The following is a 141,840-nucleotide window of genomic DNA, read 5'->3' on the forward strand; positions in this document are numbered from 1 at the left end:
TTGACAAATTTAGTTTACTTTAAACCTAGGCATAATAAAAGTATTATATAATGTTGATGATTTAAGACATGTCTTAATTAGATTAGCAAACAATTATATTTAAATTATACTCATATGTAAATAATTATATATATTTAATATTTTTCAGTTCACGTGAATTTGAATTTAAGTAGAGCTCATTAACTTCATAGTATCTAAAACCAAAGCTGGTATATCGATGGCAGCACTGCCAGATGTTGAGGGTTTCAGGTAAAAGATGGAATTTGTCTCAGGTTTTTGCTGAAGGGGACCTGGGGGGTCCCTGCTTGCAGTTTTCTGGAATAGGTTTCCTTTCAATGTCAGATTTAGACTTATAATCTTTTGCCCAATGCATTCCTCTACTGTAGCGAGGGCATATTTTTGGAGGTCTTTTATCTTTATATATTTTTCTTTTCTTTTTTTTTTAAGCTTTCTTAGGGCTGTCCCTTTTCAAATGGTTCTTATTTCCACATGTAAAGCATCCTTTATTTCCCTTTCTTAAGGCAGCAGCTATCGTTTCAGCTACCATTTGCATCTTTTGAGTTTCTAATCCTAGATTGCGACAAGCCTTCAAATAATCAATAGTCCCTTTCTCACGAATTGGAGCCATAGCTTTTTGACATCCCTGATTTGCATTATCACATAATGCAAGTAATTTGCAAGTAATTAAAGGTGTTTTAATCAACATGGTGTGGGCATATATACTGTCTTACAAGGTAGTTATTCTCAGCAAAGATAAAGATTAAAATTCCAGACTTACAAAACATAGGTGATCCATATTAAAGGGAGAGAGAGTTGTATACGATCACTTTTACCGTATGGTTCACAGGAAGGAAGAGGGTACTTATCACTGTATAGAAAAACTAATGAAGGAAATGCCTGGATTCTTCAGCCTGTGGGAGAGGCTTGCCTCTCCTCTTCAGGAATTAATAAGGAGCAGAGAATTCCTGACAGATCCAAAACAGCACACAGGAAGCCTCTTGTTAAATGCTTCCTGACAATTCCCTCTATTTTATTATATTTGTAAAAAAAAGGTCTTGACCAAATGAATTTGGTTAGTATTAACCAACCTTATAGAAAGGCGACGGTAAACAACAAATATAATTATCAAGACAATCACCAAAGCTACAGTTCCAGACCCGATACTGTGGGTAATACTTTGAAACCATCCTCGTGGGTCTAGCCCAGGTAATTTGTTCAGCTAAAGTTTCCAAATTAGGGGAAGAGGGCAGATTTTTAGAAAAAAGTTTTAAAGATTTTCTTTTATAGTAATTGTACATTCAGAGAGGCATTATCACGTATATTTATTAAATGAAATTTGATTTGTTCCCAGTTGTAGGCACTGTGATTGCCGTGAACAGAAATAACACAAAAAGCTTAAAGAAATAGAGGTGTTAATACAAGTATATAGTTTGCAATTAATACAAGTTACAGAACGTAAAAGTCTTATTAAATTGTAAATTTTCTATGGCTATAACAAAAGGAAGTGGGACACAGGCCTGTATAAAATATGACTGACTGTAGCGAAAGAAATAGTTACTATGACGACTGGTCCCTATGAAATGTCCGGTCCAAGTTCCAAGTTCTTCTGTGCTCTGATGCTTGCAGCAAGTTTCCAAATGGCCCATTGTTCAGGCCCACTCTGTTTATGGAGGACGATCTTAGGAGGAGGTGGGGCTAATCCATGGTCAAGTCACTCAAGAAGTCGTTTGTCATAGTAATGTTCCATCATAGTGTCAGTGACCTTCCATATCACACACAGTGTTGTTAATATCATCTGAGCAGTCAGATAACCACATACCATGGGGTCCCCAAGCAACAATTGTATGATTAGCCACAAACATTGATTTTCTTGATTGGTTTGACATTTGTCCCAAGGAATGGGAGTATAAGTAAAGTTTTTATAAGTAAACCCTTTGCATAAAGTTCTTTGTTCTTTCCCTAACTCTTTCCCGAAAGTTTCAGTAGTATAAACATGGTTTACAGACAACGAAAGGGCAGTAAATAATCCAAGCAGTGTCTGAAAGTCTTCTTTTGGAGGTAGGATGAAAGCCCAAATTTGTCAGCCCAAGTTTGTCGGCTGACGTTTATGCACAATTTTGCTGGGCCCATGCACAAGGGAAGGACTTCATAGCCTAAAGAAATATTAATTAGTTTTCTTTCCTGCCCAGGGTGTGAAGGCCCTTTCATGTACTAGGGAGAAAGCATATGTATAGAGTCATTAGTTGAAATGTTTGGTCCTCTCTCCGTCCATTCGACCACCTGCAATAGAGGGGGGTTGGGTGTTAGTCTGAGCTTGAGCAGGGGGAGGTACAGGCCAAAAGACTGAGCATTGCCAGGAGAATGTACTCAGGACTCAGAGGCAACCCCTGTTGAGAGACCAAATTTTCAGCTTGATTAGTAGGGCTTTTATTTGTCTCCAAGTGAGGAGATCATCGGGGTGATGCCGCCGAAGGCGGTGCTTTCTGGAGATCTTTGGAGAAGACATGGCCCATATTGGAATTTCCTCTTCCTGGGGTTCTTATTTCATCTCCATTTTGAATGCCGGGGGCCCCCTTGGGTCGAATCTTAAGAAGAGGTTAAAAAATTTAAAACAAATAAAGCTGTAGTAACAATAGTTATAGGTTTAGAAAATATGTTAGAAGCTAGTAAAGTCTGCTTTAGATAAGGAAGACAGTAGTGTACCTGTGTATTCCCCTTTTTAATTTTTTTTTTATTTGTAACTTTAGTGTGTGATGTGTTTATTTTGACCATGTCTTGTGTCTGTGGATTATAAGGAATACCTGTAATATGTATTTATTGATAGGTATTACAATTTTATGAGGATCGGAGCCAATTAGAGTTTTAGTCCTAATTCTTCCATTGATAACGATTAGAGCAATTAAATCAAGGTTGGGTGTAAGTGACTTTATTTCCATAAAACGGGTATAGATCCATTTTACTGGGTCTTCTTGTTGGGCAATAATTCCTGTGGGAGAATGAGAGGGGAGTATAAACAATTCTAGAGGTAAATCTATTTTGATGTGAGTAAGAAATTGTTTTTGTAATTTATTTTGCACCAAACAGAGTTCTTCTCGTGCCTCTTGAGAAAGTGAATGAGGGCTATTTAAATCAGGATCTCCTTTTAAAGTACTAAATAGACTATTCAGTTGATAATTAGCAATGCCTAAAGAAGGTCTAATCCAATTAATATCACCTAAGAGCTTTTGAAAATCATTTACGGTTGATAATTTATCAGCACGGATCTGAGTTAGTTGGGGAGTAATGCGTTGCCTATTAACAACGAACCCCAAGTAATAGTATGGTGTAGAGGTTTGAATTTTTTCAGGGGCAATGATTCATCTAGAGTTTTTAAAGCATAGTTGAGCTATATCAAACATGTGTTCAGTGTTTAAGATAGATGGAGCCGAAAACAATATATCATCCATACAGTGAATAACAAGAAAGTTAGGAAATTGCTTTCTCACAGGCTCAAGGGTTTTGGCTACATAGTACTGACACATGGTGGGAGAATTCATCATCTCTTGTGGCAGTACAGTCTATTGGTACCGTTTATGAGGTCTAATACGATTAGGATAAGAGAGAGAGAAAGCAAATCTCTATTGGTCTAAAGGGTGTAAAGGTTTATTAAAAAAGCAATCTTGTCCTGGTTGCAATGCACCCATAGGTTTCACAGATGCACTAACTTTTCTAAGGTCTGTTAGGAGACGCCATTTGTTAGAATTTTTTTTTTTTTTTTTTTATGACAAAGATAGCAGAGTTCCAAGGAGAACAAGATTCTTCAATATGTTTTAATTCTAGTTGTGCATCTATAAGTTCCTTAGCTGCCTGTAATTTCTCTTTCGTGAGGGGCCACTGCTCTGTCCAAATAGGCTCGTCATTCTTCCAAGTTATTTTAATAATTGTATTGTTTGTTAAATGAGGAGGGGCCCCCAGGGAAAATGTGGAATGTATATCTGAGTATGTCATATCTTATATCTTTTTATTAAAAGCATATATCTCACTTTTCCTTAGCAACTATGAAGTGTCTTGTACATTAGCATTTTATAGATTGGTGAATATATTTATTACATATAAATATATATTTATATTTATATACATCAATATATTATACATTATAAAATATATTTATTAATAGTTTAAAATCTCTTTAGTCTTTCTGTAAGAAAAACTTTTTGTAAGAGGAATTTAATGTTTAGTAATTAATGTTTTAAAATCTTATTTTATTTGGAAATGACCTAGCTATTTAATAAACTTTTCTTATTTAGTTTAGTACAACTCTAGAAATTTAAGTTATTCCAATCCTAAGAGACTATTTTAGATTATAATAACAGATTATAATAATAGATTATTCTATTAAAATATAATAACTTTTAATAGTTTATCCAAAAGATTTTATCTCATATATATATATATATATATATATATATATATATATAAAGAGTTACCTTTTTGTTGACAAATTTAGTTTACTTTAAACCTAGGCATAATAAAAGTATTATATAATGTTGATGATTTAAGACATGTCTTAATTAGATTAGCAAACAATTATATTTAAATTATACTCATATGTAAATAATTATATATATTTAATATTTTTCAGTTCACGTGAATTTGAATTTAAGTAGAGCTCATTAACTTCATAGTATCTAAAACCAAAGCTGGTATATCGATGGCAGCACTGCCAGATGTTGAGGGTTTCAGGTAAAAGATGGAATTTGTCTCAGGTTTTTGCTGAAGGGGACCTGGGGGGTCCCTGCTTGCAGTTTTCTGGAATAGGTTTCCTTTCAATGTCAGATTTAGACTTATAATCTTTTGCCCAATGCATTCCTCTACTGTAGCGAGGGCATATTTTTGGAGGTCTTTTATCTTTATATATTTTTCTTTTCTTTTTTTTTTAAGCTTTCTTAGGGCTGTCCCTTTTCAAATGGTTCTTATTTCCACATGTAAAGCATCCTTTATTTCCCTTTCTTAAGGCAGCAGCTATCGTTTCAGCTACCATTTGCATCTTTTGAGTTTCTAATCCTAGATTGCGACAAGCCTTCAAATAATCAATAGTCCCTTTCTCACGAATTGGAGCCATAGCTTTTTGACATCCCTGATTTGCATTATCACATAATGCAAGTAATTTGCAAGTAATTAAAGGTGTTTTAATCAACATGGTGTGGGCATATATACTGTCTTACAAGGTAGTTATTCTCAGCAAAGATAAAGATTAAAATTCCAGACTTACAAAACATAGGTGATCCATATTAAAGGGAGAGAGAGTTGTATACGATCACTTTTACCGTATGGTTCACAGGAAGGAAGAGGGTACTTATCACTGTATAGAAAAACTAATGAAGGAAATGCCTGGATTCTTCAGCCTGTGGGAGAGGCTTGCCTCTCCTCTTCAGGAATTAATAAGGAGCAGAGAATTCCTGACAGATCCAAAACAGCACACAGGAAGCCTCTTGTTAAATGCTTCCTGACAATTCCCTCTATTTTATTATATTTGTAAAAAAAAGGTCTTGACCAAATGAATTTGGTTAGTATTAACCAACCTTATAGAAAGGCGACGGTAAACAACAAATATAATTATCAAGACAATCACCAAAGCTACAGTTCCAGACCCGATACTGTGGGTAATACTTTGAAACCATCCTCGTGGGTCTAGCCCAGGTAATTTGTTCAGCTAAAGTTTCCAAATTAGGGGAAGAGGGCAGATTTTTAGAAAAAAGTTTTAAAGATTTTCTTTTATAGTAATTGTACATTCAGAGAGGCATTATCACGTATATTTATTAAATGAAATTTGATTTGTTCCCAGTTGTAGGCACTGTGATTGCCGTGAACAGAAATAACACAAAAAGCTTAAAGAAATAGAGGTGTTAATACAAGTATATAGTTTGCAATTAATACAAGTTACAGAACGTAAAAGTCTTATTAAATTGTAAATTTTCTATGGCTATAACAAAAGGAAGTGGGACACAGGCCTGTATAAAATATGACTGACTGTAGCGAAAGAAATAGTTACTATGACGACTGGTCCCTATGAAATGTCCGGTCCAAGTTCCAAGTTCTTCTGTGCTCTGATGCTTGCAGCAAGTTTCCAAATGGCCCATTGTTCAGGCCCACTCTGTTTATGGAGGACGATCTTAGGAGGAGGTGGGGCTAATCCATGGTCAAGTCACTCAAGAAGTCGTTTGTCATAGTAATGTTCCATCATAGTGTCAGTGACCTTCCATATCACACACAGTGTTGTTAATATCATCTGAGCAGTCAGATAACCACATACCATGGGGTCCCCAAGCAACAATTGTATGATTAGCCACAAACATTGATTTTCTTGATTGGTTTGACATTTGTCCCAAGGAATGGGAGTATAAGTAAAGTTTTTATAAGTAAACCCTTTGCATAAAGTTCTTTGTTCTTTCCCTAACTCTTTCCCGAAAGTTTCAGTAGTATAAACATGGTTTACAGACAACGAAAGGGCAGTAAATAATCCAAGCAGTGTCTGAAAGTCTTCTTTTGGAGGTAGGATGAAAGCCCAAATTTGTCAGCCCAAGTTTGTCGGCTGACGTTTATGCACAATTTTGCTGGGCCCATGCACAAGGGAAGGACTTCATAGCCTAAAGAAATATTAATTAGTTTTCTTTCCTGCCCAGGGTGTGAAGGCCCTTTCATGTACTAGGGAGAAAGCATATGTATAGAGTCATTAGTTGAAATGTTTGGTCCTCTCTCCGTCCATTCGACCACCTGCAATAGAGGGGGGTTGGGTGTTAGTCTGAGCTTGAGCAGGGGGAGGTACAGGCCAAAAGACTGAGCATTGCCAGGAGAATGTACTCAGGACTCAGAGGCAACCCCTGTTGAGAGACCAAATTTTCAGCTTGATTAGTAGGGCTTTTATTTGTCTCCAAGTGAGGAGATCATCGGGGTGATGCCGCCGAAGGCGGTGCTTTCTGGAGATCTTTGGAGAAGACATGGCCCATATTGGAATTTCCTCTTCCTGGGGTTCTTATTTCATCTCCATTTTGAATGCCGGGGGCCCCCTTGGGTCGAATCTTAAGAAGAGGTTAAAAAATTTAAAACAAATAAAGCTGTAGTAACAATAGTTATAGGTTTAGAAAATATGTTAGAAGCTAGTAAAGTCTGCTTTAGATAAGGAAGACAGTAGTGTACCTGTGTATTCCCCTTTTTAATTTTTTTTTTTATTTGTAACTTTAGTGTGTGATGTGTTTATTTTGACCATGTCTTGTGTCTGTGGATTATAAGGAATACCTGTAATATGTATTTATTGATAGGTATTACAATTTTATGAGGATCGGAGCCAATTAGAGTTTTAGTCCTAATTCTTCCATTGATAACGATTAGAGCAATTAAATCAAGGTTGGGTGTAAGTGACTTTATTTCCATAAAACGGGTATAGATCCATTTTACTGGGTCTTCTTGTTGGGCAATAATTCCTGTGGGAGAATGAGAGGGGAGTATAAACAATTCTAGAGGTAAATCTATTTTGATGTGAGTAAGAAATTGTTTTTGTAATTTATTTTGCACCAAACAGAGTTCTTCTCGTGCCTCTTGAGAAAGTGAATGAGGGCTATTTAAATCAGGATCTCCTTTTAAAGTACTAAATAGACTATTCAGTTGATAATTAGCAATGCCTAAAGAAGGTCTAATCCAATTAATATCACCTAAGAGCTTTTGAAAATCATTTACGGTTGATAATTTATCAGCACGGATCTGAGTTAGTTGGGGAGTAATGCGTTGCCTATTAACAACGAACCCCAAGTAATAGTATGGTGTAGAGGTTTGAATTTTTTCAGGGGCAATGATTCATCTAGAGTTTTTAAAGCATAGTTGAGCTATATCAAACATGTGTTCAGTGTTTAAGATAGATGGAGCCGAAAACAATATATCATCCATACAGTGAATAACAAGAAAGTTAGGAAATTGCTTTCTCACAGGCTCAAGGGTTTTGGCTACATAGTACTGACACATGGTGGGAGAATTCATCATCTCTTGTGGCAGTACAGTCTATTGGTACCGTTTATGAGGTCTAATACGATTAGGATAAGAGAGAGAGAAAGCAAATCTCTATTGGTCTAAAGGGTGTAAAGGTTTATTAAAAAAGCAATCTTGTCCTGGTTGCAATGCACCCATAGGTTTCACAGATGCACTAACTTTTCTAAGGTCTGTTAGGAGACGCCATTTGTTAGAATTTTTTTTTTTTTTTTTTATGACAAAGATAGCAGAGTTCCAAGGAGAACAAGATTCTTCAATATGTTTTAATTCTAGTTGTGCATCTATAAGTTCCTTAGCTGCCTGTAATTTCTCTTTCGTGAGGGGCCACTGCTCTGTCCAAATAGGCTCGTCATTCTTCCAAGTTATTTTAATAATTGTATTGTTTGTTAAATGAGGAGGGGCCCCCAGGGAAAATGTGGAATGTATATCTGAGTATGTCATATCTTATATCTTTTTATTAAAAGCATATATCTCACTTTTCCTTAGCAACTATGAAGTGTCTTGTACATTAGCATTTTATAGATTGGTGAATATATTTATTACATATAAATATATATTTATATTTATATACATCAATATATTATACATTATAAAATATATTTATTAATAGTTTAAAATCTCTTTAGTCTTTCTGTAAGAAAAACTTTTTGTAAGAGGAATTTAATGTTTAGTAATTAATGTTTTAAAATCTTATTTTATTTGGAAATGACCTAGCTATTTAATAAACTTTTCTTATTTAGTTTAGTACAACTCTAGAAATTTAAGTTATTCCAATCCTAAGAGACTATTTTAGATTATAATAACAGATTATAATAATAGATTATTCTATTAAAATATAATAACTTTTAATAGTTTATCCAAAAGATTTTATCTCATATATATATATATATATATATATATATATATATAAAGAGTTACCTTTTTGTTGACAAATTTAGTTTACTTTAAACCTAGGCATAATAAAAGTATTATATAATGTTGATGATTTAAGACATGTCTTAATTAGATTAGCAAACAATTATATTTAAATTATACTCATATGTAAATAATTATATATATTTAATATTTTTCAGTTCACGTGAATTTGAATTTAAGTAGAGCTCATTAACTTCATAGTATCTAAAACCAAAGCTGGTATATCGATGGCAGCACTGCCAGATGTTGAGGGTTTCAGGTAAAAGATGGAATTTGTCTCAGGTTTTTGCTGAAGGGGACCTGGGGGGTCCCTGCTTGCAGTTTTCTGGAATAGGTTTCCTTTCAATGTCAGATTTAGACTTATAATCTTTTGCCCAATGCATTCCTCTACTGTAGCGAGGGCATATTTTTGGAGGTCTTTTATCTTTATATATTTTTCTTTTCTTTTTTTTTTAAGCTTTCTTAGGGCTGTCCCTTTTCAAATGGTTCTTATTTCCACATGTAAAGCATCCTTTATTTCCCTTTCTTAAGGCAGCAGCTATCGTTTCAGCTACCATTTGCATCTTTTGAGTTTCTAATCCTAGATTGCGACAAGCCTTCAAATAATCAATAGTCCCTTTCTCACGAATTGGAGCCATAGCTTTTTGACATCCCTGATTTGCATTATCACATAATGCAAGTAATTTGCAAGTAATTAAAGGTGTTTTAATCAACATGGTGTGGGCATATATACTGTCTTACAAGGTAGTTATTCTCAGCAAAGATAAAGATTAAAATTCCAGACTTACAAAACATAGGTGATCCATATTAAAGGGAGAGAGAGTTGTATACGATCACTTTTACCGTATGGTTCACAGGAAGGAAGAGGGTACTTATCACTGTATAGAAAAACTAATGAAGGAAATGCCTGGATTCTTCAGCCTGTGGGAGAGGCTTGCCTCTCCTCTTCAGGAATTAATAAGGAGCAGAGAATTCCTGACAGATCCAAAACAGCACACAGGAAGCCTCTTGTTAAATGCTTCCTGACAATTCCCTCTATTTTATTATATTTGTAAAAAAAAGGTCTTGACCAAATGAATTTGGTTAGTATTAACCAACCTTATAGAAAGGCGACGGTAAACAACAAATATAATTATCAAGACAATCACCAAAGCTACAGTTCCAGACCCGATACTGTGGGTAATACTTTGAAACCATCCTCGTGGGTCTAGCCCAGGTAATTTGTTCAGCTAAAGTTTCCAAATTAGGGGAAGAGGGCAGATTTTTAGAAAAAAGTTTTAAAGATTTTCTTTTATAGTAATTGTACATTCAGAGAGGCATTATCACGTATATTTATTAAATGAAATTTGATTTGTTCCCAGTTGTAGGCACTGTGATTGCCGTGAACAGAAATAACACAAAAAGCTTAAAGAAATAGAGGTGTTAATACAAGTATATAGTTTGCAATTAATACAAGTTACAGAACGTAAAAGTCTTATTAAATTGTAAATTTTCTATGGCTATAACAAAAGGAAGTGGGACACAGGCCTGTATAAAATATGACTGACTGTAGCGAAAGAAATAGTTACTATGACGACTGGTCCCTATGAAATGTCCGGTCCAAGTTCCAAGTTCTTCTGTGCTCTGATGCTTGCAGCAAGTTTCCAAATGGCCCATTGTTCAGGCCCACTCTGTTTATGGAGGACGATCTTAGGAGGAGGTGGGGCTAATCCATGGTCAAGTCACTCAAGAAGTCGTTTGTCATAGTAATGTTCCATCATAGTGTCAGTGACCTTCCATATCACACACAGTGTTGTTAATATCATCTGAGCAGTCAGATAACCACATACCATGGGGTCCCCAAGCAACAATTGTATGATTAGCCACAAACATTGATTTTCTTGATTGGTTTGACATTTGTTCCAAGGAATGGGAGTATAAGTAAAGTTTTTATAAGTAAACCCTTTGCATAAAGTTCTTTGTTCTTTCCCTAACTCTTTCCCGAAAGTTTCAGTAGTATAAACATGGTTTACAGACAACGAAAGGGCAGTAAATAATCCAAGCAGTGTCTGAAAGTCTTCTTTTGGAGGTAGGATGAAAGCCCAAATTTGTCAGCCCAAGTTTGTCGGCTGACGTTTATGCACAATTTTGCTGGGCCCATGCACAAGGGAAGGACTTCATAGCCTAAAGAAATATTAATTAGTTTTCTTTCCTGCCCAGGGTGTGAAGGCCCTTTCATGTACTAGGGAGAAAGCATATGTATAGAGTCATTAGTTGAAATGTTTGGTCCTCTCTCCGTCCATTCGACCACCTGCAATAGAGGGGGGTTGGGTGTTAGTCTGAGCTTGAGCAGGGGGAGGTACAGGCCAAAAGACTGAGCATTGCCAGGAGAATGTACTCAGGACTCAGAGGCAACCCCTGTTGAGAGACCAAATTTTCAGCTTGATTAGTAGGGCTTTTATTTGTCTCCAAGTGAGGAGATCATCGGGGTGATGCCGCCGAAGGCGGTGCTTTCTGGAGATCTTTGGAGAAGACATGGCCCATATTGGAATTTCCTCTTCCTGGGGTTCTTATTTCATCTCCATTTTGAATGCCGGGGGCCCCCTTGGGTCGAATCTTAAGAAGAGGTTAAAAAATTTAAAACAAATAAAGCTGTAGTAACAATAGTTATAGGTTTAGAAAATATGTTAGAAGCTAGTAAAGTCTGCTTTAGATAAGGAAGACAGTAGTGTACCTGTGTATTCCCCTTTTTAATTTTTTTTTTATTTGTAACTTTAGTGTGTGATGTGTTTATTTTGACCATGTCTTGTGTCTGTGGATTATAAGGAATACCTGTAATATGTATTTATTGATAGGTATTACAATTTTATGAGGATCGGAGCCAATTAGAGTTTTAGTCCTAATTCTTCCATTGATAACGATTAGAGCAATTAAATCAAGGTTGGGTGTAAGTGACTTTATTTCCATAAAACGGGTATAGATCCATTTTACTGGGTCTTCTTGTTGGGCAATAATTCCTGTGGGAGAATGAGAGGGGAGTATAAACAATTCTAGAGGTAAATCTATTTTGATGTGAGTAAGAAATTGTTTTTGTAATTTATTTTGCACCAAACAGAGTTCTTCTCGTGCCTCTTGAGAAAGTGAATGAGGGCTATTTAAATCAGGATCTCCTTTTAAAGTACTAAATAGACTATTCAGTTGATAATTAGCAATGCCTAAAGAAGGTCTAATCCAATTAATATCACCTAAGAGCTTTTGAAAATCATTTACGGTTGATAATTTATCAGCACGGATCTGAGTTAGTTGGGGAGTAATGCGTTGCCTATTAACAACGAACCCCAAGTAATAGTATGGTGTAGAGGTTTGAATTTTTTCAGGGGCAATGATTCATCTAGAGTTTTTAAAGCATAGTTGAGCTATATCAAACATGTGTTCAGTGTTTAAGATAGATGGAGCCGAAAACAATATATCATCCATACAGTGAATAACAAGAAAGTTAGGAAATTGCTTTCTCACAGGCTCAAGGGTTTTGGCTACATAGTACTGACACATGGTGGGAGAATTCATCATCTCTTGTGGCAGTACAGTCTATTGGTACCGTTTATGAGGTCTAATACGATTAGGATAAGAGAGAGAGAAAGCAAATCTCTATTGGTCTAAAGGGTGTAAAGGTTTATTAAAAAAGCAATCTTGTCCTGGTTGCAATGCACCCATAGGTTTCACAGATGCACTAACTTTTCTAAGGTCTGTTAGGAGACGCCATTTGTTAGAATTTTTTTTTTTTTTTTTTTATGACAAAGATAGCAGAGTTCCAAGGAGAACAAGATTCTTCAATATGTTTTAATTCTAGTTGTGCATCTATAAGTTCCTTAGCTGCCTGTAATTTCTCTTTCGTGAGGGGCCACTGCTCTGTCCAAATAGGCTCGTCATTCTTCCAAGTTATTTTAATAATTGTATTGTTTGTTAAATGAGGAGGGGCCCCCAGGGAAAATGTGGAATGTATATCTGAGTATGTCATATCTTATATCTTTTTATTAAAAGCATATATCTCACTTTTCCTTAGCAACTATGAAGTGTCTTGTACATTAGCATTTTATAGATTGGTGAATATATTTATTACATATAAATATATATTTATATTTATATACATCAATATATTATACATTATAAAATATATTTATTAATAGTTTAAAATCTCTTTAGTCTTTCTGTAAGAAAAACTTTTTGTAAGAGGAATTTAATGTTTAGTAATTAATGTTTTAAAATCTTATTTTATTTGGAAATGACCTAGCTATTTAATAAACTTTTCTTATTTAGTTTAGTACAACTCTAGAAATTTAAGTTATTCCAATCCTAAGAGACTATTTTAGATTATAATAACAGATTATAATAATAGATTATTCTATTAAAATATAATAACTTTTAATAGTTTATCCAAAAGATTTTATCTCATATATATATATATATATATATATATATATATAAAGAGTTACCTTTTTGTTGACAAATTTAGTTTACTTTAAACCTAGGCATAATAAAAGTATTATATAATGTTGATGATTTAAGACATGTCTTAATTAGATTAGCAAACAATTATATTTAAATTATACTCATATGTAAATAATTATATATATTTAATATTTTTCAGTTCACGTGAATTTGAATTTAAGTAGAGCTCATTAACTTCATAGTATCTAAAACCAAAGCTGGTATATCGATGGCAGCACTGCCAGATGTTGAGGGTTTCAGGTAAAAGATGGAATTTGTCTCAGGTTTTTGCTGAAGGGGACCTGGGGGGTCCCTGCTTGCAGTTTTCTGGAATAGGTTTCCTTTCAATGTCAGATTTAGACTTATAATCTTTTGCCCAATGCATTCCTCTACTGTAGCGAGGGCATATTTTTGGAGGTCTTTTATCTTTATATATTTTTCTTTTCTTTTTTTTTTAAGCTTTCTTAGGGCTGTCCCTTTTCAAATGGTTCTTATTTCCACATGTAAAGCATCCTTTATTTCCCTTTCTTAAGGCAGCAGCTATCGTTTCAGCTACCATTTGCATCTTTTGAGTTTCTAATCCTAGATTGCGACAAGCCTTCAAATAATCAATAGTCCCTTTCTCACGAATTGGAGCCATAGCTTTTTGACATCCCTGATTTGCATTATCACATAATGCAAGTAATTTGCAAGTAATTAAAGGTGTTTTAATCAACATGGTGTGGGCATATATACTGTCTTACAAGGTAGTTATTCTCAGCAAAGATAAAGATTAAAATTCCAGACTTACAAAACATAGGTGATCCATATTAAAGGGAGAGAGAGTTGTATACGATCACTTTTACCGTATGGTTCACAGGAAGGAAGAGGGTACTTATCACTGTATAGAAAAACTAATGAAGGAAATGCCTGCATTCTTCAGCCCGTGGGAGAGGCTTGCCTCTCCTCTTCAGGAATTAATAAGGAGCAGAGAATTCCTGACAGATCCAAAACAGCACACAGGAAGCCTCTTGTTAAATGCTTCCTGACAACTCCCTCTATTTTATTATATTTGTAAAAAAAAAGGTCTTGACCAAATGAATTTGGTTAGTATTAACCAACCTTATAGAAAGGCGACGGTAAACAACAAATATAATTATCAAGACAATCACCAAAGCTACAGTTCCAGACCCGATACTGTGGGTAATACTTTGAAACCATCCTCGTGGGTCTAGCCCAGGTAATTTGTTCAGCTAAAGTTTCCAAATTAGGGGAAGAGGGCAGATTTTTAGAAAAAAGTTTTAAAGATTTTCTTTTATAGTAATTGTACATTCAGAGAGGCATTATCACGTATATTTATTAAATGAAATTTGATTTGTTCCCAGTTGTAGGCACTGTGATTGCCGTGAACAGAATAACACAAAAAGCTTAAAGAAATAGAGGTGTTAATACAAGTATATAGTTTGCAATTAATACAAGTTACAGAACGTAAAAGTCTTATTAAATTGTAAATTTTCTATGGCTATAACAAAAGGAAGTGGGACACAGGCCTGTATAAAATATGACTGACTGTAGCGAAAGAAATAGTTACTATGACGACTGGTCCCTATGAAATGTCCGGTCCAAGTTCCAAGTTCTTCTGTGCTCTGATGCTTGCAGCAAGTTTCCAAATGGCCCATTGTTCAGGCCCACTCTGTTTATGGAGGACGATCTTAGGAGGAGGTGGGGCTAATCCATGGTCAAGTCACTCAAGAAGTCGTTTGTCATAGTAATGTTCCATCATAGTGTCAGTGACCTTCCATATCACACACAGTGTTGTTAATATCATCTGAGCAGTCAGATAACCACATACCATGGGGTCCCCAAGCAACAATTGTATGATTAGCCACAAACATTGATTTTCTTGATTGGTTTGACATTTGTTCCAAGGAATGGGAGTATAAGTAAAGTTTTTATAAGTAAACCCTTTGCATAAAGTTCTTTGTTCTTTCCCTAACTCTTTCCCGAAAGTTTCAGTAGTATAAACATGGTTTACAGACAACGAAAGGGCAGTAAATAATCCAAGCAGTGTCTGAAAGTCTTCTTTTGGAGGTAGGATGAAAGCCCAAATTTGTCAGCCCAAGTTTGTCGGCTGACGTTTATGCACAATTTTGCTGGGCCCATGCACAAGGGAAGGACTTCATAGCCTAAAGAAATATTAATTAGTTTTCTTTCCTGCCCAGGGTGTGAAGGCCCTTTCATGTACTAGGGAGAAAGCATATGTATAGAGTCATTAGTTGAAATGTTTGGTCCTCTCTCCGTCCATTCGACCACCTGCAATAGAGGGGGGTTGGGTGTTAGTCTGAGCTTGAGCAGGGGGAGGTACAGGCCAAAAGACTGAGCATTGCCAGGAGAATGTACTCAGGACTCAGAGGCAACCCCTGTTGAGAGACCAAATTTTCAGCTTGATTAGTAGGGCTTTTATTTGTCTCCAAGTGAGGAGATCATCGGGGTGATGCCGCCGAAGGCGGTGCTTTCTGGAGATCTTTGGAGAAGACATGGCCCATATTGGAATTTCCTCTTCCTGGGGTTCTTATTTCATCTCCATTTTGAATGCCGGGGGCCCCCTTGGGTCGAATCTTAAGAAGAGGTTAAAAAATTTAAAACAAATAAAGCTGTAGTAACAATAGTTATAGGTTTAGAAAATATGTTAGAAGCTAGTAAAGTCTGCTTTAGATAAGGAAGACAGTAGTGTACCTGTGTATTCCCCTTTTTAATTTTTTTTTTATTTGTAACTTTAGTGTGTGATGTGTTTATTTTGACCATGTCTTGTGTCTGTGGATTATAAGGAATACCTGTAATATGTATTTATTGATAGGTATTACAATTTTATGAGGATCGGAGCCAATTAGAGTTTTAGTCCTAATTCTTCCATTGATAACGATTAGAGCAATTAAATCAAGGTTGGGTGTAAGTGACTTTATTTCCATAAAACGGGTATAGATCCATTTTACTGGGTCTTCTTGTTGGGCAATAATTCCTGTGGGAGAATGAGAGGGGAGTATAAACAATTCTAGAGGTAAATCTATTTTGATGTGAGTAAGAAATTGTTTTTGTAATTTATTTTGCACCAAACAGAGTTCTTCTCGTGCCTCTTGAGAAAGTGAATGAGGGCTATTTAAATCAGGATCTCCTTTTAAAGTACTAAATAGACTATTCAGTTGATAATTAGCAATGCCTAAAGAAGGTCTAATCCAATTAATATCACCTAAGAGCTTTTGAAAATCATTTACGGTTGATAATTTATCAGCACGGATCTGAGTTAGTTGGGGAGTAATGCGTTGCCTATTAACAACGAACCCCAAGTAATAGTATGGTGTAGAGGTTTGAATTTTTTCAGGGGCAATGATTCATCTAGAGTTTTTAAAGCATAGTTGAGCTATATCAAACATGTGTTCAGTGTTTAAGATAGATGGAGCCGAAAACAATATATCATCCATACAGTGAATAACAAGAAAGTTAGGAAATTGCTTTCTCACAGGCTCAAGGGTTTTGGCTACATAGTACTGACACATGGTGGGAGAATTCATCATCTCTTGTGGCAGTACAGTCTATTGGTACCGTTTATGAGGTCTAATACGATTAGGATAAGAGAGAGAGAAAGCAAATCTCTATTGGTCTAAAGGGTGTAAAGGTTTATTAAAAAAGCAATCTTGTCCTGGTTGCAATGCACCCATAGGTTTCACAGATGCACTAACTTTTCTAAGGTCTGTTAGGAGACGCCATTTGTTAGAATTTTTTTTTTTTTTTTATGACAAAGATAGCAGAGTTCCAAGGAGAACAAGATTCTTCAATATGTTTTAATTCTAGTTGTGCATCTATAAGTTCCTTAGCTGCCTGTAATTTCTCTTTCGTGAGGGGCCACTGCTCTGTCCAAATAGGCTCGTCATTCTTCCAAGTTATTTTAATAATTGTATTGTTTGTTAAATGAGGAGGGGCCCCCAGGGAAAATGTGGAATGTATATCTGAGTATGTCATATCTTATATCTTTTTATTAAAAGCATATATCTCACTTTTCCTTAGCAACTATGAAGTGTCTTGTACATTAGCACTTTATAGATTGGTGAATATATTTATTACATATAAATATATATTTATATTTATATACATCAATATATTATACATTATAAAATATATTTATTAATAGTTTAAAATCTCTTTAGTCTTTCTGTAAGAAAAACTTTTTGTAAGAGGAATTTAATGTTTAGTAATTAATGTTTTAAAATCTTATTTTATTTGGAAATGACCTAGCTATTTAATAAACTTTTCTTATTTAGTTTAGTACAACTCTAGAAATTTAAGTTATTCCAATCCTAAGAGACTATTTTAGATTATAATAACAGATTATAATAATAGATTATTCTATTAAAAATATAATAACTTTTAATAGTTTATCCAAAAGTTTTTATCTCATATATATATATATATATATATATATATATAAAGAGTTACCTTTTTGTTGACAAATTTAGTTTACCTTAAACCTAGGCATAATAAAAGTATTATATAATGTTGATGATTTAAGACATGTCTTAATTAGATTAGCAAACAATTATATTTAAATTATACTCATATGTAAATAATTATATATATTTAATATTTTTCAGTTCACGTGAATTTGAATTTAAGTAGAGCTCATTAACTTCATAGTATCTAAAACCAAAGCTGGTATATCGATGGCAGCACTGCCAGATGTTGAGGGTTTCAGGTAAAAGATGGAATTTGTCTCAGGTTTTTGCTGAAGGGGACCTGGGGGGTCCCTGCTTGCAGTTTTCTGGAATAGGTTTCCTTTCAATGTCAGATTTAGACTTATAATCTTTTGCCCAATGCATTCCTCTACTGTAGCGAGGGCATATTTTTGGAGGTCTTTTATCTTTATATATTTTTCTTTTCTTTTTTTTTTAAGCTTTCTTAGGGCTGTCCCTTTTCAAATGGTTCTTATTTCCACATGTAAAGCATCCTTTATTTCCCTTTCTTAAGGCAGCAGCTATCGTTTCAGCTACCATTTGCATCTTTTGAGTTTCTAATCCTAGATTGCGACAAGCCTTCAAATAATCAATAGTCCCTTTCTCACGAATTGGAGCCATAGCTTTTTGACATCCCTGATTTGCATTATCACATAATGCAAGTAATTTGCAAGTAATTAAAGGTGTTTTAATCAACATGGTGTGGGCATATATACTGTCTTACAAGGTAGTTATTCTCAGCAAAGATAAAGATTAAAATTCCAGACTTACAAAACATAGGCAATCCATATTAAAGAGAGAGAGAGTTGTAAAGCAAATAATTTCTCTAGTTGCCTTTTGGCTTCTCCAAATACACTACGGGAAATAGCAGTTTCTAATCTAGCTAAAAAATCAGCATGCATTTCGTTAGATCCCTGAACTTTAAATAAGTGATGAATTAAAGTAGAAAAGTGATGGGGCTTTCCAGCCTTTTTACCCATGTCTTAGTACTTACCGGCCTCAATAGGCCCTGGGGTCACTCCGTCCAAGAATCTGCCTATGTGCACCAAGTCCCTGTTCTGGGTGCCACTTGTTGAGGTCCTTTAATGGACCGGAACTTGGTGGTCCGGAGTTGACGATAAGAAGGTAAGGGACAGAAAGAGGCTGATATTCCTTGGCTTATGCAGAAAGCCAATAAAGCCCCCGACACAGGGCTTGCTCTGTTCACAGAGGCCTCAGGTGCCCTCTCAATGCAGTGAACATGCAAAGTGCCTTCTCGAGAGGGTCTTAGAAGCCCAGGCAGGAAAGTGAATTCAGAGAGCCTCTGCAGAGCTCCAAGGGATCAGCCTGAAAAAGAGAGAGAGAGAGAGAGAGAGAGAAAGACACGGGGACCAGAGCTCTGATGGAACAAAGGTGTTTTAATCAACATGGTGTGGAAATATATACTGTCTTACAAGGTAGTTATTCTCAGCAAAGATAAAGATTAAAATTCCAGACTTACAAAACATAGGCGATCCATATTAAAGAGAGAGAGAGTTGTAAACAGTCACTTTTACCGTATGGTTCACAAGAAGGAAGAGGGTACTTATCACTGTATAGAAAAATTAATGAAGGAAATGCCTGGATTCTTCAGCCAGCAGGAGAGGCTTGCCTCAAAGGAGCAGAGAATTCCTGACAGATCCAAAACAGCACACAGGAAGCCTCCTGTTAAATGCATCCTGACATCACCTCAGGCCACTCTCCTTACAGGACTTGGGCCGAGGCCAAGTTCTTCTTTGTCTTGGCCTTTGCCTTGGGGTTGCAGCACTGAAAAAGCGCCCACAGGCGGGCCCTTCTGCAACCCATCCTCGCGGATGGGGGCAGCCCCCTACTCGGGGGCAACTGCTGTTTCACGGTAGGATACCTCCGCTCCTGAGCTATAACCACCAATCACACACTACAACCACTGCTATTCACACTATGACCACCGCTCTCACACACACTGCTCTCCCACACACCACTCCCACACTATGACCACTGCTCTCACACTATGACCAATAGCACCACTGTCTCAAGGAGAAATGGCACGAAGGCTCTGCCTCCAGCACGTCTCCCAGGAGCCCAGAACCGGAACCCACTCAGTCACAAGGGGCTCTGTCGTAACAGGGGGGCTGGGCTCAGGCCCACCGTCAAGGCTACAGAGAGGGGGGACGGGCTGCCAAAAAGATGACAGGTGAGTGTGGGGTGCGGGAGAAGGAAGGCCGTGCCCATGGCTCAGGCCCCCTGTCAAACATGACCCTGCAAGGTACTGGGTCACAGTCGAACCGACCAGTATAAACTCCTTCAGAAACCACCACCCCTGGGAATGAGCACGTCTTCTAAGTGGGCTTCTGCACCCCTTTAAGCCCCAAACAAGCCTCCAGTGAGGCTACTGAAAGGGCACCCATGAACTCAAGGGCGTCCCCAGAATCCACCCAGCTGAGGAGGACTCACCACGCTAGCTGCCCCTCACTCTCACCCTGAGCTCAGTCCTCCCTGACGGACTCCCTCACTCAAGCTCAGCAAGGGCTTGACCAACCTCGCTCCAGGCACTTAAAATGAACCCACAGTGGGTACAGGGGTTCATTCAACCTGCTGTGAACTCGCCCTTTTAACTTCAACCCTGGGCTGTCAGATGACTCTGCTCCGTGGGGGCTGCAAGGTGGAGGTTCAGGGGTGTCCCTGCCTCGAGCCGCGACAGCCAGTGCCTCCCAGACGCCACGAGGTGCTGCCCCACCCTCCGCCCCCGAGTCTCCCACCCCTCTCCTGGCCCCACTCCCACCCTTGCAGCTCTCCACTCGCCAGGGCACAGGCCACTTGCTCCTGGCTCAGCCTGGACCTCTGCTGTCACTTGAGGGCCTCAGTCCCCAGGGTGCTTGGGGTCCTATATCCACCCATCTCACCAGTTACACACTCCGGGAGAGACAGAGTACAGTTTGGGGTCCTGCCCACAGTTCACCCTGAACACGTTCTCTTTTTTTGGCTTTATCTACTGGAGTTCTCTGAGATGTGTTTTTAAAACCTCAACTGTTGCTTTCAAAAAGACTGTAAAATCACTGTGCTCAACTTTAAGAATAAAATCTTCATTTTCCACCTTAAAGTAAAACTGGAGGGAAGACTAAAAGCAGTCATTTTTTCAAACTGAAAAAGAAAACCCACATGTGACCATGTCACAGAATACAGGTCATGTAACCCCTCCCTCCTCAGCCTTGGCCTCCACCACCAGCAGCCCGTCGTCGCAAGGCCTGCCCTGGGCCGGCAGGGGCAAGGGCAGAGGGGAGACCGGCTCCTCTGTCTCCAGGCCACGTCGGCTGCTTGCTCCACCTCCTTCCCAAGTTCACGTGGCACTGAAACAGCCTGGGCAAGCTGGGGATTCTGACCAGAAACACAACCGTGGGTACTAAGCAAGGACACCTGGTTCTTGTTTTCCCCAGTATCAAAGTTGATCAATACAAGTACTGTGACTGTTGCATGTGGCTTCAGATGACAGACTACACCCAGGGTGTCCCCACTTCCAGTGACAGATGCAAGCAGCTTGTAGGTCAGCCTACCGAGAACTAGAAAAGCTAAATACAGTTTAAAAAGAGGTCCTTAGGCAGCCACAATCCAAGATTTCAAACAAAAGGGAAGCCCAGTGAGGGAGCTGAAGACTGAGAGGCCCACTCCTTCCCTTGGGCCATCTGAACAAAGCCGACTCTGCGAAGAAAAGGCAGGGAAAAAGTCAAGCAGAGGGGACTGGATAACACAGCTCTGGATGGTTCCTTGGGCTGGGAAGACAAAAATCTGTGTGCAGGCCTAGAGAATCAGTTCGGATATCAGAAAATGTACCCAACACTCTGCCCGAACTGGTTGAGCACTATCTGTCACCTCGTGGTGCTCAGGAGACAGATAGTGGGCTTCAGGACCTGCTGAGAAGAGGGCGGCCCTGGGAGGCAGCCCAGGCTTCCAGATGGAGACGCTGGAAAGCTCCTCCCTGGGCTCAGGGGGAAAGGTGGGTGAAGGCTGCTGAAACTGAGCTTACAAGGAACCCCCAGCCTCAAGTCCCTCAGGCCCTGAGTGAACAGACAGCTCTGTCCCCACTGGAGGTCTGTGTCAGAGGAGACTCTGGAGAAGACAGCATCACTCAGAACCTCTAGGGTTTTCCAAACATAATGTCCAACATGCAATCAAAAAAGCAAAAGAGGGTGTAACAACAAACAGGACCAAGAGAAGAAAAAAAAAACTGAACCAGATCCAGAGGTATCAGATGTATATCAGCATATCAGAGGTATGCTAGAGGTATTAGATACAAATGTCACCTGTTGAAAAATATACTTGACAAAAGGAAAACTTTCTGAGAATGAAAACCGACTCTCGAACTTTACAATAACAGTGACTGAATTTAAGAACTCAGTCTCTGGCCTTAACATCAAATTGGACATAGCTGAAGAGATGATCAGTGAACTGAAGGATGGGTCAGGTAAAAAATATATATAAGAGAGAAAAAAAAGGATAGAATATATTGAAGGAGCCCCATGTTAAACTACGTTGTTAAAAAGTATAAATGGGGACCCTCATGGTGGAGAAAAGAGAAAGGGGAATAAGAAATGCCTCCAGGGGTTGAAACAAAAGAGCCTCTTGATGAAAGTGAAAGAGGAGAGTTAAAAAGCTGGCAAAACTCAACATTCAAAACAATGAAGATCATGGCATCCGGCCCCAGCACTACGTGGCAAATAAATGGGGCAACAATGGAAACAGTGACAGACTTTATTTTTTGGGCTCCAAAATTACTGTAGACAGTGAAATTAGAAGATGCTTGCTCCTTGGAAGGAAAGCTATGCCAAACCTAGACAGCATATTAAAAAGCAGAGACATTATTTTGCCGACAAAGGTCATTTAGTCAAAGCTATGGTTTTTCCAGTAGTCATGTATGGATGTGAGAGTTGCCCCATGAAGAAGGCTGAACGCCAAAGAATCGATGTTTCTGAACTGGGGAGTTGGAGAAGACTCTTGAGAGACCTGTGGACTGCCAGGAGATCCAACAAGTCACTCCTAAAGCAAATCAGACCCGAACATTCACTGCAAAGACTGATGCCGAAGCTCCAATATTTTGGCCACCTGATGCGAAGGACTGACTCACTGGAAAAGAACCTGATGCTGGGGAAGACTGAAGGCAGGAGGAGAAGGGGACGACAGAGGATGAGATGGTTGGATGGCATCAATGACTCGATGGTCAAGAGCCTGAGCAAGCTCGGGGAGTTGGTGATGGACAGAGAAGCCTGGTGTGCTGCAGTCCATGGGGTCCCAACGGGGCAGATACGGAGCGACTGAACTGGCTGACAGGGACAGTGGCAAGAGGTGATTCAAGAATCAGACCACTGACTCAAAAATGAAACCACACATTGGTTTCAGCAGCTCTGCAGGTGCCTAAGGCAAGAACAGCATGTTCAAGCGCTCAGAGGAAAAACGTGTGGCTTTTAGTGGCACAGCAACACTGAGAGCTGACTTTCCAAGAACAAGGAAGTCAGAAGATAATGGACTGGCATCTGTAAAATGCTGAAAAACAAATAACCACCAACCTGGAATTCTATACTCAACAAAAATACTCTTCGAATGTGAAAACAAAATAGAGACTTTGAGGGCAAATGGAAATGAGACAATTCATCACCCACACACATGAACTAAAAAAATATTCAGGCAGTGCTTTGGGAAAAAGAAAAGTAGTCTATGACGGAAATATAAAAAACAAGTAGAGACCAACAACGAGGTAACTGTGAGGGTAAATATTAACTCTACAAAACAATGATGTTAACGCCAAATATATATCTAACAGTTCAAAGTGTAGCAGTGACAAGGAGGAAACAGTCGAGTCAGGGAGGCAGTAAAAGTACTAAGTTAGTCTTGAGTGTAAAACACACGCTGTGTCTGCAAATGTGCACCTAACAACCTGACAGAGGAGCACAGGACTAGAGAAACACTTCAAACTTCTAAAAGAAGGCAAGAGCAAAGAACACAGACTAGGTGGGACAAACAGAAAACACACAGCAACATGGTGTCTACACACTGAATATCAACATTATAAACAGAGCAAACACTCTCATTAAAAGATAAAGTGTCACACTGATTCCAATGAAAACTGTACACTATTCACAGAGCTACATGTTAAGATGGAATATCTTTTAGACAGGTGAAACTAAAAGATACCCAGGCCAACAAGGACAGAAAACTGATGTGGCAACATCACTGTCAAATAGTCTCTGAAGAAAGAAGCATTTCTAGTGATAAAAAGGAGCATCTCATACTGACACAAGTTCAGTCTAGCAAGAAGATGAGGATTCTAAATTTGAATGTACCTAATAACATAACCTCAAAATATCAATACATAAAAACTGACAGAAATAGAAAAGGAGTAACAGCCGAGTTCATAATCCCAGTGGGAGACATTAAAGACACATCTCTCGTGGAACTGGGCCCCCTGGTATGTAGTCACCTGCAGCCATGAAGTACCTGAAATATGGCTGGCTCTACAATGAGATGCGCTGCAAGCCTAAAACACATATTGGATTTTAAAGACTGAGCATGAAAAAAAGAATGTGAACTATTTCATTAGGTTTTATCATGTTGATTACATACTGAAATGATATTTTATGTGTGCTAAAATAAAATATATTACAGGTAATTTCACCTACTTCTGCTTTTACTCAATGTGGCTACTGGAATCTGAATTACATGAGTGACAAGCCTGATCTGACTGATACACATGGAACATTGCATCCCACTGATACATATTATTTTCAAGAGCCCAAGGAACATATAACAAAAAGAATATATATTGGGCCATTAGGAAAGCACAAATTATTTCAAAGGACTATAATGCAGGGTATACTTAGCGATTGCAATGGGCTGATGGTTTATGGGCCCTCAAACTTCATCCGGCAGGTGGTGATGATCCAAGGAGGCAGGCACTCTGGGAGGGGTCAGGCCAAGAGGGAATGGGCTCCTGTGCTGTGAGGACAGGGAGAAGCAGCAGGCAGTCTAGGAACCAGGAAACAGGCCTCACCAGACGAGGCACCTGCTGGTGATCTTGGGACTCCCCAGCCTCCAGGCCTACAAGAAACAACTTTCTGTTGTTTATCAGCTAGTCTACGGGATTTACAACAGTAGCTCAAAAAGATGAAGACAGGGCTCTTCATGGAATTAAGCTAGAAATCAAACAAGGGTCACTGGAAAAACCTCCCCAAACATTCGGAAGTTAAATGACATACTGCTTGAAGAATTTCCTGATTAATAATTTTAAAAACACAATGAAAATTAGAAAATACTTTTCCATAAAAGATCATGAAAATCTGGCTTATTCAAACTTGTGGGATGCAGCGAACTATGTTTAGAGGGTAACTTAAAGCCTTAAACACGTATACTAGAAAAGAAGGAAGGCTAAAAATCAATTAAGCCTCTCTCCCAAGAAACCAGAAAAAACACCATAGCGAATGAAACACAAGGCAGATGGAAAAAAAAAAAGAGCAGAAAACAAGGAAACAGAAAGCAAATATGAAGTTTCTTTAAAAAGAAAGCCAAAAGTTGGCACTTTGAAAGGAATGATAAAACTGATAAACCCCTAGAAAGACTTATTAAGAAAAAGAGACAAAGCACAAATCACCAGCATCAAGGGTTTTTAAAAGGGGAGACAACACATCTTGCAGATAAGAAAGATATTATGAACCACAGTTCACTTACTAACTGGAGAGTCTGCTCATCTCAATAAATTCCTAGCAGAGGGGAAATGTTTTACTGCAATAGACCCACGAAGACATACAATATGAGAAAATTTTATTTGCATGAAAAAAATTACATCTGAAATTAAAAGCCTCCCCACAATGAAACCAACTGGTTTTGCCAATCAGTTTTTCCAAAAATCTAGGGAAGAAAACAGTAGTCTCACAGGAATTCTTGGGGTAAACAAGGAACACTCTGCAAACTTGTTTTATAAGACTAGCATAACCTTGATACTAAAACCAACAAGGAAGAAGTACAAGAAAGTAAAATTACAGACTCTGAGTATAGATGAAATAATCCTAAATAAAACACTAACAAGTAAAGTCCAACTGAAGGAGAATACATTGAGATCAGGTTGGGGTTGTTTTAGAATCACAAAATTTTTAAAAGTTAAATCACCACATAAAAGAAAAATCACCTGTTTCAAAATCTGCAGAAGATAAACTTAAGAATTTTCAATGTAATAATTTTAGTTCATGACTAAGAAAAAACTGCTTAGTAAACTAACAGAGAAGAATTTACACATTTTGATAAAAATATCTACAAAAAAGCTAATATCCTGTGTGATGGTGAAATAGTGAAAGCTTTTCCTCTGATAATTGGACAGAGACAAGGATACTTATTCTCACTACTTCTGTTCACCACTGTACTGGAGATCCTAGTCTGTACAATAAGTCAAGAAAAAGGAAAGGGTTATCACAGTTGCAAAGGGGAAAAAAAAGAACTTATTTGCAGACATAATTGTGTATACAAAAAAAAAAAAAAAAAACACTTAGAAGGATTTGAAGTAAGTGGATTTACCAAGGGAATATAGACAAGTCAATTCTATCTCTATTAGGAATTTATAATGGCACTGAAAATATCAAGTTATCTAATTAAACATGTGCAAAACATACAGCAATTATAAACTTCTAAGATAAATAAGATCTAAAAAAATGGAGAGCTATCTGTATTGTGTTCATGGATTACAAGAACAACATAAAAGGCACACACACACACACAGTTAATCGTGTGAGGCGATGCGTATGTGGGGCAATCATTCCACGACGTCTATGGGCATCAAGTCATCACAATGTAGACTTGAAATACACACAAACTGTATCTGTCAATGACTCCTTAGTGAAGCTGGGGGTCTAAAATCGGCGCCTGGCACCTGGTAGCTGGCAGGTGTGGGAACCCGGGTTCACATGCAGGCTGTACACACTCTTAATCACAGGTGAGACTTGAGGCAACCCAGCAACTCTCCATTTTTTTTTTTTCTGTTTTGCTCTGTTCCCCTTGCCATTTGTGTTTAACAGATACCCAGTATCGAGTGAGCAGCGTCAATGCAGCAATAATGTTTTCCCATCTAAGGCGGGAGCATGTAACACTAGCAGACTTCCCAATCGCCCTGAGATAACTGGAGTGCCCCATCACAACAGAAAGCAAAGAAACATGACATTCCCTGAGAGACAGTTGCCCCACGGCAGGGGGAACTAGGTCCACCAGATGTCCCAAGGGGATGCTCAGGGGCTTGGAGCCCAGGCTGGGCCCCTCAGCTTGAGACCACACTTGCCTTTCCACCATTCTGCTGGTCCTGGCAGAAGAAAGCCAGGCCATGGAAGGGGGAAGGTGTGGCTGGCCCGTGGGACTCAGGGCAGGACTGACTTCCGTCTGTGCTGGGCTCCATGTCCAGTCACCACCCTTGGTGTGTACAAAGCTCTTGGGATCATTGTAGGTTTTTGGCAAAAAGCAATGGAGCTGAAGTCACTTAGGATGGCTTTTAAGGAAAAAAATCCTGACTGAGGATTCCCTCAGCGCCAGCCTCGGCCCCTAGTGAGATGCAGACTCCTGGTCATCCACGGCTGTGCCCGCAGCCCACCAGCTCCAGGAAAGGACTCCGCCTTCTCTTCTCTGTGTGCCATGAACCTGCACAGTGGGCCTTCAGAACCTCAGGAGACTCACCCCACCCCCACTGTAGCCAGAACCCTCCCCAGGCATTAAAACAGCTGTGGAGTCACTTTGGCCCAAGCCCTGGTTACGGATCCCTAGAGCCCACTACAGCCTCTACAGCATGATTAATCAGGCCCTTTACACACAGATTCCTGCCTGTCAGATCTGAGCTTTGGATTCATGGTCAGCTCTGTCCCTCCCGTGGCAGCCAGGTGGGCCGCAATGCAGACAAAGGAGCTCAGGAGCTGAGTGTCAAGGGAAGCATTGAAAGGACAGCAATGGATGCAACCTGTTGCAAACTGAAGGAGGGTCCCTGCATGTCTCAGAAACGGCCTCTGGTGTGCAGGTGTGGAGGAGGGCCCCCACGGTGCAAAGGAAAGAGAGGTACTCGGGGGCAAAGGCTCTTGGCCTCTCCGGTAGCAGCTCCAGGTGGTAGCTGGTGAACAGTGGACAGCCAATGTGGTCACATGAGCGTGACACTTATTCCCTCACAAAGAAAGAGAAAGGGGGCAGGGTGTGGGAGTACCCAGAGGGTGTGGTGGGGAGGATGAAGAGAGGTGTCCCTCCTCTCTTCAGTGCAAATTGCTTTTGTGAGTCTCAGAGCTGCCAGAAGGCAGTTACCAAGTCAGGTCCCCACAGTATCCAGTGCGGGCTGGGTGCCTTAGCCCCCGTCACATGGACAAGCCACACCACATGGCTTCCCTGAGTTCTAACAGAAGATCTGGGGGTTTTGTCTAGGTACACACTTCCTTGCTGTAGCTGTGTTACCCACTTCTGTGAGCCCCCGTTTTGTCCTCTAGATAAAGGACATCAATTGCTACCTTAGCAGGTTGCCAGCTTAATCCCATGAAGACTAATTAGGGTAATCCTACAATTAATATCTGGCCTTAAGAGATCTCAATGAATAGCTGGCCTTAAGAGATATCAATGAATAGCTGGCCTTAAGAGATACTGGGCTTCCCTGATAGCTCAGCTGGTAATGAATCCTCCTGCCATGAGGAGACCCTGGTTTGATTCCTGGGTTGGGCATGCTGAGCCGCTACAGAAGGGACAGGCTACCCACTTCAGTATTCTTGGACTTCTCTTGGGGCTCAGCTGGTAAAGAATCTTCCTGCATTGCAGGAAACCTGGGTTCAATCCCTGGACTGGGAAGATCCCCTGGAGAAGGGAAAGGCTACCCACTCCAGTATTCTGGCCTGCAGAATTCCATGGACTGTATAGCCCATGGGGTTGCCAAGAGTTGGACACGACTGAGGGACTTTCACTTCACTTTCAAGAGATATGACCTGAATCCTGATTAAACTGGAGTCTCCCAGTGTCATCTGGCATTTCTTCCCTGAAGCCAGCCAAAACTCACAGAGGAGCATTTCCAGGGTCTCCACGTAGCCAGCTGGACAGAAAATCCAGTGTGGTTCAAACAAGCTGACAGACAAGCAGGAGAGGACTCACGGGCAGACGGCCTCCCTCTGGCCTCAGGGCAGCTCCGGGACCACAGCAGGAACCGGCGCTCTCAACCCCTGGGCTCAGCAGCGCCCTCCTTCTCAGGCCGGCGGCTCTGCCCTGACGGGCGCAGGAAGGCCACCAACTGCCCCAGGCTGACCTCAGTCCCCTCCCACAGCTGTAGCCTGACCTCACCTGGCCTCACCCCTTCCGGCAGAACCAGCCCTCCTCTTCCCTTGATTCCAGTGTGAGGCCCCGCCCTGGGCCCTGATTGGTCACCACCCCAGTCCTGAGCCACTCACGGTGGCCAGGGAGGATGGAACACACCGATTGGCCAGGTCCAGGTCATGTGACCATACTCTCCAGGATACGTGCGAGCCGCTCACCCTGTGTCAGGGGTAGAGATAGTGTGATGCCCCCAGAGCAGGGCTGAGAGTCCAGTCCATGTGTCCGTGTGCTCAGTGTCCTGGGACATGCCTGCACATCCTCTCTACACACCGCTTTGTCCTCTGCAGACAAAATATTCATGACACACCTCTTCCTTTCCCAAGCGCTGTTTCACACACCCACTTTCAAGGGAGCAAGACTTCCTGTTTGAAGGTAGGTTTGGAGACCCTCTCTTAACCTCTGGACTTGTTTCTTGTATTGCTACCACTGCTACTGCTAAGTCACTTCAGTCGTGTCTGACTCTGTGCGACCCCATAGACGGCAGCCCACCAGGCTCCCCCGTCCCTGGGATTCTCCAGGCAAGAACACTGGAGTGGGGTGCCATTGCCTTCTCCAGTTTCTTATATTGTTAGAATAATTTATTCAGTCTAAAACCCCCCACAAGCACCACCATATGCTGCTTTGCCTATTCAGGATTCTTAGCTGTTCTGACAGAGAAGGCAATGGCAACCCACTCCAGTACCCTTGCCTGGAAAGTCCCATGGGCAGAGGAGCCTTGTAGGCTGCAGTCCATGGGGTCGCAGAGAGTCGAACAGGACTGAGCGACTTCCCTTTCACTTTTCTCTTTCATGCATTGGAGAAGGAAATGGCAACCCACTCCAGTGTTCTTGCCTGGAGAATCCCAGGGACAGGGGAGCCTGGTGGGTCTATGGGGTCGCACAGAGTCCGACATGACTGAATCGACTTAGCAGCAGCAGCTGTTCTGAGGGCATGGCCCAGGGACCTCCCAAAGGGAATGAATTTTGTCCAAGAAAGCACCTGAGAGGCTGAATCACTGAATCACTTTGCTGTACACCTTAAACAAATAAATTATTGCAAATCAACAATACCTCAATTTAAAGAAAAGATATTCCCTCATCAAAAATTGTTCAAAATTTTGTAAAGTTTTTCCTTCAATTGTTGGTTTTTAGTATGTGCCTAATTGGTTTGGTGGTGTTTTGTGAGGTGGGGATCCAACTTACCTTCCCACATGGATACCAAATTGTCCCAATGGGACGATTCCTTTGTACTTGAATAATTGAATATTTTTTAATTTAATAATGGAAATTATTAAATTAAATTATTGAGTTAATTTAATTATTAATTATTAAATTATTTATTGTATTAATATTATAAAGTAATTTATTATATTGATTACATTAACTATTAAATTAATTTATTTAAATTAATATTTAATTTAAATAATATTTCAATTATTGTGCTTGATTTATTCATATTTTCTAGTTGTTCCTGGTTCAGTCTTTAGAAGATTGTACTTTTCTAAGAATTTGTCCTTTTGTTCCAGGATATCCATTTTATTGTCATGCAGTTATTTCTAATTGTCTCTTATGACCCTTTGTCTTTCTGTGTGGTCTGTTGTAACATCTCCTTTGTCATTTCAAGTTGCTTTGAGTCTTCTCCTTGTTTTTCTTGATGAGTCCGGCTAATGATTTGTCAATTTTGTTTATATTCTCCAAGACGTATCTTATTGTTCTATTGATCTTTGCTCGTGTTTCCTTCATTTCCATTTATTTCTGCTCTGATCTTTATGATTTCTTTCCTTCTGCTCACTTTGGAGGTTTTGTGGCCATTTTCCTCTTTTTCTAGGTTCTTTAGGTGTTAGATTAGGTTGTTTATTTGATGTTCTTTTCATTTCTTGAGGTAGGCTTCTTGTATTGCTATAAACTTCCCTCTTAGCATTGATTTATTGCATCACATAGGTTTTGGGTTGTCATTTATTCATTGCCATTTGTTTTTAGGTATTTTTAAATTTCCTCTTTGATTTCTTCAGTGACCTGTTTGATTTCTCCATGTGTTTGTGTTTTTTACAAATTTTCCTATAAATGATCCCTAATCATGTATCAGTGTGATCAGAAAAGATTCTTGCTGTGATTTCAGTTTCTTAAATTTTGCAAGGCTTGATTTGCGACCCAAGACGTGATCCATTTCAGAGAGCGTTTCATGTGCACTTGAGAAAAAAAAAATGTATTCTGCTGTTTGGTGATGGAATATGCTAAAGATATCAATAAGGTCCATCTAGTCTAATGTGTGATTTAAGGCTTATGTTTCTATATTAATTTTCTTTGTGGATGATCTGTCCATTGGTATAAGTGGGGTGTTAAAGTCCCCTAGTATTATTTTCTTACTGTCAATTCCCTGTTTTTTGGTTATTTGTATTTGTCTTACGTATTTAGGTGCTCCTGTGTTGGATGCGTGTGTATTATTATTGCAATATCCTCTTCCTGGATCGATCTCTTTATCATTACGTAGGGTCCTTCCTTGTCTCTTGTAATAGTATTTATTTAAAAGTCTGTTTTATCTGAGATGAGAATTGCTACTCCAGCTTTCTTTTGATTTCCGTTTGCATGGGATACCTTTTTTCCAGGCCCTCAGTTTTAGTCTGTGTGTGTCCCTAGGTCTGAGGTGCATGTATTATCGACAACATTTATATGGGGCTTGTTTTTGTTTCCATTCAGCCAGTCTGTGTTTCAGTTGGACCATTTTATCCATTTATAGGTAAGGTAATTATTGCTATGCATGATACTATTATATACTTTATTATTCTGTTTTTTCCCATGTCTATTCACTCCCTTCTATTTCCTGCCTAGAGAGCATCCTTTAATATTTGTTGTAAAGCTACTTTGGTGGTGCTGAATTTTTTAACTTTTGCTTATTTGTAAAGGTACTGAGTTCTTTGAATCTGAGTGAGGTCATAGCTGGTTGGAGTAGTCTTGCTGGTAAGTTTTTCCCTTTCATAACTTTAAGTATATCATGCCACACCCTTCTGGCCTGCAGCGTTTCTTCAGAAAGATCAGCAGTTAAGCTTATGGGGATTCCCTTGTTCTTTGTTGCTTTTCCCTTTCTGCTTTTAATATTTTCTCTTTTTGCTAAGTGTTTCTTAGTTTGATTAGTATATGTCTTGGCATGTTTCTCCTTTGGTTTACTCTGTGTTGGACTCTGTGCTTCTTGGACCTGGGTGTGGTTCCTTCAACAATATAGGGAAATTTTCAGTCATTGTTTCTTCAAGGGAGAGTTTATCTTTCTCTCTTCTCCTTGAATTCCTATAATGTGAATGTTAGTATGTTTGATATTATCCACCAAATGCCTTAAACTATCCTCAATTTTTTGGCTTATTTTCTTCTTTTTGGTGCTCAGATCGGGTGATTTCCACTACTCTGTATTTCTTTGTCTTTTTTTTAAATATAAATGTATTTATTTTAATTGGAGGCTAATTACTTTACAGTACGGTAGTGGCTCTGCCCTACATTGACATGAATCCGCCACGGGTGCACATGTGCTCCCCGTCCTGAGGCCCCGCCCCCTCCCTCTGGGTCAGCCCAGTGCACCGGCACTGCTCTGTGTGTCAGCTTACTGATCTGTCCTCTGAATCATCCAATCTCTTGACTCATCTGCTGTATTTTTCATGTCAGTTATTGTATTCTTCCATTATAATCAGTTCTTTTTTATACTTATTGCCTGTTTGTGGAGTTCTCACTCTGTTCTTTCATGCTTCCCCTGATACAAGAAAATATCTTTTATTCGTTTATTTAATGGGTCCACTGGGGCTTGCTGTGTCATTGGCTTTCTCTAGTTGCATTGAGTGGGGGCTGCACTCAGTTATGGTGCGTGGGCTTCCCATCATTCTGTCTTCTCTTGTGGAGCACAGGCTCTAGGGTACATGAGTTCAACAGCTGTGACATGCAGCTTTACTTGCCCCGCAGCCTGGGATCTTAGTTCCCAGACCACAGGTTGAACCCTTGTTGCCTACATTGTCCGAAAAATCTTAACAAATGAACCAGCAGGGAAGACCCAGTAAATATCTTTATGACCCTTACTTTGCAGTCATTTGATGTAGATTATTTATCTCCATCTTGTTTAGTTCTTTTTCTGAGTTTATGTCTTATCTGTTCATTTAGCATAGATTCTTTGTCTCTTTATTTTGCCTTTTTGTTTCTATGCATTAATATTAGGTAGATGAACTATGTCTGAATAAGTGGATTTTTGTAGAGTGTCTCCTATGCGGCCCAAAGGAACAGTTCCCCCAGGTCACCAGAGACAGGAAATCCAGGGTGTCTCCTGTGTAGGCTGAGTTTGGTGTTCTGTTAGATGTGCATGCGTTGCTTTGAGCATGCTGGTGGGTCTGGCTGGCCCCCAGTGCAGCTGAATGTAAGCCCCACCTCAACAGTTGCAGGTGTACTTCTGGCTGGAGCTGACCTGAAGTGGGAATCAACTTGAGGGGATGCAAGTCACGGCTGAGTCCACCCACCGTGAATGGTAGGAAAGGAGGCGATTGTGTGGGAATCCAGGCCCTTGAGGGCAAAGCCATTTTGGAGGAGCGTTGTGGGCATGGCTGGGCTGGATATGTCTGTTCCACAGGGAACACAGAGACATAGCAGGGCAAGCAGTGCTAGCAAGGTAAGTGAGGAATGTCAGAAAAGTCTCCTTCTAGCACTGGGACAGCTGGGTACAGGGAGGATTTTTTTAAATGTCAAGTGATTTCATCCCTGGATAAAGTTTCAAGAAATCCTTGCCCCTTTGGCACGTGTCCTAAAATTAGCATATAATTCTCTTTCCCACGTGACCTGTGGCTACATTGAGCGTCATTACTGACAACATTCAGCGTCAGTAAGTTTGGCACTAACCTATTAAGCATGGGGTCTTGGCTTACCACAGCCCCCAGCTCTCTCCCAGACGTAGCTCTGCTGGTTTCAAATCAAGATATGGGGGCTTGTCTTCCTCATTCAGGTCACCAGGGCTCAGGTGCTCAGCATGTCCTCCCAGGGAAGATACCAAGTTGGTAATGTCCCCTTCTAATTCTGGGTCACCCATCAGGAGTATGGGTCCTGACTAGACTCTATCTCTCCCTTCCAATGCATCTCCATATTGTTTTTTCTTTACAACCTTAGTTGTGGAAGAGCTACTCTGCTAATTTTCAACTTGGCATCTGGGTTTTCCATGTGAGGAAGCTCTCAGAATAAAATAGAGTAAGTGTCTCAAAAAGTGCCGTTTCAGTTTCTGTGGAAGCTGTCTCCTTGTGTAAGTCAGTGGTTCTCCAAGTGTCATCACTGGACCAGCCGTGTTAGCATCACCTGGGAAGTGGTTAAAACTGGGGTTTCCTAAGGTCCACCCTGATCTACTGTATGGGACGCTCTGAATCATTCCTCCAAGCCATACACATGCTCAATACTAAATTAACCTGAAACACATCTCCCCCAAGGTTCTGGGCCCACCGTGCCCCTTAGCTTTAACCAGGTACTACTGTTTTGCAATTCTGAGGAAATTTAGGAATTTGGGGGGCATGTTTCACCACTCTCACTTGGAAGATACTAAGGAATATCTAATAAGTTGGACACGATACTTCTCTCTCGTCACCCATTGTGAGAGTTCTTAGTACATAAAGTAAAAATAAAGAACAATTTGATTGGTAAAGAAAATCCTACAGCAGGTTGGAAAGGTGCAGATGCTGCATTAAGATCAAGGTCTTGTACAAGGTTCATGGGAGTACAGGATGTACAGATATTTTGTTACCTTCATGGAAAAGAAACAAGGGTGGAGCAGAGTAGCCACTGGGCTTCAGTGACCCCCTACTGCTTAGCTGTGCACCTTCCTGCAGGTGTGATCACCACTGAACCCTGGGAAGAGCGCTTCACACCTTGAACTGTGAGGCTCCCCAGCAGGCTGGCCTGTGACCTCCTGGGCACCATCACCTTCTGCTGCTTCCTGAACTGGCCATGTTTTCTCCCTCTGCCTTCATCTCCTCTGCCTTTATCGCCTCGTCTTTTGTGGGGGTGCCAGTACCTTGTGGTCTGTGCTGGGCCAAGGAAGACGCACCTTTGCACTTCTGAACCCTACTGGCCACCTGATGACACGTCATCCTCCCGTGATCGTTAACTCTGGCCCTGATGGGAGAGAGCTGTGTTCACCCACCACTGATGTACTCTCTTTTAGCTAAAGAAGGAATCCATTCTAATCATGCTCTTTAGGTGGCTGGATTTACCAAACAGAAATACACGAATCCCAGTTAAATTTGAATTTTAGGGAAACAATGAAAACTTTTTTTTTTCTTTTGTTTAGTAGAAGTCCATCTCCTGCAATACTTGGGATGTACTTATACTAAAAATTATTCACTGAAAACCAAATTTAACTAGATGTCTTGTGTTTTACCTGACAGGCTTACTCCCAAGGTAAAGGGGTTCCCATTTTAGCTTCCCATCCTAGGAGTGGCACTTTGTCTTAGAAAGGAATGTATTTAGTCATCAAAATAAGGTCAGACTTACCTGCACTCCAGCCATGACTTGTGACATATTGATCACATGTTGAAATGATAATACTTTTTGTTTACTGGATTAAAATATAATTTGAAAATTAATTTCATCTGCTTCTTTATGTTTTTAAATGTGGTTACTAGAAAATTTAAGGTATTATATGGAGCTTGAGTTTGTAGTCCATAGTACACTTCACTGGACAGCTTTGGCCTAGAGCAAAAGCCATGCTGGGGGACCTAACGACCATCGGGCAGGGAGTGGGGCACCCCTCTCCCCAGAAAGAGTTAGACTCTCCCCTTTGGAGTCGTTTGTAGCTGAACTGGTCAGGGGCATACAGATTCCTTGAGTGTAGTTTGTCTTTACAAAGATTTTATTGTTTGAATTTTTCAGTTCTGACCAAATCTTGGTGGTTTTTGATTGACGAGAGACCAAACAGGCCTGGAGTGCATTTCCTGTTAAGTATGTTTATAGCAGGGTGCTTCCCAGGTGACTCTGGTGGTATAGAACCCATCTGCCAATTTAGGACACACAGAAGACTAGGGATAAAAGTTTGATCCCTAGGTCAGGAAGATCGCCTGGAGGAGGGCAGGACAACCCACTCCAGTATTGTTGCATGGAGAATCCCATGGACAGAGAATCCTGGTGGGCTACAGTCCATAGGGATGCACTGAGTTGGACATGCCTGAAATGACTGAGCACACATGTGTATTTGCAGTTGAATTATGACAGCAGATTGTGACACATGGAAAGAAGCAAGATGGGTGTGGAAAGGGGGTGATTTGGGAAAGGGTCTGGTTTCTGGAAGCTGTACCATGTTGTCCTTTTTACTCCTCTTTTTCTTCTTTTGGTTTTATGATTGCATACTGGTGGTGGCAAGACAACACTGACTGCATTTGCTAGAAGCAGATGTCCCCATTAATTTAGATTTTAGAGACTGAAAATTAAGGAGGATGCATTATGCAATATGAAAGAAGGAAATGAAAATTTCTTTGGCAACATTCAAACTCTGAATATCTCCTGAGTTGGGTTCGTGGAGGTGGAAGTCTTTTTATATAAGTCTCATATAAGATATAAGACAATATCTTAGGATCATAGTTTAGTTGTAGGACTACAATTCTCCTTGATCATTCACTGCTTTCCTCTCCCTACCCCCTAACCTTCTGAAGTTCTTGGAAAGTCAAGAAACAGTAGTGAGAGCAAAGCAAATAAAAATTCAAGAGCTTTCAGAGGCCAAGGGCTTGGTCTCTGGTCAAATAACCTGACCTTTACTCAGTTCCATTTACAATCTCTCTTCTGGGAAGGCTTGGACGGTAAAAGAATCTGTTTGCAATGCAGGAGACGTGGGTTCGATCCCTGGGTTGGGAAGATCCCCTACTCCAGTATTCTTGCCTGGAAAATCCCCATGGATAGAGGAGCATGGAAGGCCACAGTTCATGAGGTCGCAAAGAGTCAGACATGACTGAGCAACGAAGCATAGCACATGCCAAGCACAGCAACTCGGAGAACCTGCTCTTGCTGCAGGATCCACCTTCTGTCCACTTCCACTTTTCCCTCCAGGTCTCACTACCTGCTGATCATGTTGCCACAGTGTCCCTCATAGGTGTCTTGTCACCAGTTTGAGGATATGACCTCCAAGATGTCAGGCCAGTGGGAAGTTGATGCCACATACCTTAGCAGCTGGCAGTCTGGCACATCTGGTGATAATTTCATTAAGCTCAGCCCTCCCCCACCCAAGGTCTTCTTGTTGGCATTGTTGTTAATTTGAGGATTTCTATAGGACACGTGTGACACATGGCTCTTCAGTAAGAGGAGCTGACAGCCTTGGCTGGCAGAATGAGGCATGGGGCTGTGTGCTAGGTTCCATTTTCTTAGAAGGAGAACACCTCACTTTCATGAGGCCTTGAGCTCTCAGACCCAAAGGGGAGAAACCAAGGGTGTAGAAGGTTGACAGGCACTGACTGGAAATCTGTGTGAGAAGGTGTTACTGCTGGCTGTGTCCTGTGTCTCATGCTGAGCGCAGAAAAACTGATGCTTTTGAACTGTGGTGTTGGAGAAGACTCTTGAGTGTCCCTTGGACTACAAGATCCAACCAGTCCATCCTAAAGGAAATCAGTCCTGGGTGTTCGTTGGAAGGACTGATGTTGAAGCTGAAACTCCAACATTTTGGCCACCTGATGTGAAGAGCTGACTCATTTGAAAACACCCTGATGTTGGGAAAGATTGAAGGCTGGAGGAAAAGGGGACCACAGAGGGTGAGATGGTTAGATGGCATCACTGACTCAATGGACATGCTTTGGGTAAACTCCAGGAGTTGGTGATGGACAGGGAGGCCTGGTGTGCTGTGATTCATGGGGTCGCAGAGTCAGATTCGACTGAGCGACTGAACTGACTGACTGACTGACTGACCACCACCATCATCATGCACGGTCACTGGCCCTTGTTCAAGTCCAACAGGTCCAACTCCCCTTATCCCCTGGCAGCCTTATTCTACTTTGTGTTTGCAGTGGACTTATCTGGACATCTCACAGTGGAATCATAGATTATTTGTCCATTACTGTTTAGCTTGTTTCACTTGGCATATGACTTCAAACTTTACTCAATTTGCAACACATGTCAGAATTTCCTTAGTTGTTAAAAATAAATAGCACACAGGCTCACCATCATGTACAGTCAGGGAATTACAAATGAAAATCGTGATATATCACACCACACCTCTTAGGACTGCTAAACGCCAAATATAAGATAATACTAATTGCTGGAGGGTGAGGAACAACAGCAATTCCTCATTGCTGGTGGAATGCATGTACAGCCCCCATGAGAGACAGTCTGGTAGTTTCCCCCAAAGCTCAACAGGTTTCACCTTGGGATCCAACAATCATGCTTTCAGTATTTACGCAGTTGCTCTGAAATTCTACATCCAAATGCAAACGAGGATGCAGTTTTGCACAGCAGTTCTATTCACAATGGCTACAAACTTGAAGAAATCAGGATATCTTTCAGTAGATGAATGTGCAAGCAAATTGGTGTACACAGATATCAAGGGGACCAGAACACACCACCCCAAATTACGTCTGACATGAGTTAGTTTAGTTTAACTTAAAATAATAATAATAAAAACCTGAGTAGAGGTTGCCCCCTATTTTGTTTTAAATGTGTTCATTTCTTTATGGCCATGCTGTGTCTTCGTTGCTTTGAGAGGCCTTTCTCTAGCTGTGGAGAGCTGCTTCTGCTCTTGTTGCAGAGCGTGGGCTCTAGGTGTGCAGGCTTCAGTAGTTGTGGCGCCTGCATGTAGTAGTTGTGGCTCCCCAGCTCTAGAGCGCTGGCTCAGTAGTTGTGGTGCATGAGCTCAGCTGCTCCGAGGCATGTGGGATACTCCTGATCAGGGATAGAACCTGTGTCCACCGCATTAGCAGGCAGATTTTTAGCAGCTAGCTCACCAGGGAAGACTGAGGTTACCCTTTTGTGAAGTACATTTACATTTATGAGAGAAATCTCCATTTGTAAGGGTGTCCCCCTTTGAACCTAGGAGAGGAATACTTACATCTCAAGGAAGGAACACTTATCAGTGAGGAAGTCAGGACTTAAATCTGCAAACAATCATCTGTTTATTTACTGTGCTTTGCATGATAACCTGCCATAAATGGCCTCCGCCTTCCCCTCAAGGTCTTTCTTCTGTTTGGGGTTGAAGAGCTACTTATCGTGAAGTCTTTGGTCATTTCACGGAGTGACTCAGTTTTCCTTGGCATCTCCTCTCTATGCAAAAGGTATACATGTTCATTAAACTTCTTTCTCCTGATAATTTGTGTTTAATGATGGAGAAGGAGGGCTCAACCAAGAACCTGGAAGGGGAGAGGGAAATTTATTTTCCTCCTATGTACATGCAAAGGAATAACACTCAACAGTGGAAAGGAATGAAACATCAACCTTGAAAGGGATAAATCTTAGATGCACATGGCTAAGTGAAAGAATCCAGTTGAAAAGGCTGCACCCAGTATGACCCCATTGTGACATTCTTGGAAAGGTAAAGCTACATAGATGATAAGCAGATCACGGAGTGGGGAATTGGAAGTGATCATTTAGGATGGATACCTGTCAATATGCATTTGTCTAAGCCTGTCACTTTATATAGTGCAAAGGGTCAATCAGAATCTATTCAAATGTACTTATGCATTGTATAAGTAAGTCATAGGATGGCATACCAAACACAACAGAATCTCAACATCACTCACTATTCTATCACTATTCAGTTCAGTTCAATTCAGTCGCTCAGTCATGTCCGACTCTTTGTGACCCCATGCATTGTTGGTGGGAAAGTAAATTGACATAGCCACTCTGGGGGGCAGTATGTAGGTTCCTTAAAAAACTGAAAAGAGAACTACCATACCACCCAGCAATCCCACTGGGTTTGCTGAGACTACCATAATTCAAAAAGACATATGCACGCTCATGTTCATTGCAGCCCTATTTACAATAACTAGGACATGAAATCTGGAGAAGGAAATGGCAACCCACTCCAGTACTCTTGCCTGGAAAATCCCATGGATGGAGGAGCCTGGTAGATTACAGTCCATGGGGACAGGAAGAGCCGGACAGGACTGAGTGAGTTCACTTTCAATTTTACTTTCATGCATTGGACAAGGAAATGGGAACCCACTCCAGTATTCTTGCCTGGAGAATCCCAGGGACGGGGGAACCTGGTGGGCTGCCGTCTACGGGGTTGCACAGAATCAGACATGACTGAAGTGACTTAGCAGCAGCAGGACATGGAATCAACCTAAATGTCCATCAACTGCAAAATGGGTAAGGAAGAGTGCTACATATATACAGTGTAATATTATGTAGGCGTTAAAGGATGAAAGTGGGTCCTCTGAAGACATGTGGATGGACGGTCAGTCATAAAGTGAAATGAGACAGAAAAACAAAAACATATATTGTATCTTCATATATATATATATATATATATATATATATATATATATATTCGTATATATGAATTTATACGTTTATCTGTCTATCTATAGGCTTCCATAGTAGCTCAGCTGGTAAAGAATCTTCCTGTAATGCCAGAGACCCTGGTTCAATTCCTGGGTTGGCAATATCCCCTAAGAAAGGATAAGGTACCCGTTCCACTATTGTTGGGCTTCCCTTGTGGCTCAGAGAGTAAAGAATCTGCCTGCAATGTGGGAAACCTGGAGTTTGATCCCTGGTTTGGGAAGACACCCTGGAAAAGGGCATGGCAACCCACTCTAGTATACTTGTGTGGAGAATCCCCTTTGGCAGAGGAGCCTTGCAGGCAACAGAATGAACAGGATTGAGCAGCTAAGCACAGCGTATATGGAAAATGGTGCTGAGGCCCTTATCTCCAGAGCCCACATAGAGGCACAGACACAGAGAAGGACCTTGACGACGCAGCAGGGGAGGGGGGAGGGGCAAACTGAGAGGCCAGCAGGGACATGCATGCCCTTCTAGGATGTACGTTTCCTGTTGTTGCTTTTGTTTGTTTTTAAATTTCCTTTATTTCTTTCTAATAATCCTCAGGTCTTTAACCAGACAGCTAGTGGAGAACAGCTGTCTAATATACGGAGCTCAGCTTGGTGCTCTCCATTGACCTAAAGAAGAGGAATGAGGGGGTGGGTGGGAAGCTCAAAGGGGAGCAGATATATATATGCACATATAAATGATTTACTTCATTGTACAGCAGAGAATAATGTAACATTGTAAAATGACTATAACACAATTTAAGAAAGAGAGAGAAAACAAAGAGGTGGTCCTGGTGCTACGACTCTGCACTCCCAAAGCAGGGAGCCCAGATTTGATTCATAGTCAGGGAACTGTATCCCACAAACTGCAACTGAGACCCAGCGTAGCCAAATTAAAAAAAAAAAAAAAGAAAGAAATATTATGAATGCCACAGACAGCATAAAAAATAAAATAGTATCCATATATTTCTGATAAATGTTATAAAAAATGGGGACATTTCCTTTTCAGGAAAAGCCCTGACGGTTATTAGAAATAAATTAAGGAAATTTAAAAACAAACAAAAAGCAACAACAGAAAACCTATTATGCCAAACAAAAGAAGTCTGACACAAATGCAAACACATGATCCGGTTTTTATGAGATCCTAGACAATAGATCTAATCTCTTGAAACCAGCAAATCATTGGCTGCCTGGTGTGGATCAAAATCGTTGGGAAAAGGACAAGAGAAGATTTGTGGTGATGGAAACATTCTGTATCTTGCTTGTGGTGGCTGTACATGGGTGTATTTATCTGTCAGAAATCATAAAACTATACCCTTAAATTTTGCTGCATGTAGATTATACTAAGGTCATGAAACGATACTTAACATGGTTTGTCACTAGAGAAATGCAAGTTAAAACCACAATGAGAAACTATCTCACATCTAAAATAGCTTCAATGTAAAGATCAGAAACAACAGAATATGACAAAAGTGCACAGGATTAACAAGTGGTGGGAGAACGTGGAGACACTAGAACCCTGTATCTTGCTGGGGAGAATGGAAGATGATGTGGCCACTGTGGAACTTTTTTGTTCACACATTCCTCAAAAAGTTAAAATTGACCTATTAGCTGGCAAAACTGTTAGGGGAAGCACACTAATTGAAACTGCCCACCCTGGCCAGGCACCATAGTAACCATTTGCATGAGTTGTTTTATGACAGGAGATCCTGATAAGGAATACGAAACTAATAAGCCACCACCAACAGGAAGAGTTCGGGAAAGGTTAAAAGGAGACACCGTGTGTCCATCCACTTCGCAGAATCCCTCTCGCTAGCATGCATCTTGGCTGAGCGATGCGTGTGCCACCAGGAAAGACTCTGAATTAGAATGATTGGCCAAAGACCACCCGGAAACTAATCCCATCACCATAAACCCCAAGACTTCGAGCCACGCGGCAGAGCGGTTCTCCTGGGTTCCCTTACCCTACTGCGCTCCACCCGGGTGCCCTTTCCCAATAAAATCTCTTGCTTTGTCAGCACATGTGTCTCCTTGGACAATTCATTTCTGAGTGTTAGACAAGAGCCCAGTTTCGGGCCCTGGAAGGGGTCCTCCTTCCTGAAACAAAACTACTCTAGGTCTAAACCCAAAAACATTGCCAGTAGGGACTTCAACAGATACTTGTACACGAATATTCATACCAGCACCATTCACAACAGACAAAAGGGAGATGCAACCCAAACGTTCATCCATGGGCAATGGATAAGCAAAATGCGTTACAAACACAGTTACCCCTCAAACCACACAGATTTGAACTGCACAGGTCCACTTACACCTGTATTTTTTTTCAATAAATATATACTATGGCATGTCCCATGGTTTTTGAATCCACAGACATTAAACCGAGGTTATAGAGGGCTGACTGTAAAGTGTACACAGATTTTTGACTACATGGAGGATCTTAATACTTTTTGCTTTCAGAGAACTAATTTTGTAAAGGGAATGGTGCTCAGAGATATAACTTGATACTTTCATCTCCACCTGCCTACCTCCCATCTTCATTCTGAAGTCTAAGATCTGCCTCAGTATCAGCAGGGCCACAGCCATGACTTTCCGCCTCTACTCTGTTTCTGCAGGTGCCCCCCCACCCCTCCCCCCATAGTAATCACTGCTTATTGTTTCTCAGGCCCAAACGATTCCATTCTTGGGTCCTTCCTTCCACCAGCTCCAGACATGAATTGAAGAAAATAAAGTTGATTCTGTCTTTGAGATATATCTAGTTCTGCCCATACATGAGTACTTGCTTTATTACACTACTAGTAGCAGTGACTTCCCTGATAGCTCAGATGGTAAAGAATCTGCATGCCATGTAGGAGACCCCAGTTCGATTCCTGGCTTGGGAAGATCCACTAGAGAAGGGATAGGCTACCCACTCCAGTATTCTGGCCTAGAGAATTCCATGGAGTGTACAGTCCAGGTGGCTGAAAAGAGTCAGACACGACTAAGTGACTTTCATTCGTTCACTCACTGACTCAGTACCAGTGAGCAGGCAAGTAGATTTAAAGTAAATGCTGCTTAATTAACTGCCCATCTAGATGGAATAAAATCAATCCAACAGAAGTCAGTTCCAAGTGAATAGTGAACCTAAGTGGAAAGGAAAGAAAAACCGGTAGATGACATAGGGGAATATCTTCATGACCTCAGGTAGCCAAAAGTCCAAGGGCAGGAATTTGTGTCTGCTGCGTTCATGCCGCATCTCCAGTACAGATGCCCAGTGTTTCCAGAGGGAACATAGAGGAAACTTCAACACCATCTGGAGGAAACTACACACCTGCAAGCACTTGGGTCATTGTGAAGACACACCGTGTTCTTAATGATCAGATTGAATGTCATATAAATGTCACTTCTCGTTAGTCTAACATCTAATGCAATCCTAATTAACAGCCATTCAGACTGATTTTCAGGGTAAACTGATTCTAAGTTTCACATGAAAAATGAGCAAGAATACCTAGGAAAGCCTGAGGGAAAAAAGCCAGGTCCAGTGATGAGGTGTGATAAGGCCTACCAGGAGATAAGACAGATTTTAAAGCCAGGATTATTATCATTTTTTTTTTTTTGAAGATCCAGGCCACTACTGTTACAAGTTTCGTTATTGGCTCGGATACCACTACATAAAACACTATTCCGAAGGCTCTTGACTTGTTGGAGGGCCCTGGGGGGTGCAAACGGAGGCGGCGGCGATCGCCTTAAATCAGAAAGTGGTGGATAAGTTTTTAAAGGTTTGTGCAGAGGGGCAGGGGGCTCACCAGGGCGCCCGGCTGCAGTGCCCTGTAAGCCCCCTCCTTTCTCAGGAGGTAGAGCACAGTCTCCCTCCTTTTCTTCATCAATGGCAGAAAAATATGATCTGCGCAGAAAGTGGAGACCCACCACCATCCACCGCCATAGCCTCCCCCACAGGCTATCTAACAGCCTCATGACGGGGGTCCAGGACATTTCTAATCACATTCCACAGAGTAAAAGCATCTACAGGAACCCTTTTTGGCTCATGTTTCTCTTTCCCTGTTCCAGAGATCTTTTAAGTGTTTGGTGACTGAATCTTATGGATGGTCTGATTGGGGATGTTTCTCTTAAGCTCTTAGGAGCATTTTTAGCTAAAAAAGACCAATCTTTATTAGAATAGTATCGGGCTGCTGCCTCTTTTAAATCTTTCTCATCTTGAGGTGAAGTATATTAATTATAAACAATTAACGAATTGTTTTTATTAATAACTTATAATTATTTATGCATTGTCATAAATAAATATATGTATTTATATAATCGTACATTTTAATTAATTAAAGTAACATACTGTAAATATAAGTATTTACAATAAATGTTTGTAATATTATTTAGGTAATGTAAATATAATGTAATTCATAGCTAATATTAAATATTAATCATATATAATGTATATACATAAGTATAATTAATATATATAATATAATAATGTAATAGTAGCATTATTTAATAAATGTAATACATTTATATATTATTAGATTCATAAACATTAATATTAAAATCATATTATTTAATTACAAAATAATATTAAATCATTTTAATAAATTAATGTAAATTATTTATATATTTTATTACTAAATCACGTTGGCAATTAATGTAGTGGATTAACCAGATTCATGACCAGGATCTAAAGCGTCTCTAATCATATTTCATAGAGAAAAGGTGTCAGTGGGGACCTTTTCTGGGCCATGTAAAGTGTAATAAGTTTTTAGGGGCTTCCCTACCTTTTCCCAGATAGCTAGGTTAACAGTGCCCTCTTCTGGAAACCAAGGACATTGCTCTTGTACAAATGTAAAAACGATTGAACATTAGCTTTCTTAAACTTAATTCCTCTTTTGTTTAACAGTTGTAAGATTACTCCTATAAAGAGGTGTCGTTCTTTTGAGTCATTGTTACCCGTGTCAGAAAATTATCTTTTTTACCTCTTCGTCGAAAAGATTTTTACTTCCCACTGTTTTTTACTTTACCTATTTTATGCAGGGGGGTCTGCGGCATCCTGAGTGGGGTCCTAGCTGTCCGAAAAACTGTACAATGGGGGAGACTTACCTTCGGGACCCTGTTTCGGGTGCCACTTAGCGGGGTCCAGCCCCAGTTGGAACCAGGGATTCCCTCAGGAGAACGGTGTCGGCAAATAGAGAAAGTAAAGGAGATAGATAAAAGGGGGAAAAAATAGGCTTAATCTTCCTTGGTTTACACAGAAAGCCAATAAAGTTCCTGACACAGAACTTGTTCTGTTCACGGAGTCCGCAGGTGCCCTCTCAGATGGGGTTAGGACGCAGGACGCCCTTCCCTGGTGAAGACGCAGGGCGCCTTCCTGATCGGGTCTTAGAAGCCCAGGCAAAAAGTGAACAGAGAGCCCCTGTGTTTTAAGTAGTCATCCTAAAAAAAGAATGGAGAGAAAAAAAGAGTGAAAAGGAAAAAAAAATGACACAGGGAGACCAAGCTCTGATGAAGCCGGGTCTGTAGCTTTATTTTCAAAAGGAGCTTTTATACCCTAAGTTGCATATTTCCAGAAGTGAAAGATACAGAGTTATATAGAGTCAGCTCAACATTACATCAGTTTCACCCTTATCAAAAGCAGGACATTTTTTGTATAGCTTTTTATAAACAAGGTTCTTATGTTGTGCACACCATCTTCTGGCCCTGTGGCCTGTTAACATTTTGAAACTCTTTTTTTGATAAAGGTTGGTCGCCCAGAAAACCTGTTTTCCCTTTATCTTTTTAGTCTACAGTCCCCCTCAAGAAACAGAGATACATTCTTATGGAACAAAGGCACAGTGGGTTACAACAAAGAAAGAACTTACTAACTCAAGGGATTTATGTTGCTAATGCCAAGGCGACTGCTTGTTTTTCTTGCATACCAACTATTTTTGTTAATGTACTCCCAGGCGCACATTGGGTAAAGGACAAGGAAACTCAGCAGCAAACATTGGCTCAACAATGCAGTATTATTTTAATAAAGCTTTTTTTTATCGCTCGAAGGTTATGCTTGGGGTGTTGTGAACAATCATGTGCATTAGTTGTAAGAATGTGGATAAACCTGCCAAACAAGCTAAAATAGTAACAGAGGGGTTACAGTAAAAATGTTCCTTTCAAGCCCAGGAGACTTAGTAACTAAAGCCCTAAGTTGATTTGTTTCAGAAAAAGGTGGTCAGGGATAGCCTCCTGTAAATGTCAAAAAAGTTGGTGAAAAGCATAATATAATAAACAGTAGACAGACAGATTTTAGTTTTGGGGTAGATGCTGGAGCAGATCCAGGGAATCCCTTGAGTCCTGTTCTGCCTTTGTCTGTCAAGTCCACTCCACATGACGTTTGTCATGGTTGGGATCTCTCGTGGTGGCTCCCGACATATATCAGAAACTTTCTCTATCTCCTTTATACTTTAACAAAACTTTATTACATAAAACGCTCTGAGCAATCAAGCCTCATCACTGACCCTGGATCGAATTCCTTTCCTCTAGAGGCCAAGAATCCTGGCATCTGTCACAGCTCATCACAGCAGCATTTCAATACTGAAGAGATCCTCCAAAAACTAAGAGTCTTTTAATAGTACAAAGCCATAGATTACAAAATGAAAATACATATGACCCCCCCCCTAATTTGTGCAGCTTCACAGGTGCCACTATGTGGGTCAGGAAGATGCCCTGGAGGAGGGCATGGCAATCCACTCCATTGTTCTTGCCTGGAGAATACCATGGATAGAGGAGCCTCGCAGGCTACAGCACATAGGGTCGCACAGAGTGGGACACGAATGAAGTAACTTTACACTCACGCACCTTAATTTGTCAAGAAATAGCTGGAGTAACAGCAAATTTAGCCTTGGAGTACAGAATGAAGCAGGGCACAGACTAATAGAGTTTTGCCAGGAGAACATGCTGGTCATAGCAAACACCCTCTTCCAACAACACAAGGGAAGACTCTACACATGGACAGCACCAGATGGTCAACACCGCAATCAGACAGCTTATACTCTTTGCAGCCAAAGATAGAGAAGCTCTATACAGTCAGCAAAAACAAGACCGGAAGCTGACTGTGGCTCAGATCATGAACTCTTTATTGCTAAATTCAGACTTCTATTGAAGAAAGTCGGGAAAACCACTAGACAATTCAGGTATGACCTAAATCAAATCCCTTACAATTATGTAGTGGAAGTGATAAAAGAGATTCAAGGGAATAAATCTGATAGAATGCCTGAAGAATTATGGGCGGAAGTTGGTGACATTGTACAGGAAACAGTAATCAAGACCATCCCCCCAAAAAAAGAAATGCAAAAAAGGCAAAATGGTTTTCTGAGGAGGCCACACAAATAGCTGTGAAAAGAAGAGAAGTGAAAGGCAAAGGAGAAAAGGAAAGATATACCCATTGAAATGCAGAGTTCCAAAGAATAGCAAGGAGAGATAAGAAAGCCTTCCTCAGTGATCAATCCAAAGAAATAGAGGAAAGCAATAGAATAGGAAAGACTAGAGATCTCTCCAAGAAAATTAGAGACACCAAGGGAACTTTTCCTGCAAAGATAGCACAATAAAGGACAGACATGGTATGGACCTAACAAAAGCAGAAGATATTAAGAAGAGGTGGCAGGAATACACAGACGAACTGTACAAAAAAGATCTTCACAACCAAGATATTCACGATGGTGTGATCACTCACCTAGAGCCAGACATCCTGGAATGTGAAGTCAAGTGGGCCTTAGGAAGCATCACTATGAACAGAGCTAGTGGAGGTGATGGAATTCCAGTTGAGCTATTTCAAATCCTGAAAGATGATGCTGTGAAAGTGCTGCACTCAATATGCCAGCAAATTTGGAAAACTCAGCAGTGGCCACCGGACTGGAAAAGGTCCGTTTTCATTCCAATCCCAAAGAAAGGCAATGCCAAAGAATGCTCAAACTACTGCACAATTGCATTCATCTCACACGGTAGCAAAGTAATGCTCAAAATTCTCCAAGGCAGGTTTCAGTAGTATGTGAACTATGAACTTCCAGATGTTCAAGCTGGATTTAGAAAAGGCAGAGGAATCAGAGATCAAATTTCCAACATACGTTGGGTCATTGAAAAAGCAAGAGACTTACAGAAAAGCACATACTTCTGCTTAATTGACTACACCAGAGCCTTTGACTGTGTGTATCACTAAAAAAAACTGTGGAAAATTCATCAAGAGATGGGAATACCAGACCACCTGACCGGCCTCTTAAGAAATTTGTATGCAGGTCAAGAAGCAACAGTTAGAACTGGATATGGAACAACAGACTGGTTCAAAATCAAGAAAGGAGTAAGTCAAGGCTGTATATTATCGTCCTCCTTATTTAACTTATATCCAGAGTACATCATGAGAAATGCTGGACTGGATGAAGAAAAAGCTAGAATCAAGATTATCAGGAGAAATATCAATAACCTCAGATATGCAGATGACACCACCCTTATGACAGAAAGCCATGAGGACCTTGATGAAGAGCCTCTTGATGAAGGTGAAAAAGAGTGAAAAAGATGGCTTGAAACTGAACATTAAAAAAAAAAAAAAAAACTAAGATCATTATTTTGCCATCAAAAGTCCACCTTCTTAAAGAAACGGATTTTCCAGTAGTCATGTACGGATGTGAGAGTTGGACCTTGAAGAAGGCTGAGCATCAAAGAATTGATGCTTTTCAACTGAGGTGTTGGAAAAGACTCTTGAGAGTCCCCTGGAGTGTATGGCAATCAAACCAATGAATCCTAAAGGAAATCAGTCCTGAATATTCATTGGAAGGACTGATGCTGAAGCTGAAGATTCAATACTTGGGCACCTGATGCGAAGAACACACTCCTTGGAAAAGATCCTGATGCTGGGAAAGAGCGAAGGCAGGAGGAGAAGGTGCGACAGAGGACGAGATGGTTGGATGGCATCACTGACTCGATGGACATGAGTTTGAGCAACTTCTGGGAAACAGTGAAGGACAGGGAAGCCTGGCGTGCTGCAGTCCATGGGGTCACAAAGGGTCAGACATGACTGAGCAACTGAACAACAGCAATTATTCAAAGAATTCAAGTGATGTTGCATGTAAAGACAAATATGTGAAAGCCTATCTCCACTGGCTTTTTTTCCAAAATGAATTTTCTCACCTTTTGCTTTATAAATTGAATTCATTTTACCCCCTTAATCCAGACTCAAGATTCTGTTTGTATACTGGGAAATTCCTCCACCAACATGTGTGTAAGCCGATCCCCTTTAAAGTCTGCTTGTTTCTGAGTGTAAATCTGCTTGCTCCCCAAGCCCCTGCGATGAGTAATGTCTGGTGACAGTAAGGCCTATCAGGTGCTCTGCCAAAGAGAAGCGTTGGGAGTGACCTTTGACAAGTGAAGTCCCTGCCTCCCTCTGCACCTGCCTGTCTGCTCTGGTGATGCTTAAGAGCCCACCAGAGGTGGCCATGGGAGGGGACCGCCTCGGGAACCAGGACATAGGCCGCTCACATCGCGGCTCCCTGGTGTTTTAAAAGAAAGACCATACTTGAAGTATGGTATGGTACATTAGCTCTTGAAGTTTATGAGTTTTTGTTTTTCCTGTTTTAGGCGATGCAGAGATTAAAAATGAAGAGCACAATAAACACTTATCAGATACCGTGGATAAGCTTCTATCCGAATCAGATGAGAAGCTTCAGCTTCATCTGAAGGAGAGAATGGCAGCTTTGGAGGATAAGGTGAGCCAGCCCCACGGCCTCTTTAGAAAGAGGCGCATCTGGCCTGGCCTGGCCTGGCCCGGCCTGTGTGTGGGGGAAATCTCCAGGATAGGAGTTGGAAAACTCTTCCCATAGAGGGCCCCAGAGTGAATGTCTTTACTGGTATGAATAATTGAGTAGCAGCATTTCATGCTAGTGAATAAGCGTGACAGCATCCACAGGCAGTGTGTAAAGGAACATACATAGATGTGTGCCTGCAACCTTTACAGAAAGCATCAGAGAGCCAGATCCACTGATGGCCCCAGTGTTACCAGCCACCATGCTAGAACTTTCTTCTAGGTCCACCCTCACCCTTTCGTTTCTTTCTTAGAAGTTTATTTCTGGGGCTTTGCTGGCAGTCCAGTGACTGAGAGTCTGCCTTGCAAGGTCAGGGACACAGGTTCGATGGCTGATTGGGGAGCTAAGATCCCACAGACCACGTGGCAACCACGACAAAGGAATCCCGCATGATGCAGCTAAGCTAAGGCCTGACACAGTCTAATCGATAAGTTTAGTTCAGGATCTTTTACATAAAGTGATAGAAAAGACTGAATCAACTAAAAGCAAGTATTCTCATATTCCAACTCCAGCCTTCTCTCTTTTCATTTGCTTTGAAATATGGCTGAGAACCTCCACCAGAGCAGCTCAGTGGGCAACACTCTGGTTCAGGTTCGGTGAAAACCTGTCCCAGCTGCACCAGTGCCCTAAAGGCGAGGCCCAGAACCTTCCCTGAGGTTGGCGTTTGGGCAACACTTGTCTGAGAGAGACCAATGGTCACTACAAGTTCTGTGGCACGTTTTCCCCCCCACAAAACCCAAGATGAAACACACACCTCACTAGAGACCACACAGTGTGGTCCCCTCACTTCACCCTGACCTGTGGGCTGGCCCTGAGGTGGGGATAGTTTTGTCTCAGGCTTGAATTTAGCATGTGAAACCTGTGCCAGTTTCCTGAGTGACCACTGAACTGCAAAAAGCTATAAGCAGTTTCACTTGTCCCGGGACCTGGCCTCCTTGTATCTAAAAGATCAGTCAGGGAAGGAGGAGATTGTCTGTGTACAAGTTAATGTTAAAAGTTGTCATCCAGCCTCGTGCTGGCACTTCACTCTGGGCGCGAGGTCTGCCACTCATCCCGAGGTGCTTTATGCTTTCAGACAGAAGAGTAGCCATCCCGCAGTCCATGCAATGTCTGTAAGAATTGACACTAAAGCTGTTTGTATCTTTTTCAGAATGCTCTCCTATGGGAAGCAGAAAATGCTAAAAAGCAATTAGAAGAAATGCAAAACAACAAGCTACTTAAATCTCTAAATCGTTTAGAAATTTGTTAAGAGCTGAATTGAGCTGGGTTCGTTCTTCCAGTCACTAAAGATACTTAGCAGATGTCGAGTTACATTTTCCTTATGGCTAATCCACTGCTGTAACACGTATAGCATTTCTGGTTTTGAACACTGAATGTGTTTGCATTATAGATGGATTTAGAGTGTGTGGCCATTGTGTGTGGTTCAGAATTCTGAGTAGTCCTTTCTGGGTTCACCCGAAAGCTGAGACAAAGCGTGAGCCTTTCACGTGGACTGTGCTGTCCGTTAGAAAGATACTATGAGCCACATATGCAATCTAAACTTCCTTAAAAACCAACGGGCTATTTGACGTCCTTTTTTTCACTGCGAGTCTTGAAATCCTGTGTGATTTCCACATCTAGCGTTGCACCAGCCTGTCTCACGTGCTCAGGGGCTGCAGGAGGCGAGTGACTGCCATGGCCGACAGCACACAGCTGCCAGGTTGAGTCAAGTGACTCAGAAACTTGGCCTGTTTGACTTGTTTTACCCCATGAAGAAGTGAAGTGGGGTGTAGAGGAATGAATGTGAGGAATGCCCAGGAATGCAGGTGAGCTCCATGGATACAGTTTAAAGCAATGAGAGGAGCGAGGGCAATAGAGTGAGTCCTGCCCCCCTACCCAAACCCCCGCCCCAAGTCCAGCTTCTCTCTACAGACTTCATCATTGTTAATGGCTTGCCGTGTTTCCTCCAGAAGCTTTTCTACACCTGAGATGGAACTTCTTATTCATTATGGTTTATAGGGTTTAATATTGTTCTGAGTGCTTCTATTTGCTATGGGACACTTAGAGAATATTTTCTCACAATTAAAATATTCGGAGTTGATAACTACTCCTGTAACCTGTTCTGCACATTTTGGTGCAAGTCATTTTACATCCAGAAAGCAAGCGGTGCAGGCTGTGTCATTTGCTGTTTCATAGCACCAGCTGATTCTAAACCTGGAAACCCTGAGAGCCGAACTGGACCAGATGAGGCTACGAGGGGCTCCCTTCCTCCATGGGTAGGCCGCTCCCCCAAGCAGCTCCCCTCAGCACTGTCGAGTGTGACAAGGGCCTGTCTGGTGTGCGGACAGTATGACTGGGTGTTGCTCATGGTCACACCTCAAGGAGCCTTTAGCTTCGTGGCCAGTGAGAGAGAAGAGACAAACATTGTTCCTTAGGGTCAAACTTGGTAGCACGGAGTGGTAGTCACAGGATTGACAACACTCAAAAACACAGGCAGAGGTTTGGAACTGGGTGGGAGGGGGGCGACCAGTTGATATTTGGGTGTATTTATTTGAGGGGCCTGACAGACTGTGACACTGCTATTTCTTTTTTTTTGAAGGAGAATCTTTATTACTTTTATGTACAGAAAACTCCCTAGTGCGCTCAGCCCAGCTTGGTGGCCAGCTCTTTGGCCTTCGTCTTTTCCTGCTTGGCGATGCGCGCCACCGACTTCGGCCCCAGGATGTTGCCTCCCCAGTGACGACGGATCTCATCGTATCTGTCGTTGTAATTGGTCCTGATGGCTTCCACCAGCTTAGCCAGGGCACTCTTGTCCTCCGAGTTGACTTGTGTGAAGGCTACGGTGGTGCACGTCTTCCTGTGCACCAGGCGCCCCAGCCGGGCCTTGCCCTTGATGATGCAGTAGGGAACCCCCATCTTGCGGCACAGGGCAGGCAGGAAGACCACGAGCTGGAAGACAGCATTAGCGCTACAGTTATCTGAAGCAAAAGCGACACTGCTATTTCTTAAGAGTCGCAGAAGGTTAATAACCTGTAGTCTTTTTTACGTGAATGGAGACTGAGACATGACTTGTCATTGACTATGGTGGGAGGAATCACCTGGCTTGTGAATGAGGCAAGCAGATCAAAGTGTAACACAACTGGGTGCAGATTTCTCAAGCCTAGTTCTTCTAAAGCAGAGTTACACCACATGTATGAAACGCTCAAACCAGGACCAGAACTTGCTGCTGGTACAACTCCTGTGCGCCAGTTCAAAATCCATTTCAGGTCCCTCCCTAGTCATTAAGTAACCAATGTGGGCAAAGTCCTAACATTAAAAGTGAAAGGTCTTAAAAACGCTTTTTCCAGAATTCTGTATGTATTAAACTCTGCCACCTAATCTCCTGTTGCCGAAGAGTAGTGTGAATAGCTTATACAAACCTGTGCAAATATTTCTGTTTTGAGTTCTCATGCAGAATTACTCACACCAAGCTACTAAACAAGGACCCTTGCTGTACCACATGTTGGAGGGGTTCTCTCTGAGACGGTCTCACGGGGGAGGGGTGGGCAGGGTGGGCGCTGTCTGTCTGTGCACAGAGGAGAGGTGAGGCTCACAGGAGGAGGCCTGAACCCCCAGCACTCTTCTGTTTTCACAGTGACCGTTAGGTAGTTTCTCATAAATCATGACACCCACAGACACGACCGCCAGAAACATCATGATTCCACATGGTCACACAGCTCGGGCCTGAAGATCTGAGGGTGAGCAAACATCACTCGACTTGTCTGACTGTATCACTGTCACACATCCCTTCAAGGAGCGGAACCTGAGAAAACTCGAGAAGATGGCCAGGCAAGCTGCCTCAGCAGAGTCCACACAGCATGCTCCCATCTCTCCAAGAGAACGGGCTCCACAGACGTCACCAGACTCGCCTGAGTGAATCAGAAGGAAATTTCAGCATCATCAGGAACACATTTGACAGGGAGTTGTGGGGGTGGGGGTTGGGAGAGGATGAACCGGGAGACTCGGGTTGACATATATACAGCACTGATATTACACATAAAGTCAACGAGTAAGGACCTAGTGCACAGCACAGGGAAGTCTACTCAGTGCTCTGTGGTGAAGTAAATGGGCAGGAAATCTAAAAGAGAGGGAGATATGTAGATAGATAGATAGATAGATGACTGATTCACTTTGCTGTACAGCAGAAACTGACACAGCAGTGTAAAGCAACTATATGCTAATAAATGAATGAATGGATGAATGAATTTTTAAAAAAGGAACACACTGGGCACCCTAGAACTTGTAGAAATGAGGAGTCCACACCCAGGGTGCAGCACAGCGCTAGGGCTGCCCTAATGTTGGTTCACTGCCAACAGAATGCCTGGACCAGGCCTCTTCTACCCCAGAGATCTCAATGCAGAGGCGGGGAGGCAGCCAGTTGCGGTCTCGCTAGAGCTCTGCTCTTGCTCACGCAGCCATGCCAAGGCTGAGATCACCGGGAGAACAAGGGACCCACAGTCCACCTCAGGACAACAGACACAGCTGCCGTCACTCACTTTGTGGACATCCTGCTGCAGTTTCCTGTTCACATCCTCGGACTTGAGGAGGTCCTTCTTGGCCGTGTCCAGGTCCTCCTTCAGCTCTGTCACATGGGCAAAGAGGGCTGCCAGGCGCTCCTCCATCTGGCTCTGCTCCTGCTTGTCTATGACTTCCTGGAGGTCGATCACCTTAGCCAGGTCTTCCTCGTGGCTTAGAGGGTCTCTAAGGGGGAAAGGAAGCCTTAGACAGACTTGTTTTGAGAGGGAGGGACCACAGCACTTCTGGGCAATCGGTGAGGTCAAAACTGCCTTCTGCGCTCTGGGAGCTCACAAGACCCTCACAGCCACTCAGACCTACATGGTATGTTGGTGAGAGGTCCCAACAGCCCCACACAGACTGGATGGTAAGACAAGAAGCAGACAGAGAGTGAGACCAAGGACTTGCCTTTCCATTGGCGCTTGGCATGTTTTCTTGCTCATGATTTACATCAAGCACCCTGTGCATTAGTATCTTTTCCTGGTTATTCTCCTCTAAGAATCATCTGCTAAAACCAAAAAATTGAATTAGAGTAAAGAAATAAGTAAAGACAGCAAAACACCTGGAAAAATTCAAGTGTAAACTGAAAACGCAACATAAAAAGAAAATACATGGTGATGCTATCCATCCCGAATACCACCAGATGATTAGAGTCAGAATTTCTCTTCTACTGGACAAAGGGGTACTTAAGAGATCCTGCAGCTCTGAGCCACAAGTCTAGTTTACTAGTCATTAAAATAACCCAGGTGGGAAGGTCCTCAATCAGAACGATAAATGACATCTGATGCCCACCACTACAGTTTTCATTCTTTTTTTTTAAATGAAAGGATTCAAATGACAAACCCTTCATGGAAATTACACAATGACTGATCAAACTTACCTCTTTATATGTGGCACCTAATTCTTCTTCTAACAAACTACACCTTTTGAGTGCTACTTGTAATCACGCTCTCAACTCAAATAAAAGGGGCCGAGTCACTGTTTGTTGATGTGTGTATATACGTTAGTACACTTCTTAGTGTGTACTCACCCTAATACATGGATACTGTCACAGAACACCTTTAATGTCTCTCATTGATCTTAACGTCAAGAAAACATGCTTGTTAACAGCTTTAAATTCTAACTTTGAGAGAACAAAATGTTATCTGAAATTAAAAGCCTCCCCACAATAAAACCAACTAATCAATTCTTCCAAAACTCTAGGGTAGAAAACAGTAATCTCACAGGAATTCTTGCAGTAAACAAGGAACACTCTCCAACCTTGTTTTATAAGACTAGCATAACCTTGATACTAAAACCAACCAGGAAGAAGTACAAGAAAGTAAAATTACAGACTCTGAGTATAGATGAAATAATCCTAAATAAAACACTAAGAAATACAGTCCAACTGAAGGAGAATACATTGAGATCAGGTTGGGGTTGTTTTAGAATCACAAAATTTTTTAAAAGTTAAATCACATAAAAGAAAAATAATCACATAAAAGAAAAATTACCTGTTTCAAAATCTGCAGAAAATAAACTTAAGAAAAGTTAATGTAATAATTTTAGTTCATGACTAAGAAAAAACTCTTAGTAAACTAACAGAGAAGAATTTACATATTTTGATTAAACTATCTACAAAAAAGCTAATATCATGTGTGATGGTGAAATACTGAAAGCTTTTCCTCTGATAATGTGAAAGAGACAAGGATACTTATTCTTACTACTTCTGTTCACCAATGTACTCAGGACTTGAGATCCTAGTCCATACAATAAGGCAAGAAAAAGTAAAGGGTTATCACAGTTGCAAAGGGGAAAAAAAGAACTTATTTGCAGACATAATTGTGTATACATAAATAAATACAATTAGAATGATTTGAAATAAATGGATTTACCAAGTGAATATAGAAAAGTAAATTCTGTATCTATTAGGAATTTATAATGGCACTGAAAATATCAAGATATCTAATTAAACATGTGCAAGACATACAGCAAACTATAAACTTCTCAGATAAATTAAAGAAGATCTTAAAAAATGGAGAGCTATCTACATTGTGTTCATGGATTATAAGAACAACATAAAAGACACACACACACACACAGAGTTAACTGTGTGAGGTGATGTGTATGTAAGGCAATCATTCCATGACGTCTATGGGCATCAAGTCATCACAATGTAGACTTTAAATACACATAAACTGTATCTGTCAATGACTCCTTAGTGAAGCTGGGTGTCTAAAATCAGGGCCTGGCACCTGGTAGCTGGCAGGTGTGGGAACCCAGGTTCACATGCAGGCTGTACACACTCTTAATCACAGGTGAGACCTGAAGCAACCCAGCAACTCTCTATTTTTCTTTTTCTGTTTTGCTCTGTTCCCCTTGCCATTTGTGTTTAACAGATTCCCAGTATCGAGTGAGCCGTGTCAATGCAGCAATAACGTTTCCCCATCTAAGGCAGGAGCATGTAACACCAACAGACTTCCCATCGCCCTGAGATAACTGGGGTGCCCCATCACAACAGAAAGCAAAGAAACATGACAGTCCCCGAGAGAGAGCTGCCCCACGGCAGGGGAAACTAGGTCCACCAGACGTCCCAAGGGGACCCCCAGGGGTTTGGAGCCCAGGTTGGGCCCCTCAGCTTGAGGCCACACTTGCCTTTCCACCATTCGGGGGGTCCTGGCAGAAGAAAGCCAGGCCAAGGAAGGGGGATGGTGTGGCCGGCCCGTGCGACTCAGGGCAGGACTGACTTGGGTCTGTGCTGGGCTCCACATCCAGTCACCACCCTTGGAGTGTACAAAGCTCTTGGGATCATTGTAGGTTTTTGGCAAAAAGCAATGGAGCTGAAGTCACTTAGGATGGTTTTTTTTTTAAAAAAAATCCTCACTGAGGATTCACTCAGTGCCAGCCTCAGCCCCTAGTGAGATGCAGACTCCTGGTCATCCATGGCTGTGCCCGCAGCCTGCCATGGCAAGGGGAGGCTACCGGACACTGGGTGCCACATGGGGTTCTTCCTCCACTTTGAGTGAAGGGCTGCAACCCCCCAGGATGAACCCGGCTCAACCCTCCACCTCTGATGCTGAGGCGCCCTTGCCTCCCACGACCGGAGGATCCAGCCTCTCCCGGGACCTCCGTGTCACTGCACAAGCCTTGTCCATGCGGCCCCAGCAGGCAGGGTGAGTCCTGTGCAGAGCCCCCCAGCTCGCTGGTCTCGCTGCCCGCATCAGGGCCTTGTATGTCCACTGAATGAGTGGATGAGGGCCCCTCACAATGACGGTGATGGTGACGAGGAGGAGGAAGTGAAGCGGGCTGAGATCCAAGTGTCAGTCCTCGATTCAGCCATCTGTGTGTATGAACTCATTTAACCTCATGACAAGATTGTGTGTTGGGGTTAGGGGGTAGGGGGTGGGTCCTGCCACTGTTCTCACCTTGGAGCCAGCAAGTTCACTCTCAGTGTCCAGGAGTGGCTGCAGCCACTGGCCACAGACTGGACAGCTTTAACACAAATTCATTCCCCCCCAGTTCTCGAGTCAGAAACCTGTGATCAAGGTGTGGGCAGGGCTGAGCTCCCTCCAGAGGCTCCAGCGGAGGGTCCCTCTGGCCTGGTCCAGTCCTTCAGGGACGCCAGGCCTCCCTGGGCTTCTGGCCACATCACCCCGACCTCTGCATCCATCTGCACAAACCTTCTCCCCTGGGTGGCTCTGTGCCTCAGATCACCCCCTCTTTTCTTCCAAGGACACCTGTCGTTGGATTTAGGGTCCACATGCATCCCGGGTGATCTGGTGCAGAGGTCAGGAACTTACTTCCATTTGCCGAGACCTTTCATCAGAATAAGGCCACCTCTGGAGGCTGCAGAAGGATGGATGGCTTTCGGAGCCACCACTCAGCCCACCATACTTGTCATGAAGCCACAGGGCAGAGCCTCACTGGGCTTGGTGAAGGGAGCTTCGAAGAAGCAGGGCTCAGTCCTGGGGCTGCCTCAAGAAAACAGTTAGGATCAGGATACTCGGGCACAGAGACCGGATGGGCAGGGCTTGAAGGTGTGCTGGTGGGCGTGGGGCTCACCTGCAGGGAGCCTGGAGCCTGACATGACGGCCCAGGGCTGGGGGACACAGTGCATGGTTTGGGAATGGACACATCCCAGCACGGACGAGAGGAGGCAGGCCCGGGGGCTCAGGCCAGGGGAGTCCAGATCTTCCTGCTGCCCTCAAGGGGCAGGTCAGATGGGCACAGGAGGGAGCCGTGGTTTCAGTGACCTGGGTCCGAGTCCTGGTCTGCTGCTGTGTTGTCTCTGGTGAGTGACTCAGCCTCTCTGAGCCCACCGGAGAAGTGCTCGCTGGTGCCCAGGAAACAACGCATGCATATTGGAACTGGGAGAAGAATCCTCGTCACTTATTGGTACAGCTCAATCTTTTCTGGAGGCCATAACCAATGTCTTTATGTTTGATGTTCATTTCAAAGTCAAGAAGTTTTTAAAAAGATATGTGTGGCAAAGGATTTAATTGGACTTGGAAAGCCTCTTCTTTCTCCTTTATGAGCATGGCCATTTCATTATCATATGAGCAATAATGATATATGACTGAATATTCACATCACCAGTGAGAATTTCCCGAGTGCCAGACTCCAAGTTAAGTACTTCAGGATAACCCAGTGATGTAATGACTTGTTTCCCAGGTGGTTCAGCAGAAAAGAACCCGACAGCCAATGGAGGAGATGCAGGAGACCGGGGTTCAATTCCTGGGTTGGGAAGATCCCCTGGAGGAGGAAATGGCAACCCATTTCAGTATTCTTGCCTGAAAAATTCCACAGAGAGAGGATCTTAGGGGGCTACAGGGCTGCAAAGAGTTTGACATGTATGAGCCACTAAACATGCACACAGTCGTGTAAATACTGTTGTTATCTCTGACAAATGGTGAAGCTTCGGTGTTGTTGATTAGTCATCAGATTTTGTCTGATTCTTTGTGACCCCACGGAGTATACGCTGCATGGAATTCTCTAGGCCAGAATACTGGAGTGGGTGGTGTTTCCCTTCTCCAGGGGATTTTTCTGACTCCCCACATATTGTAAGACTAAACTTGAGAATTCTTGTTTTTATTTCATTTCAAATAGCCTTTGGGAATCTGAAAGGACAGTGTAGGTACTTTCAAGATATCTTCTGCAAAACAAAGCCCTTTCGGCAAATGTGGTCATAATATCCAGGTAGGTGTTGCTGTTGTAAGTGTCACATATCAGCCAGAGGCAAATTCTGAGCTCTTCCTCTGGCAGAAACAAATTGACAAAATAAGGCAAGAAAGAGAGCTGGGAAAACAAACCACATCAACAAGTGGAAAAGCATTCCCCATGAGACAAAGCTAGAGAAAAACCCAACATCCTTGTGGCCCAAAAACCCTCTTAGAAATGAATGTTCCATAGGGAAGAGATGAAACATGTCAAGTTCCAAGGAGAGGCAATGCCCATGGCCAGTGTAGCTTAGAGACGGCCTGACCACTCGATGAAGACACACACCAATGTAAACCCTTTGCAGACAGCAGTGACGGTCATCAGCATAGTAAGGGTTTAGTCTGGGGACAACCTGCCCTGGGCTCCAATAAGTGAGCAGACCTGGTTCTCTTCCTCTGCCCCCACACCATTCACTCATAATGGCAGCTCAGGTGCTTTCGTGCCCTGCCTGCCTGTCTGGCTCATCCATGAGCTTTGACCACCTCCAGGGAAGGACTCCACCTTCTCTTCTCTATGCGCCATGAATCTGCACACAGTGAGCCTTCAGAACCTCAGGAGACTCACCCCACCCCCACTATAGCCAGACCCTCCCCAGGCATTAAAACAGCTGTGGAATCACTTTGGCCCAAGTCCTACTTACGGATCCTTAGAGCCCACTACAGCCTCTACAGCATGATTAATCAGGCCCTTTATACACAGATTCCTGCCTGTCAGATCTGAGCTTTGGATTCATGGTCAGCTCTGTCCCTCCCGTGGCAGCCAGGTGGGTCGCAATGTAGACAAAGGAGCACAGGAGCTGAGTGTCAAGGGAAGCATTGAAAGGACAGTGATGGATGCAATCTGTTGCAAACTGAAGGAGGGTCCCTGCATGTCTCAGAAATGGCCTCTGGTGTGCAGGTGTCGAGAAGGGCCCCCACAGTGCAAAGGAAAGGGAGGTACTCGGGGGCAAAGGCTCTTGGCCTCTCCGGTAGCAGCTCCAGGTGGTAGCTGGTGAACAGTGGACAGCCAATGTGATCACATGAGCATGACGCTTATTCCCTCATAAAGAAAGAGAAAGGGGGCAGGGTGTGGGAGTGGATGTGGTGGGTTGGATGGAGGGACGTATCCTTCCTCTCTCCAGTGAAAATCGCTTTTTTGAGTCTCAGAGCTGCGAGAAGGCAGTTACCAAGTTAGGTCCCCACAGTATCCGGTGTGGGCTGGGTGTCTTAGCCCCCGTCACATGGACAAGCCACACCATATGGCTTCCCTGAGTTCGAACAGCAGGATCTGGGGGTTTTGTCTAGGTACACACTTCCTTGCTCTAGCTGTGTTACCCCCTTCTTTGAGCCCCAGTTTTGTCCTCTAGAAAAAGGACATCGATTGCTACCTTAGCAGGTTGCTACCTTAATCCCATGACGACTAATTAGGGTGATACTACAATGAATAGCTGGCCTTAAGAGATACTGGGCTTCCCTGACAGCTCAGCTGGTAAAGGATTCTCCTGCCATGCAGGAGACCCCGGTTTGATTCCTGGGTCGGGAATGCTGATCCGCTACAGAAGGGACAGACTACCCACTGCAGTATTCTTGGGCTTCTCTTGTGGCTCAGCTGGTAAAGAATCTGCCTGCAATGCGGGAAACCTGGGTTCAATCCCTGGACTGGGAAGATCCCCTGGAGAAGGGAAAGGCTACCCACTCCAGTATTCTGGCCTGCAGAATTCCATGGACTGTATAGTCCACAGGGTCGCCAAGAGGTGGACACGACTGAGGACTTTCACTTCACTTTCAAGAGATATGACCTGAATCCAGATTAAACTGGAGTCTCCCAGTGTCATCTGGCATTTCTTCCCTGAAGCCAGCCAAAACCCACACAGGTGCATTTCCAGGGTCTTCACGTAGCCAGCTGGACAGAAAACCCAGCGTAGTCCAAACAAGCTGGACAGTCAAGCAGGAGAGGACTCACGGGCAGACGGCTTCCCTCCGGTCTCAGGTGGAGCTCCGGGACCACAGCAGGAACCGGCGCTCTCAACCCCTGTGCTCAGCAGCACCTCCTTATCAGGCCAGCGGCTCTGCCCTAATGGGCGCAAGAAGGTCACCAACTGCCCCAGGTGAACTCACGCCCCCTCCCACTGCTGCAGCCTGACCTCACAGGGCCCCACCCCTTCCGGCAGAGCCAGCCCTCCTCTTCCTTTGAATCCAGCTTGAGGCCTGGTCCTGGGTCCCGATTGGTCAGTGCCAATCATGGTGGCCAGGGATGGAACACACTGATTGGCCAGGTCCAGGTCATGTGACCATACTCTCCAAGACACGTGTGAGCTGTTCACGCTCTGTCAGGGATGGAGAGAGTGCAATGCCCCCAGAGCAGGGCTGAGAGTCCGGTCACTCTGTCCGTGTGCTCAGTGTCCTGGGACATGCCTGCACATCATCTCTACACACCACTTTGTCTCCTCTGCAGACCAAATATTCATGACACACCTTTTCCCTTCCCAAGCGCTGTTTCACGCACTGACATTCAAGGGAGCATGACCTCCTTTTGGAAGGTAGGTTTGGAGATCCTCTCTTAAACTCTGGGCTTGTTCCTTGTATCATGTTAGAATAGTTTATTCAGTCTAAAAACCCTCACTGAGCACCACCATATGCTGCTTTGCCTATTCAGGATTCTTAGCTGTTCTGAGTAGAGGGCATGGCCTAGGGGCCTCCTTAAGGGAATGAATTTTTTCCAAGGAAGTACCTGAGAGGCTGAATCACTGAATCACTTTGCTGTAAACCCTAAACAAATTATTGTAAATCAACAATACCTCAATTTAAAGAAAAGATATTCCCTCATCAAAAATGGTTCGAAATTTTGTAAAGCTTTTCCTTCAATTGTTGGTTTTTAGTACGTGTCTAATTGATTTGGTGCTGTCTTTTGAGGAAGGGATCCAACTTACTTTCCCACATGGATACCAAATTGTCCCAATGGGACGATTCCTTTGTCCTTTCTCCTGGAAATATCCTTTCTGCGTTTACACATTAAGAAGCTTCTTTTAACAATGCCAAGTATCAAGAACTTCAGATCTTTGGAAATTTGTACAGCACCTCAGAAGCATGTTTCCATTTCTGTGTCTTCTCTTCACACTTCACCATTGCCTGTTTCTAGTATACACAAGTACCCTCAGAGGGTTCTCTGTAGTGAACCATGTATGTTTCTGTGAGGACAGAGGATGTGAGCACAGAGGAGGGACTGAGTGACCCTAGTGACCATGTAACCATGCTCAGCAACCTCAATATTAAGTCTGGCTGAGACTTCCTAAGGCAAGGTCTGTGTTTCTCCCTCTTGCTGTCCGGATATGCAAAATGATGTTGGTGGATTGGGACTTGGGTCCCTGGGTCCAGCAGTGTAGAGATATACCCATAGCCTGCTTTTCCATTATATTTTCCTCCTGTGGGCTCTGCTGAGCTGGTGTGGAGATATTTCTGCTAAAGGCCTGAGAGGTAGTCAATCCTTCTGCTTCTCATCCCCTGCCCTGTCTGTACTTCTGTCATTTTTTTTAAATATAGCTAATTTTCAATGTTGTTAGTCCTTGTGTCATTCTGACTCTCAGGCACCTGTGGTTTAATAGACCTCCAAGTCCCAAGAGCTCTTTGCCTGGTGGAGACCTGGAGAACTCAGGGAGCAGCACCACATCACACAGGAGCCCGGACCAGAGAGAAGGTTCTTGCCAGGAAGGCTCCATCCCTGCTGGGGGTGGGGTGGGGTCGGGGTTCACATCTGATTGTGCATCCCCCGGGCCTTCGGTGCAGGCCCCACTCTGAGATCTGGAAAGGAGGTGGCTTCCCTCCCTGACAGAACTAGTATTTTTTTTGTCCTCATCATTGTCCAGTCCCATTTGGCTCCCAGGCTCTACACTTGACCCTCACCCACAGGATCAGGAGAGCCCAGTTCTAGAGGAGTTTCATACAGGGAGAGGCTCCCGGAGACACGCCAATGCCCGGGCCTAAATAAGCATTTCCTTGGAGTTTCACAGCCCTGGGAGGAGATACTGGGTTTGTGTCCACTTTACAGTTGAATATGTTGAGCCTCAGATCATTGTGTGATTTGCCCTGGGTCACTCTGCAGGTCAGTGTAAGGTGGGATTTGAATCCAGACTCTATGTCTTGGAGCCTGTGACTGTACAGGTGTTTCTGCTTGTCGGTAAAATTTATTTCATGGTTGTTGTTGTTGTTTGATGCATTTGTATATGGTACTGTTCTGTTCTCTCTCTGATGGCTCATATCCTGCTACATTGCTGAGTTTATTAGTTTTAATACTTGTTACTTGGTGGAGTTTTTATGGTTTCATATAAATCCTGTCATAATCAAATAGTGGCAGTGTAACTTCATTTGTTCCAATGGGGATGCTTTTATTTCCTTTTCTTGCCTAGTTATTCTGGGTAGGACAGTTCCACTACTATGTTGAACAAGATTGGGGAGAGTGGGCATCCTTGTACTATTCCTGATCTTTTAGGAAAATCTTTCACCTCTTTACCACTGACTTGGATGTTAGCTGTGGGCTTGTCTTATATACCCTTTAGGATGTTCCATGTTTAACCACTGTATTGAGAGATTGTTCCAAAATTGATGTTACACTTTGTTGAAAGCTTTTTCTGCAATTATTGAGAAGATCACATGATTTCATTCTTAGTTTTGCTCATATTGTGTATCACAGTGATTGATGTGCAAATAATAAATCATGCTTGCAGGCACAGAATAAATTCCATTTGATCATAGTGTATGATTCTTTTTAATGTGTCTTCAGTTTGGTTTGCTAATATTCTTTTGAGGATTTTTACATCCATGTACACCAGAGTCAGGGTTCTCTGGTGGTTCATATGGTAAAGAATCTGCCTGCAATGCGGGAGACCAGGGTTTGACCCCTGGGTCAGGAAGAGCCCCTTGAGAAAGGAATGGCTACACACTCCAATATTCGTGCCTGGAAAATTCTGTGGACAAAGGACCTGGTGGGCTACAGTCCATGGGTCACGAATAACTGGACATGACTGAGTGACTCACACTTACAAGAGTGCTTCTTGACATTCTTAATATCTAAATTTAAGATTTTATCTCAGTCAAAAATTACAGCCTAAGGCAAAAATGTCAAAAGTCCAAGAGTCCTTAGGAGTAAATGAGAATACGGCATAACAGATGAAAGCAAGAAGGACTCGACATAATGTACTTTTCATAAGAATTTTAGATCTTCAGAGGAATTCTCACTGAACTGAATTAAAATGCAAGCTTTAGTTTAAAATGCAAACCTTTTTTGGTATTATGTTTCTATGTTGAGACTGAAATGTTATTATGTATGTGTGAGATATTAAGCAATACTGTGTAGCTATTAAAATCATATTTTCAAAACCTTTAATGACATATATAAGCACTTATAGTGGGAAAATAGCTAGGAATAGAAGATGATCCCATATAGCTTTAGATGACAGTACAAATATGTTGAATGATAGTTTTCAGATTGTATTTATTAATTTTTAATTGAAGGATAACTGCTTTACATTGTTTGGTTTGTTTTCCTCATACAACAACACGAATAGGCCATAAGTATATTATCCACTCTTTGGTGAGCCTGCCTCCCACTTCCCGCCATCCTACCCTCTAGGTCGTCACAGAGGACAATGCTGGGCTCCCCATGTTATACAGCAACTTCCCACTAGCTAGCTATTTTACATATGGTAGTAGGTGATGTTTCAGTGCTACTCTCTCAATTCATCCCACCCTCTCCTTCTCCAGCTGAGTTCACAAGCCCTTCCTCTACATCTGTGTATCTATTTCTGCCCTTCAAATATTCACCAGTACCATTTTACAAGATTCCATGTGTATGCATTCATATAATATATTTGTTTTTCTCTTTCTGACTTACTTCACTCTGTATCACAGTTTCTAGGTTCATCTACGTCAGTTAAACTGACTCGTATTGCTCCTTTTCGTGGTTGAGTAATATTCCATTGTGTATATGTTCCACGACTTCTTTATACATTGTTCTCTTGATAGACATTAGGTTGCTTCCATGCCCTGGCTATTTTAAATAGTGCTGCAGTGGACATTGGGGTAGATGTGTCTTTTTAGAGGTATGGTTTTCTCCGGGTATATGGCCAGTAGGGGATTGTTGCATCATATGGTAGCTTTATTCCTACTTTTTAAAGAAACCTACATTCCTTCTCCATAGTGGCTGTATCCATTTACATGTCTACCAACAGTGCAAGAGGGTTCCCTTTCTTCCATGTCCTGTTCAGCATTTATTATTTGTAGAATTGTTGATGATGGCCATTCTGACTGGTGTAAGGTGATACCTCACGTAGTTTTGATTAGCATTTCATTAATAATGAGTGATGTGGAGCATCTTTGCATGTGTTTGGTGACCTTCTTAATGTCATCTTTGGATAAATTTGTTCATGTCTTCTGGTCACTTTTCAGTTGGTTGCTTTTTATCTGATATTAGGCTCGATGATCTACTTGTGTACTTTGTAGACAATCCTTTGTCAATTGCTTCATTTACAATTGCTTTCTCCTATTCTGAGGGTTGTCTTTTCATCTTGTTTATAGTTTTCTTTGCTGCTTATATACTTTGAAGTTTCTCTAGATGCCATTTATTTTTATTTCAGTCATTCTCGGAGGTCTTGCTGTGATAAATGGCAAAGAGTGTTCTGCCTATGTTTTCCTCTAAGAATTTTATAGTTTCTGGCCTTACATTTGGTCTTTAATCCATTGTGAATTATTTTTGTGTATAGTATGAAGAAGTGTTCTAATTTCATTCTTTTACATGTAGTTGTCCAGTTTCCCAGCACCACTTACTGAAGAGGCTCTCTTTTCTGTCCTTTCTCCATTGTACATTCTTGCCTCCCTTGTCAAAGAAAAGATGCCTATAGGAGTGTGGGTTCATCTCTCAGCTTTGTGTCTTGTTCCTTTGCTCTCTGTTTCTGCTTTTGTGCCTGTACCATAGTGTCTTGGGAGTATAGTCTGAAGTCAGAAGGTTGATTCCTCCAGTTCCACCTTTCCAAGATTGCTTTGGCCCTTCTGGGTCTTTTTTCCCCCCATATAAATTGTAAAATTATTAGTCCTAGTTCTTTAAAAAAATGTCATTGGTTGTTTGATAGGGATGAATTGAATCTTCAGATTGCTTTGGGTAGTATAGTCATTTTCACAACATTGATTTCTTTCAAGTCAAGAACAAGGCATATCTTTCTATCTGTTTGTTTCAACTTGGCTATCTTTCATCATACAGCCTGTCTTTCTGCATACACGTGTTTTGTCTGTTTAGATAACTTTATTCCTAGCTATTGGGGAAGAAAAATGGAAACCCACTCCAGTACTCTTGCCTGGAAAATCCCATGTACAAGGAGCCTGATAGGCTACAGTCCATGAGGTCCCAAAGAGTCGGACACGACTGAGCGACTTCACTTTCACATTTCACCTTCATGCATTGGAGAAGGAAATAGCAACCCACTCCAGTGTTCTTGCCTGGAGAATCCCGGGGATGGGGGAGCCTGGTGGGCTCCCATCTATGGGGTCGCACAGAGTCGGGCGTGACTGACGTGACTTAGCAGCAGCAGCATTCCTAGCTATGCTATTCTTCTTGTTGCAGTGGGGAATGGCACTTTCTTCTTAGTTTCTCTTTCTGATTTTTCTTGTTGTGCTGTAAGTCTGCAAAGGATTTCTGTGTATTAATTTTGTATCCTGGGCTTTACTAAATTCATTGATTAGCTCTAGTAATTTTCTGGTTATATCTATAGGGTCTTCTATGAATAGAAACAGGTCATCTGCAATCAATGACAGATGGACTTCTTCTTTTCCAATATGCGTTCTTTCTCGTTTTCTTCTCTGATTGCTGTGTCTATGACTTAAAAAACTATATTGATTAATAGGAATAGAGTGGGCCCCATGATCTTGATGCTGATCTTAGAGGAAATGCTTACATTTTGACACCATTGAGGATAATGTTTGCTGAGAGATTTTCCTATATGACCTTTCTTATGTTGAGGTATGTATCTTCCATGCCCATTAATGGAGTGCTTTTTAAACTGGTATTTAATTTTGTCAAAACCTTTCTCTGCATCGATCAAGATTATCATATGCTTTTTATCTTTCAGTTTGTTAATATAGTGTATCACATTGATTGATTTGCAGATAGCGAAGAATCTTCGAATCCCTGGGATAAACCCCACTTGAACTTGGTGTATGATCCTTTTCATGTGTTTTTGTTTGGTTTTTGCTACAATTTTCCCCAGGATTTTTGCGTTGATGTTCATCAGTGATGTTAGCCTGTAATTTTCTTTTCTGTGTAGCATTTCTGCTTCCTTTTGGTTCATGGTGATGGTGGCCTCGCAGAATGAGTTGGGAATGCTCCTCCCTCCACATTTTTCTGGAACAGTTTGACCAGCATAGGTATTATCACATCTCTCCCATTTGAGAGCATTCATCTGTGAAGTCCTGGGCATTTCTTTGTTGGAGACTTTTGATCCCAGTTAGTAGTGCTTGTGATTGATCTGTTCATAGTTAGAGCTTGTGACTGGTGTTGGTGCTTGACTTATTCATATTTTCTATTTCTTCCTGGTTCAGTCTTAGAAGATTGTACTTTTCTAAAAATTTGTCCATTTGTCCCAGGTTATCCATTTTATTGTCATGCAGTTGTTTCTAATTGTCTCTTATGATCCTTTCTCTTTCTGTATTGTCTGTTGAAACGTCTCCTTTTTCATTTCGAGTTCATTTGAGTGGGCTGCCTTCTATGGGGTCACATAGAGTTGGACACGACTGAAGCGACTTAGCAGCAGCAGCAGCAGCATATAAGGCTCAGCGACCCCGAGCTTTCCCAGATGTGGGATTTTTAGTGCTAAAACCAGGACAGCCCTGGGCAAACCAGGATCCTGGTCACCCTAGTTCTGTGTATCATCTTCCTCAATCCTGAATGCTCCCCCTTGTCTGTCCCACCCCGTGTTTACTATCCAATACTCCTCATCCTCCGTTTCTGCTTGCACATCACTTCTGCTGCCCCCAGGGAGTGGTGTATTCATCCTGTCTAGGCGCTCTGGGGCTTCCCAGGAGGCACTAAACAGAAAGTGAAAGTGTTAGTCGCTCAGTCATGTCCTGACTCTTTTGCAACCCCATGGACTGCAGCCCACCAGGCTCCTCTATCCATGGAAATCCCAGGCGAGAATACTGGTACCTATGCCCTTCTCCAGGAGATGTTCCTGACCTGGGGATAGAACCCAGGTCTCCCGCATTGCAGGTGAAATCTTTATCATCTGAGTCACCAGGGGTGCTAGTGGAAAAGAACCCGCTGCCAGTTCAGGAGACCCAAGAGACGTGGGTTCGATCCCTGGATCTGGAGAAATAAATGGCAACCCACTCCAGTATTCTTGCCCGGAGAATCCCATTGATAGAGGAGCCTGGCGGGCTACAGTCCAAGGGATCTCAAAGAGCCAAACATGACCGAGTGACTTAGGACAAATGCTCAGGCTCTCCTGGCAGTGACCACTGTGTTCTAACAGCTTCTCTGTCTCTCTTCAAGTTATAAACTCATTAAAGACTGAGGCAGTTTTTTTTTTTTTTTCCTTCTACCTATAATCTCAGAGCCTAGCAGAGATTCTGGTGCACAGTAGGTGTGCAATGAAGTTTTATTGATTTAATGACTATCAGTATCAACATATCAAGTGTCATCTATTTCATATCACTACGTGGGATGTTATGGACTGAATGTTTGGGTCCCCTCCAAAACTCATATGTTGAAGTCTTAACCCCCAGAGCGGCTGTATTTGGACATGGAGCCCTTAGGGAAATGCATGAGTGTGTGCTAAGTCACTCAGTCGTCTCCAACTCTCTGTGACCACATGGACTGTAGCCTTCCAGGCTCGTCCGTCCATGGGATATTCCAGACAAGGATACTGGAGTGGGTTGCCATATCCTCCTCCAGGGGATCTTCCTGACTCAGGGATCAAGCCTGAGTCCCAATGCAGGGGGCCTTGGTTTGATCCCTGGTCAGCAAACTAGATTGTACATGCCACAACTCAGCCCTGGTGTGATTAAATAATTTTTTTTTTTAATTCAAGTAACCCTAAATTCAACACTATACTTTAAAAACAGCATGTGCAGATTGAGCCTATTCCTGTTACAGTCACTCTATCTATGTTGCTCTCTCTCCATCCTTCTATCTGTATTTGTTATAACAGTGTTCATCAACTGTGGATATTTGTAGTATTTCTGTGATCATAAAGTCAGGATGATTTGAACTTAGGTAATAAAAAGAACTGGAGAAGGAAATGGCAACCTACCCAGTGTTTTTACCTGGAGAATCCCCGGGACGGGGGAGCCTGGTGGGCTACTGTCTATGGGGTCGCCCAGAGTCGGACACAACTGAAGCGACTTAGCAGCAGCAACAGCAAAAAAAAAAAGAGAGAGAGAGAGAGAGAGACACCAAGAGATCGCTCTTTCTCCCCCTCCCTCCATCCCCCTCGCTTTTTCCCCCTGCAGAGTCACCTAGGAAAGACCATGTGAGCACACACTGAAAAGGAGCTCCCAAAGGGAGCTCTCAGCAGACATTCACCCTGTCAACATTGGGTCTCAGGCTTCCAGCCTCCAGAGTGGTGAGAAAACAAATTTCTGTAGTCAAAGCCACCAGCCTATGGTATTTTGTTATGGCGCACCCAGCGCGATAACACAGGGGTCGTACCCAGTTCATATAACCATGCTGTGATGATTGATGGGTGTGGTCACACAGGCACCCTCCTGAGTCAGAGAGCTGCTTTCTATTCCAAAACCCTTCCAATAATACTTCCCATCCCATTTTAAGAACATAAGTGTTCCACATGACAAGATTGACAAACCTATTTTTCTATCATTCTGCTTTACTTCTGCAAACAAGTATCTTAGAATAGTAACTTCTGGGACTGGAAATGGTTACATGAATACGTGGTTCAGTTTCAAATGTATGACTAATATTTTTTGCAGCTAAGTAGCATTTTGTTTTCCAATGATACATTAAAGCCCATTTATGTTACTGAGTATGCATAATTAATTCCTCCTTTGGAAATGTCTTTGTTTTCTCCACTGAGCTGGTGATTCTTCATCGTCCCACTCAAATCCTACCACTCCCCTCCCACCCCTGGCCACACTTGTCATCCCGTTCCCTGCCTCAAAGCCTGACATCTACAAGCTGCAGCCCCCAGGCTTTGCTGTTCTCAGTGCCTCTTTCTAGGCTCTTCGAGTGTGAAGAGAGGAGTGTGAAGGGCGGGGAGAGAGAGGGGTGGGTCTTCTCCCTCCCTCCCTCCCTGCCAGAGCCTGGTCTCCACCATGGGTGCCTTCCTCTGTCATATAGCACCCATGCCGGGTGGCCCCTCTCCTATGACCACAGCTCTGGATGGGTTCTAGGAATAGCACACCCTTTCTCTTTTGTTTCTCCACGCCCAAGGATGATGGAAGCTTCTGCTGTTAATAGTTCCCAGTGGCTTCTCCATTCGTCTTGATTCTCTTTACCTTGCCCACAGTGTGAGTTAAGGGTTGAGTTGTAACCCCTGCCCCCAATTCCTATGTTGAAGTTCTAACCCCCAAGACCTCAGAAAGTGACTGTCTTAGGAGAGTGTCTTCAAAAAGGTAATTAAAGTTAAACAAAGTCATACAGGTGGACCCTAATCCAATCTGACTTGTGTCCATATAGTAAGAGGCCCAGGTGGCACTAGTGGTAAAGAACCCGCTTGCCAATGCAGGAGACATAAGAGATGTGGGTTCGATCCCTGGGTCTGGAAGATCACCTTGGAGGAGGGCATGGCAACCCACTCAAGTATTCTTGCCTGGAGAATCCCATGGACAGAGGAGCCTGGTGGGCTACAGTCCATGGGGTGCCAAAGAGTCGGACATGACCGAGCAACTTAGCATATACACAGTAAGAGAAGATTAGGACATCAACAAGCAGAGAAGGAAGACAGTCTGTGGGCAAGGCAGCTGTCTGCAAGCCAAAGAGAGAGGCCTCAAAAGAAACCAACCCTGCCCACATCTTAATCTTGGACTTCCCAGCCTCCAGAAAATAAATGTCTGTTGTTTTTAAGCCACTCATCAATTGTGGTGGTGGCTTAGTCACTCAGTCATGTCCAACTCTTTGTGAACCTGTGGGCTGTAGCCCACCAGGCTCCTCTGTCCATGGGATTTCCCAGGCAAGAATACTGGAGTGGGTTCCCATTTCCTTCTCCAGGGCATCTTCCTAACCCAGGGATCAAACCTAAGTCTCCTGCATTGCATGCTGTTTCTTTACCTCTGAGACATCAGGGAAGCCCACTTATCAATGGTACTTTTGTTACAGCAGCCTAAACGGACTAAGGTTTTGTTACAGCAGCCCCAGGAAACTATGACACCATGGTCAATCGTCCCATCACTAAACCACTTGTGGAGCCCTGGGGATGTGCTGGTTATATCCTTCTCGGACCTGGTCTCACACAGCCAACCTCACCAAGGACACTTATCATATGTCCCTTTATCCACTCCATGGTATCTATCATCACATTCCTAAGTTTATAAATATGTCAACGTTTGTGTTGTGAATACCTGTTCCTGAAATACTGCAGGACTTACTTTCACAATAAGGTTCCTAAGCTGTTTCTAAGCGAGGAGCCAAGTGACATCCAAGTCTCTGTGTGGAGCATCTTCTCATTTTAGGAAAAATCTTATCACATTTTTTACATCAGCTGCTGCTGGAAGGCCTGGGGTGATGACTGAAGTCCAGAGAGCTTTTGGAGATGCTGTGTGAGAGTTTTTGTTGCTGCTTCAGTGGCTGGGAGACCCAGTGGCTGGTGAGGAAGCTGAGCAAGGTGAGCTGGAACATGTAGGGAGGCCCTGGGTTCTGCATTTAAGGAGATCTAGGGAGAAAAAAAAGATACCACTACAGTGAGAGTTGTTAGAACAGCAGAAAAAGCTATCTAATTCAACTTATTGAAGGAATATAAAGGGCTTCCCTAGTGGCTCAGTGGGAAAGGATCCACCTGCCAAGCAGGAGATGTGGGTTTAATTCCTGGGTTGGGAAGATCCCTGGGAGAAAGGAATGGCATTGCACTCCAGTATTCTTGCCCGGAGAATTCCATGGACAGAGAGGCTGGTTGGCCAAAGGCGGACACAACCTAGTTACTGACCAATGACAAAGTAGTGTAAAACAATTTTATAAAATCATAGGACGGGATGGGATTTATTGAGATGTCCCAGTTTTACCACCTTCCGCCTCATTCACCCCTCAAGTATTGAGTTACTCCTAATAAATACATTTCTTTGTCTCCAAAGCACTTTCACAACCATATTTCATTTGAGCCTCAAGGAAATTGTGTAAGGTAGATAGGGAGGTATTAATGTTTCCATTTTCCAAATAAATGAAACTGAAGAGCAGGTAGTTGGAATACCAGCATTCAAGGAGCTAAAAAGTGTTAGAGCTGGGCCTGGAGACTCGTGATCCTCAGACCAGGTGGGTATTGATAGAGTTCCCATCGTTTAGCCTCCCTGCTAATCTGAGCATGCACACTAAAGACTGATGTCACACGTGGACATTCCATCCAAAACTCAGAGTGAGGAAGGACTTCTCAACATCTGGCCGTGAGCAGGAAAGGCAGAGGAAGGGAGCGAGTGCGAGAAAGACCTAATACGAGCTGAGTTTACAGGGAGCAGGAAGGGGCACATGCACTCTTATCTGAGCCCCGACTGGGCAGAGCAACACAGGAGAGCAAGTAGATGTACAGAGGCTGAGCCTCTCCGAACACGGTCCCCCTCCCAACTCCATATTCAGCTGGCAGGCCCCAGGAGTCAGGTCATCCATTACCTCCCTCTAATGCTCTGATGGATATGTTTGCAACACACAGGGTTTCCATTAATCTGGGGAAAGTCCTACTTTAGGCTTTCACTGAACCTGAAATTGCTTCAGCCATGACTGCTGTCTCCAGTGAACTGGGTCCCTCTTCTTCCACAGAGATGCCCCACACAGGCTGCTCTCGCCTGCACCCTCCACCTGCCTGTCTCTCTCTATATATATATATCTTTAAATTGGAGAGTAATTGCCTTACAATGGTGTGGTGCTCTCTGCCGTACATCAGTATTAATCAGTCATAATGATATATACGTATATATCCCCTTACCCTCTTGAGCCTCCTTCGCCCCACATTCCACCTCTTTAGGTCATCACAGAGCTCCAGGTTGGGCTCCCTGTGCTATATAGCAGCCTCCCACAAGTTATGAGCATACATGGGGCTTCCTTGGTGGTGCAAATGGTAAAGAATCTGCCTGCAATGAAGGAGACTCAGGTTTGATCCCTGGATTGGGAAGATCTCCTGGAGATGGGAATGGCAACCCACTCCAGTATTTTTGCCTGGGAAATCCCATGGACAGAGGAGCCTGGTGGGCTGCAGTCCATGGGCTCTCAGAGTCAGACAAATCTGAGTGACTTTGAGAGTGAGTGAGTGTATATACATCAATGCTACCTTCTCAATTTGTCCTAGCCTTTCCTTCCCCCGCTGTGTCCACAAGTCCATTCCCTACATCTGCATCTCCATTTCTTCTCTGTAAATAGGTTCATCAGTACTGTTTTCCTAGATTCTGTATATATGTGTGGTGCATGCATCCTGAGTCACTTTGGTTGTGACTTTGGTCATATAGACCCCATAGATTGTAGCCTGCCATAATGCATATCATACATGCATTAATATACAATATTTGTTTTGCTCTTTCTGACTTTCTCACTTGCTGTCTTTACTCCTTCTCTACATCTATCCTTGGAGGCCCACCTTCTCCAAGAAGCTTGAGTGTTCAACCCTCAGGGATTTTTGTCTCAGCTGCATTCCCGAAGCCATTATCATACAGACCCCCAAACTCAGCACTGAACATATGCTCTTCAGGACTAGTTCTCTGATGAGATGTCAGCCCCTGGAGAATCAAGCTGGAATCCCACATCCTACTGAATCTATGCTCCTGCTAGTAGATCCATGCATGTTAGCTGTGACTTTTCTGGGAAAGAGTAGGCAAAACTAGGGTTAAACACAGCCAGTCATTGGAATCCAAAAGGAAAGGGGGAAGGAATGGGAATTAATTGTCTTCCAGTGTTGGAAGTTTTCGCTGTTGTTTCAAGATCCGCGTACAGTAGCATATTCATGTTGCTCTAGGATTAGCACAAGGTAAAAGAACAAACAGAAGCCTTCCTTTGTGCTATTTTAGGAACAAGGAAAATAAAACAATACCTTCCAAATGGAGGAACAGCCTAGCTTTCTGTGACACAAGAAGGGGCTCATAACACCTCGGTTGTAACCATTTCAAATGGAATCCTATTACAGTGCAGAGGATATTTATCAGTGTATTTGAGGAACCCTTTCTCCTAAGTCCCCCCAGGGGGAGATCCACAGGCCCAGGCAGGCTCCTCTCAAACTCTCCTATTCCACCCTGGCAGGTCCCAGGGACTCCCCCGCCCCACCACCTCTCCTCTTGGTAATTGTCACCACCACCCCAAGCTGTCAAGTTTCTCACCCCTTCCTGAGGGGCTCTGGAAACTGGTCTCTTTATGCCCACCTGTTGGACTGCACCTCACAGGCCTACAAAGCCTGCATTTGCCCAGCTTCAAGACTGAGGAAAGCCTGGATTGAGCAACAGAGGGCTTCCCCGGTGGATCAGCGGTGAAGAATCCACTAGCAATGCAGGAGACACAGGAGATGGGGGTTCGATCCCTGCACCAGGAAGATCCCCTGGAGAAGGGAATGGCAAACCCACTCCAGTGTTCTTGACCAGAGAATCCCATGAACAGAGGAGCCTGCCAGGCTACAGCCCATAAAGTTGCAAAGAGTCAGGCCTGACTGAAGTGCCTTAGCATGCACACATGGATCAGGCAACAGAGACTTCAGTGGTTTAACATATGGGGAGCTTCTGTGCCTGAAGCAAAGTCCTGGAGCGACCTCCCACCCTGTGCAGCATACACCTTCAGGACGTGGCAGCAGTCTTTGCTCCTGGTGGAGGGGGAGATTGCCAGTTATAGGGGAGTTGATGTCAGATGGGCTCATTGATTACCAGGGAAACCAACAGAAGAGCACACACCTCACCGCCCCTTTGATAAGAAAAATCACTAGCTGGCGCCCAAGGCAAGTATATAGGAAGGCAGGAGTAAGTGTAAATGAAGCAGGCACTGGTCGGGCAAGGGACGGACAGAGAGTAAGGGAACAGCCTTCTTGAGTGGGCTAGTCAGCCACCACCCTTCCTGGTTGTCCCTGAAAAAAAGCTTGTAGACCCTCATTTTAAGACTTTAATGCCCATGATGACAAGAGGAAAGACAAAAATGGGGAATTACATGCGTATGTGTGTGTGTCCAGTGGCTAAGCTGTGTCTGACTCTTTGCAACCCCATGGACTGTAGCTTGCCAGGCTCCTCTGTCCATGGAACGTTCCAGACAATAATACTGGAGTGGGTTGTCATTTCCTCCTCCAGGGTATCTTCCTGACCCAGGGATCAAACCTGTATCTCCTGCATTGGTAGGTGGATTGTTTACCACTTGAGCCACCTTTGAAGCCTGAGGAAATATACAGAGTACAAATCTAACAGTCTTGAGTTTGGTCCAGAGCATCTGATGATCTGGTTGAAATAACTGGAAATTTCATTTATGTCAACATTGGATGTTGTAAGCAGATAGGGGAGGGGGTCCCTGGAGAAAGATAATCAAGCTTGACCTCATTTTGGTCCAAGACATTTTGTGATCTAAGCCTGGCCACAATGCTTGCCCTTAGACAGGTCTCAGTAATTAATGATCTTAAGGGAAGAAAGGACTGCAGGCACGAAGGGAAAGCAGTCAAGAAACAATGGGTGTAGGGCTCCCTTGGTGGTCCAGTGGCTAAGACTCCAAGCTCCCAATGCAGAGGGGCTGGGGTTCCATCCCTGGTCAGGGAACTAGATCCTGCATGCCACAACGAAGAGTTTACATGCCCCAACTAAAGATCCTGCATGCTGTATGATGTGGCCATTGAAAAAGATTGGTCCACATTAAAAAGTATATACCTTAAAATTTTTTAATAGAGAAATAGAGGTGAGCAAGAAATAATCAACACAGCAACAGGCCTGTTTTTGTTCTTCATTTGTCTTTAGCTCTGGGGTAAAACCATCAGTTGTGGGGGCAAGGCTAAGCAGAAATTTCTAGCCAGAGTTTTGGAATTTAAGTCCAAGATTATATATATATATATATATATATATATATATATATATATATATATATATAAAATATACCATTCAGCCTCCCAAATAGGTGGCATAAAGTTGGGTTGTGCCGCCAAATGTGCACAGAACATAGAATTCCTATGGTTCTTTGTTAGTAGGGACTATGAATTTACATTTCAAAGCATCCATGTCTGAACAAACTGGCTTCTAATGTAGTTTGCTGTAAAAAGCCAAACTATTTAGTACAAAGGGTTATACTCATGCACATACATATAGACTACATATGCACATGTGTATATTTTTTAAGAATTTTTTTGATGTGGACCATTTTTAAATTTGTTTGTTGAATTTGTTACAATATTGCTTCTGTTTTTCATTTTGGTTTTTGAGCAGTGAGGCATTTGGGATCTTAGTCCCCCCATCAGGGATTGAACCTGCAGCCCCTGCATTGGAAGGCACAGTCTTAACCATGGCACCACCAGGGAAGTCCCTTTTGTTTAACTCTTAAGTAAAAACAAGAAGCCATTTGGCCACAGTCTAAATAGTCAGGGAAAGAAATAAGTAGAATTACTCCTGTTGGAAATGCCACATTAATTTATTATGCATAGCATGATCAAACAAGAGGCCACAAGACAGAACAAGCAGACTATGCTCTTTCAGAGGTAAAAGAGAAATGCAAAGATGCTAAGTCGTGGTCCTTCCTGAGAATTAAATTTGCCCCCAGGATTCTTAGCAATTAGGTCTTTTCATCTTGGAGGTATCAGAGGCAAGGAAGGGCGCACAGCACCAAATCCATGGCACAGAGTTCAACACACAGTATTCTACCTGGGGACGTGGAATCAAAAACCCAGCACTGAGAAGGAGTCAGGCACAGACACAAGATTTATGGAGGCCATGCAGGGAAAGAAAATATATGGGTTACATATCATACCACTCTGGATGCAACCATTTTTCACACAGCAGAAACTGAGAGAGAAGATAAGGGAGAAAGACACAGAAAAGTGGGGAGGGGCTTTCCCTGGTGGTCCAGTGGTTAAAAATCTGCCTTCCAATGCAGGAGACGAGGGTTTGATCCCTGGTGGGGGAACTAAGATGCCACAAGCCACAGGGCAATTAAGTTTGCAAGTCACAACTACTGAGCTCGGGAGCCACATCTAGAGAGAAGCCCGCACCCCACAATGAAAGATCCCACATGCTGCAATTGAGACCCACCAAGGCGATGGAAAGCTGGAATCAAAATTGCCGGGAGAAATATCAATAACCTCAGATATGCAGATGACACCACCCTTATGGCAGAAAGTGAAGAGGAACTAAAAAGCCTCTTGATGAAAGTGAAAGAGGAGAGTGAAAAAGTTGGCTTAAAGCTCAACATTCAGAAAACTAAGATCATGGCATCTGGTCCCATCACTTCATGGGAAATAGATGGGGAAACAGTGGAAACAGTGTCAGACTTTATTTTTTTAGGGTCCAGAATCACTGAAGATGGTGACTGCAGCCATGAAATTAAAAGAGGCTTACTCCTTGGAAGAAAAGTTATGACGAAACTAGATAGCATATTGAAAAGCAGAGACATTACTTTGCCAACAAAGGTCTGTCTAGTCAAGACTATGGTTTTTCCAGTGGTCATGTATGGATGTGAGAGTTGGACTGTGAAGAAAGCTGAGCGCCAAAGAATTGATGCTTTTGAACTGTGCTGTTGGAGAAGAATCCTGAGAGTCCCTTGGACTGCAAGGAGATCCAACCAGTCCATTCTAAAGGAGATCAGTCCTGGGTGTTCTTTGGAAGGAATGATGCGAAAGCTGAAACTCCAGTACTTTGGCCACCTCATGCGAAGAGTTGACTCATTGGGAAAGACTCTGATGCTGGGAGGGATTAGGGGCAGGAGGAAAAGGGGACAACAGAATGAGATGGCTGAATGCCGTCACTGACTCGATGGATGTGAGTTTGAGTGAACTCCGGGAGTTGGTGATGGACAGGGAGGCCTGGTGTGCTGCGATTCATGGGGCTGCAAAGAGTCGGACACAACTGAGCTACTGAACTGAAGTGAACTGAACTGAACTGAAAGGTGATGGCACCCCACTCCAGTACTCTTGCCTGGAAAATCCCATTGGTGGAGGAGCCTGGTGGGCTGCAGTCCATGGGATCGCAAAGAGTCAGACACGTCTGAGCGACTTCACTTTGACTTTTCACTTTCATACATTGGAGAAGGAAATGGCAACCCACCCCAGTGTTCTTGCCTGGAGAATCCCAGGGACAAGGGGACCTGGTGGGCTGCCATCTATGGGGTCGCACAGAGTTGGACATGACTGAAGCGACTTAGCAGCAGCAGCAGCAGCATAGCCATAAATATAATTTAAAATATTAAAAAAAAGAAAAGTGGGGCAAGTAAAGGTAAAATCAAGAAAGAGAAGGATGGAGCCTCCTCCTGGCCACCTGGCTGACCCCTCGTCAGCAACTCAGCAGCCACTCAACATCAGCACTCTCTCAGTATCCCTGCTGTCTCCATGGTGATTTAATGTGATTCTGATGGATGTGACTAGTTCATGAACGCTTCCTGGACCTGGGCACTGTTGGTGCTAACTCCATTTTCCAGATGAGAAAACAGTGCTTCCAAGATTGTTAACAACTTGTCCCAAATCACCGAGTTGCTAAAATTGTGGGATCAGGCCATTGAACCTAGGCTGTTTCAGGCCCAAACGTGTGCTCTTGGTGAGCAAAGTAAAAAATAAGATGGTGTTTAATGGAGGAGAACATGAACATGTATTGAGTACTTAATATATACGTGGCATGTGATCCTCACAACAGTCCTGCAAGGGAGGTATCATTCCCATTTCATAGATGAAGAAATTGAGGCTCAGTGCTCACTTTGGCAGCACATATACTTAAATTGGAATGATACAAAGAAGATTAGCATGGCCCCTGCTCAAGGATGACATGCAAATTGGTGAAGCATTTCATGTTTTTATGGCAGAAACCATCACAACATTGTAAAGCGATTTTCCTGCAATTAAAAAATAAAGTTAAAAAAGTATGAATAAAACAGGGAAATGTCTTTAAAAGTTAAGGCTCAGAGAGGTTATGTAACTTATCTAAAGTTGCACTGCAAAGCCCCGGTCTGGGGCACTTCACCTCCTCTGTGTCTATGCTGAGAGTTTTGTACTTTCTCTCTGAAATAAATCCTGTTTGCTTGCTACCATGAAAAAGAAAAAAGCCAGGTCTCTCAGACTGCAAAGCCCAGATTCTATTCGTTAAAAATATATATTGTTGTTTTGCTCCTAAATTTTATTTATTTATCATTATTTATTTGGCTTCTTCAGGTCTTCACTGTGGCATGTGGAATCTAGTTTCCTGACCAGGGATCAAACCCAGGCTCCCTACATTGGGACTAGTGTCTTAGCCACTGGACCACCAGGGAAGTCCCCCATATTCTTTCTTATTCTTTCTTCCAGATAGAATTCGCAGGAATTTCATGGATGGAACTAAGTAATTAAAAGTCTCTCCTTTAGATATTTTTAGTTCTGCATATCCAAACCAAACACCTAGTGTATTTGTCAGAATTTGAAAGAAGTCTATTAAAGACTGCTTGCAAGTAAACCACTGTGTAAACTATGTTTTATAAGTCCTTATGTTTTAATTATTTAGGTTTTCTAAAGTTTGAAGGAAAACAAAGGAGACAGAAACCAGTTTTTAATGATTTGGAATTAGGATTCATGAATACACCGGATTCTTTCTTGGTACTGGGGGAAAGCAGAGAGTAAATGTGGTAGGGAACTATGAGGGTCCAGAGATTCAGACTTGAGCCTGGAATAGACATTAAAGAGGTATTTCAGGGACTTCCCTGGTGGTCCAGTGGCTAAGACTCTGTGCTCCCAATGCAGTGGGTGTGGGCTCGATCCCTGGTCAGGGAACTAGATCCCACATGGACAAGGAAGATTGATCTTATGTGCTGCAACTAAGACCTGGTGCAGTGAAATAAATACTCAATAAATTAAATATTTAAAAGAAATCTCAATTATTAAAAAAAAAAGATGCAATTCTAATTTATTTTAGAAACAGCTTGAGTGTCTGCTAGTCAACAGTAGAGCTAAGGCCAGAACCTGGGGTTTCCCAATTCTTAAACCATTGTTTTTTCTTAGACATGAACCATGAATTGCTTTAGAGAATACTCCTTTCTCCTCCTCTCTTAATCCAGAATGGGGGGGGGGGGCGGGGGGCAGTGAGAAAGCTTAAAGACTTAAAAAAACAATCAGGACATTAAGAATCAAGTTATCCTGGAAGGAGATCAAGACAGTAACCACAGAGGCTGGAGTTAAGGGGAGGAGAACCAGGCAAGATAAGGTCTTAATCTAAAGCAATTAGAGTAAGCAGGCAAGCTTTTGTTACTGTTACTTTTGAACGCTGTGAACAGAAAGCTTTTTGAAATCCTTGGCTAAATCAAAACCTGGAAAGTGAGGACTTCTAACCTTTGAGAAAAAAAAAGCTGAGCGTGAGACAAAAAGGTATTTGTTTTTATACTTAACTTGGTAGGGAAAAGGAAAGAAAAAACAAGATGTCAGTTCAGCTGGGTCCCAATTCCAGCCCTGGGAAGCCCAAAGCCAACCCCTCTTGGTTTTATTTTTAAGAATAGCATTTTTCCCTCCCTTGGCCAAGTTCAGTGTGTAGGATGTTAGTTCCCTTACCAAGGATCAAACCTTCACCCCCTGAAAGCGTGAAGTCTTAACCACTGGATTGCCAGGGAAGTTCTACCCTCCCCACCTTGGTTTTGTAAATAGTCCTGAAGGGCTTTCTTGGTTTCTAGACTACTGAGATCTTGCTTCCGTGTGTAAATTGAGTCCAATTTCCTAAAGAGATGGAAGTCAGGCTTTACATCCCAGTAATAGGGAAGAAATTTGATTGGGAATGGCTGGGTTACCATCTAACACTGACATGTCATTTTCCCCTGACCAGGCTCAACTTCCATGCGTCCGGCTGGCTTTTCTTTCATGGTCTTATTTCTTTCCTTTCTGCCCTCTGCCCCTACTCCCCTCTCCTTGCAGGAGCAGAAACAAGAAACTCTTCCTCTAATCTCCAGCCTGGCAGGTTTTCCCTCCCCTGGAGTCCAGGTGCCTGTAGCATTAGCTCCTCAGTGGCTTTCCCCCAAGGAGACAGCTCCCTCCTTCCTCTTCCCAAAAAGGAATCATGGGGCCAGCTGTTAAGATTTCAAACAATTATTTTTTTCACGTCTTTACTCAACATGGGAAAATCTCTGAAGTTTAAGGTGGCACCTGGCTGTCCTGTAGTGCTTGTATTTTTTTCAAGGCTTTGTTCTGTCTGGAATTTTATTATAATAACTAATGATGGAATTTCTTTAATGGTCCAGTGGTTAAGATTCTGAGCTTCCAATGCAGGGGGGTCACAGGTTCAATCCATGGTCAGGAAATTAAGATCCCACATGCCACATGGTGTGGCCAAAAAGCAAAACAAACAAACAACCACTACAACAAAAAACTAATGGGAATGAACATACCTTGATGTTTACATAATTTTAATAAATCATCTTCAAAATGATAAAACATTAGTAATCAAATAGAGATTCACTCAGTCATATCCAACTCTTTGGGACCCCACAGACTGTAGCCCGCGAGGCTCCTCTGTCCATAGGATTTTCCCAGGCAAGAATATTAGAATGTGTTGTCATTTCCTCTCCCAGGGGAATCTTCGCGACCCAGGGATCAAACCCATGTCTCCAGTATTGGCAGGTGGATTCTTTACCACTGAGCCACATGGGAAGGCTAGCTTCTATCAATGATTCACACCAAAAGGTGGTTCAATGAAGCAGCTATGATGAGGCAGTACTAGAATTCAAAGGGGAATCAGGTACCCTTGAAACTCAAACCTAATAATAGTAGAAAACATCACCCACTCACAGCAATATACACAGATTTGAAACTGTTTCTTTGAGAATGTTTCTGTTTGGGGGGATAATTCTCTTATTTGAAGGCTCGAAGTAATGACAGGCAGAGAAGATGCCTCAGTGACCTGATAGCCATGCCCTGGAGAGACAGCTGAGAGAGGGGTCCCCAACCTCCGGGATCTAATACCTGATGATCTGAGGTGGAGCTGATGCAATAATAATAGAAATAAAGTACACAATAAATGTAATGCACTTGAATCATCCTGAAACCATCCCCACTTCTCCAATTCGTGGGGAAAATCTCCTTTCATAAAACTGGTCCCTGGTGCCAAAAAGTTTAGGGATATTCAAAGGAATGTTCCTTGTCCTTCACACCCACGCTGTTTGTCTAACTGCCCCATCTCACAAAGCTTTAACCTCCCCTAGCATCACACGCCTCTTCCCACGTTGAGGGGCAGGGTGCACACCAATGTTCAGGCCTCAGGTCCTCCCTGGGCGCTGGTGATCTGTCCTTCTCATCCTGGCTCTGTAAGGCACTCCCCTAAGTTTTTCCTGCTCCCCTGTTTCTCTAGTTCCTCCTGAATCTTCCTAGATAAACCTGTCTAAATGATGCAAGAACTTTCTATCTAATGAATCTGTGATTTTCTCCACTTTAATCACACCTGGGCTGTGTCTACCACACTCTCTCCACAGCTGCACTTGTCGTATCTGTTTCGTTTTCAGCTTTCTATTTTACACTGGAGTACAGCCGATTAACAATGTTGTGATGGCTTCAGGTGGACAGCAAAGGGACTCAGATGTATGTATTCATGTGTCCATTCTCCCCCAAGCCCCTCTCCCACCCAGGCTGCCACATAACATTAAGCAGAGTTCCCTGTGCTGTACAGTAGGTCCTTCATTATCCATTTTATTGTCAGATTTTATTTACTCCTTACTTTCTTTATGTCCCCTAAATGAATTTCCTCAAAATCCAGTTCCTCTCCTCTCAGGCCCCATAGCTAGTATTTCATTTTCACAATCACCTTGCCTCATGTAGGAGTGTGGTGGGCGGGGGGCGGGTGGCAAACTGGCCCAGTGGAGGGAGGGGGCCTTAGCCACCCGCAGTCTGTGGCCTGAACAGCCACAAGGCTCCCCCAGTGGCAGAGTGGTACAGACTCTGCCTGCCAAGGCAGGAGATGCAGTAGACTCGGGTTCGATCCCTGGGTCTGAAAGATCACCTGGAGTAGGAAATGACAACCCACTGCAGTATTCTTGCCTGGAAAATTCCATGGAAAGGAGGAGCCTGGCAGGCTACAGTCCATGGGGTTGCAAAGAGTCAGCCAAGACTGAGCACGCACGCATATCATAGACACCAATGTTGAGTCAAACATCCCAGCTCACTTTTGGAGGGTTTAATTATGCCTTAATGCTCCTTATCATAATTAAGCAGAAATAGTGATTCTAATTAGCATATTTACAGAAATCACACAAGTATGCTTCCCTGGTGGCTCAGATGGTAAAGAACCCACCTGCAATGCAGGAGACCCAGGTTCAATCCCTGGGTCAGAAGATCCCCTGGAGGAGGAAATGGCAACCCACTCCAGTATTCTTGCCTGGAGAATTCCATGGACAGAGAAGCCTGGCAGGCTACAGTCCACAGGGTCGCAAAGAGTCAGACATGACTGAGCAAATAACACACAACTAGGTCCATATAATCGCACACTTCACCTACTCGTAGCTTAATGGTGTTCCATCCGTGTTTACTTTGCCCTGGTTTCCCTTTCAGCTTGAATGAGCACAACTTTTGAAGTCTTTAATTTATGACTGTTTTAACTTAAGCAAGCCCTGCTAGAGGGTGACAGATGGTAAATGTCAAAAACCCAGAGAGAGGGTTTCTGTTTAGCCTTTGATTTTTGTTTTGTTTTTTAAGCCAGAGAAATGTCCGATTGTGCTCATAGTTTGTCGGAGAAGGCAATGGCAACCCACTCCAGTGTTCTTGCCTGGAGAACCCCAGGGACAGGGGAGCCTGGTAGGCTGCTGTCTATGGGGTCACACAGAGTCAGACACGACTGAAGAGACTTAGCAGCAGCAGCAGCAGAAGGAGAAAATTATTTCTGTTCTCAAAACACTATAATAATAACAAAAGTAAAACAAAGAACATGGACTTCCCTGGTGGTCTAGTGATTAAGAATCTGCCTGCCAATGCAGGGGACGCTGGGTCAATCCCTGGTCCAGGAAGATTCCATATGCCCATGTGCCACAACCACTGAGCCAGAGCTCTAGAGTCTGTGCTCTGCAACAAGAGAAGCCATCTCAATAAGAATCCTGAGCACAGAAGGTAAAGAATAGCCCCTGTTCACTGCAACTACAGAATGCCCAAGGGCAGTAACGAAGACCCTATGTAACCAAAAATGAGTAAATAAATAAATCCTTCAAAAAAATCATCATCACCATGATGGCACTGATAATGGTGGCAGTGATTATAGCAGCCACCAACCCAGAGGTACTTGTATGTGCCAGGCACTGTCTCAGGAAGTATTCCTACCTTATTATTTTTTGAGGGGGGTTATACAGTGAGGCATGTGGGATCTTAGTTCCCCCTACCGGGATCGAACCTGCACCACTTACATTGGAAGCTCAGAGTCTTAACCACTGGACCACCAGGAAAGTCCCGTTCCGACATTACTTTATTTAACCTTCATAATAACTTTAAAAGGTAATCGAAACTGCTTCCATTTTACAGAAGAGAAAACTGAAGGTAAGATAAACTGATAAATTTTTCCACTACTACTGTGAAGACATAAGCAGTAAGACCCAGGGTCAGAATTTGAATCCAGGACTCTCCAGCTTCAGGCCACACAGTGAGCTTCTCTATCCTGTGTCGCCACCTCTCCTGCCATATCATTATACAGTTATTCCACAACTGCAGTTAGTTTGTTCATAACAATATACGTTCTTAAAAACAGTACCCTGTTCTACCTATCTAAAACACAGAAACAATTTCCATTATGTAGGGGTAAACTACAGATTTTATCAATTATCAAAACTTCAGCCATTCCTAAAGAATTGGGAAATGAAAGTCTTTTTTTTTTTTTTTTGGAAAGTCTATTTTTTAATTGCCCAAAATGAAAGTCTTGTTTTTTTGTATGTAAAATCCGTAAGGGTTTTTATGTGGTTGTAGCCTAAGGGAAGAGATACTGCTACGTTGAGAAGCCATTAAAGGTTTAATTTTTTTTTCCTTAAGAGATTAGGGAAGCTTTGCTCGGTAAATTGGTTTGCTTAAATTGTTTGTGAAAATTTAAAAATTCCCCAAGTTCCTCCAAGCAGAATCAGTTAGTTTCTTATCCTTGTTTCAACTGCTCTTTCTTTGTGCATGTTTCTCTTACAGGATAGTACTTCATATTCAGTGTGGTAACTATCTGTTTGTGTCCTGGGCCATAGGCTAGACTCCCAGAAAGTGGGGTTAAGACCATTGTACCCTTAGCAGCTAGCACATAACAGTATTTAATACATATTTACTGATTTAGTGAGTGAGTGTAAGTAGTAGAGTAAGAAGACATTTTACTTTTATATAATCGATGGCTCATTACAAGATTAGTGTTCAGTGTTTTGTGTGAATCCTGGCAACCCACTCCAGTACTCTTGCCTGGAGAATCCCCATGGTCAGAGGAGCCTGGTGAGCTACAGGCCATGGGGCTGAAAAGAGTTGGACACGACTCAGCAACTAAGCACAGCACAGTGCGGATCTCACTTAAAATGGACATTCAAGGAATTCCCTGGTGGTCCAGTGGTTAGGACTCCACACTTTCACTGCCAAGAGCAGGAGTTCAATCCCTGGTCAGGGAACTAAGAGCCCAAGTCACACGGGGTGGCCAAAAAAATAAAATAAATAAAATAAGATGGACATTCATTTCATTTTTCTGAGTTTATATGGAATGAAATCTATTTTTGCTGGAAGAGATCTTGTTTAACACCACTGGTAATAAAGAATACATGATAATAAAAAAGCATTTTCAGGGGAGAAAATTTGGGCATGAATGCTCGTAACTATATACATAAATAAACATCATTAATTCTGAAAAGTACAAAATATTTGACCCATTAACAGAATAGATAATAATGAAAACTGATGACTTTTCTGTTAAGTAAACAAAAACTTTGTTCCCTTTACCCAAAGCCATTTGAGATTTTTTAAATGGCAAATGATGAAAAAAAAATTAAATGCTTTTGTTTGCATATATTGAAATAACCAAACATCTTTTGTCTTTTATTCTGTGAATTACATGGACTGATTTTTTAATATTATGCCAACCTTACTCTCCTTGGATACATCCCACTTGGTCATCATGTATTATTCCTTTTTTATATCTTACCAGGTTTAATTTGCAATTTTTTCTTTAATAGAAAAACTGAAATTTACTATAACAAACTACTCCCTAAAGAAATGAAATACTAAGCAACAATGTGGCAACTTTCTTGTATCAGAACTATTCATCATCTTAAAATATGTGTGTGTTAGTTGCTTGCCGAGGTCCAGCCCCGGCTGATCCAGGGAGTTCGAAGCGGGGACGGTGTCGGCGAGGATAAGGATACAATAGCTTCAATTAGATATTAATCAGAGATGTAAAGAGTAACAGAATGAGGATAGCTCAGTAGGAAAATTCAGTGGAGAAAAGAGGCTGAGTAGCTTGGTTTACGCGGGAGACCAATAAAACTTCAAGACGAGAAGCTTGCACCACTTACGTAGGCCACAGGCATTCTTCCGTTCTCCCAAAGGAGAGGAGACACTGAGGCCTCCCCGGTCGGATCTTAGAAGCCTAGGCATAATTAGTAAGCATGGCGGGTTCTGAGCTCCATATGGAGACTCAGCCAGAGTTTGAGAGAGAGAGCGACATGGGGAGACCAGTATTTCGAGAAACTGATCCCAATTCTCTATTTTCCAGGGTCTGTTTTTATACACTGAGGTGTTATACAAAAGTCATGTGGGGTCAGCAGTCCTGACTTTTATCAAAGTCAGGTGCTTCATACAAATGTATACAGAGGTCTTAGGGGTGTTACATCATCTTCTGGCCAGGGGGCCTGCTGACGATTTATGACCCTCTCCTTGTGACAGCGGTCAGTCAACCAGGACACTTATTTCTCCAGGGGTGATTATTCTTCAAAAAGACTCCACCTTCTGAAGGTACCAGATAAAGTTACATTCCTATAGGGTGAGGGTGTAGTGGGTTTTAATTAAGGAAAGAATTTACTTAGCCTAAGGTCTAACATGATTAATATCAAAGGTTAATACTTATTTCTTCTATATATTCATTAATGTGTGTAAGGGCAGGGAATGTGGAGACTTAGCAACAAACATTGGCTCAACAAATGAAAAACCCTTCAGCAATACAATTTCTAATCAGCCCACTATACTTATACTAATGGTTTTCTAACTTTTCTAAGGAACCTGTTTTTAGAAGGTTTAAAGCATCTTGTGCCTCTCACGGTTGGGAGGCTGTGAGCAATCACATGTGGCCCGACAAGCCTGTCAGGCAGGCTAGAGAACCTTCAGAGGAGTTTGTAGGTTAAAACACCCTTGTCGCACCCAGGAGTTTTTGTTAACTGGAGCTCTAAGTTAACTCCTTCTCCAAACGAGGTGGTGGGGGACAGCCCCCCATAAAGTCAGAGGTGTAGGTGAGAGTACAAAGTAGTAAAGTAGGCAGGCTCTGGTTATGAGGGTAGATGCTCGAGGATTTCCAGGGGGACTCCTGGGGCTCGATCCCGCCTTTGCGTATGTCGAGCCTCCTTCCTCATGACCTTTGCCACGGCTGGAGTGCCTCACGCTGGCCTCCAACAGTTGCTCAATCATGTCCGACTCTTTATGATCCTGCAGACTGTATCCCACCAAGCTCCTCCAACCATGGGGATTCTCCAGGCAAGAATACTGGAGTGGGTGGCCATTCTCTTCTCCAGGGGATTCTCCCAACCCAGGGATCAAACCTGCATCTCCTGCATTTCAGGTGGATTCCTTACCATCTGAGCCACCAGGGAAGTGCATAAATGGCTTCTGGGAAAAGAGTTATTGTTGAAGACCAAGTATTAAAATCAGTATTACATACAATACTCAAAACCTTTTTTCATTCTACAACCTGGTTGATCACTTTTCTCTCCTCTGACCCAGAACAGCCCACGCGTCAGCTGTTGAAGCCTTTCCCTGGCTATGAGTGACGTTGAATGAGAGTTAAGGAAAGCCTTGTGATAAAAGGAGTCATAGCTATTGTAATTTTTAAAATAACTCTTCCAACACTGCACTTTACATTTTTCTTTTTAAAAGAAATTCTCATGAAGAACAGCCATCACTGAAATCAGAAAGACTGCTTTTATCATTGTAATTATAACAATATTAATTATGCAGTTTATTACTATATTAAATCTAGAGGGTTTCTACTTCAAGTAAACACAATAAAATGAAACGTACATCAGCATGTTAAGAGCCAACTATTCATCTTTCAAAAGGATTCTCCAATTCAAAAAGGACTCACTGCAGCTTTTCTATAAATAAAAAAAATCCCTGTGGTCTTAAAAATAATTTTAAAATTGTAATTTACACATAATTTTCAGGAACTCTTCTATTATACAACACGATGCACAAACTGTGCATGTATATAGATCATGCCATAAAGAAAAAGCTCATACAAATTTCCCATAAGTTATCTAATTAACTGTGACTATAAGAATGAACATAAACATTGGTTGCAATGCATAGAAAACCACTAGAAAAATTTATGCTCATACTGTTTACTGTTTACAATTCTATGTAAGGACTTTACATTGCTAGTTTCTAAAGTGAAAAGAACTTTAATATGCCCATTATGCCATTTCCTAATTACTAATTTTTTGCAAACTTTTCTTTATTAATGATAGAAACATAAACATTCAGTTTGCCTGGTAGAATCACAGAAAATTTGAATTAGTTAAGTAAAATTTGATGACCCATAGGTAATAAATACTGCACATTACCCACAGAATCCCAGTGTCAGAATTGTGTACTGTAGGCATCAGAGACACAGAAATCCAGGAATCTGGAGAGAATGAGGAGCTCCAAGTCATAACCTGGTGGAACTGTGGTTTGTGAGTGTCAGATTACTTTCAACTAACATGCATATCTTGAAAAGAGCTGTTAAGTTCTTAGAACAAGGGAATTTTGAAGTCATGGTATATTTCTTTTGAAACAATGGCCTTCTCCAACTTAGTTCTAGAATTCCTAAGTAGCTGATGTTAGGAATTCTTCTTTTCCCAAATTTACCTTGGGCTTGGTAACATGGAGTTCTTTCACCATTTGAATATAATGCTTCTTCCATACACCCTGCTCATAGGGAGTTGGGGAGACATTGATATACCAGTTAAACCGTAAACATTTTAGCATCCAGAGGTGATCCAGTTCAGTTAAATTCTTCCAATGCCAGCTCACCTGGAGAAACAATGTTAAAAAACTATTCAGGTTACATGTCCACTTTCTCTAGGTTTTGAGCCGTCACCCTGGTACTGAGAGAACTTCTTTATTTTTTTTCTGGAGTGGGTTGCCATGCCCTCCTCCAAGGGATCTTCCTGACCCAGGGATCGAATCCACTTCTCTGCATTGCAGGCAGGTTCTTTACCACTGAGCCACTGGGGAAGTGGATTCATGGATTCATTCATGAATGAATCAGAGCAAACATAATTTTAACTTGATAAACCAGGCCTGGAATTCACAAGTAGTTTCTTTTTGGTCCTTTTTTTCCAAATCACAACCAAGTTACCTCTTACCTGAAGTGCTTCCTAACAAGGCAGGAAGATTTTTTTTAATTGGAGGATAATTACAACATTATGATGGTTTTGCCATACATTGGCCATAGGTATACATGTGTCCCCTCCAACCTGAACACCACTTCCACCTCCCTCCCCATCCCATCCCTCCAGGTTCTCAGAGAGCACTGGCTTTGGGTACCCCTTTTTCTTTTCTTTTCTTTTTTTTAATGTTAATTCAGACAGAATCCAAGTCAACTAATATTTATTGAGCACCTATTAACCATCCTCGTCACAACCTGAAGGGTAGTATAATTAATATTCTCCCCTTGCAAATGGGGAAACTAAGCTTCAGATAAGACTTTGGAACTTCCTAAAGATCTCTGGCTATGCCAAAGCCTTTGACTGTGTGGATCACAACAAACTGTGGAAAATTCTGAAAGAGATGGGAATACCAGACCATCTGACCTGCCTCTTGAGAAACCTGTATGCAGGTCAGGAAGCAACAGTTAGAACTGGACATGGAAAAACAGACTGGTTCCAAATAGGAAAAGGAGTACATCAAGGCTGTATATTGTCACCCAGCTTATTAACTTATATGCAGAGTACATCATGAGAAATGCTGGGCTGGAGAAAGCACAAGCTGGAATCAAGATTGCTGGGAGAAATATCAATGACCTCAGATATGCAGGTGACACCACCCTTACGGCAGAAAGTCAAGAAGAACTAAAGAGCCTCTTGATGAACGTGCAAGAGGAGAGTGAAAAAGTTGGCTTAAAGCTCAACATTCAGAAAACTAAGATCATGGCATCCAGTCCCATCACTTCATGGCAAAATAGATGGAGAAACAGTGGCTGACTATTTTTCTGGGCTCCAAAATCACTGCAGATGATGATTGAAGCCATGAAATTAAAAGATGCTTACTCCTTCGAAGGAAAGTTATGACCAACTTAGACAGCATATAAAAAAGAAGAGACGTTACTTTGCCAACAAAGGTCCGTCTAGCCAAGGCTATGGTTTCTCCAGTAGTCATGTATGGATGTGAGAGTTGGACTGTGAAGAAAGCTGAGCGCCAAAGAATTGATGCTTTTGAACTGTGGTGTTCGAGAAGACTCTTAAAAGTGCCTTGGACAGCAAGGAGATCCAACCAGTCCATCCTAAAGGAGATCAGTCCTGGGTGTTTATTGGAGGGACAGATGTTGAAGCTGAAACTCCATTACTTTGGCCACCTGATGTGAAGAGCTGACTCATTTGAAAAGACCCTGATGTTGGGAAAGAATGAAGGCAGGAGGAGAAGGGGACAACAGAGGATGAGATGGTTGGATGGCATCACCAACTCAATGGACGCGAGTTTGGGTAAACTCCGGGAGTTGGTGATGGACAGGGAGGCCTGGTGTGCTGCGATTCATGGGGTCACAAAGAGTCAGACACGACTGAGTGACTGAACTGAATTGAACTGAAGGATCTCTGGGAGTCTGCATATGAACGTTGTATGAAGGCTACAGAAACTCCAGTTGGCACATTGCTTATTTTTTTCATGATATGCTTCTGTTTTCCCTCCATGCTTATGATTTACCTAAATATATAAAGGGAACACAATGACTAATACTATATTGATGTGTCCTAAATAGCCTTTAAGATTCAATGAAGCATTAAGTATTTGTCCTGGGGAATTCCCTGGTGGTCTAGTGGCTAAGATTCTATGCTTTCAGTGCAGGGGGCCAGGGTTTGATCCCTAGTTAGGGAACTGGATTCTACGTGCTGCAACTGACACCTGGTGCAGCCAAATTAATACATTTTTTAAAAAGTATTCTGTACATTCCATTTTCATAGCATTATGGTCAATCCTACATATCCAGAAAATGGTGGAGGTGACCCTATTATGTGTAGTAGTTTTTAAAATAATTTATTCCAGGTTTTAAATAAGTCTTAGTAGAAACTAGAGTCAAGTCCATATATAAAGTTCAGACTAGGCATTCCATATCTCTTAACATGAATTGCAGAGATGGTAACTAGTCTTCACATTCATTTCATCTTTGGAAAACTGGCCTCTTTTTCAAGGTTAACTCAATAATAAATAATGTTTGAGTGCCCCCAAAAGGAGCAGAACACTCTGTAATGGAACTCACTACCCATCCATCTGTTTATCTATCTGTCTGTCTTCCTCCCTCCTTCCATCCATTGTGTACGGAGTTTCAAAGTTACCCAAACTCACGTCCATTGAGTTGGTGATGCCATCCAACCATCTCATCCTCTGTTGTCCCCTTCTCCTCTTGCCTTCAATCTTTCCCAACATCAGGGTCTTTTCAAGTGAGTCAGCTCTTCACATCAGGTGGCCAGTGTGTTATGTCCAGGATTATTTTATGGGCTGAAGATAAGACATGTAGGGGAGAGGGAAGCAGAGGTGGGGCACAAATAGGAGAAACAGTAGGTTCAGGATCTAGATGGAGGAAAAGGCTTAGAGGATCTTATACAACACTGCAGGCAGAAACAGAGATCACAACCACTTTGTGCAACCCAGAATGAAACTGCACTGCCCTTAATCCTCATATGGTTAGTTAATTCAATCAAGATCTGGGGTTTGGGAGGGAGGGGATGGGGAGAAAGTTTTTCTCAACTCTCATCCTTTTCCTCTTTTGACTTAGATCGGGTTTAGACCTGGGTAGTTAAGTTGGGGTTCCCCCTCCCCTGCACTGGGGATAGATAAAATTTTGCTTTGTTTTTGATTTTTGCTGCTTTTTGTTTGTTTAAAACTAAACAGGAATGAGGAAAGTTGAGGGTGGGGAAGCTCTTTCAAAACTGTAAGACAACCGCCACCACATTTTCAAACAGCTCAAAGCTCATCTTGGTGCAATGACTTTATTGTTTACTTTAAATCTAGCTAAAGAACAATTGCCTCACAGTCAGTTCTGGGAAATAAAATAAAATGTTGAAATCTACCAAGATTGACATATGGTACACATAGATGATAAGATTATCTATTTCGTATCACATCTCCCTGGAATGATAACATTCTCATTGTGAAAAACATGGAAAATTCTGAGAAACCTGAAGAAAAACAATACCCAGAACCCTGTCAATCAGAGATGACCAAACATTATCAACAAGCTGGTAGAGTTATTTTCCTTTCTGTTTTTCAGGTATATATGAAAGCAAAATTGGGAAACTGCATGCAATTTAAAATCATGCTTTCTTCATTTTACACATAATAAGCATCTCTGTTCTTCCAAAACATGTTTTCTAATGACTGCCTAATAATTCTTTATATGGCAGAATGATACTCTATTACTGGGCATTTAAAACACTATGTTTTTTTAAAAAACAAATTGTTTCAATTTTAGAATAATATGTGTACATTAATACTAAATTCAAAGATACCAAGGGGCACACTGTAAAAAAAATAAAAAATAAAAAAAGCCTCTCTCATCCTTGTCATGTAGCCACTCATTTCCCTCTGTGAATGTAACCATTGTTACTGGCTTCTTGTGTGCCATTCCAGAAGAGCAACAAATATGGATACATTCTTTTATTCTTCCAAAGTGGTAGGATAATTCTGCACCTTTGTTGTTTTATTGATGATATATTGAGGAGATAGTTGCAACCAGTCTGCTATTAGCAGACATTTCCATTGTTTCCAACCTTTTGCTACTACAAACAATGATGCAATATTCTTATATAGACATACATTTTGCATGTGTTGAAGTATACCCATCAGACAAATTCCAAGAAGTGAAACTACTGGCCAAAGGTAATCTTGTTTTTTTTTAATTAAAAAGATTTTTAAAGTTTTTAGCCATGTCTCATGGCTTGCAGGATCTCAGTTCCCCGACCAGGGATCAAACTCACACCCTTGGTAGTGAAAGCCACTGGATCGCCAGGGAATGTCCAGGAATCTTTATTTAAAAATTGGGTACTACCAAATTGTTCTCCTTGGTGTTTGCATCAATTTATCTATGAAGGTGCAACATATGAAGGTGCTTGTTTCCCCACACCCCTAACAATATAAAATGTTATCATTAAAAAAGAAACTCAATCCATCTGAGTCACAAACGATGGCATGAAAATGAGGCTAAGCATTTTATCTATTTTCGAAACATCTGCTTTTCTTTCTGTGAACTATTTGCTCACTTCCTTTGCTCATTTTTCTGCTAGGCTTTGCTTTTTTTTTCTTCTTAATGTAGATTTATAGTCGTTCTGTAAAAAATAAGAAAATTACCCCTTTGCTGGCAATATGTTTTTCCCCGGATTATTTTAATTTTGGGGGGCCACACTGCAGCAGCTTGTGGGTTCATAGTCTCCCGGCCAGGGGCTGAACCTGAGCCCTAATCAGTGAAAGCACTGAGTCCTAACCACTCCCAGGGAGCTCCCTCCTGTTTACTGTCTGTATTTATTTACAGTTTTCTTCTCGATGGAGAAAATTTTAACTTTTATAATCACAACTTAAAATCTTGCTTTCTTTATTTATAAAGCATATATAATATATATACAAAATATATAAAATAAATAAAGATTTTAAGTTATACATTTTCTTTGAGGCTCTGAATATTATAGATTACTCACAAAGTCTTCCTTCCCTAGATTTCCTTTAATTACATTTTTTCCCCTTTAGTCATGCCTGGTGGCTTACAGGATCTTAGTTCCCCAAACAGGGATTGAACTTCTGCCCTCAGCAGTGAAAGAGCAGAGACTTAACCACTGGACCAGGGAATTCCCTCCTTTGAGTAGGGAATGGTTTTCCATAATTTCATATCAATCTTTTATCCTTCTAGAATTTTTTTCCAGATACTGCCCAATTGTCCCAGCACCAATTATTAAATACGTCATCTATCTTACTGCATTCATTTTCTTAATTTTTTTTCATTTTCTTAATTTTAAAAACTAAAGTTACCCTGTGAATGCACAGTAACAGGGAATTTCTGGTCTTTCTAGACTATGAAAAGAAATCAACAAAATGACTATCAATTTTATATCTTAAAAAATATACTTGAATACATCGTGAAATTATTTGCAAGAACATAATGGTCAGATGCTTTTCCAACCTGTGAGGACATTTGCCCACTCTGAACTCCTTTAGTCTCACATGCTTCTGTATTTATCACATTAGCACCTTATTTCATGCTTTTCTATTTATGAATGGCCTGCACTCTACACTCTTAAGTTTTACTATGGTCCTCTGCTGTGCAATATAAGGCTATTCTGATGATGAACCATTATATACATGTGTATATATTTCCCCAACTGGCTAATACTATTTTACGGACACTTAGCGATGGCTTACTTTTTCTCTCCTTTGAGCACTAAGTGCACAGCCAGACACAAAGAGATGGGGCCAATCCAAACTGTGCAAACGAAATGCGGTGAGCATCTTGTCGGTGCTCGGTTTTGTATGCGTGCTTTCTTTTTTCCCTCAAGGTTCAGTGTTTTCTAGGCTGTCTTTACAAAACACCGAACCCTGCTTCTTTATCTGTGCCTGTGCACAGTGACAAAGGCTTTGGGGGTCCAGGAAAGAAAAGATGTATAAAGATAACACCTTTGGGAGCTTGGTCGTAAAATCCAGAGCTTCTGCTGGAATTTTCTCCTGAAGCTTTCAACAGCAGAACTTTGCTGTGACAGGGAGCAGCGTTCTAACAGGACTGTCAGGATTCTTCTCCTCTGAGTGTCCATCCATTTGTCAAACTGGAAAAAAAAAAAGCAAAGCAAAGCAAAAAAAAAAAAAAAAAGCTCCAGGTTTAGTCTGACACCAGAGACGCATTATGAAAGAGATAAAGAACTGCATAGAAAGTGAGTTTAGTAACTTATTCTTAACGAATTGCATGCATTTCTTTCCCTAACAAGTACACCCCATGTTTTGCCACCTACCTGTTCTTTCTCACATGTGTGTGTGTGAGCCCAAGCAAGGCCGGTGTGGACATAGACATGCACTTGACCTCAAAACTTGGAGTTACAGAAAAATTTGGGAGCTGGTCATAGTCGTAAACTGAGAATATATACAGACTTGTAAAATGTAGATCTTTAACTTCTGATGGGGCTATATCCCAATTAATCCATCATAAGTTGAAAGTATCATAAATTAAAAATGCACATAATACACTTAACCTACCAAACATCCTAGCTTAGCCCAGTCTACCTTAACGTGCTCAGAACGCTTACATGAACCCTGATGATCCTTGCTGTTGTTTAGTCACTCAGTCATGTCCAGCTGTTTTGTGACCCCATAGACTGTAGCTCAGCAGGCTCCTGTGTCCATGGGATTCTCCAGGCAAGAATACTGGAGTGGGTTGCCGTGCCCTCCTCCATGGGATCTTCCTGACCTAGGAGTCAAACCTGAGTCTCCTGCATTGACAGAGGTATTCTTTATCACTGAGCCACCAGGGAAGCCCTCACATGAACCTACAGTTGGGCAAAATCATCTACCACAAAGCCTATTTTAGAAGAAAGCGTTGACTAGTTCATGTAATTTATTGACTACTACACCTGGAGAAGGGAATGGCAACCCACTGCAGTATTCTTGCCTGGAGAGTTCCATAGACAGAGGAGCCTGGTGGGCTACAGGCCATGGGGTTGCACAGAGTTGGACATGACTGACACAACTTAGCATGTATACAAGCACACTGAATGTGAAACCAGAATGGCTGTCTGGGTACTGATGGTTTTAAATGTATTTGGCCTGTACTCTTGTGACCGAGTGGCTGACTGGAAGCTGTGGCTCAGTGGCTGCCCAGAACCATAAATAAGTATCCTACTGCACATGGCTAGCCACCCCTCCCCAAAAAAACCCAAATACAAAATTTTAAATATGGTATCCACTGAACGTCTATCACTTTTGCATCACTGTAAAGCCAAAAAGTTGCTAAGCCAAAGCATCTTAAGCCACGGACTGTCTGTACAACCTTAAGAGAAGACACCTGGGCAGTCAGTCTTCGCCCATAGTTTACATCAGCTCATTAGTGATTAAAACTCCAGGACCAGAAACAAACCTTTGCGTTCACAATTAGAGATAAGGCAACACAAGCAAATATCTCTGAGAAGGGGGAGTATATAGGGTTAAAGTCCTGTGTGTGTGTGTGTTCTCAGTCACTCACTCTTGTCTGACTCTTTGCTGAGCCCGCTAGGCTCCTCTGTCCATGGAATTTTCCAGGCAAGAATACTGGGATGAGGTGCCATTTCCTTTTCCTAGGGATCTTCCCGACCCAGGGATCGAACTTGTGTCTTTTGGGTCTCCTGCATTGGCAGGTGGATTCTTTACTAAACACTAGCACCACCTGGGAAGCTCCAGTTAAAGTCTTGCTGCTGCTGCTGCTAAGTCGCTTCAGTCGTGTCCAACTCTGTGCGACCCCATAGACGGCTGCCCACCAGGCTCCCCCGTCCCTTGGATTCTCCAGGCAAGAACACTGGAGTGGGTTGCCATTTCCTTCTCCAATGCATGAAGGTGAAAAAAGAAAGTGAAGTCGCTCAGTTGTGTCTGACTCTTAGCGACCCCATGCACTGCAGCTTACCAGGCTCCTCAGCCCATGGGATTTTCCAGGCAAGAGTACTGGAGTGGGGTGCCATCGCCTTCTCCGAGTTAAAGTCCTACTAATATGTAAATGATTGATATGATTGGAAAGGAAAAGTTGATAGGAGGACCTGGAAAAAAAAAAAAAGAGTGCCAGAGACAGGAAGTACATGCCAAAGCAATCTGGGGCATACCAAACAAACGCTTGGGTTACTTCACAATTTTCCCCAGTGATGACCCCAAACCAGTCCCAAGATTAGTGACTCATCAAAGATGAGAGCGTGAGAGCTGGCCAAAATCAAAAGAAAGGTTCTTATGGGAACAGCTAGCAGCAGAAGGAGCTGTTATCAGAGTCTAAACCTCTGTTTTTCTTCTTTAGTCCATTAGAGAAGAGAAAACAGGAAAGTTTGGGGCTACTTGTATTTTATACACTATTGCATTTCATCAATAGATATTCTCTAGTTAGTATAAAGTAATCAGAATTTTATAATACTTTACTTTTAATCATAAAATACATTGACCACCTAAAAAGGCATGAAAGTGAAAGTGAAGGCATTTCCAACTCTTTGCGACCCCATGGACTGTAGCCTATCAGGCGTCTCTGTCCATGGGATTTTCCAGGCAAGAGTGCTGGAGTGGATTGCCATTTCCTTCTCCAGGGGATCTTCCCGACCCAGGAATCGAACCTGGGTTTCTCACATTACAGGCAGACGCTTTTACCATCTGAGCCACCAGGGAAGCCCTTTAAAAAAAAAAAAGGCATACAAAGTAAAAATGTATTTTAAGCCTTATGACAAGTCAACTTCTTTGTAATCATAGGATCTATTTTTTTAATTAGTTGGAGTACTTCTTGATTAAAACCTTCCTTGGAAGTCCAGTGGTTAAGAATCTGCCAGTGCAGTGGACATGGGTTCCATCCCTGGTCTGGGATGATTCCACCTGCTGCAAGGCAAGTAAGCCTAAGAGCCACAACTCTTGAGCCCACATGCCACAGCCCCTGAAGCACAAGCACCCTAGAGCCTGTGCTCTGCAACCAGAGAAGCCACTGCAGTAGGAAGACTGCGTCCTGCAAGTAGGGAGGAGTGGTCCCATGCTCACGACAACTAGGGAAAGCCTGCACACAGCAACGAAGATGCAGCTCAACCATAAACAAATAAATAAAAAGAATCTGCCTTCCAATGCAAGGGACTAGGGTTGATAACCTGCTCGGGGAACTAAGAGCCCACATGCCACAACTGGAGAAAGCCTGTGTTGCAACAAAGACCCAGTGCAGCCAAACCAAAGATTTTTAAATAAAACAAAAACTATTCACTGTTACCAGATCTTTTCAGCGCTCATCAATCTCACTTTGGACACTATCATTCAAGGGGGAGGGGGGACTCTCAAATGAAAAAAAAAGAAAAAAAAAAAAACATCAGAAACCTTAATTTACAAATAAGTAATAAAATGTATTCATGTATGAATGTTCCCAGATTTCCTCTCCGCCTGTTTCTGCACAGTCCATATTTCTAACTAACATAATATGAGACTTCTTTCCTTTGGGGATGGGTTATTAGAATGATAGAGAAGCCAGACCAGAGTGGTGAGGGCCAGGGGAAGGACCAGCCCACGATGCTGCAGTGATCTCTAAAACAAGGAGCCAGTGGGGGGCATATGGAGACAGGAGAGCTGCAGGGTTTTGGCATGTAGGCAGTCTGTGGAGGTTCAGACTGTAACTGCCTTTCCAGCAGTTATACAGTGTGAGAGAACTGGGGAATGAAGAGAGGGGATCTGGTAAGTAGTGTTATGAGTTCTGAATTGGATCCCCTGTGATTTTTCTTTGAGAGACAACATGAAAATTGGTATTCATCTTTAAAACTACTTTGGGCAGTGCTACGTGCTACTCTGTAGAAACTGAGCTATGTGGGGACCCAGGATGATGAGGGAAGAAATGTTTATGGGATATAATTATCACTACAGTAAATCAGAAATAACCCCAAATGCCTCACAATAGTGAATCAGCTCAGCAACATGATAAGAGAAAATACGGCATTAAGGATGCATGGGGGCTTTGGGAGTGAGGCCATTCAGAGTCACATTGATTGAATAATTATATCGAAATTTAGAGTTACTGGGAAGATTAAAGAAATGAAAATATGTATAAAATTCCTAAAAGAGTGTATGACTCATTGTACTCATGGTAGCTAATTTTATAAATGGTGGTCCCCAAACTTTTTGGCACCAGGGATCAGTTTCATAGAAGAGAATTTTTCCACGGACGGGGGGAACAGGCAGGTAGGGATGGCTTCGGGGTGATTCAAGCGCATTGCATTTTATTGTAGTTCAGTCACTCAGTCATTCTGACTCTGCACCTCCATGGGCTGCAGCATGCCAGACTTCCCTGTCCTTCGCCATCTGCTGGAGCTGGCTCACACTCACCTCCATTGGGTCAGTGATGTTTTCCTACCCTCTGGTCCTCTGTCGTCCCCTTCTCCTCCTGCCTTTAATCTTTCCCAGCATCAGTCTTTTCTAATGAGTCGGCTCTTCACATCTGGTGGCCCAAGTATGGAGTTTCAGCTTCAGCATCAGTCCTTCCAATGAATAATCAGGACTGACTTCCTTTAGGATTGACTGGTTTGATCTCCTTGCAGTTCAAGGGACTCTCAAGAGTCTTCTCCAACACCACAGTTCAAAAGCATCCATTCTTCATCACTCAGCCTTCTTTATGGTTCAACTCTCGCATCCATACATGACTCCTGGAAAAACTACAGCATTACATTTATTGTGCACTTTATTTCTAATGTGATACCACTGCTGATCTGATGAGAGGTACCAATGGGTCTGTGGCCCAGAGGTTGGGGACCCCTGTTAGAACATATCATAGTGATGTTAAAAATAATAAGCATGAGGGGTAAATCATTAGATATACAATAATTAAATTACAAAGCATAAAGTTACCATGTTTGTACATTAACAAGGACAGGAAGCACATTTGCAAGGATTGAGGTCAGCTCAATTATTGTCACGGATGCCCAGAAGAAGAGAACAGGCTCAGATTGAAGAACAGTGATTTAGAATGAATATAAAAGAACATTAGGATTATAAAGTGCTGAAGAAATCTATAAAAGAAAACATTCAAACCTTTTCCTCTAGAGATTAAAAAGATAATTACATTGGTTTCTCATCTATTTCCCTGATTATAACAGTCAAAGATAATTTATATTTGGCTTTGATAGATGTTCTTGCCTTGGGGGTTTCTCCTTTCTAATTGTGTTTATTTAGTCTAATAGAAAACGAATTTGCATTCCTTGAACTTCTACCAGTTGAAGGTGGGTAGATGACTGAGAAGAATGCTTAACAGCTGGGGGAAATCCCCTTGGAATTTAAAAGGTGCTGGGAATAATCCAAAAAGTAGATAATCCATGGAAGAATTAACTCTACATGAATTTGGTAATCGCCCAGTATCTTTCTCTTTTTTAAAAAAATTGCTAAATTGAAGCATTGTTATTTTACAATCTTTTAGGTATCTAGCATATTGATTTATATATGTATACACACACACACACACACACACACATATTCTGTTTTAGATTCTTTTCCGCTGTAGGTTATAATAAGATATTGGATATAGTTCCTTCTGCTATACAGTAGGTTCCTGGGTTTTTTTTTTTTTTTTTCAATTATTATATATATATATATATATATATATATATATATATAGTAGTATATATATCTGTCCCACATCACTTGCTTCAGCTCTTCAAGAAAAAAGAGCCATACCATCACAGCCAGGGATCTAATGTGTGAGGTAGGGGAGCAGCTAAGACCGTTTTCTTATCCTAGTACCATGTATGATACCTCATTTTACAGTTAGTTCCTTTTTAATATTAATATCATATAATTAGTATACGACATTGTGCTACATTATTTTATGCTATACTATCTTATATGACCATCACTGGTGACTCAGTGGAAAAGAATACGTCTGCCAAGCAGGAGACAGGGGGTCAATCCCTGGGTCAGGAAGATCCCTTGAAGAAGGAAATGGCAACTGGCTCCAGTATTCTTGCTTGGGAAATCACATGGACAGAGGAGCCTGGTGGGTTTACAGTCCACGGGGTCGCAAAAGACTCAGACATGACTTAGTTACTAAACAGCAACAATACTATCTTATATCATATCATAATTATATTTTATAGTTACTTTTAATGCCTTTCAGGATTTCTTGACAATAGGATTGTGAAAATCCCATTTTCAGAGTAGTTGTTACAAGGATTCTTGCTGCACTTTCAAGATGTGAGGACCATTGCTAGGGCATCAGCGCCACTCATCGCACACCAAATGGCAAGGAAAGGAAAGTTCTCAGGCAGTGAGGTCAAGATGAAGGAAGAGGCTGTTTTTTTTTTTTTTTTTTTTTTTGCTTTTTGGTTATATTATCCTGGGCTTCACTGGTGGCTCAGCTGGTAAAGAATCTGTCTGCAATGCAGGAGACCTGGGTTTGATCCCTGGGTTGGGAAGATCCCCTGGAGAAGAAAATGGCAACCCACGCCAATATTCTTGCTTGGAAAATCCCATGGACAGAGAAACTTGGCGGGCTATAGTTCATGGGGTCGCAAAAGAGTCAGACACGACTGAGCATGCACACATGGCTAAATATAAAATACTTTTGGATTGTCTATCATTGAATAGGTTTCACATTACATCTTGCCCTTTACTATCCAGATTGTTTTTAAAAGTGACTTTACTTCTAATATGAGATTGAGCTTTAAAGCCAATACTTGACTCGTACAATGAAAATCCCAAGTAATGCTAAGTTTAAAAATCAGTATCCTTGGGCTTCCCTGGTGGCTCAGTGGTAAAGAATCTACCTGCCAACGCAGGTAACATGGGTTTGATCCCTGATCTGGGAAGATCCTACATGCAGCGGAGCAACTAAGCCCGTGTGCCACAACTACTGAGCCTGTGTTGATCCCATGCACCACAACTTAAACGAGAAGGCTCTACAGCCCAGTCTCTGCAACAAGAGAAGCCCTGGCAATGAGAAGCTTGTACACCACAACTATAGAAAAGCCTGTACAGCGAGGAAGACTCAGCACAACCATAAATAAAGGGAAATTAAAAACAAACAAACAAAAAAACCCTGTATGCTTACTTACTTCTCTCCTTTCTTTTTTTTTTATTGAAAATGCATTCCTTATGCTATCAATCTGTTATGTTGTTCATAAAACACACAGACAAATAAAGCCTAAACCTAAACTGGAGAGAGAAAACTGAATAAAAATAAACTGGAAATATCCCCTTCAAACTTAATTCCTGTGGCTTTCATGGAGGTGTAAAGATTACCATATAATCTAGTGAATTTATGGAATAAGTTTGTTGTTGGGCAAAAGAGAAAAACCAGTGAGTACCATTTATTCATTTAGAAAATATTTATTAAATGCCTGATAGCATCAAGCAATGTACAACAAGGAGCATGGTAAAACCATGCCTGACCCTATAGTTTGGTTGATTGGAGTAGAGAGATAATTAGTGATCTTTGCAAATATCAGTGACCTTTGAAATATAGGCTTCTATTAGTTATGGTAAAAGAAAAGAATTAACAAGATCTTTTTCAAAGTTTGAAGACCTTGAATTTTATCTAGGGTGATATTAAAAATGTTGAACAACTGGCAATGCTATCAACCAATCAAAATCAGCAGAGGCTGCTCAGCCATACCAATGAATTCTGCCTGAACATTAGCCCTGGTTATATTAATTTAGGGATTTACATTCATAGTAAGTAGAATGAAAATGCAAATATAGTCATTTTAAATATGTCCCTTTTTATTTTATCTATTTGCTTTTTTTATAAGTCTCTTTTTTAAGTTGTTGGTAACAAAGTTAGTTTAAAAACACAAATACAATATGAGAAAAACTTAGCTAGATTTTAAATTTCGGGTATTTCTCATTTTGCCATTTTTAGTGAATTTATTTTATAAAATTTTATTATTATTTTGAATAGATATTACCTTCACATGATTAAAAACATTCACATGATTAAAAATTCAAAAGACACAAAAGGCTCTCCAGGTAAGAGTCTCTTCCACCCTTTAGACAGTTTTCCTGTCTGAAGGAAATCAATATTGCCCCTTTTCTTGTAAAAGTAAAAGTAAAGTGAAGTCGATCAGTCATGTCCAACTCTTTGCGACCCCACGATTGTAACCTGCCAGGCTCCTCTGTCCATGGGGTTTTCCAGGCAAGAATACTGGAATGGGTTGCCATTTCTTTCTCCAGAGGATATGTAAAGTCTTCCAGAAACATTGTGTACATGACTTTTTTTTCCTTCTTTAGGTTAGTAAATATCTTTAGACTGGAGCTTGTAGACCAGCACAGAAAAGAAGTGGTGACTAAATCAGACAAACAAGAACAGTAAGATACAGAGCTTTATGATGGATTGAATGTTTATGTCACCCCTAATTCCGAAATTGAAACCCTAACCCTGTGGTAATGACCCAGGGAGGTAGGTGGGGCCTTTGAGAGGATTAGGTCATGAGGGAGAGCATTCGCATATGGGATTGCGAGCATCCATGTTCAATCGCTCAGTTGTGTCTGACTCTTTGCCACCCCATGGATTGTAGCCCACCAGGCTTCTCTGTTGATGGGATTTCCCAGACAAGAATACTGGAGTGGGTTGCCACTTCCTATTCCAGGGGATCTTCCTGACCCAGACAGCAAACCAGAGTTTCCTGATTGGCAGGCGGATTCTTTACCACTGAGCCACCAGGGAAGCCCTCATGAATGGGTTTAGTGTCCTTTATTAAAGAGACTACAGAGTGACCTTTAGCCCTTTTGTCATGTGAAGACACATGGAGAGTCTCTGAGCCAGAAAGCAGGTTCCCAGCAGACATCGAGTCTGCTAGCACTTTGATCTTGGACTTTCCGGCCTCTAGAACTATGAGAAATAAGTTTTCTGCTGTTTATAAGCCCCCGCCCCCACCAGTGTTCTGTTATAGCACCTGGAATGGACTAAGACATACGGAAAATGAATCTCAGTAACTCACAGGGTAGGATATTCTGTCTACTGCTATATTCTGGGGCAAAGATGCTCCGTTAAAAGGAAAGAAGGCTTTGACTGTATGCTTTAAAGATGGACTATTTCAAGTTCATTATATACATCTAGAGTTAAAGAAATCAAAGCATAATTTTTTAAAAGGGATCCTGATTTGTTTTTTTAAATTAAGGTACAATTCATACACCACACCACCCAGCATTTTCATATATTCACAAGGCTGTAAAGCCAGCACTACTGTCTAATTTCAGAACCTTTTCATTACCCCCCAAAATGAAGTCCATACCCATTACAGTCAGTCACTCCTCCCCTGCTCCCTGGCCCCTAGAAACCACTCATCTATTTTCTGTCTGTATGGATTTGTCTATTTTGAATATTTCATATAAATGGAATCATATGCTAGATGGCTTCAGTGTCTGGTTTCTTTCACTCAGCATACTATGTTCAAAGTTTATGTTGTAGCGTATATCAGTACTTCATTCTTTTTTCTTGCCCATGCTTTTTAAAATTTAACCATTTTTAAGTGTACAGTTCAGTGACATGATGCATACTCACACTGTTGTGCAACATACCCACCATCCGTCTGCAGAACTGTTTTTAAAACTCAAGCTGAAACTCTACCAGTTAAGTAACATCCCTATTTCTTCGTAACCTGTATTTTACTTTCTTTCTCTGTGAATTTGCCTATTCTAAGAACTTCATAAAAGTGGAGTCAAACAATATTGGTCCTTTTGTGTCTGGTTTATTTCACGTAGCACAATATCTTCAAAGTTCACTCATGAGTAGCTTGAAACAGAACTGCCTTCATTTTCAGGCTGAACACTGTTCCATTGTTTGGCTAGACCCCATTTTGTTTATCCATTTCTCACCAAATGGACGTTTGGGTGTTTACATTTTTGACAATTATGAATAATGCCACTGTGAACATTAGTGTACACATTTTTGTATGACCATGTTTCCAGTTCTCTTGGGTGGAAGAGACTCTCAGTGAGAACTATAGAGGAATTTGATGAGTAATACACATTAGCCAGAGATGGATAAAGTCCCCTCATACAAACATTTGAGTTTCGAACTTTCAAAGATGCGAATGTGTGTTTGCATGTCCAATCACATTAGTTCATGCGTCTGGCGTGCATGGTCATGTGTGTCCATCCACTACAGGTGGCTGTGCTTTTGTGTACTTTACAGTACAGTAGAGCAGTTTTTAAATTTCAAGCCCAGGATGTCTGGAAGCAAGCTTACAAACAGCGGGGTGTAGCCAGTTGTGTTAGTTGGGTACCGAGGCTGACTGTGTTGGATTTACGATCAAATTGGACCTATGAATTCGCTTTTGGAACAGAACTCATTCATACAGAGTGGACTTACTGTACTTTGATCATGGACAATGGTCATTGAGACCGTGTTTCCTTTGAGGAAGTGTGAAAGTAACTTAGATATGGATATATAGATTTATATACATTCCTTTGTTAATGTTCTTTTTCATTATGGTTTATTCCAGGATACTAGATATAGTTCCCTGTGCTATACAGTAGGACCTTGTTGCTTAGCCATTCTAAATGTAATAGCTTGCATCTACCAACCCCAAACTCCTGGTCTGTCCTGCTCCCTCCTCTCCTCCCACTTGGCAACCACAGGTCTGATCTCTACGTCTGTGAGTCTGTTTCTGTTTTGAGGGCAGGTTCATTGGTGCCACAGTTTAGATTCCACATATAAGTGATATTCATATGGTGTTTGTCTTTCTCTTTCTGACTTAGAATCAAGTATACTTTAAATAGTTACCCATTTTCCAAGCAGAGCTCTTCTTGCTTCAAATACTTACAATTAAAAAAAAAAAGATGGAATGATTTCATATTTTGTGGTTCAAAATACCCATTAAAAAGACATCATTAGGACTTCCCTGATGGTCCAGTGGTTAAATATCTGCCTGCCAATGCAGGGGACATTGGCTCAACCCTTTGTGCCAAAAGATTCCACATGCCTAGGTGCAACTGAGCACAAGCGCTACAGGAACTGAAGCCTGCATGCCCTAGAGCCCTGCTCCCCAACAAGAGAAGCCACCATAATGAGAAGCCTGCTCACTGCAGCCAGAGAGTGGCCCCTGCCTGCCAAAACTAAAGAAAGCCCATGCACAGCAATGAAAACCCAGCACAGTCAAAAATAAAATAAATGAATTTTAAAAAGACATCATTAAAGGATCAATCACGAAATATTGCCAGTCTTTTCCATTTTATCAACTGAGTATAAAGAGACAGATTTTGTACCTGAAAGGGTAACTTTATTTATAACTTGGGCAAACTTTCCTTTTTCTCAGTTTCTCCATGTGAGACAATTCATCTTAGAGAATAAATAATTTTTTAAAGGCAAGAAATAGGAAAAGAATGGAACTATAAAGTGAAATCATTTTTGGAATATGAAAGGCGATGACAAAACTGACAAAGGAAAAATAGGAAAACGGACAACCTCCCTCCAAATATTTCAGCATGACTAGTATTAGAACTTGTGAAATTTATGAGTGAGTAGCTCTGTTTTTTTTTTATTTCATGAGTTCACATACCAGTGGGTGTACATTACATATATGTTTGCATATGTGCACCTCTGGGCTTATAGCTCAGTGTTTAACTGTATAGGTTTGTTGTTATATACCATTGAGGACAGAAACTATGTCTTATTCACCTTGACTTCTCCACTGCAGAGTGCTCTATGTGGCATATTACAAGTGCTCAAGCTTGCTGGAAGGAATGAATATGCTTGTGACAAATGAATATCCTTTGGATGTATGGCTACCATGTGAGTGTATTTACATATTAGTGGAGAGGTGTTTTCCTGAGCTTCAGTCACTTGTGTATCTATCTGAATGGGTGAGGAAGGGACAACTCGAGTGAGGAGGTTTGGCAGAGGAGGGCAAGCTGGAGCCAGGAAGCAAGAGACAGCAGGTAACAGGCGTGACTGTCTCTCTGGCGCCCACCCTGCGCTCTGTGGGCTTTCAAAATCGGGCTCCATGTTTTCCCTTCCTCCTGGCACTTTCTAAATTCTCTTGCACTATTCCTATTTAGAAACTAGCTCAGGGCTATTTCTTCCCTTTTGTGGAGGAGGATGAGGAGCTGGTTTCATGCTTCCAACAGATCTGTTTTCCTTTCTTTTTTTAGACTCTCAAATTCTGCTTTCAAAGGGCAGGCAAAATGGAGACTGAAATAATTGATTCAACAACAACCTCAAGGCCGTAAAATGCCATCTTTGCTACTAACCAGGGAATATCATATATCACAAGTAGACACTTTTTATACTTTAGAGAAGAAGAAAAAGAATACCATTTTCTCCTCCCTCCTAATTAACTGCCCCTTGGGCTACTAGGACCCTCAAATAACAGTGACAGATGATCTCAGAATTTCTAGATAATAGAAATAGTAGAGGGGATTTCCTGGGTGGTCCAGTGGTTAAGATTCTGTGTTTCTGCTGCAGAAAGCAAGGGTTCAATCCCTGGTTGGGCGATTAAGGTCCCACAGGCCAATGAAGTGGTCAAAACAAGCAAACAAAGAAAAGGAAAATAGAAGAGAGCCTATAAAATAAAATTTAAAAACCTATAGAATTTTTAGAAGACTGAAAAATCAGGATTCAGGGCTTTCATGGTGGTCCAGGGGTTAAGAATCTGCCTGCGAATGCAGAACATACAGGTTCCATTTCTGGTCGGGGAGATTCCACATGCCTCGGGGCAGCTAAGCCAGTGATCCACAACTATTGATCCTGCACGGCCTAGAGTCCATGTACTGCAGCTAGAGAGTAGCCTCCACTCGCTGCAACTAGAGAAAGCCCTCGTGCACCAATGAAGACTCAGTGCAGCCAAGAAAAAATAAAGAATAACAAAAAAAAAAAGAGAGAAAAATCAGGATTCACACATTTCCTGAACCCTTCGCTTGTGTCTAACAAAGTCCTATCAAGCATCTAATTCCCCTCCTAAGTCTCGGGCACCAGCAATTTTCTGGCACACACTGGTCTCACTCTTCTCAACTCCTCCTCCACTTGCAGCCCATGCTCCACCTGCCCTTTCTAGGATTCGCTATTGCCCGCCAGATGATTCTGTTCATTTTCTCTTCCCAGGTAGATTACACTTACTTTCCCTTATATGATCCACAGGTTCCAGGGGAAGCTCTCAACAAAACACCTGCTGACTGAACAACAACAGGAGATTCAGATGTTATAGAATTTTAGGGCTAAAAGGAATCTTAGGATCTTTTGGTTCACTTTTTCTGTTTTAGAGAGGATAAGCAGAGGCCCAAAGGGTTATCTTTATAGATTATAAAGAAAAATCATTGGTTCCAGACTGTATGTTCAGCTGAACAATATACTTGGTTCCTCACTAAAAAGCCATGTGGTGCAAGCGTGCTTCAGATCAGATCAGCTCAGTCACTCAGTCGTGTCTGACTCTTTGTGACCCCATGAATCGCAGCACGCCAGGCCTCCCTGTCCATCACCAACTCCCGGAGTTCACTGAAACTCACGTCCATCGAGTCAGTGATGCCATCCAGCCATCTCATCCTCTGTCGTCCCCTTCTCCTCTTGCCCCCAATCCCTCCCAGCATCAGAGTCCTTTCCAATGAGTCAATTCTTCGCATGAGGTGGCCAAAGTACTGGAGTTTCAGCTTTAGCATCATTCCTTCCAAAGAAATCCCAGGGCTGATCTCCTTCAGAATGGACTGGTTGGATCTCCTTGCAGTCCAAGAGATTCTCAAGAGCCTTCTCCAACACCACAGTTCAAAAGCATCAATTCTTCGGCGCTCAGCCTTTTTCACAGTCCAACTCTCACATCCATACATTACCACAGGAAAAACCGTAGCCTTGACTAGACGAACCTTTGTTTGCAAAGTAATGTCTCTGCTTTTGAATATGCTATCTAGGTTGGTCATAACTTTCCTTCCAAGGAGTAAGCGTCTTTTAAATTCATGGCTGCAGTCACCATCTGTAGTGATTTTAGAGCCCAGAAAAATAAAGTCTGGCACTGTTTCCACTGTTTCCCCATCTATTTCCCATGAAGTGATGGGACTGAATGCCATGATCTTCATTTTCTGAATGCTGTGCTTTAAGCCAACTTTTTCACTCTCCTCTTTCACTTTCATCAAGAGGCTTTTGAGTTCCTCTTCACTTTCTGCCAAAAGGGTGGTGTCATCTGCATATCTGAGGTTATTGATATTTCTCCTGGCAGTCTTGATTCCAGCTTGTGTTTCTTCCAGTCCAGCATTTCTCATGATGTACTCTGCACATAAGTTAAATAAACAGGGTGACAATATACAGCCTTGACGAACTCCTTTTCCTATTTGGAACCAGTCTGTTGTTCCATGTCCAGTTCTAACTGTTGCTTCCTGGCCTTCATACAAATTTCTCAAGAGGCAGATCAGGTGGTCTGGTATTCCCATCTCTTGTGCTCCGTTATGTCCAAGTCTTGGAGACCCCATGGACTGTAGCCTGCCAGGCTCCTCTGTCCATGGGATTTCCCAGGCAAGAATACTGGACTGGGTTGCCATTTCCCACTCTCAGGGAATCTCCCTGACCCAGGGATCAAACCCACATCTCTTGCATGTCCTGCATTGACAGGCAGATTCTTTATCACTAACACCTAGGAAACCCTGCTAGAACCATGGTCTTTCTATTCTGACCCCCAACCTTGATCTTCCTTATTCAGACCTCAAGCCCTACATTCTCAATGAATTGCTGCCCATGGTTTGACCTGACAGTGGGAAAAAATAACAATTAGGTCCCAGGATGACAACCTCCTTTCAAAAGGAGGTTGGGAGGACCATCATGGTGTCCAATGACAACAGAAGGCATCAGAAAGAAAGGGGCACCGACTTGAAGGGGTGTGGAGAGTCAGCAAGAAAGTGGCAGGGGGACTTCCCTGGTGGTCTAGTGGCTAAGACTCCAAACTCCCTATGTAGGGGCCCGAGTTCCATCTCTGGTCAGGGAACTAGATTCCACTTGCTGCAACTAAAAAGATTCCACACGCCGCATCTAGAGATCCTGCATGCCATCATGAAGACCCAGTGCAGTCAAACAAATAAATAAAATAAATATTTAAATAAATAAATAATAAATAAAGTCAGTCATTGATAATAAAATCAAATAAAGAGGGTAGGAGATAGGGTCTTTAGAGGGCCAATGACCAAGTCTAAGCAGAGTCCAAGCAAATCCAGCTCTTCACCAAAAGGCGATTAGAGTCAGGTGGGAACTGATAGGCATGAGGGGCAGAAAGAGAAACACTAGACAAACTCAGATCTGGTTCTGACTCTACCCTTGACAAGAAGTATAATTTGGAACAAATTATTTAACTGTCAGGCCCTCAGGCAGACTCAGAATCTTACAGTCTCTGGTTGGGAGCAAGTCTTCATTCCAAGGCTTTGCAATCAGATTTTTGATCTTAAAAAGCTGGAAGAGGGTTGGAAGGATAAATTGGGAGTTTGGGATTAACATATACAAACTGTTATATATAAAATAAATAACCAACAAGGACCTACTTATAGTACATACACTACTCAATATTGTGTAATCACCCATAAGGGAAAGAATCTGAAAAAGAATAGATATGTATAATTGAATCCCTTTGCTGTACACTTGAAACTAACACAACATTGTAAATCAGCCATACTTCAATTAAAATAAAAAAAGAGCCCGGAAATAGTATCACTTCAAGTGGAAAACATTAGAGAGAATCATCTTTCCTTGCAGAATGTTGCAGTTGGTTTACATCACAGTTTACTCACATCACAGTTTATTCAGAGCCTGCTGTTAAGTCAAAATCCCATGGTTGTTATTTTAGTCTGTTGACACTGTGGTTGCATATTTCACCATGTGACATCATTACCATGGAGGCATCAGACATTTTGGGGCTCCTAAATTATGACCGATGGATGGTGGTTAGGTGCTTTTTCTCAGAACACCCTTTTAACTATATGTGTACTGTACTACATGTATACTGTACTACATGTGTGAACCATATTAAAAAAAAAAAGAAATGTTCATCACTTTCAATTAAAACACTAGATGGAAAAAAAAAAAACCTACACTAGACAGCAAAGAAATACATACTTATAAAACATTCCTCCTCTCAACGTTTTCACAAGTCCTGAATTATCTTGTAATCTGAGGATGCTATAATTTTGGCATCTACATTTGAATTCAATCTCTCTGCTTAAAGCCTCTTGTGAAGTTAAACTCCTATGAGGTTTATTTTAGACTGAGACAGTTTCATATTTTTCATTTTACTACAGAATAGAAAAAAGGCAAAATTAAAACAAAAACCAGGGACTTCCCTAGTGGTACAGTGTTTAAGACTCCACGCTTGCAATGCAGGGTGCCTGGGTTCTATCCCTGGCCAGCAAACTAAAATCCCATATGCTGTGCAGTGTGGCCAAAACAAAAAAAGAGGACCTCAAAATTACGCTGATCACTGGCAAATGCCCTGTTGTAGAAGTGTAGAAAAGCCCTTGAAGGTATCGTATGGACACGGTGTGCCCAGCTGTAAATTTAGGTATCTATTTTTAACCCCTTTCACAGTGTCAGAATGTTAGACCTGGAAGGGGCCTTTGAGGTCATCTGATCCAAGCCACTCAATTTCCAAAGGCAGGTAGTAAAGATCAGAGGCATAAGAGACTCACTGAAGTCAAGCAGGAGATTATTTAGTATAGCTGATCTGGAACCTGTGTTTTTCAATTCTCAGCATTACTGTTCTTTGCTCGCTTTTACTTATATCTGTTTTTAAAATTATTAAATATCATTGCACTGTATACAGTAAAAAACAAAAACTCTCTCTTCCAACAGACTTCCCTCCCACTCTTCCATGTTGTCCAACATTTTAGGGGAAACCACTATTGATAGCTGGGCTTCTCTGGTGGCTCAACCAGTAAAGAACCCACCTGCCAATGCAGGAGACATAAAGAGACGTGGGTTTAATCCCTGGGATGGGAAGATTCCCTGGAGGAGGGCATGGCAACCCACTCTAATATTCTTGCCTGGAAAATTCCACGGACAGAGGAGCCTGGAGGCCTAGAGTCTGTGGAGTTGCAAAGAGTCAGACAAGACTGAGCACATGTGCACACACTATTATCAGTTTGCTGTATACATATGCAAATTCCATGTGTGTGTCTAAGTACTGATACATTCATTCACATACATATGGGTATATACACGGGCCAAGATTTTTTTAATTTGTATTATATTTAATTTTTATTGAATTATAATTGACATACAATATGATGTTAGTTTCAGGTGTACAACATAGTGATTTGACAGTTTTTTTATTTTAATTGTTTTTTTATTGAAGGATTTTGCTTGACAGAATTTTGTTGTTTTCTATCAAACCTCAACATGAATCAGCCATAGGTATGCATATATCCCCTCCCTTTTGAACCTCCCTCCCTCTGTCTCGGAGAAGGCGATGGCACCCCACTCCAGTACTCTTGCCTGGAGAATCCCATGGACGGAGGAGCCTGGTAGGCTGCAGTCCATGGGGTCGAGAAGAGTCGAACACGACTGAGCAACTTCACTTTCATGCATTGGAGAAGGAAATGGCAACCCACTCCAGTGTTCTTGCCTGGAGAATCCCAGGGACCGGGGAGCCTGTCGGGCTGCCGTCTACGGGGTCGCACAGAGTCGGACACGACTGAAGTGACTTGGCAGCCCCTCTCTCTCCCCAACCCACCCCTCTAGGTAGATACAGTTCCCCTGTGTGAGTTTCCTGAGCCATGCAGCAAAGTCCCATTGCCTATCTATTTTACATATGGCAGGCTAAGATTTTTGAAAATAGTTTTACTCCAAACTAGAACCTAACTAAACCAAACTAAAAATGGCAGGGGGGTGATAAAATGGGAGTTCTGAACAACAAAATAAATATCATTTCTAATAGAAATTGTTATTTCTCTTATCATTGCTCATCTAGAAATAATCATGAAATTTTTAAACATTTTTATTTATTTGACTGCACTGGGTCTTAGTTGTGCCATGTGGGTTCTTTAGCTGCAGCATGCAAACTCTTGCGGCATGTGGGATCTAGTTTCCTGAACACAGATGGAACCCAGCCCCCTGCATTGGGAGCACAGACTCTGAGCCACTGGGCCACCAGGGAATTCCCTAGAAATTCTCATAAAATTTGACAAAAGCTATTCAGGCTTCCCAGGTGGAGCCAGTGTTAAAGAACTCACCTGCTGGGACTTCCCTGGTGGTCCAGGGGCTAAGACTCCATGCTCCCAATGCAGGGGGCCTGGGCTTGATTTCTGGTCAGGGAACCAGATCCCACATGCTTCAACTAAGGGTTCACATGCTTCAACAAAATTGCAACCAAATAAATTAAAAAAGAAAACTCACTTGCTAATGCAGGTGATATAAAGGACACTGGGTTCGATCCGTGGGTCATGAAGATCCCTTGGAGGAGGTCATGGCAACCTACTCCAGTATTCTTGCCTGGAGAATCCCACAGACAGAGGAGCCTGGCCAGCTATAGTCCATGGGGTCTCCAAGAGTCGGACATGACTCAGTGACTAACACACATGAAGGGGTCCTCAGTGCTATGCACGGTGGGTAGGGTGGAATTTATTCTTTGGAGCAGTCTGTTATCACTTTTGCTTCATAGGATTAGTTTGGTATTTTAGAAAGATCATTCTGGGACCAGAATAGAGGATGGATTAGAGACAGTGAAACCAGCTGAGGGGTTACTGCAATGTGCCAGGCAAAGGGGGGTGAGTGTGTGAACTGAGAATGTGGAGCTGGATGTGCACAAGTCAAAGGAGAAAAGGGGTCTGGATGAAGAGACCTCGGAGGAAGACTCACAGAACCTGAAAACCAGTTGGATATGGAGGTGAAGGGGAGCTGGTAGACACTCCTCCTTCTCATCTCCTAAATCTTTAAAAAATGTTTATTACTTTATTTGGCTGTGCTGGGTCTTAGTTGCAGCACACAAGGTCTTTAGTTGCAGTATGTGGGACTGAATTTCCTGGCCAGTGATAGAACCTGGGCCCCAGCCCTGGGAGCAAAGAGTCTTAGCCACTGGACCACCGGGGAGGTCCCTAAGATCTTTCTTTCTAAGCAGGAACTTTGTCTCTCTTGCCAACTCTGGCCATGTAACTGGGGCTCAATTAAAGTTTTCTTTATTTTTGTTCTAAATGTATTTCAGTTTTTTTCAATTAAAATTTTTGAAGAAATCCTTCATTTTTTTTTATCCCCTATACAATCCTAAGCAATTCCTTTTCATGTTTTGATTACCAAAATTTTAATGCTTTTTTTCCTTCAAAGTATGATTTCAACTAAGACAATAGTTCTTATTACTCACCCGGTCATTCAAAAGCTGATGGTTTAGGGGTGTCCAGGTACTCATCTTTGTCTGCATTTTGGGACCATTTGTGTTTTTTGGAGGTGCAAATGCCATCATGAAATAACTGGATATTCTTCTGTAAGAAAAACTATATCTTCAGAAGAAATGAATCATACAATCTTCAGAATACTAAAAATGCTAACACCATAAAATCTTTTTCAGTACACTGGGACAGGGACTAGGGGGAGAGTGACATTTACTGGGAGTATTTTATATGTCAGGCACTTAACAGGTTTGCTCAATTAAACCCATAACAATATGGTAAGGTGGTGGGTTTTAGCTTATTTTACAGATGAAGAAAATGAGGCTCACTTTGCTTTGCCCTGAGTTATACAGACAGTAGGTGGTGAAACAGAGAATCAGACCCAGGTCTGTTTAACTCTGTTTGATTTTCATTGGACCAAGCGGAAAAAATCAGAATCACTCTTAGCTAAGAACATACCATATTGGTCAGAAAGAAGTATTTATAAAATCACTGTGCAATCTGATCTACTCCATTTTGTCCCTTGTGACCTCCTTCTTCCTCTGTTAACTTTCTGACATCTAGCTAACAAGGGCTCTAGCTTGCTACCATATTTAAGAAGTAGAATAGTACAATGGACAAGGCCAAGAATTTATATATGGACAGATTTGGGTTTATTGAGAAAAATACACTGGGGAAAATACACAGTACACCCAGTACTGTATATGTCTGCCTTCATTTTTGTGGCCTCACGGCATGTGGGATCTCAGTTCTCCCACCGGAGATGAACTCACATCCCTTGTATTGGAAATGTTGAGTCTTAACCATGACTGCTGTTGTTCAGTCACTAAGTTGTGTCCAACTCTTTGCAACCCCATGGACTGAAGTACACCAGGCTTCCCTGTCCTTCACTATCTCCAAGTTTGCTCAGACTCATGTCCATTGAGTTGGTGATGCCATCCAACCATCTCATCCTCTCTTGCCTCCCTTCTCCTCCTGCCTTCAATCTTTCCCAGCATCAGGGTCTTTTCCAAGGAGTCGGCTCTTTGCATCAGGTGGCCAAAGTTTTGGAGCTTCAGCTGCAGCATCAGTCCTCCCAAGGAATATTCAGGGTTGATTTCCTTTAGGATTGACTCATTTGATCTCCTTGCTGTCCAAGGGAGTCTCAAAGGTCTTCTCCAGTACCACAATTAAAAAGCATCGATTCTTCAACGCTCAACCTTCTTTATGATCCAATTCTAACCATTGGACAGCCAGGGAAGTCCCTGTGTATGTCTTCATTGGATTAAAGCACTCTAATTTCCATGAGGGATTACTTTTCCCTCAGTGTTTAGGGTCTGCTGGGTTGGTTAATCAAGGTGGCCTCCCCTTGCCCAGTCATAAGACTAAGCTAGGCCAGGTAACTGATGCTGGCTTATCCTTGCTTTACAGCCAAGGTGATCATTCAAAGTACCATAGATGCTCTGAGTAGACTGTTAAGCTGTTCTTAGACTCTTCTTGGAGGGGCTTCCTTGGTGGTGCTAGTGGTAAAGAATCTGCCTGCCAATTCTGGAGACATAAGAGATGCAGGTTTGATCCCTGGGCCAGGAAGATCCGCTGGAGGAGGCCATGGCAGCCCACTCCAGTATTCTCGCCTGGAGAATCCCTTGGACAGAGGACCCTGGTGGGCTATGGTCCCCAGGGTCACAAAGAATCAGACACAACTGAAGCAACTTAGCATGCATGCATGTCCTTTCTTATCCATTTTGTGAGCCACCTGATAGCCTTCAATAAATTTCACCTACATTAGCTAGAAGACCCTTCTTGTAGGGGAATCCCTGGTGGCTCAGATGGTAAGGAATCTGCCTGCAGTGCGGGAGACCTGGATTCGATCCCTGGGTTGGGAAGAGTCCTTGGAGGAGGGCATGGTAACCCACTCCAGCATTCTTGGCTGGAGAATCCCCATGGACGGAGGAGCCTGGCGGGTGACAAAGAGTTGGAAACAACTGAGCGACTAAGCACACAGCACACACACATTAGCTAGAATCTATTTCTGTTGTTTGCAACCAAAACTTTTTACATGACACAGTTTGGATCCTGGCTCTAAAACTTACTAGCTTTGAAACTTTTTGCAAGTAGTCACTCAGTCATGTCCGACTAACCCTATGGACTGCAGCATGCCAGGCTTCCCTGTCCTTTCCCATCTCCCGGAGGTTACTCAAACTCATGTCCATTGAGTCAGTTATGCCATCTAACCATCTCGTCCTCTGGCATCCCCTTCTCCTCCTGCCTTCAATCTTTCCCAGCATCAGGGTCTTTTCTAATGTGTGGGCTCTTCGCATCGAGTGGCCAAAGAACTGGAGCTTCAGCTTCAGCATCAGTCCTTCCAATGAATATTCAGAACTGATCTCCTTTAGGATTGACTTGGACAGGTACACACTGCTATACTTAAAATGGATAACCAACAGGGACCCATGATATAGCACAAGGAACTGTGCTCAATGGCAGCCTGGCTGGGGGAGAATGGATACATGTATATGTATGGGTGAGACCCTTCATTGTTCATGTGAAACTACCACAACACTGTTAATTGGTTATACTCCAACACAAAATAAAGTGTTAAAAAAAAATAGCATCACCACAGACTTTCTTAGAACTTCCTGTTATTTCCAGAGTTCTTCAAAGCCTGTCCTTGAAGGGGGCACAACAAAATATTTTAAGGTAAAAAATATTTAAAGCAGATGGATGGCATTTTCAGTATATAGCTTCAGTGTTTCTGTTTGTTTGTGCCTTCTTCCTCTCTGAAGGTATGTTTCAGATCCAAAGCAGCGGTGCTGAGTTGGAGCCTGCACAGGATTTGCCTGCCTGACCCAGGGCTCCAAAAATTATAGCAACAAATATAAGACAATTTTTAAAAAGATTTATTTTTATTTATTTATCTGGCTGAGCCAGGTCTTTGTTAAGGCATGTGGGATGTAGTTCCCTGACCAGGGATAGAACCCAGGTCCCCTGGACCACCAGGGAATTCACCCAGACAATATTTTGATCCACATGCCACAACTAAGACCTGGCACAGACACATAAATAAAAACAAATTTTTTTTTTTAATTAACCGTTAGCTTTGGACTTACAGAGGATTCCCCCAAATGCTAGATCTGAAATTTTGTGACTCTCACTTGACATGTAATATTCCCTCTCAGGTTTAAATTAGAGCTGCAGAGAAAGCCAATAGTTTTAAAACCTCAGGGTTTTAAACCATAGATAATGTCCTCCTGCAGTTGCCTGCTGATACCACTCCACTGGAATAAGGGGAAATAAAGGAGGTTCAGATGAGCCCTCACATTCTTAGCTCCTAACAGCTAAGTTGCAAAGATGTAAGAAATGATTTCATTACAGTATTATTAATTGGCTGCTATAAAAATACACATGAGCAGGCAAATATATAAAGCATGGTCACTGAGTCTAGATCTGCTCAGTTAAAAATCACATATTTCCTTTTTTATTGCTATTTATTCATGTTTGACATTGCTTCTATTTAAATTGATTGAAGTTGTGTGTGTGTGTGTGTGTGTTTTAATTTTTATTTATCTGTTTAGGCTAAGCCACTCACCTTGCAGAATCTTAGTCCCCAACCAGGGATTGACCCTGGCCCTCGGCAATGAACATACAGAGTCCTAAGCTCTGGACTGCCAGGGAATTCTTTAAACCAATTGTTTTCAATCTTTTATTTTATTTTTTCAGGGCTATAAAACTCTTTGAGGGTATGATGAAAACTATGAATCTTCTCCCTAGAAAAATTCATATTAACATTGCTGCTGCTGCTGCTAAGTCATTTCAGTCGTGTCCGACTCTGTGTGATCCCACAGACGGCAGCCACCAGGCTCCCCCGTCCCTGGGATTCTCCAGGCAAGAACACTGGAATGGGTTGCCATTTCCTTCTCCAATGCATGAAAGTGAAAAGTGAAAGGGAAGTCGCTCAGTCGTGTCCGACTCTTAGTGACCCCATGGACTGAAGCCTACCAAGCTCCTCCATCCATGGGATTTTCCAGGCAAAGTACTGGAGTGGGGTGCCATTGCCTTCTCCGCATATTAACATTATATTTTGCTTATACCAGGTTAAAAACTTCTGTTGTAAGCTCAGAAACTCTCTTTTCCCAGTTTAAGTAGAAAACAATCTGACTGATTCTAAGCACGATTTCTGATTAAGACAAAGCAGCTTTTCCAGGTCCTCCCTAAGGTTTTGCATGTTTTTTTGTTTGTTTGTTTTTGTTTTTTCCTTCCTGGTTCTTCAGAGCTACAAATCATTTGAATTAGGCTTTTTTTTTTTTTTTTTCAAATCAATTTGAATAAAGTTTGGTTTTCAGGAGATGGGCCTGGCTGAGCAAAAGAGCCCTCTTGGTAATAGTCTTCCTGAAGCAGGCAAATGGAGGTATCCTGCCCTGGTTTTTGTCATTATCCTTTTACAGTTTTTTCCTCTGTCCACTCTAGAAGATGGGCAGTGTGCGTATCTGCATGTCCACACTGGTTCACAGTATAGACCACTCAGATGCTTTCATACAACATACAAAAAAATTACAAGACAAAGCAAGTTGCCTTCCCTCCTTCTACATACAAACCTTGCTGTTGTTTTTTCATGACCTCTTTCCCCCTTAATGGCTGTCCTTGCATGTTCCCCTTTAATTTTTCTTTGGATAAAGGGGAAGAAAAAGGGCTTCTGGCCCTTACCCCCAGTGTGTGCTTCTAGAGTCATGCTTAAAGGCAAGGATAGGTCCTCTGGTAAAGTTCCAGTGGTAACACACCTCCAATCCCATCTTCAAAGCCATTCTTCACACTGTCACCATTGCACAACTTCACTAAAGACTTATTAGGTCTGTATTACAGGTATAAAGACAAGTCTTGACTATAATGGAGATTACGGTCTACTACAAGAGGGTTTTTTTTAACAAAAAAATGTATATATTTAAGGTGATGTTTTAGTATATGTACACATTGTGGGATGCTTACCACAATCAAACTATGTAACATATCCATAACCTCCCATAGTCACTGTGTGTGTGTGCATGTGTGCGTGTGTGTGCATGTGTGTGCTTCTGTGTATGTGATTACCCTTGAGATCTACTCTTCTAGCAAATTTCAAGTATATAATATATTATTATTAACAATAGTCACCATGATCCCTGGGCAGGAAGATCCCCTGAAGAAGTAAATGGCAACCCACTCCAGTATTCTTGCCTGGAGAATCCCATGGACAGAGGAACCTGGTGGGCTACAGTCCATGGGGTTGCAAAAGTGGGACACAACTTAGCGACTAAACTACCACCACCATCACCACATAGTCACCATGCTGTACTTAAGGTCTCTAGAACTTATTCCTTTTATAACTGAAGGTTTGTACCCTTTGATCAATATCGCCACACTTCCCTCCTCCCCAACTTTGGCTAACCACTAGTCTATTCAGGGAAGTATTTTTTAAAAGGTCTGTTAGTCATTTTTCAGCTCAAAAACCTTCAGAGACTCGATAATGGCTACAGAATCCTTAGCATGCTAGTCTAGGTACACCATGAATTTACCTTTTTGGTTCATCCTCCTTCCTCTCCCTTCATGCACTATCTGTACAGACACACTGAACTTCAGATCAGAGAATGTGGTACAAAACTGGTGCTTCTCTGCTAATGTGGTTTTCTGAATGTGCTCACCTGAATCCTAAACTCAGTAGTGCACAGTAGGTGCTCAGTAAAACCTTGTCTCAATCAGCGGAATGAATGAACACAACAGTGGAGGTGAGTGGTTTAAGGATTAAAGCTAGTGGCAAAGAAGGTACAACTCAACATTAGGAACCGAGCACTGGGGTTAGACTCAGGATAATCGGGTTTTTATTTGGTGTTTACAGAGCAGAACACGGTTGAGTTTCTCCACTAACACACAGCTCACCCATTGTACGCTGCAGTATCATCAGAGAAGGAAATAGAGATTACCAGGAAATGATCAGGAAATAGGGTACGGATGTGAGAGTTGGACTGTGAAGAAGGCTGAGCACCGAAGAATTGATGCTTTTGAACTGTGGTGTTGGAGAAGACTCTTGAGAGTCCCTTGGACTGCAAGGAGATCCAACCAGTCCATTCTGAAGGAGATCAGCCCTGGGATTTCTGTGGAAGGAATGATGCTAAAGCTGCAAGTCCAGTACCTTGGCCACCTCATGCGAAGAGTTGACTCATTGGAAAGGACTCTGATGCTGGGAGGGATTGGGGGCAAGAGGAGAAGGGGACGACAGAGGATGAGATGGCTGAATGGCATCACTGACTCGATGGATGTGAGTCTCAGTGAACTCCGGGAGTTGGTGATGGACAGGGAGGCCTGGCGTGCTGCGATTCATGGGGTCGCAAAGAATCGCACACAACTGAGCGACTGATCTGATGTGATCTGATCTAGATTTAAATATGACTTCATCTTATATTCAACTAGGTGGAAACAAAGAGAAACTATAAGCCAATGCAAAGACCTAGTGCTTTGATAAGCATAGAGGTAATTATTTGTTGGTTGTTAATTTCATATATATGATGCACCTGGTCATTTAACTGCTAATACAGAGCAAAATGTAATTCCCGGGGTCACTACCAAGGCTCATGAGAAGCCCAGGAGGACCTGAGAGAAGAGCTCTCAAAAGAGTCTCCATCTTTTTCATGCAGTCATCACTGCTCTCACCTCTTTAAGTCTTTCTCTTCAAGTCTTTCTCCTCAAGCCTCTAGCGCTGGTGTTGCCATAGCTCCTGTTTCTGTGACTCTGTCTAGCCCCCACCCCTTCCAGTAGGCCAATCACTACCTATAAATCTTTTCCCTGGCATCCGGGGTCTCTTAGGCAACAATGTGTGGTCTCTTGATTGGCTGGGAGATCCTGGCGGGCTGGCTCCAAATTTGGGCACAGGGACAGAATGGAAAAGTGGGAGGGCCCAGAGGGTGGGAAAGGCTGCCATCTCTCAATAGAGTGCTAGGACGAATATACAACCAATCCTGAAACAAACAGCATTAAATGCCCCCATTCAAGCTGTAAGTATTGTCCAAATCAGGCCAACCTACTGAGCATGCCCAGTTATATCGTTCTGGGCATATATATGGTCATATATCATATATATGGTCACTCCGGGGTTCTGAAACGTAAACTCCGTTTCTCCGGGTTTTTAGAGTGGCCAACAGGTAAAAGAAGGTTGCAGGAAAAACAATTCTGGAGAGGTTCAATGAAAGAATAGCACCTGCACACAGGAAGGGAAAGAACGTGCGAAAATTGCCCAACACACAAACTCAGCAATGCTTCAACATGAATTGTAATTTATTGGATTAAGGAATTCAGGCCGACTAACAGATACACTAGGGAACCAGCAGATGGCATGCCTGAATAAGGACAACTCCAAATTTGGCAAATTTTCTGATCTGGTCTAATTTCATTAATGAAATTTATGAAGCATCTACCATGTAATGAGAGGCAGAGTGAGAATGCAAGAATAAAAAAAAAAAAAAGGAATCTAATGAGGATTTGAAAGTACAGTGTAGAAATAACTACTGGTATAGAACTATAAACTAATGCTAGAGAAAAACAACATTTCAGAAGGGACATCTGGGAAGTGTAAAACAGTTCTTATGGGCAGCAGCTAACCAAATTCAAAAAAGAAGACTTTTCTCATTATCGCACGTTCTCTAAAATACATAAAAATGTACTCTCTTCCAAGGTAAATAAATGTAAACCCTATGTTTATCTTGTTTCATTGTTTTGAAATAGGCAGCATTCATATATCTCCCGTTTAAAAAGAAAATGAAAAGTAAAGCTCATAGAGGTTGCTGCTTTCTTTAGAGTTGACAAAGGATCAGTAAGTGGCCAAATCGAAACTTATGTTGTCTGAATTCCATCCCAGTGGTTTTAAGTATGGTTGTATGTTTTACGATCAGGTTGTACGTAAAATGAATAAACAAAGACTTTTGCAGGGGTGGAGGCCTGGGGGAGGTAAGCAGATGCAATACTAAATTACCATGTATTACCGGTTAACATGGATGGTTTCAAAATGGGTTCATCCAGAAAGAGACCAGTTTTAACAACTCCCTGGGAGAGTGTTGGGTCTCGGTGAAGTTCCTGAGCTACCAGGGAAGCCCTAAAGACTTTCTATTGGTGGTTATAACATTGAATGAAAGAAAGATGGGATTAAAGAGAGCCCGACACTTTATCCCTGTTAGATCTGAATATTTTTATCCCTGAAAATAAGGTCCCTTTCATTGATCCTCTCAACTAGCATCCTCTGGACCTCTCCTTGTTCAGCCCTTCACATTGTGTTCACGGTGAGCACATTGGCTCAATGTCCTCGAAAATTTAACATTACTTTCATTTAAAATTTTTTTAAATTCCTTTTAAAAATATTTATTTGGCTGCACTGGATCTTAGTTGCAGCACACAAGATCTTGGATCTTTAGTTGCAGTTTGTGGGATCTAGTTCCCAGTTGTTCTTCAGTCGCTAAGTCGTGTGTGACTCTGAAACCCCATCAACTGCTGCACTCCAGGCTTCCCTGTCTTGCACTAGTTCCCAGACCAGGGATTTAACCTAGGTCCTCTGCATTGTGAGGGTGGAATCTTAGTTACTGGACCACCAGGGAAGCCCCTCAACATTATTTTTAAAGGGAACATTTCAATCATAAAGAAAAGTTTACAGACTTGCCTAAGAAACACCCTTTTCTCCCTGCAGAGATTTTTTAAAATGTTAACATTTTGCTTCATGTGTGTGATTAAGAGTTGAAGCCTCTTTTACATGCTGCCCAGATCTCATTTCCCACCCTGCCTGCCTAGAGGCATCCACTGTCATAAAATTTAGTGTGCTGCCTACTTGTCCACTTTTTATGCTTATTATATATATATGTTTGGCCTTGTAAACAGTGTGACTGTTTTAAAGAGCTATCATAATTTACATACTTTGTAGTTCGCTTCTTTCACTCAGTGGTCTATTTCTGAGATGTGATCATGTTGATACATTCAACGATAATTTCTACATCATTCCCACCTCCCACTAGGAGCCAATATATGTTCTATGCCTGACAGTTTTCACAAGACCATGTGTAAATTGCATAAAACTGTGAGAGCAGCACATCTCTAGAGGATCTGAAGGTACAAGGGATCTAGAAGTACCCGAAGCAGGTCTATACTGCTTTTCATAAATGCTCTTAGCTGCTTCACTCACTCACCTTCAGTAGAGGCAGTGTTGGCTCCACAAGACACAATGACTTGATAAGAATCAGCCTATGGATCAATGTTATTTTTTTTAAAAAAAGTATTACTGCATTAGTATTTACTAACGACATTGAAAATGTCATTTCAGATCCCTTTTATGGTGCAATTCGCATAGCTCATCTTCTGACATCAAACGATATTTATGACTGTCTAAGCTCAGTATTTATTATCATTTAGGGAGCATCGTTAAAACAGATTGTTTCACTGGTGGCTCAAACAGTAAAGAATCTGGCTGCAATGCAGGAGACCTGGGTTCCATCCCTGGGTCGGGAAGATCCCCTGGAGAAGGGAATGGCAACCCACTCCAGTATTCTTGCCTGGAGAAGTCCATGGACAGAGGAACCTGGTGGGCTACAGTCTATTGGATCACAAAGAGTCGGACACGACTGAGGGACTAACACTTCCACTTTTCTTTGTATAAAATAGTTGCCTATAATTAAAGATGCCACGGAGATGTGTCCCAAGGGTTTGGACAAACCACAGATTATATAGCTGTTTTTGGTCAGTCTCCTAACATGGGGTGGCAAAGATTCAGACAGAACATTATACTAAAATACACCATTTTAACCAAGTGTACAGTTGAAGAACGTTAAGTACAGTCATACTATGCTACAAGATCAAAGTATTTCTTTAAGTCCTGTGTGCTACCATAGAACAAAATGATGCCTGTGAAGTCTAGGTTGAAAAGGGAGGGAAAGGAAGAGAAAGGAAGGTAGGTAAAATGATAGAGGCAAAGGTAACAGCTTTGGCTTGGAATGAGTGAATCCAGACTCAGCCCTTAAAACGCTGCCTGGCTTTGGCTAAGTCTTTTTAACCTTTCTGGACCGTTCTTTTCCGCGTCTGAATAATGAGAGGTTAGGTTTAGAGGATTTCTAAGGAATCTTTAAGTTCTAGAATAGCTTATGGAGAAAAAAATAAAATCACTTATGAAGAAAAAGAGAGAAGAAACATTTCCCAAAGAACAGAAGATGGGGAATGCCACCAATAACCTCAAGCCCCACCTGCTGACTAAAGTGGGTGTCGGTAAAGAGGGTATCTGCTCTGCTGCTTCAGCCTGGAGCTCTGCAATATGAAAGCTGACTACTTCTATCTGCACCCAGTACCACTCTCAGCACCCACCTCTTAATCAATTCCAATCCCCGGGTTCCCAGGGGGCACGCTGGTTCTCAAGCAGGTTTTGGTGGTCTCTCAATAATAGCATTCCAGGCTTGAGTGCTGAGAGTCGCTGCACTGTCTCAGCAGAGAAGGGAGGGAGAGCTTTGCAAAGGGGACTGAGGGCATTTAAGAAAAGCTTCCAGAGCGCAGAACGACTCCGTTGGAGCAGGACAGGGCCAGGCATCAGCCTCGGCGCGAGGTAAAGTGCAACGAAACCTGCAGACGGGTATCCAGAAGCTGGGCTCAAAATAGGAGCGCTTGGGCGAGCGTGCGCAGTGCGCCTGCGCAGTACGTGCGTGCGCATGTGCCGCGGCCATCACGAAAGCTCTCGGTCGCTCGGAGGCGCACGCTGGTGGTCCTCGGTGGCTCCGTTTACCTGAGGGACCTTTGGCTGCCCCCGGCCGGCGCCGCAGCCCCCCGGGAGCCCAGCCCCGAGGTGTGAGGTGAGCCCCGGGTCGTGCAGGCCCCTTCCCATCCTGCTCAGCGGGAAAAGGACTTGGGAGTGGGGACTTAGGAGGTGCCGCCGCGGCTGCCCGCTCCTCGGTCTAAGCCTGTGCCAAAGAGCCACGAGCAGCTGCGGCACCTCCTCCTCAAGGATCGTTATTCTCGTCTCTGACAAAACAAAAGCCTTGGGTGCTGTGCTGTGGAGGGGTGTCTCCGGGCTTTCTCGGGGTGGGTGGCGGGCCGGCAGGGGAGCCCGGGTTTGGGGCTGGGCGGACTGTGTGCGCGGACTGGATTAACCCTCTTGGTCCCGAATCTGCGCCGAGCAACCTGGTCGAGTGTGGCCCACGCTCCCTGCACGCCGCCCTCGGCCCAGCCCTGGGGCTCGGTCGGCGCCGCAGGGGCGTGTGGCACTCCCGGGCCACTGGGGGCTGTGGGTGGAGCATGCAGCTGCTGGCGGGGAGGACGATGCATGGAGGGCTGGGTGCGGGGGTGCAGGCAGCATCGCAGCATCTGGACTGCTTCCTGTTTCTAGTCCTGAAAGTTGTCCCCTCTCCTCCCTCCCGTCAGTTTTGCAAAGTCTGCATATTCCTCCTCGAGGCTTTCCCCTCTGCCCCCTTGGACGCTCCGTGTGTTTGCCCTGGGGTACCTCGGGGAGGTTCATCCATAGCCTCTGAAATAAGGTTCTGTTAAACATTTCAAGACATTTTAACATCTTCCTAGAGGCCTTTTTCAGAATTAGTTGCCTTCCTCAATAAGAGAATAAGGGGTGTTTTTTTCTTTCTTTCTTTCTTTCTTCTTTTTTCTTAACAAAAACATATGCCACTAATTTAGGCAGAGGAGTCAACTCGAAGTTGCAAAATATCTAGGAAGGACAAAAGGTCTGGTTTTGGGCCCAGAATAAATGAAATTTTGAATTTTTGTTCCCTTCTGAATGTAGGCAGACAGAGCAGCAGAGCAGACCAGCAGCTATAGAAATAAATGACTGCTCTATAAGATTGGTCAAACCATATCTTATTTTATAGAAGTAGTTTGGAGAGACCTGTAATGTTTATATACGGGAATTGGGTTACTTGGCAAAGCCAATACCGCAGGAGCAAGGAAACAAACACTTGACAAGGGGGATGTTAACCTCCCTCTTGAGCCTTCTGAAGCCTTTAGTGGCATGCTAACAGTCAAAGGGATGGATAAATCCGTAGTTCTGTTATTAAGAACCATTTACTCCTCAAGATAATGATTTCCCTCCGTCCTTTTTTTTTTTTTTTTACCCATCCGTACTTTTAAGCAAATCAATACCATCTTTTTCCTCCATAAGAAGAAGGAAAAAAAAAAAGTGTTTGTTTGAAGTACCAAACCACAACATAGAGGTAATAAGATAGGAAAATGATGTAAAAGTTTAAGTGGGCAGGCTTGCAAGGATGTAGCTGAAAATAAAAGATAATTGAGATGCAGTTCTTCTTACAGTGTTGCCTTTTATTTAGTGAAATAAGAGGTTCCTCCTCTACTCCCCTCCCCACAAATGCTTTGAAACTGTCAGGAAAATAAGGTAATTAGTTTTCAGGAAGCATTTAACAGGAGGCTTCCTGTGTGCTGTTTTGGATCTGTCAGAAATTCTCTGTTCCTTATTAATTCCTAAATACTCAAGCGTCTCCCGGGGGCTGAGGAATCCAGGCATTTCCTTCATTAGATTTTCTATACGGAGATAAGTACCCTCTCCTTCTTGTGAACCATACAGTAAAAGTGATTGTTTACAACTCTCTCTCTCTCTTTAATATGGATCGCCTATGTTTTATAAGTCTGGAATTTTAATCTTTATCTTTGCTGAGAATAACTACCTTGTAAGACAGTTTATATGCCCACACCATGTTCATTAAAACACCTTTGCTCCATCAGAGCTCTGATCCCCGTGTCTTTCTTTTTCTCTATCAGGCTATTTCTTTGGAGCACAGAAGCCCTCTGAATTCACTTTTCTGCCCAGGCTTCTAAGACCCTCTTGAGAAGGCGCTGTGTGCCTTCACCGCATCGAGAGGGAGCCTGAGGCCTCCGTGAACTGAGCGAGCCCCGTGCCAGGGGCTTTCTTGGCTTTCTGCGTAAACCAAGGAATATCAGCCTCTTTCTCTCCTTTACTTTCTTATCGTCGACTCTGGACCACCAGGGTCTGGTCCGTTAAAGGACCTCAACAATTAGTAAAGCCTATGGTCTTACCTTCTCTTTCCTCCTCCTCCATTTTTTCTTTTTTCTTTTTCTCTTCCACTAATATTCCCTGCCTCCACATCTCTCCTAAATCTACCAGTGCCCTATTAATAGAGGAAGAAAGGACTTTAGGTTCTTTGATCCCTTTTTTCATCTTAGGTACTGTATTCCTCTGACCTTTATTTTGTGCTTTGAACATTCAGGTGGATTTTTCTAGAGAGATCCCAGCCACGATTGAGATATTTGAAGTAGGGAGACTTGTTGCTGCTGCCACCAAGTCGCTTCAGTCGTGTCCGACTCTATGCGACCCCATAGACAGCAGCCCACAAGGCTACCGCATTCCTGGGATTCTCCAGGAAAGAACACTGGAGTGGGTTGCCATTTCCTTCTCCAATGCGTAAAAGTGAAAAGTGAAAGTGAAGTCGCTCAGTCGTGTCCGACTCTTGGCGATCCCATGGACTGCAGTGCACCAGGCTCCTCAGTCCATGGGATTCTCCAGGCAAGAGTACTGGAGTGGGGTGCCATTGCCTTCTCCGGGGAAGCTAAATAGTAAAGTGCACGTTCTTTGTTTGTATAGCACAGTGTTGTGAGCGTGTCATCACTGGGCAAAGAGAGGGGGTTTTAAATTCACTGTAAGTCCTCTGTTGCCCACTTGACAGGCAAAACATCTCTCTCCCCGACTTAAATTTCGTAAGTGTTAGTAAAACTGTGAGATTTCATACTGAAAACTTATTCTGAGCATGTTAGTTTGTTGATGTTAGACTGCTGTTGACTTTTATTTTCTTCAGGAGACATGTGCTAGGAAACAGTTCTTACTGCATCTTTACCTTCTTTCACAGGGAAGAGCAGTGTTGGCCTCAAGCATTTTTTAACCTCTAAATCTCTAGAATTAGAGACATTTAAAGCTGTAGCTGCCCACAAAAAGAGCAGTAGTGCAAATGAAAAGCAAAACGTTGAAATATGTATGAGAGGAATTGTTCAGTATAGATTTGGGAGAAGAAGGGTCGCAGCGTCTTAAGGAAAGAAGTGAAGGTTTTTAATAGTGGCATTTCCAGAAGGTTAGGAATGAATGTTTGAAGAGTACCAGCTCCTCTTTGAGTAGAAATTAGTTTTAACTGACTGTTGCATCAGAAATGATGAATCTGTCTTTGAGTTACAATTTGTTACGCTGAGAACTAGCAACAGTTTTGGGGGATCCAAGGAATGCGCTGTGAATGAAGTTTAAGAAAAAACAACTAGGCTGCTGCTGCTCCTGCTAAGTCACTTCAGTCATGTCTGACTCTGTGCAACCCCATGGACTGCAGCCTACCAGGTTCCTCCATCCACGGGATCTTCCAGGCAAGGGTACTGGAGTGGGGTGCCATTGCCTTCTCCAAACAACTAGGCTAGTAGGCCTAAAAAAAAAAAATCCTGGTCCTCAAAGTTTATCTCATTAAACTAATTTTATAGTTAAAACATGCAACCATGCTAAAGGGGAAAAAAAATCAGGAGCTTGATATTAGAGCATTTCCTGAACACATTTTAATGGAACAGGGAAACGAGGCTGGAATTTCAACCTGTTTTGTTTTTTTTTTTTTAAAGTCCAGACTCTGGCCATCTTTTAGGACTTCCCTGGTGGCTCAGATGGTTAAGTGTCTGCCTACAATGTGGGAGACCTGGGTTCAATCCCTGGGTTGGGAAGATCCCCTGGAGAAAGAAATGGCAACCCACTCCAGTACTATTGCCTGGAAAATCCCATGGACAGAGAGGCCTGGTAGGCTACAGTCCATGGGGTCACAAAGAGTCGGAAACGACTGAGAGACTCCACTTCACTTCTGGCCATCTTTTAACTTTCCGGTTTTAGTTTTAAAAGATCTTCTGCTTCTGCTGTCTCTAGAATTAAAAGTATATATAAGTTGTAAGATGGACTGGATTTTGATGCCTACTATTCATTTTAGTTTTGAACTTTATTTGTTTTTCCTGTATTTTTTTAAGCCCCATCACTCAGCACACTGGAAGATTAGATTGTCTTTTGTAATCAGTAGATGACTAGACGGACTTTAAAAATGAGATAATGTAGCAAAGTGATACCTAGAGATTTGTAAGAATCTAGGCCCTATGAATTAAATATGCTGCTGCTAAATCGCTTCAGTCATTTCCAACTCTGTGCGACCCCATAGAAGGCAGCCTACCAGGCTCCTCCGCCCATGGGATTTTCCAGGCAAGAGTACTGGAGTGGGTTGCCATTGCCTTCTCCGATGAATTAAATATGGAGCAGAGATCAGCCCTGGGATTTCTTTGGAAGGAATGATGCTAAAGCTGAAATTCCAGTACTTTGGCCACCTCATGTGAAGAATTAAATCACTGGAAAAGACTCTGATGCTGTGAGAGATTGGGGGCAGGAGGAGAAGGGGATGACAGAGGATGAGATGGCTGGATGGCATCACTGACTTGATGGACATGAGTCTGGGTGAACTCCGGGAGTTGGTGATGGACAGGGAGGCCTGGTGTGCTGCGATTCATGGGGTCGCAAAGAGTCGGACACGACTTAGCGACTGAACTGAACTGATGCTTTAGCAACCAGAAAACAGTATCCTGAGAATGAATTTATTTTTTAAACACGATATGGAAAACAAAAGGCCAAAACCCACATGAGTTTTAGGAAAAGGAATCTAGCACTTTGAGCAGTGATATGCTCTCAGTGTGTACTTTGCTCTCTTACAAGATGATGATTTCCTTGAGAGAAGAAGCTTCAGAGGTAGTGAGTGCTAATCCTTATAATGCAGTCTTGGAAAACTCTGAAAGAAGACAAAAGAATATCCTCCGGTTCCCATTGTAGCCAGTGTGTTTGAGGCAACCTTTAATTTGTGAATTGGAAACGCAAAATGCTATGTATATGTATAGTGTGTCCAGATAAGTAAATCTAAGCTGAGAAAGATGAAAGGAATCACTTTCTGTACAGAAAGTGTGAATTGGAATAGAATTGCTAGTATCTTTTGTTGCAGGGCCTTGCTGACAAGCCCCCAGGGCCCACTTTTGTCATTGTCTCTTCTGGGATTCTGCCGGCTTTCTTTCCTCTTCACAGTTGCCATCTCTTGCTTTTCCCACCTGAGTTCTTTGGGTCTGGCTTTGTAGCCAGCCTCTGAAGACAGTCTTCCAAGATTGCATGCCCTTTATTGCTGCTCTTCAGGACAAATACTCAACTTATTTTCGGGGCTTTTACTTTTTAACATCAAAAGGGAACTGGTAAATTGGGGAATATCAGATTCCTGATGTTACACATTGATAAAAATTAAACAGAACTGGACATGGAACAACAGACTGGTTCCAAATAGGAAAAGGAATACGTCAAAGCTGTATATTGTCACCCTGCTTATTTAATTTATATGCAGAGTACATCATGAGAAACGCTGGGCTGGAGGAAGCACAAGCTGAAATTAAGATTGCCAGGAGAAATATCAATAACCTCAGATATGCAGATGACACCACCTTTATGGCAGAAAGTGAAGAAGAATTAAAGAGCCTCTTGATGAACGTGCAAGAGGAGAGTGAAAAAGTTGGCTTAAAGCTCAACATGCAGAAAACGAAGATCATGGCATCTGGTCCCATCACTTCATGGGAAATAGATGGGGAAACAGTATCAGACTTTATTTTGGGGGGCTCCAGAATCATTGCAGATGGTGATTTTAGCCATGAAATGAAAAGACGCTTACTCCTTGGAAGAAAATTTATGACCAACCTAGATACTATATTAAAAACCAGAGATATTACTTTGCCAACGAAGGTCCGTCTATTCAAGGCTATGGTTTTTCCTGTGGTCATGTATGGATGTGAGAGTTGGGCTGTGAAGAAAGCTGAGCACTGAAGAATTGATGCTTTTGAACTGTGGTGTTGGAGAAGAGTCTTCAGAGTCCATTGGACTGCAAGGAGATCCAACCAGTCCATCCTAAAGGAGGTCAGTCCTGGGTGTTCATTGGAAAGACTGATGTTGAAGCTGAAACTCCAATACTTTGGCTACCTCATGCGAAGAATTGACTCTGGAAAAGACCCTGATTCTGGGAGGGATTGGGGTCAGGAGGAGAAGGGGATGACAGAGGATGAGGTGGCTGGATGGCATCACCAACTCAATGGATATGAGTTTGGGTAAACTCTTGGAGTTGGTGATGGACAGGGAGTCCTGGCTTGCTGTGATTTACAGGGTTGCAAAGAGTTGGACATGACTGAGCGACTGAACTGAACTTTTTATCATCAAAAGAGAACTGGTAAATTGGGGAATATCAGATTTCTGATGTTACACATTGATAAAAATTAAAATGTAGAGTTAAATGTATCTAGTCCTTTTTGTTTTCTGATGAAATAGTCATCAGGTCACTTAATTGGAAATTAGTTTTCCACATATATTGCTCTGTAAAGAAGTGAATGTCTTCGCTCAGGGTTAGGGCATGAAAAACTGTTGCCAGACCCCTCACTTTTTACTGGTCCTTGATGCCTGAGACTGTTCCCTCCAGTTAATCCACCAATTCGCTTTATTCAACTGAGATTCTGCAGATTGCTGTGGTAAAAGATATAATATCAAAAAGAATGGAAAAAATCTTTTAACCTTTATGTGATCAGTTGCTGTATTTGGTCAGTATTTCCTGGTTTCCTCAATCTTCTGTGTCCTCTCTGAAACTTGCAGCTTCTTCGAGGATGGTTCTCTTAGGAAAAAGGACTGTTGCTATGCATACTCACGTGATCCTGATTAGAAGCATTCATTTCATTATGTTATTGAAAAGCAACTTAGAATATATATCAAAAGTTTTTTTTTTTTTTAATGTGCATAATATTTGGTTCAGCTGAGAGGTGATCTGATTTTTTTCAGTATTCAAAACCAATTTTTGACCCATTCTAAATTTATCATCATTTTTTTTTTTTTTTGCTTTTCTTGCTACCTGTAGTAGGGTATTTTTGTGTCCCTTGGCTTGTTATTTAATCAACAGCCAGTAAATCATTGATTCAAGTAGTAGTATTGTCAGCACACATTCATAGATTTAGCACTTAATGTTCCCATACATAAATAACATGCGACAGACTTTAAAATAACATTGCAGCATTTATAATACTTTACTACTTTTTTGTTTTGTTTTTGTTTTTTGACCACGCTTTGCAGCTTGTGGGACCTTAATTCCCTGACCAGTGATGAAATGCGAGCTCCCTGGCATAGAAGTGTGGAGTCCTAATCACTGGATTGCCAGGGAAGTCCCTATAATATTGTATTTTTAAACAGTTCAGGTAATTTTATTCTGTTCCGTGTATGTATATTTTTGACAGAAGTGGGAGACTATATGCTGTTTTGTAAACCATTTAAAATTTTATTTTTCAGTTTTTGTATTGTTACTGTCTTTTGAAGTCAGTATATACAGATCCTGCTCATCATTTTTAGTTAGTGTATTATATGTTGGTTGTACCTTAGTTTAACCAATTCCTTATTGGCAGACTTTCAGATTGTTTCTGGGTTTTTGTACTAACATTTCAGTTATACATCATGTGTACTTGTGTTTACTTTCTTAGCATAAATTGTAGAATAGGTCTGCTGAATCAAATTATATACATTTTAAGGGCTTTTGATGTCCATAGCTATTTTTTTTTTTTTGAAATACCAACTAGTTTGCTTTTCCTCCAATAGTATTTGAAAATGGAGAATTTCCTGGCGGTCTAGTGGTTAGACACTCCACTACTCTGGCCCGGGTTCAGTCCTTGTTTGGGGAACTAAGATTCTGCAAGCCGTGTGGGACAGCCAAAAAAAAAAACCAAAAGAAAGTACTTCCAAGTGTTGGAATGTTGAATATATTCCTTTTTCTGCACCCTCTCCTATACTGTGTTCTGTTATTCTTACTTTGCTCATCTGATTGGCAAAAATGTTAAATATCATGTTTGTATGTTTTTATTAGTAAAGTTGAGTATCTTTTCATATGTTTGTTGGCCATTTGTAAATTTATGTCCTTTTTCGATTTTTCTATTAAGGTAGTATTCTTTATCTGCTTTTTAAAAAATTCATTGTATATATTACTTTTGCTAAGCACATAATTATGTGCAAATATCCTGTACTGTTTTAAGTTATTCTATTTTAGGATAGCATTTCTCAAAATATGACTTATAGATCACTTGTAACAGTACAGAGATAATTGTTAGAATGCATGTATATCATTCATTTTCCAGAGGTTCGGATTTCTTAGACCCGTGGGGTTTCTATGAATCTACTGCACATTAAAATTAGGGAACCTCTAATTTGGAAGAAATATGAATTCCTTAATATTTTTAGTGTTCCTATTTTTCTTCTTGTCTCATGGCATTCTACTGTTTTTTCTTATTTATCTTAATAATCATAAACTACAGTCTTAATGTATTAAGGTTTTATCCTATCCCAGCCTAACAATAATTTTACAAAAATGTTTGGATATATGGAAATTTGAATGTTAAAGTACATAAAGGAAAGCACTTTTGTAAGTCTGTGAGAAGTATTGTTTGTAAATGAGGCAAAAGGAATAACTGAGGGAAAACCAAGTAAAATAGAGTAGACAGAAGTATAAGGGGGTTTCTCACCTAGTTTAAAAAACTCAATATTACTTTGTTTCTTCCTCAAGTTTTGTGTGGTCATCTTCTTTGAACCGTCAATTTAGAACCCATACAGCTTGAATAATAGTCTAAATGAAAAATTTGAAATTCTCATTGTTATACACATATTCAGTAGGAAGCAATGTTCCCTTTAATTTTTTTCTAAGTTGCAAGCAGATGAACATGCTGCATAAGGAGCAAACTACAAACATGGAACTTCTATGGATGTTTGATACTGTAGCCAAATAAAGCGTTCAGGGCTTATTTGACACATTTAATGATATGCATAATTGTTACCGTGCTGCATGATAATTAAGCTTAAATATACATGACTGTGTTTAATATCTCTTTTCCATAGCCAGACATCACATTTCTGGGCCCAGCTTGAAGGAGGAAAAAATATGGCAGGCCAAGAAGCTTTAACAAATATTTCTGGTTTAGAGATTTCCGTATTAGAGAGATGAAACGTTTGGGGCAGAGGTTGCTTGTAACTTTGGTGTCTCTAATTCCTAAGGTTGTAGACTTTACTTTTCTCTTCTTCTACTCAAGACCATATGCTTGGGGGAGAAATTGGGAAGATTCAGCCATGGCTTGACTTTCTCCAAATAGTTTTTTCTGCCCAGTAATGAAAGCCTGGGATGCAGAGGGCCCTGTCATTGGTAGTGCGCAAAGGACAGTTTCTTTCTCTGCTTTAGCCAAGACGGTTCAAGTTCTCTGTCACAGGCCCTAATATCTATTTGAGTTGTCCTGTTAACCTGGGTCTCTGAGAATTTCTGAACCTGACTTTCTCATGTTTTCCCAGCTGAGGTTGTGTACTTCAAACAGAAATATTTGACATCTGTGAAGCAAAAATAAAGTAAAAGCAGACTTAACATCATTACAAAACCAAATGGAAGTATGATAGTTTTAGAATACGCTTTTTTCCTACCAATCCTGCCTTCCACTCTTACCTACCCTTCCAGCCCCAAAAGAGATGCATATTTTTGTCCCTAGAAAAAAAAGTGAATGTGAAAGTTGCATCCAACTCTCTGCGACCCCACGGACCGTAGCCTGCCAGGCTCCTCTGTCCATGGCATTCTCCAGGCAAGAATACTGGAGTGGGTTGCCATTTCCTCCTCCAGGGAATCTTCCCAACCCAGGGATCGAACCCAGGTCTCTAGCATTGCAGGCGGATTCTTTACCGTCTGAGCCCCCAGGGAAGCCCCCAGGAAAGGCAGTGTCAAATCCAACTCTGAAACTTGGTAGAAACTCTTCACTGGAAATCATTCATATTCCATGCTGTAACTTTCTAGAGTTGACTCTTCTCTGCAGCCTGACTCTGTATAATGAAGCATTTGTTGGTCAAACGTTTTCTGTACTGAATTTTTGCACTATCTAAAAGGATGAAGCATTGTTGGGAAAATGTCCTGATACTACTTTTAGAATCTTCTGTTTGCCAGTTCAGTATTGGTTGATAGAAGTAAGTCTTTGTATCTGCTGTCATTCAGTAATAAAACTACCTAAAGTTTGATGTTGCTTTACCTTTTATAGAGTGCATTATTTTATAATTCACTCATACATCTTTGATAGGGAGGTGCAATTTTTAGAAAGGAAAATTCTGAGCTCAGAGAAGTTAAGTGATTCACATAGTTGGAAAGAGGCTTCAATCCATATCTTTTGATTTCTTTATAGTTTACACCTTTCACAGATACCATCTGCTGAATCATGTAATGATTAAAACATATATAATAACATTTAAATAACTTGTTATTAAGTGTGGCAGATATTTAAATAAAATTTAGGACAACAGCATGCAAGTTTTTCAAAATGGATCAATTATGTCTTGTGACAAATGAAAAACTACCACTGTAGATGGGAAATTAAACTATATGTTATATAAACAACTGAGGGAAGAAATAGTGCTTTCCTTTAAATGCTGTTTATGGATTCTCTTGTATATCTATAGCAAGAATGAGAAGGTAGAGAAACTGTCGTATTTTTTCTGAAATATCCATGTATTTTCTCTGTAAGGCAGTCAAAGTTTGTGATTTTTGTTGTTGTTAGCCACACACCTGGCACTTGGAATTTTAGTTCTCCACCAGGGAGTGCACTGGAGCTCATCAGTGGATGTGTGCAGTTTTAATCACTGGACCACCAGAAAGTCCCAAAGGCAGTATGTTAAAATTTCTCTTTCTAGTACCTGATTGTTAGTTTGTAGAAGCACAACTGATTTTTGTATACTGATTTTGTATCCTGCAACTTTACTGAGCTAATCAAAGTTTTAATATCAAGCTTGCAATATTTTAAGAGGAAATTGCTAATTTCACCCAATTTTTTTTCAATTATTTTTCAGATACTTCAGTCAAAGGAAGAAATAGCTCTTCTCCTAAGATGGAACCTGTTGTTTGGGAATGTGGTTGATCAACTTGACACGTTGGCCACATGGTACCCGATGTAAGAAAATGAAAAGAAGAGGCAAGATGATGTCATTTTCCCATATTGTGAAACCAAAAACAAATGCCTTTTGTGAGACCAAGCTAACAAACCTCTGACGGTGCAGAGTAATTCTGTTTGAAGAACTTAACAGTAAGATAGAAGAAGTACTTTCAAGCTGAGACCTGTAGGTGTACAAAGATCTAAAATACATATTGAGTAGGCCTGATCATCTGAATCCCATTCAATCGAGAAAGCGTGGCTATGAGTTGGATCATCTTTTAACTGTGGCCCTTGACTATGTTTGTGGGCCAAACCGGTGGGCACAGTTTATTTTCTTTGAGCCTATTACCTTGAGGGTGTGCCAGGATTTGCCTTATAACACTGCCTTCATGCCCAATCTTCTGAATCACTATGACCAACAGATGGTAGTTTTAGCAATGGAGGTAAGACTTCATCTATTATTTGGCATATCGTAGAAAATTATTCTTGTATTGCCCTTTTAATCAGTCTAATGAATGTGTTTGATAAACACCAGGAACAACTAACATGTTATTTTTAACTGCATCTTGTACATTAAAAAGTTATGTATTTAGGCTCAGACTCTGATAAATTGAAGATTTCATGTTTGGGGGATGTTACTTATCTTAGTTTTCAGATATTATTCTTTTATGAAGAACTTTGAAACATTGGAACTGGGGAAGTAATAGCTTTTCAGAAGTTTAAATTGTCCAAGTTATGGTTACATCTTTTCTGTTATTTGATAATAAGACTTTAAAGAGCAGACTATAATAATAATATTCATAATTCACTTAGTAAATATTGAAGGTAACATGATTTTGAAAATGGGTGCTTTGGTTCAACCTTGAGGCTGGTGGGTTTACAGTATTTTACATTCTCTTAAATACTTAAGATGGTATCCTGGTCTTACTATCTTTACATCAATTTAAGAACAGTAACTCCCAAGCAGTGATAGAGGTTTTGTTGTGTGAATTATCTGTTCTTGACCTCTCAATACGTCATGAAAATCTGTTGCCTTAACTTGAATTTTTCTAATGATAATTCTTTAGGCACTTTTTATTTATTTATTTATTTTTATTATTATTATTTTTTACTTTACAATATTGTATTGGTTTTGCCATACATCAACATGCATCCATCACGGGTATACACGTGTTCCCCATCCTGAATCCCCCTCCCACCTCCCTCCCCATACCATCCCTCTGGGTCATCCCAGTGCACCAGCCCCAAGCTTCCTGTATCCCGCATCGAACCCGGACTGGCGATTCGTTTCTTATATGATATTATACATGTTTTAATGCCATTTTCCCAAATCATCCCCCCTCCCTCTCCCACAGAGTCCAAAAAACTGTTCTATACATCTGTGTCTCTTTTGCTGTCTCGCATACAGGGTTGTTGTTACCATCTTTAGGCACTTTTTAATTATTTTACTTTAGAAGCTATGACAAATTAATGGATACAGTTAATAATAGGTTTAAATAATTTTGTATGTGTTTTGACAGTGGTTTTAGAATTGTGGACAAAGATATGTTTACCAGATAGGAATTAGGGGGCAGTAAACTGTGACAACAAGAGGTAAAAGCTTTGGAATTGTATAAACTGCAGCAGCAGCTACCACTTTCTACCTGTATTACTTTGGTCAAGTTACTTGGATTTTCTTACCATTGTCACTTTGCTTGTAAAATAGAGTTAACACTTTGGAAGATACAAAATGAAGTGTTCATACAAAATGAAGCATTTATAAAGTATTTGGCACAGTACTTTTGGAGTAAGTTCTGTTAAAGTGATAGCTTTTACCGTTTTCTCATATTCTAAGATTAATGTAGCTACATAGTACATAGAATTTAAAGTTGTTGTTGTTGTTGTTTTAATTTTAGTCTTTAAGTCTTTGTTACAGTGCTTTCAGCAAATCGAATACTACTTGTTTTAGAATCTTCATTTTATTGTAAAATTCAAAGATTTAATACTTCCAAGTAAACTAGCCTAAATCTGGGAAATTTTGTAGAAAGATGATTATTCATAGATTTTGAAACGTAGAGGGCAAATTGTATAGTCCAAATACTTGAAAATATTGTAGAGGTTGAATAAAATATTTCTGCTCTTCCACTGACTACACACAGTCTAACTGGTAAGGAGAGATTTGGTATAGACTGTTAGAGTGGGTATATGAAAATGGGTATTGGTTTAATATAGGAATTTGGTTCCTTGCATGGTAGTCTCTGTTGGGTGTTAAAACTACCCAGTTCTCTCACCAAAAAAAATGAAGGAGGACTATCTTTGGTTCTGGTATCATTTTAAGTCAGTATAATTCCTTTGGAAAGCAAATAGAGTTGTCAGAAATAAGTCATAAAGATTTATATACTGATTTGGGTTTAACTTTTGCCTCTTTCACGTAGTAGCTTTCAGACTTTGAAATTAAGTCACCTAACATCTCTGTGATCTGGAGAAGGAAACCCACTCCAGTCCTCTTGCCTGGAAAAGCCCATGGACAGAGGAGCCTGGTAGGCTACAGTCCATGGGGTCGCAAAGAGTCAGACACGACTGAGTCACTTCACTTCAACATCTTTGTGAAAATCATTTGTGAAAAGGCACTAATAACAAAAATACTTTGAATGGCTATTAGGATTAAATGAGAGATTTAAGTAGCTAGCACAATGCATGATGCAGAATAGATGGTCCAGAAGTGTTACTTCTATTCCAAATGTCATTTCTAAGTGACCCTAGAGAGAAAGTACTAGAAAGATGATGTATTTGTTTCATATGAATTTGCATCTCTCATTGTGGGCTCCTGGGGCTTTCATAATGGTGGCATGGTGAGCTGTCTCTGTCCTCTCTTCAAACATGCCCATATAGGCTAGACATTTTGCTGGCAGTGAGACTGCATCTTTTTGAATTTCACTCCTTCTAGGGAGAGCACCTAGATGTGTAAGAGAAAGCTCTGGTGATATGAAATGATGTCGGGGATAGTTGGCTTGGTTGTCATATCAGGCCAGTGATGCCACTGACAGAGTCTCCTGACAGTCGGAGAGTGTAAAGTTTCTGTAATAGCAAAGGATATGGAAATTCAGCAATCAACAGAGCACACTTGCAAATAGAAGTAAGGATTCTTAGATCCTTACAAGGACTTGTCTGCTGATGACACCCTCCTGTCTCTGATCCAGGAACTTTGGATCAGCTTGCCAGCTTTTAGTGGGAGCAAATAATTGGAGCAGGTAACCCCAGCACATTCTTGAGTGTTCTTTGTGGGACTGGGTGAGTTGAAAGACATTTCCTAGGTAAAGCATCTTTCAGCAGACCCAGGCTTCAAGCCTGCCTTGGGTTCATTCCTGTACTGATGTTTGGTGAAATCAAAATGAGTGCTTCGAATGAAATAATATATGGTATTGAGCTAAGGATGCCAGGAGAGAAATTGCAGAATTTGGGTTATTTCAAATTGGCTTCTTATTGTTCACAATCAACAAGTTGGGTGTTCTTTCATTGGGTAGAGAGAATTCCTCCTCAATACTTCGATTGAAATTGGAACATGTTCAAATAAATGGGGTGAATGTCCATTTATTAAATTGGAGAAAAGATCCTTGTTAGTATGTTAGTATGTTTATTTCTCTTTACAAAACGTGCATTTATACACAAACACACACGTTAAATTTTTCTTAAGTTCTTAACTTGATGTCTGTCTTTTCCCTGAGTATTGTGGCTTTTGATAGAAACAAGATTGCTCATTCCTGAGTTTGGCACACTGTTTTAAACTGTCTCAGTGGCCAAGTACACGGTACAGTACAGTTGTCTCCAATGTACAATTCACATTGTACAGGAGACAGGAATCAAGACCATCCCCAAGAAAAAGAAATGCAAAAAAGCAAAATGGCTGTCTGAGGAGGCCTTACAAATAGCTGTGAAAAGACGGGAAGGAAAAGCAAAGGAGTAAAGGAAAGATATCCCCATTTGAATGCAGAGTTCCAAACAATAGCAAAGAGA

General features: G+C 41.8%; 2 protein-coding genes, 1 long non-coding RNA gene, 1 other non-coding gene and 1 pseudogene across 12 annotated transcripts in view; 2 read left to right on the plus strand and 3 right to left on the minus strand.

Annotated features, from left to right (window-relative positions):
- Positions 1 to 53,044: 53,044 nt before the first annotated feature.
- LOC139179651 (large ribosomal subunit protein eL8 pseudogene) lies at positions 53,045 to 53,442 on the minus strand (annotated as a pseudogene).
- Positions 53,443 to 53,944: 502 nt separating this feature from the next.
- On the minus strand, positions 53,945 to 72,886 carry LOC139179649 (liprin-alpha-1-like). Of its 6 annotated transcripts, XM_070779292.1 has the most exons (5): positions 62,154 to 62,333; positions 58,421 to 59,747; positions 55,425 to 55,521; positions 54,998 to 55,202; positions 53,945 to 54,370 (listed from the first exon to the last, which is right to left on the minus strand). In XM_070779292.1, exons 3-5 carry the CDS (start codon positions 55,457 to 55,459, stop codon positions 54,251 to 54,253), a joined length of 360 nt encoding a protein of 119 aa, XP_070635393.1. In that variant the 5' UTR covers positions 55,460 to 55,521; positions 58,421 to 59,747; positions 62,154 to 62,333; the 3' UTR covers positions 53,945 to 54,250. The 6 variants fall into 6 exon arrangements, with proteins under 6 accessions (XP_070635393.1, XP_070635395.1, XP_070635392.1 ...); XM_070779294.1 differs by lacking the exons at positions 58,421 to 59,747; positions 62,154 to 62,333 and adding an exon at positions 72,773 to 72,886; XM_070779291.1 differs by lacking the exon at positions 58,421 to 59,747.
- A 7,330-nt stretch (positions 72,887 to 80,216) lies between these two features.
- Positions 80,217 to 80,323, plus strand: LOC139179830 (U6 spliceosomal RNA). The gene has a single exon (XR_011564185.1). It is a non-coding gene; the product is annotated as a U6 spliceosomal RNA (small nuclear RNA).
- A 10,220-nt stretch (positions 80,324 to 90,543) lies between these two features.
- Positions 90,544 to 107,859, minus strand: LOC139179653 (uncharacterized). Of its 3 annotated transcripts, XR_011563962.1 has the most exons (6): positions 107,297 to 107,859; positions 100,909 to 101,234; positions 98,492 to 98,621; positions 96,526 to 96,671; positions 93,211 to 93,363; positions 90,544 to 90,681 (listed from the first exon to the last, which is right to left on the minus strand). It is a non-coding gene; the product is annotated as an uncharacterized lncRNA (long non-coding RNA). The 3 variants fall into 3 exon arrangements; XR_011563963.1 differs by lacking the exon at positions 98,492 to 98,621; XR_011563961.1 differs by having other exon boundaries at positions 96,526 to 98,621.
- Positions 107,860 to 126,475: 18,616 nt separating this feature from the next.
- The window catches only part of LOC139179644 (liprin-alpha-1-like), a 304,559-nt gene continuing 289,194 nt past the window's right edge, over positions 126,476 to 141,840 (plus strand). The window contains exons 1-2 of one of the 2 annotated variants that reach the window (XM_070779265.1): positions 126,476 to 126,668; positions 137,765 to 138,290. The gene's annotated coding sequence lies outside the window, so the exon portion shown is untranslated. The remainder of the gene's footprint in view (positions 126,669 to 137,764; positions 138,291 to 141,840) is intronic. The other variant, XM_070779266.1, reaches the window with a different exon arrangement.

Source organism: Bos indicus, chromosome 25 (genome assembly GCF_029378745.1).
Source record: "Bos indicus isolate NIAB-ARS_2022 breed Sahiwal x Tharparkar chromosome 25, NIAB-ARS_B.indTharparkar_mat_pri_1.0, whole genome shotgun sequence".
In the NCBI taxonomy this organism is placed as follows: Eukaryota; Metazoa; Chordata; class Mammalia; order Artiodactyla; family Bovidae; genus Bos; species Bos indicus.

Excerpts from the sequence above, each read along its gene's own strand:
- LOC139179649 (XM_070779294.1), bottom strand. The coding sequence starts at position 55,459 with ATGAGCAAGAAAACATGCCAAGCGCCAATGGAAAG. Across the intron at positions 55,203-55,424 it reads TGCCAAGCGCCAATGGAAAG|AGACCCTCTAAGCCACGAGG; the intron begins GCAAGTCCTTGG and ends TTTCCCCCTTAG. Across the intron at positions 54,371-54,997 it reads TGCAGCAGGATGTCCACAAA|GCGAGTCTGGTGACGTCTGT; the intron begins GTGAGTGACGGC and ends TGATTCACTCAG.